The sequence below is a fragment of the Equus przewalskii genome, chromosome 23, assembly GCF_037783145.1.
Source record: "Equus przewalskii isolate Varuska chromosome 23, EquPr2, whole genome shotgun sequence".
Lineage (NCBI taxonomy): Eukaryota > Metazoa > Chordata > Mammalia > Perissodactyla > Equidae > Equus > Equus przewalskii.
The window spans coordinates 16,303,888-16,439,898 of NC_091853.1; the positions used below are offsets into that span (position 1 = coordinate 16,303,888).

General features: G+C 40.1%; 1 protein-coding gene across 1 annotated transcript; it reads left to right on the plus strand.

Annotated features, from left to right (window-relative positions):
- Positions 1-3,713: 3,713 nt before the first annotated feature.
- On the plus strand, positions 3,714-120,521 carry LAMC1 (laminin subunit gamma 1). The gene is made up of 28 exons (XM_008521936.2): positions 3,714-4,624; positions 81,992-82,296; positions 86,220-86,350; positions 87,639-87,805; positions 90,134-90,322; positions 91,115-91,232; positions 91,608-91,706; positions 91,798-91,934; positions 92,284-92,406; positions 92,501-92,690; positions 93,000-93,112; positions 95,165-95,386; positions 95,508-95,696; positions 98,784-99,029; positions 99,521-99,674; positions 100,259-100,401; positions 101,374-101,552; positions 102,836-102,992; positions 106,295-106,500; positions 106,944-107,023; positions 108,776-108,913; positions 109,455-109,599; positions 110,634-110,783; positions 111,045-111,159; positions 112,107-112,306; positions 113,418-113,576; positions 115,814-115,913; positions 117,495-120,521. The coding sequence occupies exons 1-28, from the start codon at positions 4,210-4,212 to the stop codon at positions 117,749-117,751; spliced, it is 4,827 nt and encodes a 1,608-aa protein (XP_008520158.2). The 5' UTR covers positions 3,714-4,209; the 3' UTR covers positions 117,752-120,521.
- Positions 120,522-136,011: the final 15,490 nt, after the last annotated feature.

The following is a 136,011-nucleotide window of genomic DNA, read 5'->3' on the forward strand; positions in this document are numbered from 1 at the left end:
TCACAATGTAAAGATGGTTTAAATTGGGTGTGTGGGGCTGGGTGGGAAGGAAGGGTTTTACTTGACACAAGAAGAGTCCTGTCTTTATCTGAGCATGGCCACAAAAGATATCTTATCTTGTTATGCTTGGACTGGTACCAAGTACCCAAGCAGGATCTATAAACTTAACACAAAGAATCATGTGTAGTTAGTGTGACTTTGAAGAGGGATATTGTAATTCTCTTCTAGTATCACATTAATTTTCACTTAATTTAAAATTCCCATATGATAACCTAAAAACCTTGGAAGTTCGAGATGGCTCTTCCTTTACCCTCTTCTCTACTGTGAGCTTTACACAACAGAAAAGGCAACAGCACTGGACAGGGAGCCAGAACGGGCAGGCTCCCGTCTTGTTTTGCTGCTTACTAGTCTACAGAGGCGACAATCTCTTGGTGCCTTAGTCTCCTCAACTCTACATAGTTAATATCCCTGCTTCAGAGTTGTTACATTTTGAAAAGTGTAAAACAGAATGCAAATATAGGTGAACATCATTATATTACTATTAGTAATTGCTATCTTTAGGTTGCATTCTAAATATGAAAGATAAAGCATATAGTATAATGGTGCTTAGGCTTGGGAAGAACATAAGGAAGTGAGGTCAGAAAGACTAAGGAATGGAAAAATAAACACACTGGTAATTATAAAAGGATAAAAAAAGGCAAAGTTGCAGTCTTACAAGGACAATATAACCTTTTAAATTATTTTCCTAATTATATCTTACATTCTCAATCTTGATGTGTAGACATCTGTTTTTTTTTCTTTTCCTTTTTTTCCTGCCATGTAACCTGCCCGCTTCTGGCAACCTCTTTCCTTGGAGAACTGCTTTTCCCAGACTCCATGGTTTTCTGGTGGGCTGCTTAATCATAGTACTCTATTTACCTGGCCAGGGGTGAGTAGGCTCAGGGATTTGCAGGTGACCCAAGCCAGAGAAATCAGCGTCCTTCCTTGTGATTGTTTATATAGATCCTGATGGGGGAAATCTCTTTTTTCTAGGGTCCTAAGTGGGATTTTAAAAAATTTGGAGCTCTTTTGTCTGTACAATAAACAACTACATCCCCTCATTGTACCTTTCTTGCTGCATGGAGGCACCAGTGACTGGGCACTAAGATCATCTTTGAGGGATCTGAACCCACTTCTCTGACACCTTCACATTCTTCTCTATGCACCACACCTGTCTATCTGTCTACTAGACAATGGAGTTTCCAAGCAGTTAAGAAGCTGTATTAAAGGTCTCCGGAATTTTTTGAAAAAACAGGGTAACTTGATGTAAAAAGAAATCTCACACACTTTCCTCTTTTTCTAAAAAAAAAAAAACCAAGTCTATTGTGTCAACAGTGACATCTCCAGGTACCTAAATACTTAATCTGTTATCAAATATCTAATTAGTGTTCAAATTTCCCAAATTGTCTTAAAAAATTTGTTTTAACATTTGGTTTGTTTGAATCAGGATTCAAACAATGGAGCAAAGTTTTTTGTTAATCACCATTGGCTGGTTACATCTTACCTCTCTTCAAAATAGACATTTCTGGGGGCCAGCCTGGTGGCGCAGCAGTTAGGGTCGCACTTTCCGCTTTGGCAGCCAGGAGTTCGCCGGTTCAGATCCCAGGTGTGGACATGGCACCACTTGGCAAGCCATGCTGTGGTAGGCGTCCCACACATACAGTAGAGGAAGATGGGCATGGATGTTAGCTCAGAGCCAGTCTTCCTCAGCAAAAAGAGGAGGATTGGCAGTAGTTAGCTCAGAGCTAATCTTCCTCAAAAAGTAAAAAAACAAAGATATTTCCTTGTCACTGCAATACATTCTCATGAGCAACAGAATTTAGAAATTAATTCAAAGTCTCTTTATGTGCTTTACAAATACCAGATGAGGGCCTAGTAATGAAATTATGGGGTTGATAAGCACAAGTAATAGCTTGAAATTACCCTTGGACATTAGAACCCAAAAGGGAGCAGTGACAAGGAAAAATTTAGCTGCTTTTACAGCCTTTGGGGTCTCCTTACCTTTAAGTGTTTTGACTTGGTGGAAAATAAAAGGAGACCTCCCCACTTGGTTTACCAATATCTAATACTGAAAATTTATAAGGCAAATGCACTAACATATTTATTGAAATATATTTATTAAAAACAACTGTAGCTTTACTTAAACTAACCTCCTTGCTTTTGTCCTATATGCCCTCATTTGTTCTCAAGTACAATCAAGGGCTGAGAGAGAATATCATCCCTTCTAGGTATAAATGAGTATGTTTATTTAGCTTCAACTCAAATAAGAAAGGATTAAAACATGGTTACCAGTAGCCCCACAACTTTCTTCTCCCAAAGAGGAGGTGCCAAGGGTTGAGGAGTTAGAGATTTTTAGTCATGCATAATCTCCACGCATCTCATTAAATAAATGAACAATGTTAAGTGATCTATGTAGCTGCTAAGCAAGCTCAGCATATTGACGAGTCCCCTAGGCCCCGCCCCCAACAGACCATTATCCTTAAGGTCCTCCTGGAGCTAACACTGACCCCAACGATAGTAACCTAACATTTATCTATTCCATTTATTGCAGATCCCCACTATCCCTCTCTTAATGGGACCATTGGGTCCAAAACCAGGTATCTATTTTTTTTTTTTTTTTGCCGTGTATTTATTATTATCACTTTACTATTAAGATCTTGAAAAGTTTTAAAAAAAATCTGTTTCACGAGCATCCACTTTGTTTAGGAACTCCAAACGTTTAAAAACCGCCGCCCTCGGGCCATTCGCTTTTACAGCACCCTCCCCTCCGTGTCTTTGCTTGTCGTATTAGCACTGGGTAAGTGCCCAGGTTCTGATCTGGGAGTAAAACTCATGATCTTCTGGCTCAGGTTCTGTGAACTGAGTCATTCTGGCACCGAGAATATTCCGTGACTCAGCAGGCCCGAAAAGGAGGATGTCAGATCCAGATAATTTCGAGTCTTTTAAAGGCAAGCTGGGGAACATAAACAACACAGTGGAAGAATTTCGCAGTGGGTCTGCGTACCCAGGGGAAAAATGTCATTCCATTCCCAGCCTTTTTACTTCCTTCCTTGCCCCTGTTAAACGACTGGTTACACTTTAATTTAGAGGCAGGAAATCGCTTCAGAAAATTCATTTTGATGCTGCAACCAGACCCTTCATTCTCCAGGGACCGTGTCAGCCCCCTGGATACCCCGGGACCTCTTCTCGGAATGGGCTGGAGCGAGGCCCGATGCAGCAGGGGGCATTCCCGGGGCGGCCGGGGGGGGGGCGAGGGGCCTGGGGGCGGCCCCTATCCTCGGGTCCCTCGGGTGCCGGCCTCGGGGCGCGGCCCTGCTGGACACATGAACCGACACCTGGCGGGGCGGAGATTCGCGCTGCTTCGGCCCAGCTTGGCGCGGGGCCCAAAGGCCGACTCCGAGCCACCTCACCGACCCGGCGTCGCCCTTTGAAAGTCCCCTCCGCTCCCTCGTCCCCCAATCGGCAGTCTTCTGGGGACGCGGAGCCGGGGACCCCAGCGTCCCACTCGCGCAGAGAGCCGGCTCTCCGCAGCCTCCCTTCCCTCCCGGCATGCACCGGCCGCCGCCCCTCCCTCGCGCCCTCCTCCCGCCCCATCGCCCCTCTCCTCCCGCTCCTCCCTCGGCCCCGCTCCCCGCCCACCCCTCGCGCCCCTCGGGGCCCCTCCCTCGCCGACCGCGCGCCGCGGGCCCGAGCGCCAGATGCCGCCGCCCCCGCCGCCGCCGCGAGTCGCCAGGGCGGACGCGCAGTCCACGGCGCGCGGAGGGCGGGGGAGCGGCTTCAGGGGCCGCGGGAGCTGCGGCGAGGAGGCCGGGCTTGGGCTTTCTCCTCGGCCAGACCCCACCCCAGCCTGCCGACCCCACCCCCTGCGCCTTCCTCCCCGGGGGCGCGCGCTCGGGCACGCGCTCGGAAGTAGGGGGTCGGCGCGGAGAGCGGGCTGTGTCCCGGGTGGGTGAGGGAAGTGCGGAGGCGGCGCGCGTCGGTCAGCGAGCCGCGGGGTCCTTGGCAGCGGCGCCCGGGTCTCCAGCGTGAGCTGCCGCCACCGCCCGCCCCGCGAGTCCGGCCTCCGGGCCCCGAGGCTCAGCCCGCGGAGCGGCCTCCGGGGGCCGCCGCTGGGCGAGAGAAGGCGCCCGCGCCCTTGCCTTTGCCGTGGCCCAGCGCGCGGGCGGCGGGATGAGCGGCAGCGAGCGGGCCGCGCCGGCGCTGCGGCCCCGCGGGCGGCTCTGGCCGGTGTTGGCGGTGCTGGCGGCCGCCGCGGCCGGCTGCGCCCGGGCAGCCATGGACGAGTGCACGGACGAGGGCGGGCGGTCGCAGCGCTGCATGCCTGAGTTCGTCAACGCTGCCTTCAACGTGACCGTGGTGGCCACCAACACGTGCGGGACTCCGCCCGAGGAGTACTGTGTGCAGACCGGGGTGACCGGGGTGACCAAGTCCTGTCACCTGTGCGACGCCGGGCAGCCTCACCTGCAGCACGGGGCAGCCTTCCTGACCGACTACAACAACCAGGCCGACACCACCTGGTGGCAGAGCCAGACCATGCTGTCTGGGGTGCAGTACCCCAACTCCATCAACCTCACGCTGCACCTGGGTAAGCGGTGACAGCCCTGTCTCCTACTACTGCTCGCCTATAGCCCGGCTGCCGGGCCATCTTCACCCCCTGGCCGAGCTGGCTCTCTGCTTCCTAGCGTGGGCCACACAGAAATTGCCTTCTCCAATTTGTAAACTAGATCTAGCACTTAACATCCCGCGAGGGCTAAGATGCTTCGCGCCAGCATCTCTTCTGTTGGCTTTCCTTTTCTTTCTAATTTAACCGAATTCTCGCTCCCTTGATTATTCGCCATTTCGGCTGTTTCTGTCCCTCTTTTCTGAAGTGTTAATCAGAAGCCCACATCCTCGCTTTTCTCTCTCCCAGCAGGGCCATCATAACCCATTCTTGGATCAGAGACAAGAAGGTCCACTTTAATCGCTCTTACCGTGTTTAAATGTCTCTGCAGGGTTGAGGGTGATTGCTGTTTGCTCTGTTGAATGAGTTAGAGAGGAAGGAGTCTAAGTTAAGGGAATTTGAGGGGAGCAAATGCCTTTACTACCGGTATTGCCTATGTGTGATTAAAATAGAAACTCACTTTAAAGTTATTGTTCTTTAGAGTTGCTCAGCCTTAATGAAGAACCACAAAGCTATTTCACTGCTAATCCTGGTACAGAGAACACAAAAGGAAGTGTCTTTATTCACTGTAATTGCTGGGCACGGTTTTGTCCCTGGGCAAAGAGGCTCCCCTTACTGTCTTTCCTTTTGCTTTGATTCAAAGCAAGTGCAGAGACATGTATAAGTGACCTTTTAGAAATCAGGAAAGGGATGTATAGAAAACTTCATTGCTGGGTGGTAGATGAGGATGGGCCTGTTTATCCTAAAGTATCAAAAATCATGTTTGATGTGGGTATGTTTGTCTTCATCACTAAAATATATAAACAAGCAGAATGATTCATTATTGTGTTTAAAAGAGTAACATATGATGAGAAACTGACATTTGATTTGTAGAGCTTCAATCCCCATTTCATTGAAAGACTTGATTTTACTGGGAGCTGGTAGTAATGAACTTCTAGAGAGATCAGACTACGCAAGCCATTCTTCCGTCAAAGCAGGGTAGTTCTTGATGGCTAATAACATTATTTAGTGGCCTTTGAAAGGAACGCTTTGTAGGCAGATGGTTCTTTTGGTCATGGTTTTGTGTTTTTCTTTCCCCTGCCCTCTGGTACACTGAACTTTATTTAATTGTCAAGATTCCAGAGAAAGAATATGACTTCCAAAAAGGGCTTTGAAAAATGGAGTTAAATTACGGTATGTGGAGTTAAGTTTTAGAAAAGCGTATTTAGCACCTTTGTAGTAAATACCATTTTATTTCTAGCTAAGTCATTAGGAAGATGAAACTTTTTGAAAATAAGTTTATAAAGTGAAACTCTGAGGCACCGTTTTTCAGAGATAGAAGAAGTGAACTGCTGAGTTGAGTTTTTCAGAGGTAGTGGAAACGTATAAAAGTAGCAGTATCTTGGAACAGGTGCCTTTCTAACAACACCACAAGAGATCTAGGGGCTCCTAAGACTTGTGGGGCTGCTCCGTAGCTGTTCCCTCCCAAGTTTTACATTTTTAAACTTGGCCAAAGTTACTTTTGAAATTTATATCCAACTATTTAAGTTTAAATTTTGGCCTGTTAAAGTTTCTGTGTTGAATTTTGAATGCCCACGAAGTCTTATTTTATCTATTTTCAAATATTAAAATTTTCAAAGCAAAGGCATTGCCTTGATGTTTCAAAGTGCCTGAGATTCAGTTGAAGATTTCTGAACAGGAATCTCTTATTTAGATGAAAGTGGGGCTGTCAATCTCAGCCCTCTGAGTTTTCAGCTCTGGGCACTATGTAGCAAAAGGTTATTTCAGATGATTGCAGAGGTAGATAGATTGCTTAGTGATTAGTTCTCTGTTACAAAGGTAATGTGGTAGGTAAGACAGTATCAGTCAAGTTAGGTTGCTGCTACTGAGAGGCACATATCTTAACTTTGGGTCGTAGTGATTAAAAGTCAAAAGTGATCATAGAGTTCACCCAGTTAGGACTCTAACATGACTTTTTAACTCTAGAAATGTTATATGCTTGGCCTTGTTTTTTGCTGAAAAGTTCTTCGGTTTTTGGTAATCTTGGCAGGTGAATGAAGTTCATAAAACTTTGGGTGTAAAACTCCTAAGTAAAAAAAAAAATTATTTAAAATAGCTTTCATACGAGTATTGTGATTAACTGTAAAAACATTTACTTTGAACTGTTCAGATACACAGTTTCTAAAAACTTGACTAGAACTTACTCTCCTTGTTCTTGGACCAGAAATGATGTCTTAGAGGAAATTGTGTGTGGTGGAGAAGGTGGGGGGAGGGAGGGGGATCGTGTGTAGTGAGATTGATGTCTCAGTCTCTCTCTCCCCACCCTTTTGTAATGACAAGGATATATGTACACACGCGTGTTATGATCTATAATTTATGGCAAATAGGCAAGGCTTTATGTACCACTGTGTGTTTTGATGTTCGCTGTATTCACTCCCTCGCTCCAGTTACTCCGTGGGCTCTAGCTAACTAATTATTTCCCATGAATTCAAGTACCATGACTGTTTGTGCATCTATTAAGTCTCCTGTCCAGTTCAAATTTCACATACCCTTAAACAAGTGATGCATATTGTGCTTTGCCCTTACAGAGCATGTGCAACTCCAAGTGAGCATGAGAAAGAAGCAGGTCTAGCCACCGCTTTTCTAGCCTTCCTTTTAATGTTGAACTCTAAACACAGTAAATTTTTAAAAAGCAAAGTCAGAGTGTGCTTAAATAGTCACAAGAAACCTCCATGTTTTGGCACTGATCAGAAGTCATTTTTTTACTGTAAAAATAGAACACGACATGGTGAATTAAAACAGTAAGTATAATGACTAGTGAGTCTCGTCATCTCCAGTTGCCACGTTGCCCCAGGGACCACCGTTCACAGTTTCTGATGTAATGTTTCATGCGTACACCTCTATATGTAAAGTTACATGATCATTTTAAATGGTACCATTTTTTGGGGGATGAGGCATCTTTTAACAGATGGCAAGTACAAATTAGGTCATTGTACCATTAACATTGCTTGTACAAAAGCCAGGAAAATCAGCGTTGATTCTGAAAGCAGCCATGTCTTAAGCACCATATACAGTAATCCAGGGTGCAGTGTATCCTCAGATATAATGAGTTAAAGTTGCTGTGGGAACCAGGACTGCGTTTTCTGCCTGTTGCGGAGAGAAATCTCAGCCAGGCACCCTTTTCTAAAAAGAAGTCTTCCTTATTTTGCCTTCAGCTTCTGGATCTTCTCTCCTAACTTCTGTACGGATTATTCAGTTGCTGTTTAAAAGTTTGGCTTTTGTGTTTTGTAATAAGCCGTAATAAGTTTTATCAGGATCAGTGGGGTATTTGATAGTAAGACTGTAGCTGAGGATTTGCCTTTTATGAAACAGCCCCTTTTAATTAACTCAATAGTCACTGTGGATGGAAACTTGGCAGACTGGGTCTTGATCTTGGAGGGAGGTAGGTTCCCCTCTTTCTAAAAACAGATTAAGGAAGAGAGTGCTTATAAAACAACTCAATCAAAGTTTATGGAACTCCTAAAATTTACACCAAGACCAGATTAGTTTTCAAGCTCCTCATAAGCTTTAGGAACAAATAGTGATTGAATGATGCTTTTTAGCTATATGTAAATATCCTTTCTGTGTGTCTAAATCAGAATAATTGATATATAAGCATACTGCATTTTATTCTGTTGGGTCCTGTGAGTATATATTTAACATGAAAAGAACAGCATTTTTTCCCCCCAGGAAAATCTTTGCAAGGTAGGTTCTGACTGTGTCAGAGAATAGTTCACTCTGGTGACTTCAGTGTGGTATTTGTGCACCCTGAGGGGACACTATTTTAGTTTGTCTCACAAAGGCCTGACTTACATTTTGCAGGTTTCAACTTGAGAAGCTAAGGAACTCTCCTTTAATGGCCAGTAGTTGTTGAACAGAGTTTTATAAAGTTGCTGTCGGCTGTTTTCCTGTTCTGCATTCACTGCTTTTTCTGTAAATACCTTCTCCATGTTTCTAAAGCATTCAGAGAAACAATTTACACATCAAGAGAGAACTTGGTAACCCCCCCCATTATTTTGTTAGTGGCCGCATTTGTGGAGGGGATAACGTTTGACTATTTCAATTCTAAATCCTTTTGGGAAGTTGGATGTGCCTTATGCTATGCACTCCTTCCCCCTGTGCATACATTCTCATGTTACTGCCAACTAGTCTGCAAACATTTTTTAAATACCTACTAAATACATAGCCCGGTACCTGATAGAAAGATCAGGTGGAATTTTCATACTCAGTTGTAATGTCATTATAATACTAAATAAGTGTTATAATATTTTACAGTTTGTAAAGCCTCCAGTTTATCACTCTTTAGATTTTCACAACTCACTGAAGGCAAAGATGAGGATCCTGAGGTTGTGATTTGCCAGAAGTCACGGTGGAGGTAGGGTTTTGACTCCATAGTCTAATGCACTATCCCCTGCAGCTCTTAGCTTCTCTAACAGATCTCTCAAAAGAATGACTAGTTTATTCCAGAGCTGCTTTAAAATACAAGTTCATGTACACACTCAGTCAGATCCCAGGCTCCCTTGGTTTTCCTTCTTTTCCCTCCGTTCCTTTCCACTTATGTTTCTGCATTAGTTTCTTTTTCATGCTACTCACTCTCCCTGAATGAACACCTCTTAACATCAAGGCTTCATTTACTGTGTGCAAATCAATAAATTCTGAAGTTGTATCTCCAGGGCAGCTCTTTTCTTCAAACCTAAAGACTTGTTGGATGTGGTCAACTTGGGATGTCCAGAAGCCATGTCCAAACTAAATTCATTCCTCATCGTCTTACCCAACTCAAAGCTGGATCTCAGTGGCTGTTGACCAGTTTTTCCTAAGTCTTCCACCAAAAACAGCCATGCTTGGTAGGCTCTCATCAGTAAAGATTATTATGTTTATCTATAGGCGAGCAGATAGGATCCACTGCTGGGAGGCTGGTCAGTTCTTGGGCAGCTGTAACTCCATCCCTTTTCTTCCTCACTTGCTCTTGGTGCAGTCTGCCCAAGACTTCACTCTTACCTCCTACATCCAGACCCCGTGTCTCATGAATCTTTACCTCTGCCTTAATCAAGTTCCTTGTTGAATTTCCCCTGGATACTGCAACAGCTTCCTAACTAACTGGTGGTCTTTCTGCCTCCAGTTTTCCCCCTTCTTTTTGGGCAGCCATACTGTGGACTGAGCGGCGGTTCTAACATGCAGATCTGAGGTAGCATTTCGCAGCTAAAAGTCCTGCAGTGGTTCCTTAAGCCTTGAGGCTAAGGTCCAGACTCCTTGGCATGGTGTCCGAGGTACTTTAGGATCTGGACCTGTTTAACCTGTGGGCTGTCTTTTATCATTTCACATGCTCAAAGGGCTGCCCCTTTGGTTTGGCACACTTCTCCCAGGTGTCACCACCTTCAGGACTCCTTCCCCAGTTTCTCTCCCTCTGCCCTTTCCGTCCTTCTCCCTGGTCTGGATTAGGTGTCCCAGTCACACTACCCTGTAGGTATTTACCACAACACTTATCCCATGATATTGTTTGATTCTTTTCTTGCCTATCTCTACTTCTAGATCGTGAGGTCTTTGAAGGCAGAGTCAGGGACTTACGCATCTTTTTAAGTTCAGTTCAGCATAACTAACATTAGTTAATTGTTGTGCCTCAGCACCATACAAATTCCTGGATGAATAGTGATTCATAGGACATTGCCCTGACCTCATGGAACTTGTAGCCCAGTTGTGAATACCTAGGTCTGTAGAGTCGGGGTAGGCAAATTATAGCCCACTGGCCAAATCCAGCCCAGGGCTGCCACCTATTTTTGTATGGGCCATGAGCTAAGAATGGTTTTTACATTTTTAATTGGTTCAAAAATCAAAAGAAGGATAATATTTTGTGACGTGAAAATTATATGAAATTCAAATTTTAGTATCCGTGAAGTTCTGTTGGAACACAGTCAAGTTCATTTATTCACGTATTGTCTGTGGCTGCTTTTGTGCTACAAAGGCAGAGCTGAGTAATTGCAACAGACGCTGTATGTCCTGGCCCACAAGCCTAAAATATTTACTCTCTGGCCCTGTACAGCACAAGTTTAGTGACCTCTGCTCTAGATCAGTCAGTACATTCAATGTTATACAATAAGTTCTAAGTGAAAAGTGCATGCGCAGAGAACGTTCGCTTACTGTTGGATGGAGGCTGGAGGCCTTGTATCTCCAGGGCTTAGCAATGTGTCTGGCATAGTGTTCAATAAAACATAGAGTCGGCCTTCTGTATCTGCGGTTTCCACATCCTCGGATTCAACCAACCATAGATTGAAAGGCCTACAGTGGTTGCGTGCGTACATTTTTTTCTTGTCATTATTCCCTAGCCAATACAGTAAACAACTATTTACGTAGCATTTATATTGTATTAGGTATTGTAAGTAACCTAGAGGTGACAAAGTGTACAGGAGGACGTGCATAGGTTATATGCAAATACCACACCATTTTGTAAAAGGGACTTGAGCATCTGTAGATTTAGTATGTGGGGAGCTGGGTGGGGTGGGGTCCAGAAGCAACCTTCAGTGGATACTGAGGGAGGACTGTGTGTAGAGTGAGTGAATGAATGAATGCCTGAGTAAGAGTAAGGCCCCAAACACTGCACATTGATTTAAATTCTTCTCAGCAATGCTTTTCAGCTTGTATTTATCTTTATCAGTGCCGTTACGCCATTTTCTTGAGATGTATGTCACAGTAACAGCTAATATTAAATGTCGCATGTAGTTGTTTTATTTCTGTACCTTAAAAAAAGTACTAAGTTAGGTATGAAACTGATACCAAATTGAGAGATCTATGACTGTCCTTTTTTGGGTAAAAATTAGGCTTTCATATAATTTGAAGTCAGATAAATTTTATGAGTAATTATGTACTCAGATTTAAATCTCACATGTGAGTATGTATTTCTGACATTTGAATGTTAGTATTGTGTTTTTTCTTTAGCACTGGATGTAAATAAATTTTATTTTGAAATATGTGTTCACATGTCTACAGTTGAAATAGACTCTTAAAGGGTATTACTAAGCAGTGTAGGGAAGATCACAATGAACTATCTTATTTGCTTATTGTCTGTGGCATCGTTTTTAGTTGATTTAATTCATTAGGGGTACAGTGAGAGGACAGGCGAACTGAGGTATGCCTTCTCTGCAGGATGCTGAAGAACCACATAAAAGCATTTAGGCAGGTGAACAAGAATCTCTTACTTGTCTAGAGTTAACAGGCGACAGAACCAACAGATGCTTCTTCACTTGTTCCTTGTTTCCAGCTGTACTTAATTGACAGCCCTGCTGCTGTTCTGTTTGTGTTTTCGGGAAAAGTGTCAAAGTTTAGAGCCGAACTGTTTGTTTATTTTTACTGCCCAAAATTCCTGAGAAGATTTTTTAAAGTAAGGGATTAATCTGTCTCTTATCTTAAATTGTCAGTTTCAGAGGGTAAAATTTCAAGATGACTGTGTGCTGGTTCTGTTACCTTGCCTAAGTTGCTTGCTCTAAGATTTGTGAGAGGGCCTTGCTGGGGTTTGCAAGCATGTCCTTGTAAAATGATAAAGTTAGATGTTTGCTCATTTGGGCCTAAAATTGACAGCTTGCTCAAAGGGGTTACCAGCAAACTCATTTATAGAAATGTCCCTGAGGTTTCAGAATATCGTGCCAGACTATGGCGACACTAAGTATATCTGCTGTTCTTTCCCTAGGCTCTTCCAGGGGGCCAGCCTAAAATAATTGGGCCCAGTCAGCCTGGTGCCCCATGCAGCTACATATTCATGAAATAAAATAAAGCCGACTTATCTCTTTCTTAGACAATGGCCCTCTCAGATCTCTTGTGGGAGGAGAACCTTGTTGCAAGGCTGTGAGATGAATTAGGGGATTTACATTATTGCTTTTAAAACTTTAGGAGTTATATTCCCTCAGCTCCCTTCTTTTACTCTTTGTTTCCAACTGTGTGGCTGCTTCCTGTTGTATTGAAGGCAACACTGGGTTTTTGTTATATCATCTTCTTTGGATTTTTGTTATTTTAGCCTCTTTTTGTTTTGAAAGTTCTTGGAAATATTAATCCAGAATCAGCCTCCTCACGTTTGTTTTTTTTTATTTCTTGAAATAAAAAATTACAGATGGTCTTGTGTAGAGTGAGGAACTCAGTGCATTTTGTTTCATGATGATAAAGCACAATGTATGTGACAGTTTCTCCCAACCAGAATGATTGCCTATGGCGGTCACTGCAGAGGCGCCTGCCAGTGTTTTCAGAGACGTGGTTAATGATCAGTCTTTTTTCTCTCCTTTACACTTCTAACTTCATGTTCTATATCTTGACCTGGGTGGAGGTTACATAAGTGTGTATACATATGTACAAATTCAGAGCTGTGCCTTTAAAATTCTTGCACTTCGTTGTATGTAAATTATTCCTAAAATTAAAAAATTAAGAAACTTTTCAAAATTATATTTTGTATTATACAAAATAATGTATAAGTGATTTTGTTTGTTTTTGGTGTCCTTTTGGCTTAAAAGTAGGAGAGCACAGAATCTGAGGCTTAATTCTCTCAGATATGTTTCTCTCACCGTTTTCCTACCCCACCAGCAGTTGCTGGCATTAATAGACGTAAACAAATATTTGTTGAGTGAACTGACAAACAGGTGAGCCAGCTGACTTTAATAGAGGTCTCAGCTGGTTTTAATGGAAGTAGCTGCAGTGCTTTCGGAAAGCGTTCAGGTGAGCTTTGTGGAAAGTCTCAGGACTCCGAGTGTGGGCAGGGGTGAGGGAAGAGCAGTTCTCTTTGTGCTTCTCGCTCACCTTTAAACAGGTAATGGTTTTGGTCAATGCTTCCTGCTTTGAAGTGGTAAAATCGTAGTTTGTGTTTTTTGCTGCAGGTTTAGAGAATTCTCTAAGAATGTGTCTGTGTGGCATGTGTTTTGGTTACAGTGTCTGGTTTTTATGTAACTTACTTAAATCCTATGATGAAAATAAACACAATGTACTTATAACGTATAACATGAAGACCCCATCTTCGTTTCTTTGACATGTTCTAGGTAGTGGCTTCCTCTCATTGAGCCTTTTAGAAATAATGTCTGAAGCTTGAATTGTGTGGCTTTCTTAGAGAAGTCTATGAAATTTTGTGGAGTATTTCCAACTAAATGAAAAGACCTACGCGGTCAAAATGAGGAGAGTTTATTGGATTGTGATTCTAATTAGTTAGCGGACAAAGGTCTTATGTAAATAAGGCAGCTGCTGAAAGAATCCTTCATTTGTGGGCATTGTAATATGTGATATGTGGGTAACAATGTTGAAGCTCTTTCTTTATCAGGTAATTTGTAACGTGAGATGAGACAAACATTCATGTACAGAAAACCAACGGGGGACTTTAAGGACAGTAAAAATAATTCAGTTGAATCTTCTTAAAGTGCAGAGGGAATATCTGCAGAGCACTTTGAAGAGTGTGGATTGAACGTAGCCAGGAAGAGCTTCTTGGGTCTTGAAGAAAAGTAATGGACAGGAATGGAGACTTTCCAGGAAGAGTGACTTGTTTGCATAAAGATCTAAAAGTAACCAGATAACAGTGAAGGCATTGTTTGCTTTTGTAGAGTAGTAGAGACAAGTAGGATGGGTTCTGGGGAGATGAGAATCTTGAAAATTAGGTGAGAAAAGAAAGTGAGTTACCTTCTGTTGAGGGCCTCCTGGTTCCCTCTTTGAATCCTTAAACAATCTTGAGAACTATTGTTAACCCCTGTGGAATAGTGATAAAGATGACTAGTGACTTCTCTGCAGTTGAACAGGCTGAGTTTAGGTTGGAATCCAGACCTGTTGTGGATAGATTATATTCTTGCTACTATACTATGTTAGACCTGAGAAGTGATAGAGAATTACAGAACGACCTTTAATTGGGGAGTGAAATAAAGTATCCCAAAGCAAAGAACCGAACCTGGTTTCTCTGACAGATCTCTGCTTGAGGATCCCTGGATTTCGATTGCTTCTTTTAAAAAGGGCTTTGCACTTATTTGTGAAGAACAGAGGATTGTTGGCAATGGAAGAATTTTAGGTTTTGCGTACCTATAGTTTTGGAATATTTAGCTGCTAATGCTTCTAGGAGTTTCTAAGGAATTTATTGAATTTCACAATGAGATCCTGGGTTTTGTCAGTGTCTGCTGATGGGAAAGTGTACTGCATACCCCATTTCCTGAAGGGTGGTCAGGGGAATGCCACCTTATCTCCTTTCTACCTTATCCGTGGCTCCTTTCTGGTTGTTGAGAATTACTGAGTTCAGTTCGCTTGCTTACTTTAGCTGACATCCTTAAAGATAAGGCTGCCAGGTTCATCTCCAGGTTCTATTTCTTTTCTTTTCCACTCCAAGTAGGTTCTTACACCGTGGCTTTTTTGTTCAAATTTGCTAACTGAATAGGTCTTAACCAGCTACTGATTGACAGATAAGTACTGTGGTCTCAGGAGATTTCTTTGTCACTTTTATCTTTCAGGCTGAGAAGTGACTCCCTTCACCTTGATTTCTATGTATCTTAATTTGTAAATCTATAACTCAGTCTAATCTACTTATCTATCCATCTATTCAGTCTGTATCTCCCTAGTTACCCCAGAGCATCACTGAGCTAAGGTTCAATCAGGGGACTCTTAGATGCCTTAAAACAAATTGTGTTCTTGCTTTATCTCTGAGGAAAGAGATCATAGTTCCTGCGTAAGACTTTGTATGTTATGCTGCTCAGTCACTACATACTGTCTCCACTTCGAGATTCAAGATTCTAGGAGTGGTTTTTCTTTACAGGTGTGAGTTGACTGATTAAATTTTAAGTGTTAGTGAATCACGGTCCTGCTTTCTCTCAGACCTGTTTAAACGTACACGTTGTGTCTGTGTGATACATGTGGTTACATCATCATATCCTAGTGACTGACGATTTTTTTTTTTTTTTTTAAGATTTTATTTTTTCCTTTTTCTCCCCAAAGCCCCCCGGTACATAGTTGTGTATTCTTCGTTGTGGGTTCCTCTAGTTGTGGCATGTGGGATGCTGCCTCAGCGTGGTCTGACGAGCAGTGCCATGTCTGCGCCCAGGATTCGAACCGACGAAACACTGGGCCGCCTGCAGCCCCACGGGCCAGCCCCGTGACTGACGATTTTTAAATGTGCATGCTTGATTTCCTTTCTTATGGGGAGGTTGGGTGGGATGGCACCCACTGCTAAGTTTGAGCGCTGAGTGTTGAGCTTAAAATGCCTGCCCTCCCTGCTTTTTGCCACTTATTAAAATATACAAGCATAAGTATTTTATCGGGGCTTTTTCATCAACTGTCTTCAAAGACAATGAAAGGATCCCAACTATTTCCAAGAGAAGAGCTTCACAGTTTTTGCAGCTTGATGAAAATGAGTTGAACAGCTTTTATTGGGCTTTCTATTCACTGGCAGGAACTGGGAAGTGATGTTTTCCTGCTCTGGCAGCACAAATCCTGATTAGAGGCAGGAATGATCTGCCCAGATGTTCTCAAAATCCGAGGTCATCTTATTATCAAAAACTATTAGGGAATGAGTGACAGTATCTTGGCAATGTGAAATGATTAGATCTAGATATGAATTTTGTTTTCTGACCCTATCCCTTACAACATTTAGTTTTCTGAAATGTTGGTGTCTAATGGACTTTTTAGCATGTGGCTAACTAGAGTAATAAAATTATGAAATTTTGGAGTTGAAAAGAAACTTAGGAAAGTTTAAGCTGTAAAAAATATGTTTTAGGGATGGATCCTGGTTTAATTTATTTAATCTCTTACCCGGGAAGTTAGAGCGTAGCTGTCTTGGTTTAGCCGTTTGTCTGTACACCTGTCCTTCAGTGCTGCTGCTCCTCCCACGGTGGTTCCTGCTCGTCACGGACCTTATTCTGATAGGACTGATGACGTCTACTGTTTTGCCGTCATTAAGTTTTTAGATTATTATTTTTTTAATGGCAGATCATGATCTCATAGAGATGAGCGAGCATCCTGGAATTTTCATTGGAATCGTGTGCTCTTTTTAGGGGGTGGAAAGAAACAAGGGGCTGAGAGTGAAGATTATGGGGGGAGAGGGGGAGTTGGAAGCCAAAAGAGCAATTGTGTTCTTTGATTGCCTTGGTCATATGATTGCCCCTTAGTAGGAAAAGGGTCACGTTCTGTGGGATTGAGTGACCAGGATTGACTTTTAGAGTGGCTCTGTACATAGTTTTGAATTAATAGAGAGTATTTTACGTACGTTCATGAGGTAGAAAGTCTATTGAAGACTAAATTCTTAGAACTCTACTGCAGAGTGAACGCTTGTGAGAACATCTGTAACGCAGCTGTCATAAAATTTGTTTACTTTATCAGGATTTCTTTAGAGGCTCATGCTGCTTTGTTTACTGCTGTTTTCAGCATTTTTGCCACATGCCAAGAAATAAGTTAGCATCAACTCTGGGTAGAATTGGGGATCATTCAGCTTTGTGGCTGTTCTAATAAGGTTTTGGTTTTAAACTTATGCGCACGTTAAAGCTCTTATATCCTGGCACAAGAAGGACATGGATCATGAATCCAGGGGATCAAAAGATGGACTGATTCTAGAAATTAGCATGCCTCCCAGATGTTTGGAGAACGTAGGCTTGTTTTCTGTGCTTTTTGTGTATTTTTGTGTGTGTATCTATATCTGTGCTTTCCTGTGTTTTCATAGGAGAGCCCCTTGGAGAAGAGGGGATCTGTGTTTTGGATTGGGAAATAAAATAGATGTTAAATTTTTTCATGAAACTTTTTATTTTTTTATTTTTATTTTAAAGATTGGCACCTGAGATAACAACTGTTGCCAATCTTCTCCCCCCTCCCCTGCTTTTTTGCCCCAAATCCCTCGAGTACATAGTTGTATATTTTAGTTGTGGGTCCTTCTATTTGTGGCAGGTAGGATGCCGCCTCAGCATGGCCTGATGAGTGGTGCCATGTCTGTGCCCAGGATCTGAACCAGTGAAACCCTGGGCTGCCGAAGCCGAGCGCACGAACTTAACCACTCAGACACGGGGCCGTCTCCTCATGAAACTTTTTGAGTTGGTATTGCCATTTCTGTGAGAGAAAGGAGAGGCAGCTTTGTTCCCATGAGGGAGTCTGTTGGGGAGGGTAGTGTTGGGATGACATTGTGGAAGTAACTAAAAACAGATTTATTCACATCTCTAGTGATTTTCAGTTATGAATTGGGCCACTGATGCTCTGAATCAGCAGCCTTTTAACCATGCCTGACTAAATAGACCTTGTTTTGAAATTCACAGTAGAGCCTAGATCCCTGCTGTCTTTTTGTCTGTCCTGCTAACACCCAGCTGTTTTTGTTCATACATCATTTTGTGTTCAACTGCCTGGTTACTTCCTCAGGTCCCTTTTATGGTGAATAGTGGACACATGGGAGTTTGAACACCCAAGTGTGTGGTTCTTCAAACAGGAAGTCTCAGGGAAGCACAGTAACCTTCTCAGAGGAACAAAAGATGGAACAGGAAAGGCCATTGATGATTCTAGGTTTGAAACATCTGCAGGGAAATATCTGACAATTTCAGAGATATAGACATTCTGCAGCTTACAAATGGGATGGTTTATTTGGAACTTGTTCCCTTTTTTTTTTTTTTTAAACGTGTGGAGTATTAAGTCCTACCTGCTCCATAAAATAGAAACGATGGTGAAAAAAGAAGTAATGTGGCATCATTGGCATTAAAAACAGGAAGGAAGATCCACCCGCGGGGATGTGTGTGGGTGTTAGGAAAGAAGGTGCGACAACTCATCTTTACCAAGGGTAACAATAAGACTGTACCCAGGAAAAAGCAGATGGTGGGAACTTGACGGGGACTGCTGGAGCTGATGAATTGGATTAAAAGGTGATTTTATACAGAGCTTTTGATTATTGAGCACGGCAAGAATATGAGATAAAGAATAATGTGGGTAGTACATAAAGAGCTTACAGTCTAGTGGGAGAGCAAGAATGTGTGTGTCTGGGACAAAATATAAAGTGCCAGAAGAGAAAGATAAAAATTCCCTGTGATTGCAGAGATCTGATTATAGCTGATCGAGATAAATGACTTCCCAGAACATTTATCTGGTGACCTTTCAGATTCCCACCAACTTTGAGATTCTTTGATTCTGTCAGAGAGGACTTTTTAGAACTAGTCAATTAGATCCTGATTTTAGATTTAAAAATGAAAATTAAATCTGAAAGTTAAAGAAGGGAGAGTGCTGGGTTAACGGCAGTTCTTGTTAAGCAAGGAGGGTGATGCAAATGCTAAAGAAAAAAATTCAGTTTGAGGCTTAATGGAAGCCATAGTATTTGAATCAAAGGAATACTAGTTATGTTCATTGTATGATTGGAATTCTGCCCTTAGTTCCAGTCGTTGTGAGTGTGTTCGCACAGCATGAGTGCTGCATCTTTTCCTAATTCATTTCTTTTTTGGTTTGTTTGTTTGGCTACCTCCTAATTGTCCTTCAGAACTCATGCCAAATTTCAACTCTTCCAGAAAGATTTTGTTGATTTCTAATTCCTCCTGCCCCTCTGTAGCATTTGCTATGTTGTTCGATGTTCATACATTTATTCATTTCTAAAAATCAATAAACATTTTGCATCCCTGTGATGTGAGAAGTGCTTTGTTTGTATTGTTTCTCTGTTTCCCCCAGTAGACTGAGTTCATTGAGGACACGATGAATTTATTGATTTCTTAATTCATTCACCTAACAAATATCTATTGAGTGCCTGTTATGTAAAAGGTGCTGGAGAGGCTGGAGACAGGCAGAGAAGACCTAGAGCTTAGCTTCTGGGTGAAAAGCATGCAGTGCAGAGGACCTGACCCAGGGAGGATTTCATCCGCTTGCTTTTTCCCTTGGATTTTATATCCCTAGTGTATCGCGTAGTACCTTTTATATAGTAGTAGGTGCTCAAAAGTTTGCTGAATAAATGAATTCCTATTTCTATGAGGCTACGGCCACAGAAAGCAGATGGGGGTGAGAAATGGCACTTTTGCTTAGTTTCCCAAGGTGGAGTTTGTCTTTTAGAGAGGGTTATTGAAATTGGAGGGGCCAGCCTGGTGGCGCAGCGGTTAAGTTCTCATGTTCCCCTTCGGCGGCCCAGGCAGGGTTCACTGGTTCGAATCCTGGGTAAGGACATGGCATTGCTTATCAAGCCGTGCTGTGGCAGGTGTCCCACATATAAAGAAGAGGAAGATGGGCATGGATGTTAGCTCAGGGCCCGTCTTCCTCAGCAAAAAAGGAGGAGGATTGGCAGCAGATGTTAGCTCAGGGCTAATCTTTCTGAAAAAAAGAAAAGAAAAGAAATTTAACAGGTAGAATGGGATGGCTAGTACATGGTGTAGCTTCCTCACCAGTATTGTTAGCTAAAGACTAGGCACTTGCAGCAGGACCCTCCAGTCAAAATACTCTATTATTTCTGCAGTGAAATGTATTCACACTGAGAGCTGATTAAAGGCTATAATGGCCTCACACTAGTTCGTCATGTTTTGTTGTCAAATGTTATGAAAATCCTCTGCTGTTTAGAACTTTTTGAATTTAGAGCCACAGCTAAAGGATTATGGACTTGTATCACATTTGATTATATGTTTTACCACTTTTACAGATAGTGGTAATAGAATAGCTAAAGACGGTAAAAAATTGGCACACAATACACATTTGATAAATTGGTTATTATCTAAATAAATGAATAAAATTCGTTTAATAGAAACTTTTATTTCATTGAAAGAATGAATTTTAACAGATTTATTCTAAGACAATTTGAGTGGATGGGTTATTAAATTACAGTAAGAATATTTAGAAGTATACATAGGGCATTGCATATATGTTTAAAAAAGTAGTAGTGGTTGAATTCTAACAAAAAATTACCTGTTCTATGAGGAAAGTATTTTTTTCTCTGTTGACATTTGTTCATTTTTTGTTTGATTTTTTTGTAAAAATGCAGTTGCATCTCCAGTGCCTATGACTAATTTTGTTAGGAACCTGGCTGCGTTAAAGCCATTTCATTTGAGACAGTTTTTGAATGGGAAGTTAGTTCTGATATTCATGTTCTCAGAAGCAGTTAATTTCCCTGATGTCTGTGTCTTTCCTCTCCACACACTTTATGCATCTCCCTGTCTACCTACCTACTTGTCACTGATTTTTATCTTTCTGTTGTTTTAAATCAGTGTCTCTAGGAATCTTTAAAGAATCACGCATGTTGAAGATGTCTATATAAATGGTCATAAGTGATTGCTTTTGCCTGTAGGGTTTTCTCAGCTTGGTTTTTGCTTTCTGAAAGATTGTGGGGGCCGGCCCCATGGCCGAGTGGTTAAGTTCACAAGCTCTGCTTCGGCGGCCCAGGGTTTCACTGGTTCGAATCCTGGGCGCGGACATGGCACCGCTTGTCAGGCCACACTGAGGCAGTGTCCCACATGCCACAACTAGAAGGACCTCCAACTAAAATGTGCAACTACGTACTGGGGGTCTTTGGGGAGAAGAAAAAAAAAAGATTGGCAACAGTTGTTAGCTCAGGTGCCAATCTTTAAGATTGTGATACCCTTTTTTTTCTTAGTCAAACTCATTGTCTTTATTTGCTCAGAATCCTTTGCTGTCACCCTTTGCCTAAAATATATCATGTTTTCCTCTGTTCTTTATCATGCCAATTTCTTTTGGAAGGGAAATTGCTGTCTCTATAAATTCTTTTCAACATTCTACAAGTGTCATACAACAGTGCTTATTGTACCACTCATTGGTCCCTTGAGCATACCATGCTGTTCTGAAATCTTTTTTTTTTAAGATTGATTCTGAACTAACATCTGTTGCCAATCTCTCTTTTTTTTTTCTTCTCTCCCCAAACCTCCCCAGTACATGGTTGTATATTCTAGTTGCAGGTCCCTCTAGTTCTGCTGTGTGGGCCGCTGCCTCAGCATGGCTTGATGAGTGGTGCTAGGTCCATGCCCAGGATCCAAACTGGCAAAACCCTGGGCCACTGAAGTGGAACATGCGAACTTAATCGCTTGACCACAGAACTGGCCCCTGGAATAGTTTTAAAGTGTATTTATTTCATTTCTTCATATGAGCTCATTGAGGACAGGAGTGATGTTTTAAACCATTAGGTCAGCAACTTAGGACTAGGGACTTGACTCATGAAATCATAGGCATTTGAATATTCTTTGGTTGTCTCGATGAATCACAAAACTAATTCTAAACTGCTGGAGAAGCATAGAGCTAAATTCAACTATTAAATATGTCCAGACAATGGGTTTGGGAGAGTGTTTGAAAGAGGTGTGTTCACTGATCTTTGGAGAAAGGCCACAGAGCCGTCTTCTCAAAATTTAAGACATCATCCTTGTGTGGACAATAATAACAGGAGACCTGCCTGTTTGTTCTGCTGAACTTTCTTTTAAGAATAGGAAAATAGCTGAAACCAACCATAAAATTTCTTTTATGAAGCTTCGTCTTCCTTTCCAGGATCCACAATGCCAAGTTAAATGCCTTTCTTTTTTTAGGATAGCGGAGTTTCTCAGACTGAGACTTTAGGAGTTTCTGTTTCACTAAGTATAAGTCTTGTTAAACAGGTATTTAAATTCCTCCTTCATGTCATTTGAAGGTTATTACAATGTAACACTTCCCTTGTAAACTCTTAATACCGATTGCCAGTGAACACAGGGGTTATTCCTCAGGGAGGAAATCCTGTTGTCATCTAGGCTAGCGGTTTTCAGATAGTTGCCAGTAACAAACTGAATCACCTCTGGAGTTTTCTGTGTTGTTTTATTTTGAAATAATATGGTCAGCTATGGATTACTATGAAGTGATGTTTTGTATTTATAGGTAAATACAAGATAAAATAGGTAATTCTATTGTTTGTGCAGTAGCTGTTCTGTTTTAGTGCACAGAAATCTGGACTAGAAGTGGAAACTTGTCTATGAAGTCGATGAGTAAGTCTAGGAGCACTTCTTCCCAGCCTCCCCACCCCAGGTATCCACTACCTTAGATTTTGTGTTTTATTCTCTTGCTTTTAAAATAAAATAGGTTTATCATCCCTAGATGATTTATTGCTTGTTTTTGATTTTTACTATATGTAGTCTTCTGCAACTTGCTTTTTTCACTCAATACATTTCCAAAATGTAGTTGTAATTCATTCATTTTCATTTCTGGGTAGGATTTTATTAAGTTATTATACTAGAGCTGAGTTACTGCTTATCCTGCTGATGGACTTCTTGTGGTGGTGGTTGTCACGAATAATGTTCTGTGAGCACCCTCAGCATGTGTCCTGGTGCTAATGTGTGAGAGTCTCCCTACCTGGGTTGCTGGGTTGTAAATGAGTATCTTCAATTTTATGAGATAATGCAAATTGTTTTCCGGAGCGGTTGTGCTGGTTTAATGCTCACCAACAGTGTTAATAGGCTGTTGATCCACATTTGGTACAGTGAGAATTCTTAAATTTTGCCCATTTGGTGGTGTAAAGTTGTATCTCAGTGGTTTTATTTATAAGGGTGAGTATCTTTTCATGTGTTTATTGGTGTGTATATTTCCTCTTCTGTAAAATGTCTTTTCACATTTTTTGACCATTTTTTATTATTGATTTGTAGAATTCTTCATATATTCTGAATACTAATCCTTAAATTTTCCATTTCTGCTACCGGTGTCTGATTTCCCGTTTTGTTTTCTCTGTGATATCTTTTGGACAAAATTTCTTAACTTTAATGTGATCAAATGTATTAGTATTTTCTCTGGTAGTTAGCCTCTGGTGTCCTATGTAAGAAATCCTATATTTTCTTTTAAGGATCTTCTAAAGTTTTAAAATTTGACTTTACATTTAAGTTCTTAATTCATCTGGAATTCATTTGTGTGTTGTCTTTGTCTCCTACGGCTAGTCCCTTTCAAACTTATTCTTCCTTTTTAGACATATCCTAGCTGTCTTTGGGCCTTTGCTCTTCCATGTAAATTTTATCTTCAAGTTGTCAAGTTCCTCAGTGACCTCCATTTGGATCTTGATTGAAATTGCATTGACTTTATGCATCCATCTGGGTTGAATTGACTTGTTGACAATATTGAGTCTTTCTGTCCATGAACATAGTATAATTTAGGCCTTCTTTAATGAATTCTGGTAACATTTTATAATTCTCTCTACATGAGGCTTGTCCTTTTTCTGTAAGATTTATTCCTGGATACATTTTATTTTTTGTTGCTGTTAATATTTTTTCTAAATTTACATTTTCTAATCTTTGTTTCTGGTATGTAAATATATAACTGGTTATTGTATATTTAATCTTATTACCACTTGCTTAATTCTCTTATTAATGCTAATGATTTTTCGTTAGATTCTTTGTTTTTTATATGGAGATGGTCATCATCTGTAAATAATGACAGTTTGTTTCTCCTTACTGATCCTTAACTCTTTTATTTTTTCTTTTCTTTGTTGATTAGAAAATATTTAAAGTTCCTGTTCAGACATTCCCCTAAGTACCATGATTTTACAAAGCCTTGTTAATTTGATAGATGAGAAATGTTTTCATTTTAGGTTACATTTCTTTTGTAATTGTTGAGGCTTTTAAAAATTCTTTGCAAAGAAAGAATTTCTATAAGCTATCTCACTTCTTTTTTTTTTGTAAAGAACTGTATTGATAGAACATTTTTTTCGGCTTAGTTTCCAACTTTTTTTGCTGTTAAACCACTTTAAGGGATACTGTGGGCACAGGTTTCAATGAATTACAATAGATCTAAAATGTTAAATTTAGTGATACACAGGTATTACTCACCTCTTTGGTAAAATTAGTTACCAAATTAGTTGCTCTTCATACTGTTTGACATGATAAGTGGTAATTTGGAAAATGAAAACATTGCTATTTATAAAATTCACTGAAGACAATACATACGTTTCCCTAAAAACCAAAAAGCAAAAACTGTCTCAGTGGCAACTCCAGGAAGCACTGAAAGAGGGACCAGAGTGTGATTTTGGTGTTTATGACTGAATCAGTCTTGATTTCAGAGTTTGATAAATTTCCCAAGCTCTTGAGATGTTTTAGGCCACTCTTCATGGTTTCCCTGTCATTAGTGTGGTCCATATGCTTTCAACTCTTTTCCCCTCTTCTCTTTAAAACTGTCTTAAGACACCCTGAAACCTTATTTATAATCTGAGAAGTGGATTGAATTTAAAGGTCTTGGAACAAAGAATGATGAGTTTATGGGACTTTGTAGAAAGATTGTCTTGTACAATGTAAAATGTGATAAATGTGAGTCTTTTAAGTTCTTGGGTAGATAAACCCCATGTGTTATTCATCTAGAAACCCCACAGAAGTGGTTTTCAAAGGAGTGTGGTACTGTCCCTGTAGGGGCATTTAGTGGACAGGAGGCAGAAGGGGTGAAACGGGGAGGGAAGGGGAGGGAGTCCCACAGAACAAAGACTTGCCCAAATCCTGCCCAACTTTGGGATTTCTCAAGGGACCTTTGTGCTATTAAAAACCCCGATTATAAATATCTGAGCCTAGAACATAACTTTGTCTTTATACATAAACACAGAGGTTTTTTTTAAAAACATAACTTTATTATACACAATTTCCCATGAATACAACCACTATGTGAATAAATATTTTTTGAGCTTAGCAAGAATTCGTTTACCAATTAAGAAAGTCATTTCTCTGCCAACAGTGCCTCTAGTGGTGTTCACGTTGCCCATACAACACACGTTTAGATCACTCTGCATTTCTAGCACTTACAGTCAGAGTGATTCTATGTATGTTTTTGTATATTCTTATTTAGCCTCTTTTTTCCTAAAATATCAAATGTAAAGAAAAGTGTTGATGATACTCAGTTGAAATTTTGAAATTTGATGGTACAGCTTTTCCTACACATGAATAGTTACCAACATGTCTATCCTGCCAACATGTGTTTTCTTATGGAGCAACAAAACCATTAAGATAAAGTGAATATTTTACAAGGAAACATACTCGTAAAGTTGGCAGAGATGTATCATTCTTCCTCATGTTTTCCGCTTTGACAGTCTGTAATTTGTCCTGACATGTTATACCTACTCAAAGTGATATTCCTTTTTATCATAAAACATATGTAAATCTGGTCTTTTATTACTTCTAACATAACTTTTATTGCAGTGTCCACCTGTACTTCTACCCCTTCATTTTTCTTTATGTCTTGTACAGAATGGCATCCAGTCTTATTTTTAAAAATGCGATCTTATTTGTTATTATAAGTGGGTAGAAGTGTCTGACGGCTTTGTTATATGTTCTAGTATAGTAATCTCCGAGCCTTTACCTATTGACACATGTATGTTTCCTTTTAATTTCTGCTTTATATTAAAGTTAGGGCTACGCCCCCCCCTCACTTGGAAGTTATATATATTGCAGATTATATAACTTATGGATTTCATTTTTGGATAGTAAAGGGGAGGCATTATAAAATATTGGTTATGAAAGGGCGCGTGAGTCTGGTGGGCTTGAGAATTGTCCTACAGCAATTCATCCTCACAAGCGTAGTCATTAACTAGTCTCCTGCCTCCAGGTTCTCTCACCTCTTTCTGAAATACCAGATGTTACTTCCTTAAGTGCTATCTTGCGTTAACTTTTTGGTTTATATACTGTCCCACCAATGGGAGGCATGGTAGACATGGACTGTATCTAAAATTTCTGTGTTGCCAACTTATCATCATAGTTCTTGTGCCTAGTGTGTACTCTAGAAGTGTTTGCTCATATTTCTAGTCTACTTTTCCCTCTTTATTGTAGAAACTAAATTTGGAGAAAGTTTCCCATGTTTCCTTACTAACTCTCCCTATTTGTTGTTCACAACTGCTCTTTAAATGGTCTCAGCAGCGAGTATCATAGTATTTTCCATGGTGGAGAGGCATATACACTACTCCTTAATGTACCGATGCTTAGAAATGAAAAGGCCTTAATACTGGTCTAATTGTAATTATAGTGTTAGAGTAAGTTGTGGCAGAAGTCTTTTAAGAAATTTAATTGTGGTAAGTCTTAGTTTTTAAGTTTAAACTTAAAAAAAGTTTATGTCAATACTACATTCTTGATTTTTGTTTTGGTAGCTATTTTCTCCAATTTTGAATTTGATTTATTGTGCGCATTTTGTTTTGAGGAATATTAGCCCTGAGCTAACATCTGCCGCCAATCCCCCTCTTTTTGCGGAGGAAGACTGGCCCTGAGCTAACATCCGTGCCCATCTTCCTCTACTTTATATGTGGGACACCTGCCACAGCATGGCTTACCAAGTGGTCCCATATCTGCACCTGGGATCTAAACCCCGGGCCACCAAAGTGGAACGTGCAAACTTAACCGCTGCACCACCAGACTGGCCCCTATTGTGTGCATTTTTGGTTTTGTTTCCTGGTGAAGAAATAGGTTTCCTTTTTCCTTAAACATCATACTCTCCTGTTCTCATCATATTAAAAAAATCATTCTGGACCTTCTTTCTTCTGTGTAAGTTGTATTTATTTTTTAACCTGGGTGGTAACAAGGAGAGTTTGGGCAGTATTAATAGTAAAGTACATCTTTAGTGGGTAGCATTTTACATGTGTTTCTATGCATTATTCTTTCAAATTCAGTATCACAGAAACACATGTAAAATGCTACCCACTACAGATCTACTTTACTATTAATACTGCCCAAACAATTCAATATCCTTGCCTGATATACAGTACTTATCATCCTGCTTGCTGGAAATATAGTTCCCAGTCAAGATAGTATTATCTACTCATTTATCTTTATCCATCAAATTTCAAAGTTGCTGTTGATCACTGTGTAGGATTTTACTACTTGTTTACTGTCCATGTGAACTTTATTACAGTGTTTAATCTTCTTTTAAAAGATACTTTTGTCTGTATTTATGTATTTAACCCATCTCTTATTAGAAATATAGATTACTCCTACTTTGTGACTATTGTAAATAGTACTTGATATATTTACCTAACTTTATGTGCCTTTCTGGTTGTTTTCTTAGATTAAATTCTTAAAGATAGAATTATTGAATTAAAACACGTGAATAGGGGCCAGCCCCGTGGCTGAGTGGTTAAGTGCACTGCTCTGCTTTGGGGGCCCAGGGTTTCGCAGGTTCGGATCCTGTGTGCGGACATGGCACTGGTTGTCAGGCCATGCTGAGGCGGCGTCCCACATGCCACAACTAGAAGGACCCACAACTAAAATATACAACTATGTACTGGGGGGATTTGGGGAGAAAAAGCAGAAAAAAGAAAGATTGGCAACAGTTGTTAGCTCAGGTGCCAATCTTTAAAACAACACACGTGAATATTTGTAAGGCCTTTAGAGTTTCAGCCTTAAGCTTTGAGTAGCAGGGTCTGAGTGTATCTGTTGCTCTGGAAATTCCTTTTCCCCCTCTCCTTTTAGTGTGAGGTAGTAAATGAATTTTTCTTCATCTGAGTTTTTAAAGTTCCAGTATTCAGTAATTTGCAAATCATGGCTGCCTAGGATGTACCTCTGATTTTGGTTGTTACAATGGATTAAAGACCACCATAGAATCTTTGATACTCCTCCCTTTGCATGTGGGCTGGCCTGTGACTGCTTTGGCCAATATGGGATAGCAGATGTGATGGTGTGCCAGTTCCAGGCTTAGCCTTTGAAGGGAATGGCAGCTTCCATTTTGGACTCCTGGAGCCTGAGCCGCCGTGTAGAAGTCCGACTACCCTAACACCACTAGTCTTGAGAGGACATCGATAGGCAAACTGGTGGGTATGTCCAGCTGTATCAGTCTTCCATGCATCCCCACCAAGGCACAAGGCATGACCAGCCCAGCTGCCAGCTGAATACTATCTAGTGACTTCAGTTAATGCTGAATGGAGTAAAAGAGTCACCCAGCTGAGCCCTTCCCAAATTCTTGACTCTCAAAATCGTGAGATATAAAAGTGGTTGTTGTAAGCTGACGAGCTTTGGAGTAGCTTGCCATGCAGCACTAGACAATTGGAACAGTGATGGAGTCTCTAGGGTATTGACTTGGAGAACCTAAGTTGTTTTTCTCCAAGTGGAATCAGCCTTTATTCCTTCCTGGAATGGTTGCTTAAAAAGAACTTGGGGACTCTCAGCAGAAATTGCACTTCTCCTTGGCTTCAACTAGAGAGCAGTGGCAGAGGAGCCAGAGGTATCCCGAGGCTGCGCATTTTTGTGTGAGAACTGAGACTTGGCAGAAATTTCAAACCAAGTTAGTATCACAGGAATCTTGTTTCTGAGAGAGCAGACTCGTTTCTGGTCAGTATCTTTTTGTGTCTACTGAGTGGGAGGCAGGTATGGGGACTCATCTTTAAGATGGTCTCAAGGAGAGCCATAAATGTGGGTAACTATAAGAAAACAAATGTGTTCAGGTTCTTGATCCGTGGGTTCCTGCCATTCCCCTTAACCAAAAAGCGTCCCTTTCATTGCCTACCAAAGGAAATATACAGCCCCAGTTGCTCTTCAAGGCACTCTGCACTATGGGCCCAACGTGTAACCATAGTTTTAACTCCTACTGTTTTCCTCCAGGTGTCCTGTTAGCTACCTATCCATTTTTATGTAGCTCTTGTGCCTTTTCTTTGCTGTTTTCTCCTCCTTCAAAGGCACCTCACTTTCCACTCCTCATCCTTTCTCTCCCAAACTGTGCCAATTGGTATTCTGTTCATACTAAAAGGCTAATTTCAGTTGCTTTGTTTTTCTTAAAGTCTTTCATTTCTTTATTTCTCGTACTCATGTCCTTCCCTCTCCCTCACCTTGAGCACATTCAGCTTGGCTTTTTGGGTCTTTGTCTTGTATCCCTTAGATTACAAGCAGTTTAGGATAGAGGAGGTCTTATTCATTCATAAAACAAAAGTGTTCATTAACTTATTTGAATTAAGTAGAAACCTTTTCTGTATTTGCATTTTCTTCTCTCTTACTCAGAGAGAAGCTGCATGAAAGTTCTATAGGGGTGTAGTGACTGGGAACTTAACGGAATGATTGTCTTGAGAGCCTGTGGGTTTCCTTATGCAAATATGGGTAAATGAGGGACGAGACTTTAACAGTGATTACTCTGTTCTTCCTGACGTTGACTGGACTTGTCTGTAATTCTGCTTCCTGACAGGGAGGGTAAAGATCAGTCATTTCTGAATTTATTTGTTTGAATTTATGGTACAAGAATGCTGTAAATCAAATCTCTTGTTAGGGTTTTACAGTGCATTAAATGTAAAAACCTACAAAATTTGTTTAAAAACTTGGTTTCTGGGCCTGGCCGGGTGGTGTATTGGCTAAGTTCAGCATGCTCTGCTTTGGCGGCCTGGGGTTTGTGGGTTTGGATCCTGGGTATGGACCTACACTGCTCATTAAGCCGTGCTGTGGCAGTATCCCACATACAAAACAGAGAAAGACTGGCACAGGTGTTAGCTTGAGGCTGCCTCTCCTCAAGCAAAAAGAGGAGGATTGGCAACAGGTGTTAGCTCAGGGACAATCTTCCTCACCAAAAAAAACACACAACAACTTGGCTTCCTTGTCCATTTTTAATAGATCAGTTTTTTCCAGATATTTTTGACTATAGCCCATTATAAGAAATATATTTTACATTGCAGTACATATATACATAGTCAGTACATATAACCAAAACAGGTCTTAAAACTAAACCATTATTTCATATGGTATTGTACTCTGATATTTTCTGTTGTAGCCTCTTTTTTTTTGAACGCTAGTCTTGACCTACTAACCTTTTTTTCATTTCAAACTAATGTAGTGTTTGAAAAATACTAATTAGATAATAAATGCTTGAGTGGTAATGGTCTGATTCTGAGGCTAATCAGCTTCCCTGGGAGAATTAGTGTTTTTAAAGACCTCATTGGTGGATGAATCTGATCAGAAGAGTCACATTTTGTAAAGACCTTGTATAATTCACAACTTACATAAAAGGTAGATTTTTGGGGGGAAGAAACATAAGGTAGATGGGGTCTCTAGTCTTTGCTCAAATGGTGCTTTGTATTTTCTCCACGTTATCACTAGTTTGCAAAACGCTCTCTCAAAGTAACAGCACTGCCTGCTGAGGCAGTTGTTTTTGTTGTTCTTCAAGAAATAGCTTTATCACCTCCAATTTTCATATCAAAGCTGTTGGTTTTCAAGTGCGTTTATAGCACCAGCATCATTATTAGTGCCAACACTTAACAGCTGACATTCATTGAGCAGTTACTCTGTGCCACACCTGGCGCTGAATGCTTTTCTTCTATTAATCTTCAGAGCACACCAGTGGGGATGGTAAACTCTCCTGATTTACAGAGGAGGAAGCTGAGGCACAAAGTGGCCACACACCTTACATGTGTGGAGCCAGAACGTGCACCCCAGATTCCGGTTGCAGAGCCTCTTCTGAATCACCCGTGATTCTGCCTCTGAGAATAAAATGCCTCTTACACAATGTGGCTGTACTGTTCATGAGTTACTACTTGTAACTCATCCCTAAAATTTGAGACTCATTTCCAGCAATGGCAGCGACACTGTACTGCTGCGTCTTGGATATTGATTTGCTGGGATTATGTTAAGAATGGAACAGGGATATGTAAGGTCTTTTTGATATTTCAATGGACCTGGTTGCTTAGGGGCTTAAGCTTAATCTACCTTATATATCTCACAGTAAATAATTCTATCTGAAGTTTCTCTTAGCTTGTTTACTTAGTTGATAAACATTGAACATTTTATTTATTGTCTACCGTATGCTGGACGCCATAACTGGCTCTAAGATTACAAAAATGAGTGTAGAAGATTTGGTCTGATTAAAGGATAAGGCATTGATTATTCATGGACTCCTAGGACCACAGGCACCTGAGAGATGTTTTCACTTAACCTCCTTCTACCGATGGGGAAACAGGCCAGGCGGTGAGTGGCTCCTCCAGGTTATCAAGGCCCTTGTTCTTTACGCTCTGCTGTGTTGCCTTCTCTTCCGCCATCTTAGTCCTTGGACTAGTGAGACCCTTGCACATCCTCTTTTTGATTGCTGTTTCTTTTATCAGTTGGTGACATGTGGTGGGAGATATTTTTAACCATTGACTAGTGATTGATTCAGCTGTGTTGTTGATGCTCCTGAGGGTGACTCAGCCCCTCGAAGCCTCAGTTTTCTCTTTTGTAAAAAATGGGGTAATAATGGCACCTATTGGCAAGATTGATATGAGGATTAAATGAAGTAAGTGCGTTAATAGTGTTTACGTGATGTTTGCCACAAAGCAAACATATAGTCATCTATTATTTTTAATGAGCTTTACTAAAACTGAGAATCTAGTTGGGGACACTTAAAGGATATATTAGATACTATAAAGTAAGTGTTGCAACAGAAAAATTTTGTGTATGAAATGAGAAGTATTATTTTCATATTTTTACATTCCAATCTTCTTTCTTTAGCAAGACTTGACTAGAATTGGCCCAGACCTCTCTCTGGCTGCCCAGTGCTATGGAGGGGCAGTGTGGTGCAGTGGAGAGAGCATGGTCTGTGTAGGCAGATGGACCTCATTCCAGCCTTGGTTCAGCAGCTTGCTACCATGTGACCTTGGAAAGGTCTCCTCAGGTTTAAAATTCCTTAATTTTCTTGGGTATAAAAAATGAATCCTAGTGCTTCCTTGATGGGATTGTAGGGATTAAATAAAATAGTGACTACAGAGCAGCCAGTGTAGTATTTACCACATGGTCCACCCTCTGCTTCCTTTTCCTTTTCCCTGACACTTAAGGCTGGTCATATTCTGGCTCCTCCTTCTCTTAATGTCCATTTCCTCCTTGTATGAACACCTGACCGTATAAAATCTGGTATATTTGTTATCCAGTATATCTAGTACATGAGTACCACTGTCTTTCAAGCCAGACTTGAGCCATCTTCATCCTTGAGGGTGTCTTCACTGCCCCCATCCCCACCTTGTTGATCTTACCCTCCCTCTTACCACTTCTTGGGCACTTAACCAGCCCTGTGAGGCAGCATAAAGCCACCTCAGAGACCTCAGAAGTCATTTCACTGAACACACTCATTTTACAGATGAAGTAACTGAAGTCCAGGGAAGATAGTGATTGCCTGAGGTCAGCTTTCCCGCTGCTACTCTAGTGCTTGCTCCACTACTCTCTGCACCATCTCAGTTTTTGTGCTTATTTAAAACAAGCAAAAAACACACACAAAAAAATAGAAATAGGAGATTATGTACGTAGTCCTGTACCTCATGGGACAGAGAGCCTCTTCCAGGTGTGCGTCCTGCTCAGAATCTATATATGTTTTATTTAGATGGTAGGTATGATATTTGAGTAATTCTGTCTTATTTAAAATCACAACACAGGCATTAATAAGCTTACATTAACTAAGCACCTGCCATGTGCAAAGCTTCGAGGATGGCAAGTTTTATAAGTCTGTGCCTTTGAAGAGCTCACCACCTACTGGGCTGTGAAAAATCCATGGGGATAAGGAAGATTGCGAAGCAGGACCAAGTGTTGAGTTTGCTAAAGTGTTGTTTTCCCATAAGACAGATTCAGAGAAACACAGATTGGTACTCACCTTGTTCTCTCCCCTCAGCTTCTCCAAGAGGAGGTATTTGGTAGTGGCAGGTGTGTTTGTGTATATTTCAAAGTCACACTCGTGCCCACTTCATAGGTTTCTGGATGCTGCCAGGGACTTTGTTTGGTTAGCGCTTATTCCTTACCCTTAACCATCATTGATGGGTAAACCGATTTCATCATACAGGCCGATCTCCAGTTTGACTAGGTTGCCTGTGTCTCTGGAAACTTTCTGGGCCATCCCAAACCATGTAGAAATTTATTTAAAAATTTTACCAGCTGTCAAATGTAGCCTAAGCTGGTAGTGTTGGGAAGTTGAAAATATGTGTATATATCACCTTCATTTAGTCTCTGTTGAAGTTTTCTTTTTTTCTCTTTCTACGTAAATAGTATATGCCATAACTAAACATATTGTATTCCTTTAATGTGCAATTCAGCACCTAAGAAGTAACTAAGTCATTATCGAAAGTCGTCTTTAGAAGGATTTGCTCTTGCTTAGCAAATAATAGCAGACTTCATCTCTTCCTAAAAATAAACCATCAGTTTGTGTCATTGAGTATATTTGACCCTTCTAAAAAGAGGCTCTTTCTCGTTCTAACATGAGAGACATTTATTTTTTTGTCTGTGATGTAGTTTTCCACAACTTCATCACTATTGGCTGCTTCATTTCTGTTCTAAATTTAGTAAATTCTTGGAAGTATACTTAAAGAGGCAATTTAAGGATTTTTGTCTCAAGCCTACTGATTGTGTGGTTGAGAGGATGTGAGTTTTGGTCAATTGTTGTATTTCATACCCGTAGCTTTAGGGATGTGGGGGTTGGTGACTGAATTTTACAATGCTTTGTGGTTTTCCACACCTTTGTGTCTGTCTGCTTCTTGAAATGAATACATTACTTTTTGTGGTGAAGACTCCTCTGTGGTTATTTTAATTTGGTTGGGAGGTGTAAATTTAAGTTTGGTCTTGTTTCTTCTCTGCAACTATTTGATAATGGAGAGCCATAGTGCTTTTTGTTTCCAGAAACCACCTATTGAAGTGGAGAATGATGGATTTGTGATTTAGGAGTCTGGTGTGTGAAGGAATCGTTAGAAATCACATCTTAAAGGATTCAGATTTAAGTTTTGTAGTTCTTATACATCTTTCTCATTTTCCTGTAGCATTTTCTTATGTCTCAATATGTAAATATTTTATCTTTACTCATACTAGTGTTTCTTGTTAATCAAATTATCTCCTAAGACTGTTTATGTAAACTTGAAGTATTTTTATGTCTCTGGGTGTGGGTGTTCTAAGTACCTCCCAGAAAACCTCCAGGAATTTTTGCCCACCTACTTGGTTTCCCTGGAGGGTGAAAGAAGGTGATTAATGAAGGAGGGAAAACACACAGAAGGCCATCAACAGAAAGCTGCCTACATGTTTATTAAAGGCAAAACCCATCAGCTACAATCTTAGCAGCCAAGGGCTCTTCAAGTAAGGTAATATCTAGATATTCTGTTTTATGACATGTAAAATTTTCTTCCCTTGGAATAAAGTCTCAATAGATTTTCTTGAAACATAGCTGTGCTGTGACATCCAGGATCTGTTTTTGTTACGTGTCTCAGTTTACTGTAAGTTTAATGTAAGTAATTGCTTCCGTGGTGTTCCCTGCAGCCTATTGCTTATCTTGTGGTTTTCTTAGAGTCACCTGGTGGTGAAGTGGCCCCTAATTCAACCCTTCACAAGCAAAGCGTCCATGGATGCTTTGTTAGTATGTGAAGGCTCTTAGCAGAATGAGAAACCTGCTCAGAGGTTAAGAGGGGAGGCTTCATTGTTGATGATTTTGTTAACTCAGGCTTGGCTTCCTCTGTTGAGAGATGTTTTACATAAATGTTGATGGATGGACTATTAGTAAGTTGTATCATGTTGGACCATGGCATCCCAGGCCGTACGAGCGCACTTCCCTGTTATATACCAGCATTTGCAGTTTGTATTAACCCCAAGTGTGTGGCAGGAGACAATGGAAGTGATCTGAGAGACCGTCTGGTCTAATTCTGCATTTCAGCCAAGGAAACTAGCCAGGATTAGGTGACTTGCCCAGAATAAGTCAACAACTAGTTTGTGGCAGCCCTGGGCATAGAACCCAGGTCCTGCAGCAATTTACAAGATAGGCACAAGAGAGGACACGTAGATGTGGAACAGGGAGAGTGCAATTCAGGGTAGGCTTATGTGTGGCTTAATGGATGGAGACTACAGAATCTAGAGTTGGGTTTGAGTGGCATCTGTCACTTAAAAGCTGTACGATATTTGGATAAGAAACTTAATTTTTCTGACTGTAAGTTCCTTTATCTCACAGACTTTGTAAAGGATTAAATAAGATGATGTATGAAGTGCCTGGCACAGTCTTTGGCACATAGCACGTGTTCTATAATGGCAGCTATTATTGTTCTGGTAGTTTAAGCGGGAGGGAAAGCAAGGAGAGAAATGTGAACATTGTGGTAGTTGGGAAATGTGTTAGTCAGGGCTCTCCAGAGAAACAGAACCAATAGGATCTAGTTATCTGTCTATCTATATAAAAAGATTTATTATAAGGAATTGGCTCACCTGATTTTGGAGGGTGAGAAGTGCCCTGATCTACTGTCTGCAAGCTGGAGACCCAGGAAAGCTGGTGGTGTAATTGCAGTCTGAGTCCGGAGGCCTGGGACCCAGAGGAGCCAATGGTGTAAATACCATCCAAGGGCAGGAGAAGACAGATGTCTCAGCTCAAGCAGGCAGACAGGAAGCAAAAAGTGGTGAATTCTTCATCCCTCTGCCTTTTTCTGTGCAGGCCCTCAATGGATTGGATGATGCCCACCCACACTGGGGGGCGGGCAGTCTGCTTTACTGAGTCCACGGGTTCAAATGCTAACCTCATCTGGAAACACCCTCACAGACACACCTAGAAATAATGTATGATCTGAGCACCCCTTGGCCCAGTCAAGTTGACATGTAAAATTAGCCATCATAAGAAGGCCTATTCATCTTGAGAGTCTTTTCAGAGCTATCCTTTAAAAACCTCACATCAGATCATGTCACTGCTTAAAAATCATCCTTGGCTGCTCATCACGTATCTAGAAGTTCAAGCCTACGTGAATGTACTTTCCAACTTTACTTCTTGTATTTTAGTCATGCTGAATCTCTTGCAGTTCCTGGAATGTGGTATGCATTTTCATTTTTTTCTTAAATAGCAGTTGCCCATTTATCCTGTCCCACCACTCCCCGTTAGTCATCCCTCCAGCTTAATTCAGATCTCTTCTTCTGTGCAGTCTCTTGGACCATGGTCTCTCCATCTCTTACGTTCCCTTACGGTGAATCATTCCTATTGTGTTTCCATAGTACCCTGTACACAGTATTAACAGTAATTACTAAACTATGTCCTCATGCTTTGTTTACGTGTCTGACTCACTAAATAATCATATGTTCCCTGAGAACAAGGACCAGGTCTTAGTCATCTTTGTATCCCTAGCACTAGATTGGTGCCATACACAGAGTAGATGTTCATTAGAAGCTTGTATGAATGAATGAATGAATGAATGAGTGAATGAATGAATGAATGGAAACAGAAATTACCCTAATTAGAGGTTATCCTAAGTTAGTTAATAGCATGAGCAAAGACAAGGATGCAAAATGAGTGTTATTTTGATGGGAAGAATGAGACAGTTTAATTGGAGAGAGGGTTCATGTTGAGAAGTAGGCTTGTGTAAGAGAGAGAGGAGGATGTGCTCACTTCATGTGGAAGGCTCGGAATGTGAGGCAGAATGGTGTGTTATGGAAGGGAGCCACTGTAGGTTTTTTGTCAGAGGAGTGACATGGTTGCATAGCAGAGTTACAGGAAAATTAGTCTAGTGGCTGGATGGTTTGGAATGAGGAAAAGTTTAGATCCTGGGGTACTAGTTAAGTTATTGTAGCACTCCAGATCTGAGTTAATGCGGGCTGAGATTCAGGGGATACCGATCAGAAAGGCACGAGGAGAGACATTGAAAGCAACAAACTAGAAGACTCTGGCAAACTAGTTCACTCATAGGTTTCTCACATTTTGGTTTGCCAAGGTGTTTTTTTTTTCCTTCCAAAAGTAATGTCATTTCCATTTGAGTTTTTTGGTGTTAGTGTCTAAAAACTTCACCTAAATCTGAAACTCTGATTTTTCAAAGAGGAACAGAAGTTCTTTCTGTAATGGCTCGTCTTTAGTTTTTTTTGTTTGTTTAGGTTTTTTTGTTGTTTGTTTTTTTGTTCTGGGCTCATCTCTGCTGGGCTGTGGGCCCAGAAGGAAACTAGGGAAATAGTTTGTCAGTTCTCTTTGGCATTTACAAGATGTTCCTATATGCTCCTTATTTTGTTTTTGATTTTTATTGGCCCTGAGCTAACATCTGTTGCCAGTCTTTTTTTATTCTCCCCAAAGCCCCCCAGTACATAGTTGTATATTCTAGTTGTAGGCCCTTCTGGCTCTGCTGTGTGGGATGTCACCTCAGCATGGCCTGATGAGTGGTGCTAGGTCTGCGCCAGGATCCGAACCAGCGAAACCCTTGGCTGCTGAAGTGGAGGGCACGAACTTAACCACTCAGCTACGGGGCCAGCCCCTCATAGACTCCTTATTATACCATGGCTTCCTGACATTTTGTTACAGTTGTTATTGACAGTGCTTATTGGAAAACAGTGCCTACATCTTTTCTTTCTTTCTTTTTTAAAGTGCCTATATCTTTTAAGTTTTATGTTGCTTTGAGATATTTCCTGTAAGGTCTTTTTTTCACGGATTATGAAAATGTCAGAGGAATTCTAATCAGAAGTCAGTTTTGTTCTGTGAACTTGTACATTGAAAAATAAATGATCTAATTGGTAAACTTCTGTTTCTCATTTTCATTTAATATTGAGGTAAATACACACAGGCCTTATGAGAAGGGAAGAAGAACTGATATGAGTGTCTACTCTGCCCCCGTGGTGGAGCCAGGTGCTTCACAGACATATTGAATGCTCACAACACCTGGTAAAGTAAATATTAATAGTTTGCCTTATTAAGGAAATTAAGGGTTTGGCCAATTAATTGTGTCACTTTGCATGATTGGGAAGTGGTGGAGAAGGAAGACCACCCTTTTTTGAATATGCCCAGTTGACCCTGCATATTTGCATACAGCAATTCTCAGACTTTCTTAGTAACAGGACCCTTTGTCCGGTGAAATCGAACTCCTGATACATAAAACGGGTAAGATTAGTGTTCAGTTATATGCATTTATTTTATTTGGCACACTGAATTTCAGGTTGAGAGTTATGTTTCGGTCTCCCATCAGTTTCATCTTTATAACTTATTTCTATATATATTTTGTTTCCAAAATAAAGAATTCAAAGTCATGTGGATAAGATAATTCTAATAGCTTTTTTTTGGGCAGCATCAATATCATTATTGTTTTTCTTGTCAGAAAGTGCTAAAAATTACAGTGTGGATCTTTAAACGAATAGCTTTACAATAGCTTGTCTTGCTATTTCGGGGATGTGAATGATCGTACTGATCCAGAAAACTTGAAAGAGGAAGTACTAGGAAATTTTCTTTAAAGGTGAATTGTATCTCCCGATGTCCACATTCCTTATCAGTCAAGTTCATTTATGAGGAGGCAGACAGGGCCTTAGTGAATTGTATCTCCCGATGTCCACATTCCTTGTCAGTTAAGTTCATTTGTGAGGAGGCAGACAGGGCCTTAGTGAATGCCTCTGCATCCAGTTTCCTTATTCCTGGTTTGGCAGGAAATATTTTTGAATATACCTTGAAACATTTTAAGATGTTCATTGTTACTTAAAAAAATCAAAAGCTCGTCAGCTTTTCTCTCCAAGTTTCAGGATAGTCAAATTTGTTTTACTTCACATGTTGAGTCCAAACTAACAGTTACCTGCAGTCCTTAGTATAGTAAGTTTGGAGCTTGTTCAGCAGGACAGGCAAGTTAACGCATACATGTTTTTCTTTCAGATAGTTGATAATGGAATTTATCAACCAAAAAGTGATTTTTAAAAATCTCAGTAGAGGGCTGGCCCTGTGACTGAGTGGTTAAGTTCGTGCGCTCCACTTCGGCGGCCCAGGGTTTCGCTGATTCAGATCCTGGGCGTGGACGTGGCTCCGCTCATCAGGCCCTGCTGAGGTGGCGTCCCAAATGCCTCAACTAGAAGGACCCACAACTAAAAATATACAACTATGTACCAGGGGGCTTTGGGGAGAAAAAGGAAAAATAAAATCTTAAAAAAAAAATATCTCCGTAGAAATAGTCAGATCAGCACATTGCCCCAGAACAAATAGCGAACTTAGGTGTGAAAAAAAAGTTGAAATTGTTATGTATGGGTATAGATAGCCTGGAAAAAGAGCATTTCAAGATGGCTTAGTGAAATTGGCAGCTTTTATGGCATTGTCCATTGCTATGTGGAAGATGCTGACATCTGATGTTATTGCCCACTTGGACACATTTTAGTGGTCACTTTTGCATGCGCAGTGCTGCTCCTAAGGTCTTTCCTATCATTGCTTTAAACAGTACAGTTAATGACTTGTAAATCTTCCTAATATTTTTTTCTGCAGAAACATGTTACAAAAGCAAGCAAGACAGAGGCACATCTCTCATATCAAATTAAATTGTTATAAAGAATGTAGCCAGTTTCAGACATGGCATGAATTCATCATATTCAAAGGATGCCCTGCCTTGGAGTCTTCCCTGGGTGGTGTTATGAGATAATGCTATTACTTTTCCATGATAGCATGCTCATTCATCCAACTTGATGCTGTGGAATTTTCTTCTTCTTCTTTTTTTTTTTTGGATAATATTCGCTTCTCACATAGCTCATTCTGTGATACAGTAATTAATTTTCAATGAAAAAGTACTTACATTTTTATCGCCAGATTTTAAGTATAAAAGACAGTAAGACTTGAAACTTTAAATCAGTATTAAGGTATTAGGAAGTGAGGTGGGTAACATCTTTATGCTTGTAGAATTGACTTGTACACTGTGGCAGGTGCAGGCACCAGGTGAGCAGGTGTGTTCAGGCTTTCCCTGGCATTTGAGCATGGCACACAAGGACAGCGATAGTGTGCATGCCTATAAAATTTTGCACAAGTGAACAAGCCCAAAACTGAATTCGCATGAAGACAAAACAGAACTATAACCAACCCAATTAAAGTCACATGTGTAAGTTCACATATACCGTGGAGATGGAGAAGAGTTTTCCAGTGTCTGCATAAAAAGAAACTAACTTGTCTACATGAGTTAATGCATGTGGTGGTTCAAATTTTATATGTAGTACATCTAAGTGTATGTGTGAGTCAGGGTTCTCCAGAGAAATGGAATCAATAGGAGATATATATAATATATATTTTACATATATATAATACATATTTATATATCATGTATGTATAAATCAATATATACATATATGCATACATAAATATATATGTATGATTAATTTATTTTAAGGAATTGGCTCACATGATCGTGGGGACTGGCAAGCTTGCAATCTGTAGGCAGGCCAGCAGACTGGAAATTCAGGTAAGCGTTTATATTGCAGTCTTGAGTCTGAAAGCTGGAAACTCAGCCAGAATTTCTATGTTACAGTTTGGAGGCAAAATTTCTTCTTCTTACAAAACTCGCCTCTTTGCTCTTAAGGCCTTCAACTGATTGGAGTGAGGCCCACCCACGTTATGGAGGATAATCTGCTTTACTCAGAGTCTACTGATTTAAATGTTAATCACATCTAAAAAATACCCTCACAGCAATATCTAGAGTGACGTTTCATCAGACATCTGGGCACCATAACCTAGAACAAGATAACACATAAAATTAACCATTGCAGTGTGTATTTTTAATTATAAATTTCGAAGCAAATAAAAAATATTTTAAACATTAAATTTTGTTTAATGTGAGTCGTCTTTGGAAGCCCAGAGCTCTGAGAAGAATGAAAAGTACTTTGCTCTGAGAGGCAGTATGGTATTGAAAGAGCCAAGGATTGGAGCTGGGCATCTTAGGATCAGATCCAGCTCTGTCATTTATAATTTATGTGCCTTTGGTCAGGTTTCTGAAACTTGAGTCTCAGTTTCCCCATCTATAAAATAAGGTGTTACTTCATCAGACTATTTTGATAATTAAGTGAGAGAATGCTCATAAAACTCCCAGTGCAGAGACAGGCATATAGTGGCAATCAGTATGTGATGACTTATTGTCATTGTGATTATTATTATAGACTTAACATTTATATTGCATTTTAAAGTTTTTATTTCCGTTTATGTCTTTTACACTATAGCCTTATACACAAGTGAACTGAGTACATTATAGGTATTGTTTATGGGGGAAAAATGGAATCAAAATCCAGCATCTTTCAATTTTATCGTTCTTTTTTTAGAGAATATTATAATTGAACAACCAAAAAGACAAGTGACATTATGACCTCAAAGTGTTGGCATGAAGATTAAATGAAATATTCTGAAAAGCATCTGCTATAGAACTTGGAAGAATAAGTTTATTGTGTTTTTAGACATTGGTATATAATTTTGTTGAAATCATGGGTTACAGTTAAGTAAGTTCTAAGAGTGCATCTGAAACTTAATTTCTTGTTTTGATTACTATCGTTCGTTAAAATAGAACCATGTTTTCTAGCAGATCTTTAAAGCAGGTCATATGCTTACAGATTTCACATCTGGGTCTTTGTCTAACTTGTTTTTTTTCTTTTAAAGATTTTATTTTTCCTTTTTCTCCCCAAAGCCCCCCAGTGCATAGTTGCATATTTTTTTTAGTTGTGGGTCCTTCTAGTTGTGGCATGTGGGATGCTGCCTCAGCGTGGCCGGATGAACAGTGCCATGTCCACGCCAGGATCCGAACCAGCGAAACCCTGGGCCGCCGAAGCGGAGCATGTGCAGTTAACCACTTGGCCACGGGGCCAGCCCCCATGGTGTTACATTTTAATGGGTTATCCATTTTGTCTTGTGGTTTGTTTTTGTGAAGAATGACACTGGATACAGTTGTCCCAATCTCAGATGCTTAACTGAATTTAACATATAAGATTATTATTTTCATGTAAATTAAAGTAGCACCTGGGATATTACAGTCCAAGGTAAGAAATAGTAAGCTAGTACTCACTTATAGTACAGAAGCAAAGAGGGGTAAGTACATCCATTGGGGTGGGAATGAAGAAGAAATCAAAACTAGAAAGGTTTTAGGGGTATTGGTGCTCTTCAGATTAGCCCAGGAAGGCTGGCAGTGGCCCCTGACTCCTAAAGAGGACCTGCTGTGTGCAGGCATTTTATGTTCGTTATCCTCAAACCACTCTATGAAATGGATACTGAATTATTGCGGGTCTGCAGTCACTCTTCCAACACCCTTGGGGCAAAACATGTTCAGAATTCATGATTTTTTTGATTTTTAGAAAGTAACGCAATGTGTATATTTCATATTATGTGCTCCCCCTCCCTCGGCAGTTTTTGGCCAAGTCCCCCCTAATTGAACACATGACTGTTTCTACAGTGAAATACAGAAAAAGTCACGCATAAGTGGGATAACGACTATAAATAGCTCCATGTCATTCAGGGCAGATTTTGCTACAAATAAGTTTTCTGCCAAAGAAATGTGCTGCTAACTTCAAAACAAAACAAAACAAAAAACTGGTTTACAGAGCTTTTTAAGTTTCAGATTTGAGGAAAAGGGATTATGGACCAGTATTTCTATGCTTACAGTTAAGAAGGTGATGGCATGGAAAATAATTTTCCCAAGGATACTTGAACCTATACTCATACATTTACCACTCAGTATAGTAGGATATGGTAATTCTGGGATAAGAACAGATACATACAAATAATGCATTTCATTTTTTTGTCTACCTTTTGTCATAACCTCAGTGTTTCTGATTATTTATATGTTGTTGAATGCTAGAGACAGGATGAGTCAGTATTGGCTTTTCCACCTCATTCTTTTCCATCTGAATTAGTATGCATTTTGACCTGGTTTTAGTGCAGTGTTGAGAAAATAGTGTACTGCAGGTGAAATTAGGAGATTTCTGTTCATTATTTTCTACAAGACCTGAATTGTTTCTGTTCTGTGCACTTTCAAAGGTTCTTTATAGTCTTACCCCATGAGAGTATTTTGTTTATTTTCCACTGGTGGGTTTTTATTAACCATCTCTTAATTTTGTCTCTTTTTCATAAAATACAAAAATAGCTTATTTGACAGTAAACTAGTACATGTTTACTAGTTTGTATATAGAAACAACATGGTGTTTAAGACTTTGCTCTGTTTTTCTGGGTTCAAAACGTATCTGTTAGTGTTTTCCTTGGAAATTAACGACAATATATTTACCCATAATTAGTGTTTACTTTCTCGATTTGATTTGAATGGAAAAAATTGAGAAAACCCTGAATAGACTAATGATGTCGGGGAAAAGATTTTGTGGGCCTTACAGACTAGCTGCCTGGGTTCTAATCCTGCTGTCATCTCAACTACTTATGTTTAAAATGGGAGTATTAATACTACCTATTTCAAAGGCTTTCGGGAGAACTAAGTGAAGAGATGCTTGCAGCAAGTTTAGTGAGACGCACAGTGAGTGCTCAGTGTTAGCTCTTAGCATCATCCCAGGGAGAGTTAGGTTTTAACCTGACAAGGTTTTGTCAGATTTGCATTTAAGTTTAAGCATTTTGTTGTTGATCTCTCCTCTCTCTTCACCTTCAAGTAAGTGGCCTTCTCAGCCATTCTCCTCCCCCACCACTCCTGAGAGCTGTAGCATCCATCCATGACTAGGCATGGCAGTGATTCTCAGTTGAAGGAGACGACGTGTAGAGAGCGGAGAGGGACTCCATCTGGGGATGTCATCTTAGTGTAGGGACTCTGTGGGGTACTGGTTGGTGTCTGCTCCATTCCCTGGGAGCCCCACCACAGAATCACTGAATAACAGCAAGTGTTAGTGAATATGTTTGCTAAGTTTCTTGTTAAGATGTTTTCAAAAATATTTAAGATATTCACCTCTGATGAAAACTGTACCAAAATACTATGGTCTGACGATGAAGAATGAATTTAAAAATTTTTTCTTCATGTGACTCTTACTTCTCAACTGAAGAGAGAAAGCAGGACATGAGTTTACACCTGTGTATACTTGTAATATTTCAGCTCTTTACCTTTAATTATATAAACTATACATCTTTTTGCAAGTTGCTTTAAATTATACCTCTAAGTATGTCATGTAGGTATGGATTTCAGTCAGTCATAGCAGCTTCTGATTCAATAAAAGTCAAGGATTTGGGAGTCCTTGCTAGTTTACTTGTACGAGTGTTGGGTACCTGTTATGTGCAGGCCCTTGTGGTGAATGCTTTTGCTTGAAGAGATGATTTTAGATGCTGTCTTTCAGTATAAAGGTAATGAATTAGAAGGAAGCTTTTCAAGACCAAATTGTGAATTTACATAATATTTCTTGAGTAATGATTTAAAAATGCTTTTGACACAATTCTAGCATTTGTAAAACTGAATTGGTTAAGCATTGCATGTTGAACTTTTCTAATCCCCATACCCTTCCTTTTCTTTATCATGATGATCTTCATCTTTTTTTTTTTAAGTCAACCCCAAGATTAGAATTGTTTGCCACATAATGCTACCCAGTACTTAACATAACCTTGTGCTTATTGGTTTTTTATAGACTTTTTGAACATGATTTCTTTTGCTTTTAGAGAATATGTCAGAAAGCTTTATTTTGAATAGTTTTGCTGGGTTCGTTCACTAATTTGTCAGTAAATAAGAAATAGACATCATGTAATATTTAAATGTAAGTATGCATTATGAGCCATTTTTCCAGTCTGTTATCTACCATTCGGTTTGTGTTTGATTTCACATCAGATTCTTCTTGTACTTTATGTAATGCTCTGGAGTTGAAGTCTTTGAAAGCAAGTGTAAACCATCCTGAACTAATAATGAAGTTAATTTGTTCCCCTTTTAGATGAGCAACTTGTTTGCCTCTTGGCTACTAATTCTATTTTGTGGCTCTTATTAGGCTGTGCTATTTCTGTAAAATAAAGAATTGTTGTGGGGCTGTCCTGGTGGTGTAGTGGTTAAGTCCACATGCTTTACTTTGGTAGCCCAGGCTTCGCCAGTTCAGATCCTGGGTGTGGACCTGCACACTCTCATCAAGCCGTGCTGTGGCGGTGCCCCACATAGAGGAACTTCGGAAGCACTTAGAACTAGGATATACAACTATGTGCTGGGACTTTGGGGAGGGAAAAAGAAAAAGAGGGAGGTTGGCAACAGATGTTAGCTCAGGGCCAAACTTCCTCATGAGAAAAAAAAAGGTCAATTTAAAAAAAAGAATCATTGGGAAAGATGGGCCGGCCCCGTGGTACAGCAGTTAAGCGCACACGTTCTGCTTCTTGTGGCCCGGGATTCGCTGGTTTGGATCCCGGGTGCGGACATGGCACTGCTTGGCAAAAAGCCATGCTGTGGTAGGCGTCCCGTATATAAAATAGAGGAAGATGGGCATGGATCTTAGCTCACGACCAGTGTTCTTCAGCAAAAAGAGGAAAATCGGCAGTAGTTAGCTCAGGGCTAATCTTCCTCAAAAAAAAAGAATCATTGGGAAAGAGTGTCTTTGGGAGGAAAGATCTAGGTGGCTCCCAAAGGTGAGGATCTCTTTGATGTAGGTATGTTCTCATCTTTTGGGTGGAGTAAGTGAGGTTCTTGTTAAGTAGCAGGAATCTTAATAGGCAATTGAAAAGGGTTCTTAATAGGAAATTTATTAAAATTAGTAATATTTCAATAATGGTGACTGGAGAGCAGGGCCAGATGATGGTGAATAGCTTAAATATATTGATAAATATTTGTGCCTCAAGGTGGAAAGAATAACAAATGAAATGCAGTTTCCAAGTTCTGTTCTTTTTATCCTTAGAGTGAGAGTAGGAAGTGGCAGGGGTGGAGAGAAGCGGGTATTTGCATCCACAACTCTTAGACTTGGTCCTCAAGTAATTTTAGTACATTCATTCATTGATTGTATAGACATTTACTGAAAGCCAGCTGTATACCAAGTATTGCAGGAAGTCCTGAAGATATGCCTTTGAGGAACTCAGCCTAGTGGGGAAAGTCTGAATGAGGAACTCTTATGCACTAGTTGGGTAAGTGTAATGAGAGGAGTGCTCTGGGTACACAGAGAGGGTAGGCGTGTAACTCAAGAGGTGTTAGGAAAGGCTTTCTAAAAGTTCTGTCATCTCAGCCTCTTGAGAGAAGAGAGTATGGGTTGTCTGAAGAAGATGTGACTTAAAAATGACATGATTTCTCTTCTCATCAGTGGCATCCCCATCCTGCAGCTCAATGGTATCAAAAAGTCCCTGGTCACAGTCAGTGATAATTTGTAGGTAGAAATAGTGTTCTCTTTGATGGGGAAAGAATAGTTTTTTTCAAGAAATGATGCTGGGACAACTGGATATCCGCATGTGAAAGAATGGAGATGGACCCCTACCACACACACACACAATTTGTTGTACTCACAGTTAACTCAAGAATGCATCAAAACCTAAATCTAAGAGCTAGAACTATAAAACTCTTAGAGGAAAACATAGGTTGGTAAACCTTTGTGACCTTGGGTTAGGCATTGATTTCTTAGGGAGGATACCTAAAACACAAGCAACCAAAGGAAAAAAATAGATAAAATGGACTTCATCAAAATTAAAAACCATTGTGCTTCAAAGGACACTATCAAGAAAATGAAGATAGCTTACAGACTGGGAGAAGACATTTGCAAGTCATATATCTGATAAGGATCTAGTATTCAGAATTTATAGACTCTTAGAACTCAACAATAAAAAGATAACTAACTATAAAATGAGCAAAGGATTTGGATAGACATTGCTCCAAAAAAGATATGTAAAGGGACAATAAGGACACGAAAGGATGCTCAACATTATCAGTCACTGGGGAAACGCAAATCAAAACCACAATGAGATACTACTTTACACTTGCTAGGGTGACTGTCATAAAAAAGATGGATGATAATAAATGTTGGTGAAGATGTGGAGAAATTAGAATCATCATACGCTGCTGCTGGGAATGTAAGATGCTGCAGCTGTTTTGGAAAGCAGTTTAACATTCAAGTTAAGCATAGAATTACCATAGGACCCAGCAATCCTACTGTTAGCTGTGTTGGTTTTATATGTCAACTTAGCTGGGCCATGGTGCCCAGATATTTGGTCAAACATTATTCTGGATCTTTCTGAGGGGATGTTTTTTGGATGAAATTAACATTTATGTTGGTGGGCTTTGAGTAAAGCAGGTTGCCCTCCATACTGTGGGTGGGCCTCATCCAATTAGTTGAAGGCCTTAGGAGAACAAAGACTGATGATGTCCCTTGATCAAGAAGGAATTCTACCCGCAGACAGCCTTCAGATTTGAACTGCAACACTAGCTCTTCCTTGGGTCTCGAGCCTGATGGCCTTTGGCCTTGAACGGCAATCTCAGCTCTTCTCTGGGTCTCCAGCTTGCTGGCCTGTCCTGCAGATTTTGTACTTGCCTGTCTCCATAATTATGAGAGCCAATTCCTTGAAATAAATGTCTCTCTCTCTATATACATAGCCTATTGGTTGTGTTTTTCTGGAGAACCCTGACTGATACAATACCCAAGAGAAAGAAAAACATGTATTCATACAAAAACTTGTACACAAATGTTCATAACAGCATTATTCATAATAGCCAAAACATGGAAACAACCCAAATGTGCATTAACTGATGAAGGGATAAACAAATTGTGGTATATACACACGATGGAATACTATTCAGCCATAAAAAGGAACGAAGTACTGATACTACACCATGGCTGAACCTTCTAAACATTATGCCTAATGAAAGAAACTAGACGTGAAAAGCCACGTATTGTAGGATTCCATTTATATGAAAAATTTGGAATAGACAAATCCACAGAGACAGAAAGTAGATTAGTGTTGCTAGGAGCTGGGGGAGAAGGGAGTAGGGAATGACTGCTAGTGGTTATGGGGTTTCTTTTTGGGGTGATGAAAATGTTCTGGAATTGGACAGTGGTGATGATTGCACAGCCCCTTATGAATATACTAAAACTCACCAAATTATATCCTTTAAATGGATGAATTTATAGTATGTGAATTATGTATGAATAAAAAAAAAAGACTAGTGTTCTCAGGGAACTTTCACCAGGTATATTATACTTGGCACATTATTCTAAATCTCTTGGGCTGTGTAAATTTTTTTATTTGTACAATAAATATTGAGTTAATTCAGTAACCATGTCCTAGGTCCTCTAGGGAATAAAGAGGTACATCAAAACACAGATGTCAGCTTATATATTCTAGTAATAAAGTAACCCATATTTATGGAAGGATTTGTCATTTATAAAAAAATTTTTCACATGTCTTATCTCAGTTGATCCTTACTACAGTCCTGTGACTTAAGTAGGACAGAATTAATTGGTTTCTTATCTGTGTGTTCCAAAGTCTTTTCATACCTTTTACTTTTTCTTCACAGCAGTATATCTATTTACACGTTCTTCTTAAAGCCATTATTTTTCTTGTCTGTCAGCTAGTAGGAACTCAGTAAATGCCTAGTTACTGGAATGATTTATCCCCATTTTCTACTTCAGGAGATTGAGACTGGAGGTTGAAGGGACATGCTCATGTTCCCACACTGGGTAAGGGCACAACTGTGGCTTGGAGCCCAAGCTATGATGAGATCTTTCCATTTTTCCTCGCTTGACCACATACAAGAAAGAAGATAATTATGTGTCATGAGGGAAGCTGTACCAGAGGATTTCTGAGAGTTGGAAGTGAAGGCAATAAGTTGGGAAAGGAGTTTTTGTTTTTTAATTATTTTATACAACCATGTATGTGGCGGGGGGAGGGGTTTGGGGAGAAGAAGGAAAAACAGAAGATTAGTAACAAATGTTAGCTCAGGTGCCAATCTTTAGGAAAAAAAAAACAAGTAGAAGATAGGGTGTTCCAGGTAGACAGCGCGGGCAGAGGCACTGAGTCCAAAAAGAGAATGGTCCAGTCGAGTAACTTTAAGTAGTTTGGGATGGCACAGTGCCCAGCGTACAGTAGCCTCTTCATAAATAATTACTCAAGGAATGGTTGAGTGAACGGACAGATGAATGACTGTGCTGACTTGTAGGGTGTGTGTAGGATTAGGTAAGAGATATGTAGACTTGGCCATGAAAATCTTTTTATGCCATATTTTAAGGAGTTTTTTTTAAGTCCAGAGTGTTTTGGGAAATTGTTGAGAGATCTGAACATGGGAATAAAGTGACCAGATTTGTATTTTCTAAAACTTGGGTTATTTTATTGCCTAATAAGTCGCCCATCCATAGCCCTTTTATGAAGCAAACACACAGTCATATAGTTCAATCTGTGATTTAGTAGTTATATTAGCAAATCATTTAATCTCTGGATCTGTTTCCTTACCTATAAAGGAGGCAGTTAGACTTGGGAACTCTTATTCCTTCCACCTTAGAACATCTATGATTTTAAGTAAAGGGGCAGGGACCAGTGCTTCTGTTGGAGCTTCAGAGCTGAGCCCCTTCTGATGAGTTCTGTGTCCTGGCTCTCTAAGCATCACTCGGGCCTGTCATGGAGATAGATGACTGAGATGCTTTGTGGATGCCCAGATGTTCCTGGGATGCTTCCAGTTTTGTGGGTGATGGGAACGTGTGTGTGTTCTTCCTTTGTTGTCTGGATCGTGATCTCATGAGTATACCACTATTTGTATTTATTCACACACTTTGATCTCTGGGGTAGTGAGATAAAAACTCCTATTAGATTTTTATAACTACAAATGGAATAAATGCTGTATCTACATGGTAATTAGGGAAACCTCTTTGGAGGTGGTTAGGGAAAGGGTTTAACAGTTCCTTGAGATATTAATGTTATTTATTTATTTATTTTTATTTATTTATTTTTTTTGAGGAAGATCAGTTCTGAGCTAACTGCTGCCAATCCTCCTCTTTTTGCTGAGGAAGACTGGCCCTGAGCTAACATCCGTGCCCATCTTCCTCTACTTTATATGTGGGACGCCTGCCACAGCATGGCGTGCCAATATGGTGCCATGTCTGCACCCAGGATCCGAACTGGCAAACCCCAGGCCACCGAAGCAGAACGTGCGCACTTAACTGCTGTGCCACCGGGCTGGCCCCAATGTTAAATTTTTAAATTGGGGGCTTAAGGAGAAGATAACGCTTTTAACTTAGAGAATTAGGAATTTTTTTTCCTATTTAAATTCAGTGGGGTCTTTCTCACGGTAATGTCACCCTTGGCAAATTTCTTCTGTTAATATGTAAGGAATTGTTAGACAGGTGGGAAGGGTAACTGAGCACTGGGTAGGGATGAGCTAAAGGAAGAGAAATCCTACACATGATGGCTGGTTAGATGATAAAGATGTGGGATTGTGTGCTGATGTGTTCCCTGTGGTGGTCTGCAAGTTTGTGTGGGAGACATTTGTTCTCATTTCCTGTTTCATCACACCCTGCCACCTGCTGTGTCGCTATACAAAGTAACAGTACTTTTCAAGATTGCTGTTTAGGAAGTCATGTTTGTATGTCAGGAAGCTGATTTTTTTGTTCCACAAAAGGCTGATCCAGGAAATGTCTCTCAAGACTCTAAATTAGAAAGTTGTGTGTATGCATATATGTTTGTGGTCAAGTCAGGGACTTGGTGATTGATGCAGGAAGAGACATCATGGGTAGCTTGGAATTGTGTGTATAAAGATGCTTTGTTTACGCGGGGGAAGGAGGAAAATACTTTGTGTTCTGTAGCTGTTACCCTGTGGGGTTTCTCACTTGAAAGTTGAAACTGTATGCAGATACAGTTGTAATTTAAAATAATAATGATAGTACAGTCTGTGGGATTTTTTTGGGACACTGGGAAGACTGAGACTACGCCTGTGTTGCTGTTTGAGTTCCATGTGTAGACTCTGTACCGTCTATCCTCATTATTCACAGATTTGGTATTTGCAAATTCGCCGACTCATTAACTTTATGTGTAACCCCAAATTAATATTCACGGCATTGTTGCAGTTATTTGGGAACATGTGCAGAGTGGTGAAAAATTTGAGTTCCCTGACACACACTTTCTCAGCTGAAGTTGAAGAAGGCGGTGCTTTGCCGTCTTGTTCCAGCTCTCATTCTGTAAATGTGTCCTCATCATGGTCTGTTTAGTGCCGTGTTTTTCACATTTGTGTGCTTGTTTTTGTGATTTCACTACCTAAAATGGCCCGCAAGTGTCTAATGTTCTTAAGTGCAAGAGACTTTGATGTGCTTTAGGGAGAAAGGACGTGTGTCGGTAAGCTTTGTTCAGGCATGAGGTTATAGCACTGCGGCCATGAGTTCAATGTTAATTAATCAACAATGAATATTAAGTAAGGGCTCCTGAAACAGGAACACACATAAAACAAGGTTAGGTATTGATCTGTTGATGAACTCTTGTGACCGGAGGCTTGGAAGAATCTACTCCTGTATCTCCCCTAAGAGCAGTGCTTCAGTATTCACTAATTCAGTGTTCGCAGTCACTTTACAGAACGTAACTACCAGGAATAATGAGAATTGACTCTATTTAGAGAAGCTTATTGGTCCTACTCGTGGTTCTGATGTCTGGGCGAACATGGGAAATTTTTATGCTTTTCAAAAGATTAAAAAAAATCCTCTTGAGAATTAAAGGAACTGTTTAATTTGGAACTAAGAACAAATAATAGCACATAGGTGAAGTTTGACTTTCTGAACTCTTTATTTAAAGTTTGACTTTCTGAAGTCTGCTTTTTGAGGGCACCAACTGTGATAATGTCACCATGGTGAGCTTCTGAATATAGACAAAATCTTGCTACAACACATTCCAAAGACCGCAAGGCTTGGAGACATTTAATTCAAGTGATCCTTGCAAGGTCTGCAGACAGTTCTTTGAATATCTTGGACTCCAGGTGTTGGCTGACTGTGGTTGTATCTCTGCTTCATTAGTGGTTCTGAGTTGACAGCCAGGGAGCCCCTTCTTCCACTGGTTTTCAAACACCATATTCCTTTTACAGAGCCCTTCTTCATAGATATGGTCCTTCCAGAGTGAACACCTAACTTGAATCTAGGAAATGGTGGGAGAGAGTTTTCCCACATTATTATTATAACTGCTGTGAGAGAATGTACTTAGATAGGGTGATTGGATGAATTTTGGGAGAGCATGTTAGAGGACAGAGTCAGTTGGACATCATTATAGTATCATTGCTTGGTGTTTTCTTTTAGTAGCATTAAAACTGAAGTTTTGTTCTTTAAATTTACCAGTAACCTTCGGTGTCCTTCCTCTTTATTTTCCCTCATTTACTTTTGTCTGAAGAGTATTTCCTTAAACCAGTCTTTAAGGTCAAATATATTTAAGAAGTTAACAGAAAAAGAAGGTATTAGTTAGGCACTGTCAAACTAAAAATGCTATTTGTATAATTTCATCTAGAAGATGTCCTTTGACCATATGATAAAGGAAGTTAGCGGAGATATACCCACTTTTATACGAATCAAATATCTAGGAGTCAGTCTTCAACTTTTGCCTGAGTGGGATATCCAAATGTTAACCGTGATTTACTTTGTAAATTTTTTTTCTGTAAAAATTGTTAATGTAAGTCAGCTTCCAAAATCTGTTTGAAATGATACTTGTTATGGACTGAATGTTTGTATCCCCTCAAAATTCATATGTTGAAGCCAGCATCTCCAATGTCTTGGTATTTGGAAGTGAAGCCTTTGAGAGGTAATTAGGTTTAGAGGAAGTCATAAGGATGGGGCCCTAATAGTGGAATTAATGCCCTTATTAAGTGGAATTAATGCCCTTATTAAGAAGAGGAAGAGAGACTAGAGCCATTTCTTCCTTTCTCTGCCATGTGAGGAAACAGTGAGGCTCTGCAAGCCAGGCAGAGGGTCCTCACTCAGAGCTAAATCTACTAGCACCCTGATCTTGGACTTCCCAGCCTCCAGAACTGTGAGAAATAAATGTCCTGTCTAAGTCACCCAGTCTGTGGCATTTTGTCATAGCAGCCTGAGCTGACTAAGACAATACTACATGGGCAGTAATAAGGAATATATAATGTCATGGTCCTTAGTTCTTGACACAGAACTTCAAAAACTCTGGATTTCCTGAGTGTTAGGAGTTATGCTGATGAGGTGACTCATGGTGGGTCTCTAGATAGCATCAGGATAGAGGCTGGTCACCAGAAAGACCAAGCATGTGATTAGAGGGGTGAGAATTTGGGCCAGCCTGACCTCCAGGGAGGGTTTAGGGACTGGAGATTGAGCTCAGTCATGTGGCCATTGATTTAATCAGTCATGCCTGTGTGATAAAACCCCAATAAAAACTCTGGACACTGAGGCTCAGTGCTGCTTCCTGGTTGGTGAACACATTGATGTGTTGGGAGAATACCATTGCTGGATTCCACGAGGAGAGTGCACAGGAGCTCTGCGTTTCCCCCCAGCCCCATCTCACCCTGTATGTCTCTTCATTTGGCTGTCTCTGATCTGTAATTATAAATGTAAGACTTTCCTGAGTACTGTGAGTCATTCTAGTGAATTATCAAACTTGTAGGAACCCCCAAATTTATAGCCAGTTGGTCAGAAGTGTGGGCATTCCTGGTCAGGGAACCAAAAGAAATAAAAGAAGTGTGGGTGGCCTGGGGATTCCCGAAGTGCATCTGGCATCTGAAGTAAGGGAAGTCTTGTGGAGAACTGAGCCTTAAAGCTGTGATGAAAATGGGACACTGCATTTATGTTCAACACAGTGGACAGCTTACTATTAGCTCATATATTTGATAATACTTTATAATGACAGATCTTTTCATTTTTACCATTCGCATGAGTATAAAATGGTACCTCATTGTGGTTTTGTTTTTTATGTCACTGATTAAAAATCTTGAGCATCTTTTAATTTGTTTATTGGCTATAAATGTTTCCTCTAATCCTTATACTTGTGACGACTTTTTCTTTTGTGCTACCTAGGGTTTCTACTATGATGTTAAAGAGTTAGGCATCTTTGTTTTGCATTTTTATAGAATTCACTTTGCCATTGAGTATGATTTTGTTAAGGATTTTTGTTTTTTTGGTCAATACCCTCTATCAGGTTAAGGAAGTTCTCTTTTATTCTTAGTTTGCTGCAGTTTTTAACATGAAAGAATTTTGAATTTAATCAAATATGCTTGCTTTGCCTATTGAAATGATTATATTATCTTTCTTTAATTTCTAGCAATGATAGATTACATTAACGTGTTTTAAAAATTGTTGAACCAACCTTGCATTCCTGGAATAAACCCAACTTGGACATAACGTAATATCTTTTTTATGTGTTACTGGAGAGGACTTACTTCTGCCTCTGGTAATGTTCAGCTAGGTTTTTTAGCATAGTCTTTCTGAAGGGCAAAAAACATCTCAATGCTAACAAAATAGGTAGGAATTTCTGGGTATAAACCTAGGAAAAGGCAGGAACCACAGAAGGAAGCCTTGAATGCATTTTCCACTCTGAAAGAAACAGCTACAAAACAAAGGTTTTGGCAGCCTCACAGGCAGGGGAGACGGGGTCAAAGTCCAGGACCTGTCAAAGGTAGATGGTCTGATACCCCTTCTACACCTTTAAACCGGGTCCCTAAAAGGCTTTTATCTTCTGGGTAAGGGGAAAACAGAAATACCATCCCATGAATAGGCTTCAAACCAGCTTTGCGTCATCTAGGTAATCCAGGGACACTCAAGCCTTGAACTTGGATTAAAGTTGAGCCAGTTTGGTGTCATTCCTAGTGCCTGGAATAAGCAATTGAACGTTGTTTTGTAGGAAGATACTAGGGCTCAAATTATTCATATATGTGTGTGTGTGTGTGTGTATACATGTATATGTGTATTTTTAAAATTAAATGTCCAGCACATTATCAAAGATAACCAGGTGTATAAGAAAACAAGATATAATGAAAGAAAACCAGCAAAATAATAGACAAGAGAAGCAGATACGCAAATTTCACATATTGAAATTATTAGACACAGTCTATAAAACGTTTGTAAACTCAGAAAAAGGACAAGTTTGAAGACTTCTTCAGGGAAGAGGAAACAACAAAAAAGTGATAGATTAGAAAAACCCTACATAATTCTAGAACTAAAGAAATACATTGCTGGATGTTTTACATCTATATTCACAAGTGATTATGGCATTTTCCTTATTCATCCTGCCTTTCTCTGATTTGGTATCAAAGTTATACTAGTTTCATAAAATAAGTTCAAAGTATTCTTTATTTTACTATTCTCTGGAAGAATTATAAAGAGTAATTGAAATTAGTTAGGATATTACTCAAATCAGATATATAGTGACATTAGTCATATGTGTCTTATGTAGACTTACAGGTTAGTGCCATTGAGTGTGCATAAATTTGTCATTCATTTAGTGTTTCCATAAAGAAAAGTGATGAATTTAATTGCATTTCTTATGCTCTTATTTTCTTAAGCTCTATGAACCTACAGCTTAGAAAAGGTTGAGTACTCAAAGAATGATATTTGCACTTGGAAAACAAGAGATGTTGTCTAAAAGGTCCATTCATACAAGTTTACCATACAGTGTGTGGTTCACTCTTGGATCGTGCATGGAAGGTATAAGCATATAAACCCACATAGGCATGGTTTATTAAGCATTCCTCCAGTCTTCACAGGGTCCTGGTTTAAAGCTGAACTGTCAGGTTGTGAAAGACTCCAGTCCATAGGGACCTTGAGGAGAGAGGACATTTTCTGTATGGACGTGTTTGTGTAATAACATAGAGCCTGAGATACGTGTGTTATTAATGAAGAGGAGGTTGAGTACTTACCTAAGGAAGAGCTGGATATAGAACACCTTTTCCGTCTACTCCGTTGCAGAGGATTTTGACACTTTATGAGTTAGAAAAAGTTATCTTATTCATTCTGGCCTGTTAATTTTATGTTTTTAATTCACAATCTTATTGGAGTTTATAAGAAAAAATCTTGGAAATTCCTTATTCAGTGCTGCAAGAATGAAAGATGAAACTTTACCTAAATATCAGGCAACTGAATAGAAGTAATTGAAACCTCTTCCATTTATCTTCCTTTGGCCTTTATCTTACGTAGGTTTAAAAAGAAAACTTATTTCCTCCCAAATTCAAACACAACTTCAACCCCACTTAAGTCTAAAAGAATTGTACTGAGATAAGATTTATCCTTTTCTTATATTTTTCTTGTCCAATGGGAAATGTTTTTTATTACTAAAACAGGTTGTTCAAATTTTGGACACATTTGAGCAGGAGTGAAAGGATGTTAAAATTAGGAAGTGAACTCTCAGATTATCTCAAAGTCCTACCCAGTGTTTGAGTCTCTTCACAAGCCTGGCTTCTAAGTGGCTTTCTGGCCCTAGGGTCTCTAAACTTTTTTGATCAAGCACACTAGTAGTGAAATATTTCTGGGCAGTTACCCATAATATATGTATATTGATTTATTTGTAAATGATACACATGTGCTATAGTAATATATTATGTATGTTCTGTACATAATAAATGGAAAGTTTAGAATGATAAGACAAAGCTAAATAGAGTTGCTAATATTTTCTTCCCACACATCCCAATGGACCATCTTGTTTGCTCATTTTGGATAGCAATGATCTGGCCTCCCCTGTCTTTCCTCAGAGACAGGGAATTTACAACTTCTAGAGTTAGCCCATTTTAGGTATGGTGTTAATTTGTGTAGTACAGTGATTGAATGAATAGCTCCAAGCATTTGGTAGAGAAAGCTCTCATATGCTTGGAGAGTTTTTAAGACTTCGTTTCCTTTAAAGCAAATCCTCGATATTCTGAGTGCTTGAAATGATTTGGCTTGTGACTCTCAGCTGCCTCCTGTGTGGAGAGGAAGGGTAAGAGATTGTACAGGAACAGAGTTTCTTAATCTCTTGGCACACTGGGACATATGAATCAGTGGATTCGACATCATGTTGTCTGGCCAATTTCTATAAATGCTTCTGCAGCTGTCATATGCAATGTATCAGAAAACCTCATTCTGTCATTTTACCAGATCTTAGCTATTAGAGGGAACTTTCTTTTGTTGGCCAATTCCTTTCCAACAGTGAATCTGTAAATATACCTCCACAGTGGTAAAGAAGGATGAAAGGGAAGAATCCATTCACCCTTTGAAAAGCTGTGCGCTTTCCAAGCTTTTTTGTGATTGTTAGGTAGGCTTCTTGTTAATGCCTTCAGCTCTCTTTCTTTTGACTTTATCCCTCAGTAGGGAAGAAGGACATTTTGTCTAACTGAGCTTTGTCATTTTTATTTTTTAGCAATAAGGACCAAAAGAGTGCTGTCATGGGATTTTTGATGAAAAATAAGAAACATGAGGGAAAATGCCTCAGTAGTTGTATTTTATTCCATTATCATGTCCAGTGACTATTTATTTGTTTATTATCCTTTGCCATCTTTGTCTATCAACATAGAGAAACAGTGGAACCAAGCTGGGCATTGGGGTGGTGAGGCAGGAGGTGTTTTTTTTTCTGTCTTCCCTTGTTCTGTGATGGCTGAGTACCAACCTTCACACATCAGCGTGTCCTACTTTAGGATCATTGCAGACCTTTAGGATGAGACAGTGTACCTGGACCATAGTTCATCTACTACCACATCAGGGGCTGGCTCGGTGGCGTAGTAGTTAAGTTTGTGTGCTCCACTTTGGCAGCCCAGGGTCCACGGGTTCAGATTCCAGGTGTGGACATACACACCACTCATCAAACCATGCTTTGGTGGTATCCCACATACAAATTAGAGGAAGATAGGCACAGATGTCACCTCAGGGACAAGCTTCCTCAAGCAAAAAGAGGAAGGTTGGCAACAGATGTTAGCTCAGGGCCAATCTTCCTTACCAAAAAGAAAACAAAAAAACTACCACATCAGAGCCAAGTTAGTCTCCACTTGTTTTCCTTGCTTTTCTGCCATGTCAGTCATCCATTCATTATGTGAATGTACACTCTAATTAATGTCGTAGGTTTGATCACTGGTTATTGAAGCTTTGGTGTAAATGTTGACAGAAACTCACTCGGCATTCAAAGCATTTGTGCACATGCAAAAAAATAAAAAAATTACTTTTCGCTTTGAGACTCCAGAATGTCTCTCCCCACCATCTAATGCCTTGTTGTAAATATTTAAACACAGAAAAATATTTTAACTTCATGCCCAGCTAGTTAAAGAAGGGCCTGTTGATTTTAGTTGTTACCTGGTGACTGACCTTTTCAGTGCCTTCTCTTGAAGGAGCCTGACAGGCCGAGGTTGTGCTTCCTCAGTTCGTTTTGGTAACTGGTATAATTAGGAGGTACCTTGGGGGAACAGTGTGGCTTCTTTCTAATTTAGAGAGAACAGAAGAAAGGACCTAAAAATGCAAACAATCACAAACCTAAGTTGCCCCTCCATTTCTCCTTTTTTTTTTTTTTTTGAAGAGCCGGTACACTTGCTGAAAGTTTTGGGGAAGTGTGGGGATTCGTTTGAAGTACCGGGAAGTTCTATAGCGTTTTCTTTTTACGCTATGAGCCCAGAGATAATCCTCTTGAATCGTTTGGAACAGGGGAGACTCATGGTTGTGGACGATGCTGACTATTTGCACGAATGCCTTTTCCAGAACCCTCTTCCCTGGTCTGTCAAGTCTCTTCTCAGTACTGCTGCTGTGTTGATTACCTCTTACCAGTTTTCTCTCTCATCTCTTCATTTGAAGAGTTCTCTCTTAGATTGCTTGAACTCTGGTGTTATTTTTTTCCTTAACCTTTAAAAGTTGTGTTTTGCTTTTTGTTTCCTGTGTGTGTTTGTGTATTCTAATGCACTTTTTTCCTTAATATTTTCAATACAGATTAAAATTATGAAGGGTGTTCAGAAAGATTATTCTTTACAGGGACTTTATCATGTTTGTTATTTATTTTTGACTAGTTATGGATCCAATGAATTTCTACATCTGGAGATAAGGTCTTAACTGGGAAGATGCATATTACATTGGAATGTTAATTGCTTTTTAAAAATTATTTTATTGAGCTCATATGGGCTTATAACATTGTGTAAATTTCAGGTTTACATTAGTATATTTCAGTTTCTGTATAGACTGCATCATGTTCACCATCAATGGTCTAGCTTTTATCTGTCACCACACATATGTGCCCCTTTATCCCTTTCACCTTCTCCCACCCCCTTCCGCTCTGGTAACTGCCAGTCTGTTCTCCTTATCTATGTGTTTGTTTATCTTCTGTGTATTATGCTAGGCGAAATAAGTCCATCAGAGAAAGACAAATACCATATGATCTCACTCCTGTGTGGAAGTTAATTGCTTTTTCGAATGCACTTAAATCTAAAAGCTCGAGTAATGAGATCAGCTCCTTAAATGCCCAAATCTGGAGTCAAGGTGAGAAAATTAAACCTATAATAGATGGAGTAATTTTAACTCATTTTTATGTTATAGTTAAAGGCAACATTGCAGGATTAAGGGAATCATGACATCTGTAATAATTTTTAGTGACATACAAGGAGTATTGATAAAGGAGAAATGAAGAGTAAAATTTTAATGTGTTGCATTCTCTGGGAGAGAGAGTGCTCTAATTTTAGACAACCGGTCTGATTATTTTTAGAGAGAACTATCTCTAGACTAGAGAAGGGCAGTTTGCCATAATTTGATAGAACTATTGCCTAAGAATGTTCAGCTCCCATTTGCTCCATTTCTCTGATTACCAGGCGACCTTCTGGTCTCTAATGTGGTCTTCTGTGAGGACTTGCCCTGTGCAGATAACCGCTCCTATTGTTTTGACAAAAATAGCTGTCATCAAAAATGGACATGTGATTGTTTATGGGATATAAATCAGTTTGGTTGAGTCCGGTTAGCACAAGTCAGTTCCCAAGAGCCTAATTCAGCATTTGATGGACTGATGAAAGTTAAATTTCTGAATTTGAAAAGCTGAAGATCACATGAGTTTGCTTGAAATAACTAATCAGTGTTACTAGTCTTTATAATAGATTCCATGGAATTCTCCTGACTAGAAGCATAAATGTTTCTATTACTGTATGTAGTCATCTTATAATGACACAGGATATCTTATTAAGGACAGTGCCAAGAAAATGTAAAAAAAAAAAAAAAAGTTTTTTATAATGCTGTAAATTTTTTCCACAGGTGATATTTAAGATACCAAGATAGTTTCTAGGCTGTATCTTTCATCTTTTGTTATCCATTTCTAGAGAGCACTACACTGAACAATGATGAAATATACATGGGCAAACCTGAAGGTGTGGACGCTTGTTTTAACTGTAGCTCCTGAGGGAGCTGGATGGCATGGGGCATATCCCTGGAGTCCTCAGAGGATCAGCCCCACCTGCCTCCATCCACAGTGCTATCCCCTGGACCTCCCTGTGGAAGCTAAGGCTTCCCTGTTCCCTCCCTTATCGTCTCGGACTGCAGACTTGGGGCTTAGGACCATTGAGAGTACCCCCACCTACACTTGGTGGTCAGTGGGTTGAGTCACACCTTCGGGGGATCAGGTTTCGTTTCTTTTTGTTTGTTTTTTCCAGATTGAGTAGCTAGTATGTTAAATCTCAACCATTATAGTTTGATGCTAGTGTTTTAATACTACGTTAAATAGAGAAATTTACGTTAGATTGTGTGATTTTATTAGTGTTGTTTTATTTATTTTGTTAGATTGGTAAGATTTTATTTTTTAGTTGGCTTTTTATTTGAACTTAAAATACTGGCCTTAGGACAACTTCTTGGCAGTACTAATGTTCTAAGATTTTAATATTTTTGAATGAAAAGCCTTTGAAAGACTATAACAAAGTTCATTTGGCTTCTAAAAGAAGTTGTTTAAATGAAATTAGTAACGCTCTTTTTTTTTAAAGATTTTATTTTTCCTTTTTCTCCCCAAAACCCCCCGGTACATAGTTGTATATTCTTCGTTGTGGGTCCTTCCAGCTGTGGCATGTGGGACGCCGCCTCAGCGTGGTTTGATGAGCAGTGCTATGTCCACGCCCAGGATTCGAACCAACGAAACACTGGGCCGCCTGCAGCGGAGCGCGCAAACCCAACCACTCCGCCACGGGGCCAGCCCCCTAGTAACGCTCTTTTTTAATTAACTAGTTAATTTTTTTGTGAGGAAGAGTGACCCTGAGCTAACATCTGTTGCCAATATTCCTCTTTTGCTTGAGGAAGATTGTCGCTGAGCTAACGTCTGTGCCAATCTTCTTCTGTTTTATGTAGGACGCCGCCACAGCATGGCTTGATGAGCTGTGCTAGGTCTGTACCCAGGATCCAAACCCATGAACCCTGGGCTGCTGAAGCAGAGCACGTGAGCTTAATCACTATGCCACTCGGCCATCCCCAGTAATGCTCTTTTTTAAATTAATAGACCTTATTTTTAGAGCATTTTTTGGTTAACAGCAAAATTGGACTGAAAGTAAAGTACAGAGATTTCCCATGTACTCTCTCCGTCCATCCACAAACACAGCCTCTCCCACTGTCAGCATCCCACGCCAGATGGTCCATTTGTTATAATCGATGAAACAACATTGATACATCAATATCCCCCCCAAATCCTTAGTTTACCTTAGGGTTCGCTCTTGGTGTTGTACATTTTATGGATTTGGACAATGTTTAATAACATGTCATCATTATTACAATATCATATGGGATAGTTTTACTGCCCTGAAAATCCTCTGTGTGCCACCTATTCATCCCTCTCTCCTCCCCAATTCCTGGCAACCACTGATGTTTTTATTGTCATCGTTGTTTTCACCCTTCCAGAATGTCACGTAGTTGGAATCATACAATCTGTAGCCTTTTCAGATTGGCTTATTTCGTTTAGTAATATGCATTTAAGGTTCCTCCATGTCTTTTTGTGGTTTGATAGCTCATTTCTTTTTATTGCTCAATGATATTCCATTGTATGGATGCACCACAGGTTATTTAATTCACCTGTGGAAGGACATCTTGACTGCTTCCCAGTTTTGGCAGTTATGAATAAAGCTACTATAAACATCCATGTGCAGGTTTTTGTGTGGACGTATGTTTTCACCTCATTTGGTTAAATACCAAGGAGTGTCATTGCTGGGTCGTATGGTAAGAGTATGTTTAGTTTTGTAAGAAACTGCCAAACGGACTGTATTATTTTTAATCCTAACGAGATTGGCATGCTAAATATATTTTTGATGCCTTCCTTGTGAGGATATCATTTTGTCAAAGGACTATGAAGTTTGAAGGGTCAGGGTAAAAGAATTGTGGTGTGTGATGTGTGTGAGTGTGAGTGAGTGTGTATGTGTGCATGGGTGCCTGAGAAAGGGGAGGTGAAGGGCAAGGACTTTCCAACATCTTCCCTTTTCCAAATTACCAGCTCATCTAGAAACTGGGTCTTACACTTTGGAATCATTGTTGGAAATAGAGTCATGTCGTTAATGTGATTATAGCACTGATGCTCTGTCATTATATTGGTATTGATGATGAAAATATCTGTGGCATTTTAGGCATGTACCTGGACCTCTAGAGATGGCTTCATTTGGGTTTATTAGAGTCAGCGCCAACCATATCCCAGTGCTGGGAGTTGAAGTGAGAACAGTGACTTTGGGCAGTGCTCTTTAAAGTGAGGGTAGTTTTCTGGTGGGTTCTCTCAGGAGTCTTGATGTGGGTAATATCATCATTTGTCCTGTTAGTGATACAGTGCAGCAAGGGCTCTCTGGCCTTAGATAGCACAGCTTGTACAAAGTTAGTCAAGTGCTCAAATGCTCACCACTTTCCTGCTGTCTGTGCTACTGACTCTTCCAATATTTTTGCCCTTCACAATGACTTGTGTGGATGGGAGGACTTTGGAGGAAGCAAAGAAAGGTGATAGTTTTTTGAATTGGTGCAAAGCAAGGAAGAGAAAAAAAAGACTTTTCCCTAACGTTTTTCTGTTACCATCAAGGGTGCATCCCATACTATTGCTCCATATTGATCTCTGTACAGATGCTCTTTTCATTGTATTAATGTTGATGATAATTGATCTGCGTTTAAAGTTGATTTTCCTGTTTAAAGTAGGAATCAAATGGGAAGGGAATGAAGAGTCTCAAGCAGGGCATCGTTCCATTTGGGTGACTTGTAGGGACTGTGTGGGAATAGTAGGATTCATACCTGGACGAGTGGCTGGCCTGCCACCCACATGCAACCTGAGTTGTGCTGATATCTTCTGGGACTGAAACTTTGGTGTGGGTACTGCTCTGTTAAATATTGGACAGTTCTAATACAAAATCCCCTTTGGGCTGCCATCTTGTTTCTTTTTGAGTCATAACGTGAAATTTACCATATGAGTATGTGTAGAAGACAACCCCCAATATTGAGCTATTTCTCATTTTCCCTTTTAGAAGATTTTTAAAACAGTTTTTTGCCAACTTGAGTATGTGAAAATTTTAGGGATATAGGTGAAATAATCAAATGTCTATATAAAATATTTAACCTGCTAACTTATGTGTTTTAAATAACATATATAAAAATTAGGATTGTTTTCCACATTCGTACATCTTATGGAATCATTTTATTCCAGTTCTTTAGATACGTCTTTGACATCAGTGATTATTAAAAATCACTTTTTAGCCATCAGTACAGTTTTCCAGAACATATTATATTCATTTTCATGAATAAATTGTTTATGCTACAGTACTTTTTAAATTCTTTTAAGATTGCTATCATTGGAAATTTTATCTTAAGCCAAAAATATTGATTCATACAATATTAGTATATATGTTTTTCCATTTCTTCTTTTGGTTTATTTGGGATCTTCACAATATAACCACTTACACTCCTGCCTAATAAAGTATTCTTTAAAAGGCTTATTATTTACAGTGTTCAGCACTTTTAATTTTAAAGCTGTAGCTCCCAGGGATAATTACATAAAGCTGGGTTAATTGCCTTGCCTCCTAAAAAACGAAAAACAAAAAAACCTTCTATTATGTGTCCTATATAAGCTTCCAAAACTTGTATTACTTGAGGTCATTTCAAACTAATTTGATTTCCCCACAGTAATTTCTGGTCTGAAATGAAGTAATTGGGAAGCTTTGTAAGAACTAGAATACAAAGCAGTTCTCCCTTTTCTGAAAGGATAATGTAGTGGAGAAATTCTTTTATAATATCCAGGCACATGTAGTATTTAGAACTAGTCTCTGTCCTTGTCTGTACATGTATTCACATAAGTTCTCTGTGCGTTCCTTACAGTGCTCCCTTTTTTTATTCTGGCATTAAGAGTGACAAGGCCAGGCATTTTACTCCATGTGAATATTCTTAAAACTCATATACTGAAATATCAGGAGAGGCACTGAAAGAAAATATGGTTCAGGGTATATATTATGTCGGTCTATTGTGTCAAAAGCACCTAAATGTATTTTATCAGTTATTCAGAAGAAGAAATCTAAATTTGTCCGTGGCTGCTTTTTAAAAGTTTATGGACTCGTCCATTTGGGATCCGTCTGCCCTGTGTATATTTTTGCTAAAACTTAGCACATCAGTTCTGTGTCACACTTTGATTTGTGGTTCCGCTAGATTGTCAACTTGTTGAGGGAATAGAACACGTTCATCCTTATATACTCTATTACTCTAGGCATTCAGTAGGTGCTTAGAAATTAAATTAGAAAGTAGGTGCCACGGGGTCAGCCCCGATGGCCGAGTGGTTAAGTTCGCGTGCTCCGCTTTGGCAGCCCAGGGTTTTGCCGGTTGGGATGCTGGGTGCCATGCTGAGGTGGCGTCCCACACAGCACAACCAGAGGCACTCACAACTAAGAGTATCCAACTGTGTACTGAGGGGGCTTTGGGGAGAAAAAGAGGAAAAAAAAAAAAGATTGGCAACAGTTGTTAGCTCAGGTGCCAATCTTTAAAAAAAAAATTAGGTGTCACTAAAAAGGGTTTATAAATGTACTTTATAAATTCTAAAGACAGAAAACTCGTTTACGCTCATGCTGTCTGTTCTTGTTTTCTACCACTTAGCCCCTTTCCCCCTTCTCATATGCCTTTCATTTTTCATAGTAATATTTTCCTTTTTAGGTTTTCACTGGACATTTAAGAACTTGGAGTGTTTGACCATTAACATGTGTTCACTGAGTCAGGCCTTAGGAGGGCTCTCGAAAGGGTTGGAAACAGCACTAAGTATAAGCAGACAAATTAAAAAATGTAATGCCTGTATCTATTTAAAACATATAGACAGGCCTATTTTATGCTAAATTACACATCTATGTTATGTGGTGTATTTGAGATTGTATTGCTGTGGAAAGAAGGAGAACAGACAGAGAAATCTAGAGAAGGCTCCCTTGACTTATCAGGGTGGAATCACTGTGCGGTAATGTGCTACATGGCTGCATTGCAATTCTAATCCGCCTACATGCATAAGTCAATGGGGTCTTTGTTTCAAACTTGTGGAAGAATGCATGAGCCAAGTAGTCGTGGGAGTTCAGTTTAGTTCCACTGTTTCGTAGATTGGGCTAATTTTCAAAGGGATCCAGACATTTACTTTTTCAAGTGAGAGAAGCAAGAGCAGAAAATCCATTCTTTCTTGCTATGAGAAACTTATTCTAAAACATTACATGTCACTTGTCCCTCATGGCTAGATCTGGATGGAGACATTTGATAATTTGTTCAGAACCTGGAGACTGAATAACTTCATCTTTTGTGGACACAGAAACCAAGAGTTATCTTTTTCTCATCCAAAGATGGAAGCAACTATTTGAGAACTCTGTGCTCAGTCATTAGAAACGTTTTAACCTTAAAAATGGAACCTTAGGGGCCGGCCCCGTGGCCGAGTGGTTAAATTCACGCACTCCGCTTCAGTGGCCCAGGGTTTCACCGGTTTGGATCCTGGGTGTGGACCTCGCACCACTCATCAAGCCATGTTGAGGCAGTATCCCACATGCCACAGCTAGAAGGACCTACAACTAGAATATACAACTATGTACTTGGGGGGCTTTGGGGAGAAGAAAAAAGAGGAAGATTGGCAAAAGATGTTGGCTCAGGGCCAATCTTTAAAAAAAAAAAAAAGGAACCTTAATTTCTATCTTTTGCAGATTATTCAATATTAGCTCACTGGCAGCTGGGAATATAGGACTTGACCGAGCACGGAATATGGGCAAGAGCATAGTATAGGTTCAGAAAATTATTAAAGTCTATATAGAACTGAAGTTAATTGGAAACCAGCTGATATTTCAGTCTCTGATGTCGTTTGTCTTTGTGAAATTGGTTCCTATGGCCTTTTAGCACCTCCTCCTTAGAACTGTTGCTGACACAAGATTGTAGAATGAAGCTTTTTGGATCTGGACGTTAAAGTTCATCTTGTCAAAACTATTTTATGGATGAGAAACAGATTTATGGTTGCTCCTTACCCCTAGTGCAGTACTTCCGTCACTTTGCATTTCAATTATTTGTGTCTTCCCTTATATATTGTATGGAATTTCTTTAGGGCAAGGACTGAATCTTATTTCATCTTTGTATCTTTAGTGCCTAACCAACTGCCTGACATGCAGTAAGTTTTAGCATATTTTTCCAAAACAAATGAGCGAATGAATCAGTGAATGAACGAACCAAACATCAAACCCGACTTACCTAGATCATTCTCCACTTGGGTTGGTGCTTTTGTTACAAACCAGACACTTCTCTCCCTTTAACAGGCAACAACAAAAATGTACCTCAAAGTGAAAGGGTTACAGGGGACCAGACAAGAGTCTTGGTCTTCAAAAACTTACTCTCGTTTGTGTGTGTTGCGGGGGCGGTGGGAGAGGATATAAACAAGCATGCTAAAAATAAGTGAGATAATTCCAAGTACTGATAATCCATTGAAAAAAGTGCCATGACATGAGACATTGAGGACTGAGTTTCCCAATAAATATACCAATGTCGTCTCCTTAGTAGAAATCTAACCCCCATCACTGGGCATCAGTCCATCTACTCCACAGACAGGAAATCCTTGCTACTACCCTGAAGGCTTATCACATACTCATGGCTGAAGTTCTTCTGGAACCAGAGCTGCAAAAAAGAACTTCTTTGGAAAGATTAGTTCAGGCAGAATTGATGGCTTCTGGCCCTCTTAGGGATGCCATGTTGATGAATGGAATTTTTGCCTGTTAGCTTTAGGAAAAGGTTGGGTTGGGGTTTTTTTTTTTTGATCTTGTTAAAAGCTGCCACATACAAAAGTTGTTTTTTATATTGTCCTGTTTTTAAAATAATTGGAAGGAGGTCTTGAAAGGCATTACCTTAAATTTTGTCAGTATCCAGAAAATATGGTTTCATTGTAGAACTCTGACCTGTTGAGTGTAGTAGGTGAGTCCAGTAAACACATATTTATTGAGCACCTGTTTTCGTACCGAGGACGGTGCCTGAGGGATTGCAGAGTAGTGCCTTCCATGTTGTGAGCTACAATCTCTAATGTCATAAAATCAATGTAGTGAACTGTGACTAGCATTTTTTAGCAAATGGAATGGAGAATAGAATAGAATGTCAGATTGCATCATAGATAATATTGCATTGTTTTATCAAACTTGTTTCAGTTGTGTATGTGTGTTCAGGGTTGCAATGTGTTTTGTGCCGTTTTTACTGTGTATCATGGTTAGAAAAGCTTGAAAAATACTATTGTAGAGGATTCTCAAAAAGTATGCTTAGATTCCTTGCTTTTGAATAAGTTAAACTCTCATGGGGGAAAATACACGAAGGAGTAAATACTCAAGTACTGAATTATGTGGTTTGGGATAGTAGGTGCTGTGTGTTCTGAAAAGTAAATTGATCGTACAAGTTGGAAGTGTCATGGAGACAGTGGCACTAATCCTGGAAAACTGGGTAGAATTTGGAAGGAGTGAAGGCTAGAGAATGACTTAGAAGTGAGAAATGGTATATGGATAAAAAAGTTGGCAAGACTGGAGTAGAGGTTTCAGTTTACATTGGAGTTTTAGGATATGGTTTGTAGGCATGAAATGAAGCGCAGTTGTTCAGACTAATGAGTGCCTTGCAATAACAAACCTAAGGAGTTTGCACTCCATCAGGTAACCTGCACAGATTCGCAGGCTGGGGAGTGATATGATGTAGGGTGGGTTTATAGAATATTTTCCAACACCTTGCCAACTCCTCTTTAGTCATGGAGCTCCCGAGGGAATTGCTTCTAGGGGGGTGTTGGATACCAAGTCTCTGGCATCAGATCAAAGAGAGCTAGGAAGGACGTTGGCTGTTCTCCAGAATGTAAATACAAAGGTAGAACAGGTCCCATTGTGGTGCATGTGAAATACTCCCGTGGATGAGAACTGCAGCACTGTCTGTTTGAAATATGGTGAAAGATGGATTTGAAGAACATTTCTTCTGATATCACTGCTAAATGTTTGCTCTCAATGTAGAAGAAAAACCAGATAAGAAAGCCTCAAGTTTTTGAAATACTGGGAATCTGACCGACCTACCTGAAGTATGCTATGTAAATAATTTGTCAGATGATCTTCTCTTTGCCCTGCACGTCCCCTCACTGCGTGTGGTATATATATAATTTGTACAACGGTTTTGGGAGTGATCACAAAAAGTTTCGTTGAAACTCTTTACTACTTTCTAATTGAAGAGAAATTTAAAGCAAAGAAGTTTCTGAAATTATAATATACATTAAAGGAAAGTTGATTTAACTAGGAAAAAAGCATATTTACATGCAACTATTTAATCTGTAACACTAAATACACCAATAATTTGATTGACTTCTGGTTGGAAGTTTTGATTCTTTGTTGTGGTAGATTATCAAATGTTCTAAATTGAGGCTGTGCTAGAGAATATTCAGTGTTTAAGTCATTAGAATAGATAAGCAGACACTTTCATCTAGGAATATGAGATTACTTTCAAATAATCTAAGGAGATTGCATGCATCTTAGATTTTTGGTAGGGGGCATAATTTAATCAGGAATGCAATAGAAGTCCACCCACAGCCCATGAAAGATGAAGGGACATGAAGATCACAAACTTTGGTTTCTAAAGGATCGTATGTAAAGCTTGCATTTCCCTTCCTCTGCAAAGAGGGTGGATGAATGAAAAATGAAGAAGGGGGCGTATTCGTTTATACTTATCTTATGAAGGCATCTGCTCACAATCAGTCGCTTGTGGAGAGAGTGCCAGCTGGCAGAATATTTTCATGATGTAGATTGTCCATCCGCTCCGAAGAGCAGAAGTACAAGGAGGCCTGTGTGTAGGACTGAATTCCTACCCAGAGGACAAGGGAGGGAGGTTCCTGCAGAGGTCTAAATGAGGTCTACTCGAATTTTCTATTTTATTTGCAGTTTTCAACATGTCATTTTTCCTACTATCCTAGCTCTGATTGCTGTTTGAGTTGGCTAATCAGTTCCCTCCTTTCACTGTTATTACTGCTTATTACATCTCCACTTGGGTGGGTCTGAGAGGGGGCACCACCGGAAAAATGGTGCTACTTTTTCCAACAGTGTCGTTTTCCTTGTCTTTCTGCTTAACTGGTTCACTTTTGTGGGCTGTGTAAGAGCTAAAGGTTATTATTACAGATTTGATTTTCGAAATGAATTACATCTTTATCCTCTCACCTTTTAACTGCTAATCTTTTTGCCTGTTCATTTACCAGGGAAAAAGAAGTGTTGTTTTAGTCTATGAAATAATAAAATAAGTAATTCTAGGTATCAAATGTATTTGAGTTGTTATTACTTTTGTAAAATTTCTGAATTAGATGTCTTGCTCCTTCCGTAATTTTTGTGACGATAGAGGACAAATTCAGATTTCCTTGGATCAAATTTTAAAACAGTATACCTTGCAGAAAAGAGGTAGAAGAGGGTTTAGTAGAAATCTTTGTTTTTATAGTCTTTGATTTCTTAGATCAGGATTGGCAGATATTTTCTGTAAAGGGCCACATAGTAAATAGTTTAGGCCATGCAGCCTCTCTCACCATTGCTCAGCTGTGCTCTTGTAACAGAAAGCAGCCATAGACAAATTGCAAATGAACCAGCATGGCTTTGTTTCAGTAAAACTTTATTTACAAAAATAGGTGGCGGGCTAGATTTGGTCTTCGGGCTCTAGTTCGCCACCCTTAGATTCTAAACTACTAAAGGTGTGTCCTAAGGCTTGAGTCTGGAAGGAGATGGGAATACCTAGAAATACATAGCGATACCGCAAAGTATTTCTAAAATGAGAAGAAAGTAGATCAGGTGTGAATGTTGTGAGAAAATTTAAAATCCAGAATATCAAGTCTGGATTTTTCAGTGTTCCTGTAATTCTTCAGTCTCTTCCCTCTTCCTCTCCCTTGCCTCCTCTCTCCCCCTCCTCCTCTCCCTCTCTCTAATACCGATACGAATGTCTCCTACTTTGCTCTAGCCCACTTTTTAAATATATATATATATATATATATATATATATATATTTATTTATATATATATCTTGTATATATTTTTAAATTAAATACCTGAAATTTCTTCTCTGAAAAGTAAATATTTCTACATTGGTCTTTAACCAACAGGATGTAACACCCTCTCTGAAGATACCAACACTACTGGACACAGACTGGGATTAAACAAGTCTAGGCTTCTAGACAAAGAAGAAAAAGTGTTTTCTTATCTTTTTGAGTGTATTGAAGCTGAAGTTAACTCTTTGCTTCCAGATTTGTTCCTTGCCATTGAGAATTGCTGTTGGTCTTGCATCATTTGATTAAATATTAGTCATTGTTGGGAGGAGGAAGGAAGGATGGGAACCATAGGGGATGGGGAATTTGGTTTACAGGGAATGCAGACCAATATCTGCATGAAAAGAGCAGCATTGTGAAACCCCCGGCAGTAGCTGAGTTTTCTCAAAATCAAATGTATATTTCTACTTGCCTGGGAAATAGGGCCTTGAGGATTCAAGTTCAATGACAGAGGAAATTGGCATGGAGAACAATATTGGGGAGTGTGAATTCAGCTGGCCCACTTACCCCAAGCCTCCTTGGTTGTAGAGTTTAATATCTATATGTGTCTTTTTTTTTTTTTCTTTTAAAGATTTTATTTTTCCTTTTTCTCCCCAAAGACCCCTGGTACATAGTTGTGTACTTTTTTTAGTTGTGGGTCCTTCTAGTTGTGGCATGTGGGATGCCACCTCAGCATGACTTAATGAACAGTGCCATGTCCACGCCCAGGATTCGAACTGGCAAAACCCTGGGCCTCCAAAGCAGAGCGCGAGAACTTAACCACTCGGCCACGGGGCTGGCCCCTATATGTGTCTTAAAGAAGATGGACTCCTATTATTCTGGTTCACTGCTCATACCTGCACAGTTAACACTTACAATTAATTTCATTTTGAAATACGTGACACGTGAAAGTCAAAGTCACCACTCATGAGTGTCTAAGCTCCTTCTGCAGTGTAGCACCAAGATCAAAAGACTTTTCCTACCTAAATCTTTAAAGGGTGAGAACCAAGACAGAGAAGTGTTTACAGTAGGGCAATATTTCTCAAATATAATTGTATATAAAAATCACCTAGGCCTCTTCTTCTTTTTTTTTTGTTTTTGGTGAGGAAGATTGGCCCTGAGCTAACATCCCTGCCAGTCTTCCTCTCTTTTGTATGTGGGACACCACCACAGCATGGCTTGATGAGCAGTGTGAAGGTCTGTGCCTGGGATGTCTGAACCCTTGAACTCTGGGCTGCCAGAGCAGAGTACACGAACTCAACCACTAAGCCACTGGGCCAACCTTTTTTTTTTTTTCTTGATGAGGAAGATTGGTCCTGAGCTAACATCCATTGCCAGTCTTCCTCTTTTTTCTGTTTGAGGAAGATTGTTCCTGAGCTAACATCTGTGCCAGTCTTCCTCTGTTTTGTGTGTGGGTCACTGCTGCAGCATGCCTTGATGAGTGGTGTACAGGTCCACACCTGGGATCCAAACCTGTGAAACCTGGGCCGCTGAAGCAGAGCGTGTGAACTTAACCACTGTGCCACCAGGCCAGCCCCATAGGGTTCTTTTAAAAGTTCGTATTTGGGGAACTTACCCAGAATCTACCAAAACGGAACTTTTGGGTATGAGGCTCAACAATTTGCGTTTTTTCCAGAAGCTCTGTAAGTGATTCTGACCACCAATCTGGTACCCTGTCATGGGCCAGATTATGGGAACCACTCTAGCAGGAAACCTAGACCTGGGCTGGTACCTTCCAGTGCTCCTGTGGCTTTAAGCCGTTTGGGTACCAGATGATTCTTTTTAGTCTGGATCTGAGGGAAATCTTTGGGAAGACTCTCTCAAAGAACTTTACTGTGGACCAATGTGGATCTCTTTTACCCACTCTAATCCATCTACACCACCAGAGATGATCCTCACTATCAGTGTAAATTCAACTCCTACACTGGGTCATTCCCATCGATTTAACACATACTGTCTTCCCACCTTAAGCAGTTTTTTCTTGAACTCCCTCTTCTCCCCTCTGGCTGCCACCTCATTTCTTTATAGCAAAATTACTTAGAAAATTGTCTTTATTAGCTGTCTCCAATCTTTGCTCCCTCTGCCCCCCGACATTCTCTACCTTCAATCCCTATCATTCTACCAAACCAGTTGTCAAGATGAGCAGTAACCTCCAGGTTGTTAAATCCAGTGGCCAATGCTCAGTCTTCGTCTTTCTCGGGCTTTCAGGAGTATTTGACTCAGTTGATCATTGTTTTCCTTTTGAAAAGTTCTTTAAAACTTGGCATCTGGGATTCTGCTCTATAGATTCTGCTTCAGTGGTTGTACCTTGTGAATCTCTCCTCTGCTGGGTCCTCCCTGTCTCCCCCATCTCTGAAAGTTAGTATGTCCCGAGACCCAGATCCATTCCTCTCATCTGTCTATATCCCTTCCCTAGATGTTTCCATCTAATCCCCTAGATTTCAATGCTGTCTGCATGCTTCCAGGTTTCTCTCTCCTGCTTGGACCTCTCCCTGAAATCCAGACTTGTATATCTTCATTGCTGACTTGATATCTCCACTCAGATCTTTCATAAGCATCTCAAAGTAAATATCCAGAACTGAACTCCCAGTTTCCTTGCTCTCCATCCCCACACCTGTTCCTCACATATTTTTCACTATCTTAGTAAATGGCAGCTTCATCTTTCTAGTTGCTTAAGCCACAGCTTACACCCCAATCCAATCCATCAGTAAAACTGGCCCACTCTACCCTCAAAATATGGTTAGAATCTGCTCACTGCTCACTGCTTCCACCCTGGACCAAGCCACCATTATCTTGTGTCTGGATGATTGCAAGAAACCCCTAACTGGCCTTCTTATCTCCCTCTAGTCCCCTCTATAGTCTTTTGTCAATAAAGCATCCAGAGTGATCCTTTTAAAATACTAGTCAGATCATGTTACTCCCTTGTGCAAAATCCTCCATTGGGTTTTCGTCTCATTCAGAGTGGCCTATAAGGCTGCATGGTCCGCAGTTCCTCCTTGCCCTCAGCTTCTCTGACCTCATCCCTAGACTTTCCTTCTTGTTCACTCTTGCTTCAGCCGCGCTGGCCTCCTCACCATTCCCTGGAACTTGCCAGCATTCTCCTGCCTCAGGGTGTTTGCATTTGTCCTTCCTCGAATGCTCTTCCCTCATGTCTGTTTCACTTGCTTAGCATCCTCCTGAGATGTCACCGTATCCATGTCTGTGAGGCCGTCTCTGATGATGCTGTATTAAATGGCACTCCTCCGTGCATTCTATCCCCACTTTGTTCATCACCACATCATTTATCATCTGACATGTAAAATTTGTGTTTTTATTTTTGCTTTTTCTCTCTCTCTTACCCACTCCCATTCCCTACTGCACTGGAAAGCCCTACAAGGTTGGGACCTTGTCTGTCTTATTCTCTGCAGTAGTCCCAGTGCCTAGAACAGTGACAGAGTAGGTACTCAATAAATATTTGTGAATGAATGGAAGAATTTGGACTTGCAACTATCAAGACTAGTTGTGGCTGTTAACCTTGACCTAATGGGTGGCTGGTAAGAAATTAAGCAATTGTAAAAACTGAGAAAGGCATTTTAGTATTTAAGGTATTTTAGGTAGTTGTAGTTATTTCTTCTCTTGAGAACAGATGCAAATAGTATATGATCTAGGGGAATAAGGGGCCAAGTTAATTAGGAATTAAAGAAACTGGAGAGTAAAAGGCCTTCTAGCAGAATGGAGGATTAGCTATTTTAAATCGCTTGTCATGGTGGACTTTCACTTAAATTCACTTAGCAAATAGTTGTTGAATAAAAGTACACTGTTGGTTAATTTCTGTGACACTGTCTGTGTGTCAGGAGGATTTACTAGAGTTGATCTGAGTCTATTATTGCACCATTATAACTGTATATTAGAATCTCTTTTTCCCCCCAGATTTTCTCACTATTTTATCATTCTTCACTCTTCTATTATGAGTGAAAGACAAAATATAGCCAGTGCTCAATAGTATATGGATATCAAAGAACAAGAAATAGCTTCCCATAAAATTGTGGTGTCTTTTTTCCTTTTCGTATTTTAACAATTCGACATTTTTAAAATATGGGTTTTACGTATGCAGCTTATATTTCATTACTTCTTTTTTTTATTCCCTTAGTATTTTAGTTAACTTCTTTGCTTTCTTTATGTGACTCCATTAAATCCCACGTGTCAGTCACTTCCTTGTAGTTAGGACTCTTGTTCAGCAGAGTGAATTTTTTGCCTTGGCTTGGATGAGTGGGAGTAAATGCTGGCTTCATTCCTTTCACTTGGCTCAAGGATTTCAGGCATGCTTGTGACCTACTAGCCTGAATTAAGGCTGGTATCGAGTCTTGTAAGCCTGAGGTTTAGGTTAATAAGGCTTATGCCCAGTACTTGGCTTGGAATTTCGCTTTGGAATCTTTTCTGGTGAAGGTTTCAAATCAAATGACAAAGATATACAAATTGGGATAAATTTCTCTTATGTTTTGACAATGGAAAAAACATGCGCCTCTAACAGTAATTTGCACCTATTTGGAATTATCCTCTAAGAGTGTTTGATGTTCTAGTGTTCAATTAAGAATTCTCTCTGTTCGCATAATGGCTGTCTGATGATCTCATATTTAATTAGTGTGTTAAGCCAAATCAGTTTTGAGCCTTCAATTTGCTGAAGAGGATAGGGCGATTTTGGATATTGCAGTTGGGCAATATGAGCAGAAATTTTATTTTTTGAGGATTGCAACACTAGGTTACTGCCATGGTCTTATTCAGTATTAACATCAAGTGGTCATTTCAGGAGTGGTGGGGAGAGAGCAGGGCTGTCTTCTTTGGCTTAAACTTTAAATTTGGTACTTTATGGAAACATCTAGTTTCCATAAGAGATTATGGATTTATCTTCCCCAAAATCATACCAATCAATGTCAAAACTTTTGTTTTCCCCTTAGCTCTGTTATAGCCACACTGTTATTTTATAAATAGCCTTTGGTATAGAATTTTAGTAGCTTTTTGACAAATTCTAAAATGATTATCTTCACTTCTTCTCGTTTATCTACCTGCTTTGTTCTGTTCTGTTGTGGCAGCTTGGAATTAAAGCTCTCCATGTTCCAGCACTTACTCATCTCAGCATGTCTTCCTGTCATGATAGTGGCACATGTGTGATAGGAAGGGCTTATTACATGTATGTGGGAATTTTGAACCATTGAAGACTTTTGTTTATACATTTGAAAGGGCCTCCTCACATGTATATTCCATTGTATCTGTTTTAATAAATTTGATTAAAAATGACTTTTACAAAGCTGTAAAGCTTACTTGTCCGCATTCATAAGTTGTGCTGATTTAGATCTGCTTCCTTTGGGGTTGTCTCCTTGTACTGTTGGCATTTAGCTGACTGACAGGAGAATGGCCATAAAAAAGGAGCACTGAAATTTAAGGGAAAGGAATGGAATAATAAGTTTTTAAAAATGTATTTTGAATATGAGTTTTAGGCAATAGAAACCAGCCTTTCAACAGGCAATTAGGACTGCGTTTTCTAGCAGTTGGAATGACTCCATGTACCCAGACCACATCAACACATTCTGTATGTGCCTGACTGTTCCTCTTCATGCTTTCTGATCATCAGTCTGTGTCTACTTGAGGATCCCACGTTCAGCATTAACTTGGCCCTGGGTCATCTTGATTGGTGAGGCCGTATTTGTACAGTCTGTCTGCTGAGGTGGAACGATAACAGCTGGTACGCAGCTGTACATGTTGTCCTGGGAACTCTTATTTCAGCCAGCAGTTATGCTAACAAAATTAAAAACATTTTCAAATAGTTGCTTTCTGTGACTACTGTTTGTGTTAACGTTTGGAGAATCTCATTTAGTAGCCTAAACGTCTACCATCTCTAACTGACTTTATGTACTACTACCTTATTAAAGTTCTATATTCCTAACATATAGTCTGACTGTAAGAACAGTCGTTTTCTTTTTTTTTTTAAAGATTTCATTTTTCCTTTTTCTCCCCAAAGTCCCCTGGTACATAGTTGTGTATTTTTAGTTGTGGGTCCTTCTAGTTGTGGCATGTGGGATGCCACCTCTGCATGGCCTGATGAGCAGTACCATGTCTGCGCCCAGGACTCGAACCAGCGAAACCCTGGGCCGCCGAGGCGGAGCGCGCAGGCTTAGCCACTCGGCTACAGGGCCGGCCCCAGAACAGTCGTTTTCTGATTCTAAGGAGTTAGCACCTGAGAACAATAGTGAATCAGTGACTCCTAACTTTATACTTTAGAATGAACAAGTTTTCTTCATCTAATGCAGGCCACGGAAGGGCATTTGAAGTTTTGTAAAATTCTGTGCGGCCACTGTCATTCATTACTTCACTGTAAAGGAGGCTGTTTCACAGGATCCTCATGGAATTCTTCTGAGCTGCACATAACAGAGAAGCATTTCTGTTCTCCAGCGGTCAGCACTTGAATCCCATTCTAAGACAGGAAGGGTTTCTTCCCTACTCAGAGAGATTAGAAATACTTCACTATGTAGGAGGCTTAAGCAGAATTCCTTGACTTGGCCCTTCATGAACAAAGGCTGGATTCTCATTGTTCAGGCAGCCCCCTTCCCTTCTCTTATTTCCTCAGCCAGCATGAACTGTAGGATTCAGAGCAGGAAGTATTAGTTAATTTTGTGTGCTTCATTCTGAACATCTGCACTTGAGTCTCTTTGTTTATGGAAAGAATGTGGCGGGGTTGGAGGGAGGCAGTAGAACATTCAGAAACTAAATATTTTCTTGAGGGTGTGTATATATCCATGGTCAGTCGTCTTGTGCGTGAACGTGAGGTGAGGAATGGAAGGTGTTCTAGTTGTACCATTGCTGGAATACTTTCCAGACATGTACTTACTGATTTTCTTAATTGTTTGGCTTGGCTTCTTTACCTTAAAGTCATACTGTCTACTTTTGCGTGCTCTCAACAGTGTGAAGACGGTACAGTAGCTGTCATTGCACTGGAGAATAGGAGGCCTGGTCCTGTTTTCTCTTCATCTACCGTTTAACTAGATCATTTTACTTTGTCAATTGTGAATTGAGTAGGATGGACAGATAAAGAGTAGGAAAGTATGGTGAGAGAGAGAGCATGCATGTGGTAGGTCTCAACTGTAGCTGTTTAATAGAGTAAACGCTAGCTCCTTAGTTTTCCAGTTCTTGATTATCCATGGTTACAGGTAATTCCGGATAGCACAGATAGCTCAAGCCTTGACTCTTCCACTCCATTTTGTGTATTTGCTTCCTTATTTAATCAGATTAGATTCCAAATTCCTTGAACTAACTTCAGTTCCCTTGTCTTACTGTCCTTTCATTGCACCTGGAAAGGGGGCGCTAAGTGCCGCTGTAGAAAATCACACCTCCACAAAGATGTCCATACAAAGGCATGCCCTCCCTCCCTCTTCCCAGCAGCCTCGTCTCTGCCCAGCAAACCTTCTTTTTCTCTAGTCAGCTCTCTCTGCTAGTCTCTACAGTGGCTCTTATGAAATTTCTATACTCTCTTTGAATATTCCCACCCAACACTCACCACTGGCTTTACCCTCAACCCCTTAGCAAGTACTCTTTGATTTTACTGCACAGAAAAAATGAAGTCAACAGTTAGAACTCTTTGAACTTCTATCCTTTAAAACCTACAGAATCACTTGCATTTGCGCCCAGATAGAAAGCAAGGATGCAGGTTACCTCCTGTATGGAGCCACTCCTTTCACCAGCACCGAACTGCATTCTGGTTCCCCAGCCTTGCTTCCCCATTCAGTCTTTCCCCCTCTGCTGACTCAAGCACAACGGCATATAATACAACCTTGTATCTCCTATCTAAAAACAAGACAGAAAGAGAAAAATCTTCCTTTGACCCTATATACCCTCCAACTATCGTCTTCTCTTTGTCCTCCCCTTTAGCCAGATGTCATAACAGGTTGACTACACTCATGTGTCTACTTTCCTATCTCCTATTCATTCTTAACTCAAATCCATCATGATCCTTGCCCATGGGACTGCTTTCGCTAAGCACAGCAACAAGCTCTTTGTGACTTAAAGCCAATGGGTACTTCTTAGTCCTTATCTTACTTGACTCTCTCAGCAGATTTTAACACCATTGATGATTTCCTCCTTAAAACCCAAGAAGGTTTTAAGCCAAGAAGGTTGCGTGACATTTGTCCTCTTTTACTTGCCCTCCTCCCTCTGGCCTCCACAGTCCCCTCTGTTGTCTCTCTTCTGTCTGTGATTTATTTATTTATTTATTTTCCTGCTTTTTCTCCCCAAATCCCCCCAGTACATAGTTGTATATTTTAGTTGTGGGTCCTTCTAGTTGTGGCATGTGGGACGCCACCTCAGTGTGGCCTGATGAGCGGTGCCACATCTGCGTCCAGGTTCCGAACTGGCGAAACCCTGGGCCACTGAAGCAGAGCGTGCGAACTTAACCACTCGGCCATGGGGCCGGCCCCTTTCTGTGCTTGAAATGTTGACACTCCTCAGCGTGATCTCAAAAGTCAGCTCCCTTCTCATTCAACACACTTGCCTCGTTGATCTCAACCATACCCAAATCTTCATTATCCGTCTACATGCTAATGAATCCTAGTTCTATATATTTAACTCAGATGTCTCTCTTGGCCCTTAACACCACTCACATCTAATGCCCTACTAGACCTGTCCTCTTGTCTAGATGACCGCAGACACCTCAAAACTAGTGTATCCACAATTGAGCTCATCTTCCTCTCCTACCCCCTGCCCCTGCTTCCAATCCTGCTTAACCTCCTCTTTTTCAGTGGGTGGTAGTACTCTCCATTTAGTTATTTTTAAACCAGAAAACTGAATGCTGTTTTTAATCCTTCTACCTTATGGAATTAATAAAAGAAGCTTTGACAATGAAACAGAACGTCAACAGGGTAAAAGAAGAGGAGGCTTTCCAGTGGCTCCTGTTCCCCATCACCCTCCGGTTACTGAGTTACTATTGACGTCTGCTTCCGGTGTCTCACCGAGGTCCATTCCTTTCTCTCCATTCCAGCTATCCCTGTTAGTTCAGCCACTGTCATCTCCAGGATTTCTGCCACATCTTCTTAACTAGTCTCTCCACCTTTAGTCCTTTCCCTTCCAACCTAATCTCCAAACAGTGGCCAGAGTGATGTTTCTGAAAATCAAATCTGATCATGTATTTCCTGACATAAATCCTGCAATGGCTTGCCATTGCCGTCAAGTTGGAATTACTCTTTAACATGGCCTTAGTCCTGGCACGCTCTGCTTCCTAGTTAGCTCACCTTCAGCCACTGTCTTCAGTACTAGCCATACTGCACAAATCTAATTCCTCCAGTGGTCAATCCTCTGTGTCCTCTGGGCTTTCGTGCATGCTGTTTTATCTGCCTGGACAACTGATCCCTGTTTGCTTAGCTAATTCCTCTGCATTCCTCAGCTCTTGGATTTAGAAGTCACTTCCTTTAGAAAATGTTTCTTGACCTCTCAAATCTGGGTTAGAGGACTTTCCTCCATGTTCCCAAAGCATTATGCACTTCCCCTGTCATAGCACTCATCACGTGGCATTGCAGTGGGCTGTATCCCCTACTGGGTTGACTACAGCTCCGAGGGCATGCACATGGCTGTCTTGTTGTGTGGGATGTGGGAGCCTCCTTTACAGACTGCCACAGAGCCCTTTTTCTCTTCCCACTGTGGCTGTAGGTTAGAATGAGAAAGACAGCTCTGAAAACGAGGCTTGGTGAGGTAAGGCCAGCACCAGCAAGCTAGGCCGCTTCAAAGTTTAATGCTAGCAAAGTTGCTTTCTTAATGTCCTTTCACCCATTGCTCTTTGTCTGTGGCAGCAGTGGGAGTGACCACATGTGCCCGTTTTCTCTAGAGTGTGGCTTTGTGGTGCAGAGGTTGGTCTGGAACACAGGCTTCCCTGACCCACTTTATCTTCTCTCCTTTGATCCAGTCTCCTGCAGGTTGGGTTGCTAAAGAACAATGAGGTGTCAGAAATGTAGACAGAGTGGAAAAGCAAGGGTAATCTGTGATCCACAGATTAGTGAGTAAGCCTTCGAACATCCCAGGTCACCTACTCCTGAGTAAAACTAAATTGTTTTACCATTCTGGAATGTTTTAGATAGTCTCAGGAACGCCGTGGAAACTGTATTATAGCCTTGCCCTCATTCAAAAGTGACATCTTGACATTTTTGACACAGAAAAGAGATACAGGTTAAATGTGCATTCTTTTAACAGGAGGGTTATAAACCATATTTGCATGACCTGTGTCCAGGCCAAATGTTGTTCTGCATCCTAGGTAGAAGCTCTGGATTTGTATAATATTCTTTGGCAACTGTACCAGGTAGCTCCTGGTACAATCAGGCACTTCTGTATGAACATATCCAGGATCCCAGTTCAGGAATTTTCTTCTAAACCCTATTATAATAATGCTTTATATTTGTATAGAGTTTTACAGTTAATCAAGTATATGTAAGATCTTAGTTTGACTTTCCAACAACCCTGAGGTAGGAGGCTCAGGGATTACCCTCATTTTTACAGAGGGGAAAATGGCAGAGCAGAAATCACACAGCTGGTGATTGAAGGAGTCAGGACCTGAGCTCAGGTCTCACAAATGCCCAGTCCTGTGTTCTTTCTGTCATGCCATATGCCTTTGTGTTCAGGATTGTATGTGCATGAGTACGTTTCAAGTATATAGGGGACAAGTTCATTAAACCTCTCTTTTAAGATCTGGACCAGTTGAGAAATACAGTCAGATCAGTAGAATAGTGCTGATCATATTCTTTCTGCATCAAGAAGTAATGTTAGAGTTAATAAAGAATGAGTTTTTAGGGGCTGGCCCAGTGGTGCAGCAGTTAAGTTTGCATGTTCCGCTTCGGCAGCCCGGGGTTTGCTGGTTGGGATCCTGGGTGCGGCCATGGTACTGCTTGGCAAGACATGCTGTGGCAGGCGTTCCACATATAAAGTAGAGGAAGTTGGGCACGGATGTTAGCTCAGGGCCAGTCTGCCTCAACAAAAAGAGGAGAATTGCCAGCAGATGTTATCTCAGTGCTAATCTTCCTCAAAAAAAAAAGAATGAGTTTTTAAAAATCTTGAAAGTACCCAGAAGATCCATTTAGAAAGTCAGCAATTTTCTTTTCTGTCTTTAATTAAGCCTTTACAGAAGCACCAGCATTAAGAATAAATGCACCTTTTAATTGAATTTTATTTTTCTTTAGTAGTGGAAAAATGGTACTGGTACCATTTTTCACAGCAAACAAACTTTCAGCAATGCATGTGATAAACAGGCTTTTATGAACCAACTTATGAACACAATCATACCTTGTCATTTCTGCGAAAAAACGTGCATTGTTTCCAGGTTTAGAATAGCCTATTGGACGCAACCAATGTGCTGTGTGGTCTGGAACCTTCCTAGTCTAGTGTGCACAGGGTGGTTTATATCCTCTTTCTTTGTCAAGTTCCGAAGTGAACTGGGGATAGAGGGTATTTTTTTGCTGCATCCATATGACCTTTGATGTATTTGTTCCACAGGAAAAGCCTTTGATATCACATATGTGCGCCTCAAGTTCCACACCAGCCGCCCGGAGAGCTTTGCCATTTACAAGCGCACGCGGGAAGATGGGCCCTGGATTCCTTACCAGTACTACAGCGGCTCCTGCGAGAACACCTACTCGAAGGCAAACCGTGGCTTCATCAGGACAGGAGGGGACGAGCAGCAGGCCTTGTGCACGGATGAATTCAGTGACATTTCCCCTCTCACCGGGGGCAACGTGGCCTTTTCAACCCTTGAAGGAAGGCCCAGTGCCTACAACTTTGACAACAGCCCTGTGCTGCAGGTAGGCATCCGGAGGTTGGCGTGGGAGCCAGTTAGTGCTTCCATGTACAGGATGCAGGAAGATTGTTGTACTGGGGATCTTTGGTCCCACTGTTGAGGTAAGGAGTAGGAGTAGAGTCCGCTCCAGCAAGATAGACAGCTGGATTCTGTTCTGCTCTCCTGTGAACTCTTAATAAGTGAAGGAAGTAGTTTTGTTCCTGCTACCTAGTTGGTGTTTGTTCTTATGTTCTCATGCACTTGCAAATGTATTCTGGGATGTATACTTTACACATTTTTTAAAGAGTTGAACAGTTTTAACTTTAGCGTCAGTACTTGAGGTGGAAACATTTTGCTTCTGACCTTTTGAAGAGGGTATTTGAACTAATCTGTCCAGTTTTCTTGCATCCTTTCTTCTTTGATTTGACAAAATAATTATTTTTTTAAAATTTGCAAGGGAGAATGACTGAAGCAAGATATTTAAGAACGCCACCTTCCTGCAGTATTGTGCAAGGAAATTTTGATTGGGTTTGTCTGGCATCGTTGCCAATCATTATGAAAACTCTTCATCACCTAAAAGCACTGATATTTGTAACAGGATGTAAATTTATATAAACCGGGTACCCCTAGTATAGTGCTTAAGCTTTGTGATAGAAACTTTTCCCTATTTGACAATAGAAAGAATTAAGGATTTCTTTTTTTCTCATTAATTCTGTGTGCATATTCCTTATACACCATAATATGGAATCTTTCTGTATTGCTTATATTTCTGTGAACTTTTCTTACATTCAGCCTGTTTGATTATGGAGAGACTGGCGAGCCTCATGCCATACTCAGCACCTTAACACAGAATTGGAGATGCTTCTATCCTATGGCTGAAGTTAACATTCTAAATGGGGACAGCCTGTGTTAATTGACTGAGACAAGAAATACTGAATGTGGGTTTGCAAGTGCTGTGTACATTTTATGAGAAGCTGTTGTGATTTCTCAGTAGGGAATCCCCCAGTTTTTCTAGGTTTTATGCTTTTGTGTCTCCTCATTCTTTCTTTCTGGAATTTATTATGTTTAAAGACTCTTTTTCTAATTTGGTTGTATGGTTTTGGACACTGGCAGAAGATGAGAGTATATTTCTCTGTGGGTCCAGTTCTTCCCTTCCATTGTATTTCTCTAGGTTGCTAGGAGATCATAAATCTTGATCTTGGTAAACTCTGAGGTTATAGTGAGCAGTGAATATGTTTGCAAAGGCCTTTCAGAAAAGTATTTCTTGCGTTGGCAATAAGATGTGTTCAAAATAAATGGCAGAAAGAATCGCTGACTTTGATAGATGAAAAAGCAGGCGATTGAATGCCTGGAGAGACGTGATCTCCAAACGCTCTTTAAGTCGATCACCTAGCAAACATTTGCTGGCTTTGTTTCTTCCTACACAAACTATTGTATTTACTGTCCTAGAGAGGCAACAGTACAGACAATAGGAAAAAGCCTCGTGACGTAACGCGGTGACTGTGGTTTTCTGGCACCTTTGCTAACTGTAGGCCTCGTCAGCCTGTCTTGAAGCAGTTCCTTCAGCTATAGGAATTCTGGTGCTTGTTACTTTTTATGCTGTAGGAACTTAGGAGACTGAAGGTGATTAAAAAAAATGCTATGGGCATCTGCTGTAGATTTGGTCAGTTGTTACCGTTATGCAAAAACACTAATTATGTGTCTCTGGATGTAAGAGCTCTGGCTCTGATATCCAATTGCCAAGGAGGTTTAACTGATTTGACTTTTAGCTGATCTGACAATGAGGAGAGAGCGAGTCGGCCTCTCACCTCATTGCTCTCTAAGCATCTGTACAGATGCTGTGTGATCTCCCAGATGGGAGAGGAAACCCTTCCTGGTTTCATTGTATATGAATATTACTATGTATGTATTGATTTATAATAATTAGCATTTACTATAGCACTTACTATAATGTGCCATAGTATGCCAAGCATTGTTCTAAGCCCTTTAGATCTATTAGATAAATTAACACGTTTAACCTTCACAGTACCCATAAATAACCCATAAGGTGCTTTTATCATCTCCGTTTTACAGATGAGGAATCAGAGGCCCAGAAAGGATAAAAAAAACTTGCCCAAAATCACAAAGTTTTAAGTGGCAGAACTGGGATTCAAAACCTGAAAAGTCTAGCTCCAGAGGCTGTTCTTTTTAAGGTGCCTATTGGGGGAAAAAATGGCTTAGATTCAGCCCTGAGAAGCTTTTATTCAAGGGGAGCTGATGAAGATGAAGTCTGTAGAAGATGTAATAAGCATTAAACACAGAGATATGTTTAGCTATTTACATTACGGACGACTGAAAGATTCCTAACATTGTGGCCCCGAGTGGGAGTTGTTATTGGAGTTCCAAGTTTGGATACAGTGAAATCATCATCTCTTCTCCTTTCTAATTATACTTGGAGGCTTCATGGAGATTAGCTTTTATGAGTTACGTTGTTCTATACACCAGGTGTTTGGCATGGTTTAAGCAGTGGTTCTTAATCAGGGGCGTGCCTCCCAGTCTCATGAGGAGCCTTCAGAAAACATCGATGCCTGCAGCTCTGCCCTTGGTTCTTACGTCTCTGTAGGTGATTCTGATGTGCAGTCCCAGGAGAGGATTTAAAGTGGAAATGGTGTCTTTGGGTGGTTAAGTGTAAGACACCACTCCAAAACTTAATGATTTCTCATGATTCTGTGTTGGCCTGGGCTCACTCTCTGGCAGGTCAGCAAGGAGCTGTTTCTCTCTCTCTGTGGTCCTTACGTCCTCAAGGAGACTAGACTAGACTTCACTTGATGGTGGAAATAGTCCAAGAGGGAAAGTCCCAGTGCACAAGTGCTTATCAACTCTCTGCTTGTGTCACACTTCCTTATGTCCCCTGGGCCAAAGCAAGTCACACGCCCAAGCCTAGAATTGGCGTGGAAAGGGACTCCACAGGGTGTGGACACTGGCAGACATGATTCATTGGGATCATTCCAGTAACAGTCTACCACAGATGTAAACATCTGTCTAAAATTAGCTCAACGAAAGGGCATTTATTGTAAGGGCTTAAATCTCATAAAACCTAAGGAAGGACTGTATAACCTTCATTCTTGTCCCCTGCCATTATGGTACACTTGCTAGATTGATCAATTGTGATTTCTTCAAATTTGTTCATTTGTCAACAGATGTTATTTGAACACCTACTGTATGCTAAGCACTAGGGAAATTGTGATGGACAAAACGAAAAATTCCTGCCCTCGTGGGGCTTACAATCTGCTGCTGGTGGTGGTGGAAACAGACAATATAAATATAACAGGGAAGGGAAATAGGGAGTTGAGGAGGAGGGAGCAATTTTAGATAGAGTGGTCTGGGAAGGCATCTCAGAGAGGTGACATTGTGGGAAGGGTCTTGATGAACAAAGACTGCATCTGATTGGTCCAGGCCGGTGTAATGATTTCTTACTTTGTACTTGGATGTGTCTCCCAGATCTGCCAGTAGTGGTTTGGGTTTGGAGGGAGAGAGAGATGGTACAAAATGGCCAGGAGGAGGCAATGACCAGCATATGTAGTACAGATGTGGTGCTACATGCACTCTCTGCTGGTATCTCTGACTGGATTGGGGTGTAGATACGGACTGGAGAGAAGGGACGTGTGTATTGAGTACTGCATTTAAAAATCTATTTTGTTTAAGCCTCTCAATAGCCTTGTGAAGAAACTAGTATTATTCTTGCTTTTTGGGAACTCAGCGGTAAAGCAACAACTTAGGTCAAAGAAGGGAAGAGTCAAGAAAGAGAAAAATATCAGGAAATTAAATGAGTCATGGGTATTATAATAGATTTAATGCTAGAAGAGGACATTAGTTAAATGATACATTAACTGTTTACAAAATTTTGTCACATTTATGTCTTCGTCTCCAGTCCCTTTACCTGTCTTTTCTGTTTTTCTTTTTTGACAGGAATGGGTAACTGCCACTGACATCAGAGTAACTCTCAATCGCCTGAACACTTTCGGAGATGAAGTGTTTAATGACCCCAAAGTCCTCAAGTCCTATTATTATGCAATCTCTGATTTTGCTGTAGGTGGTAGGTAAGTAAACTATTAGATCAACCTTGAAAGTGATTAAGCTTTGGTTTAGAAATGAGTGTAGCAACTTGTTTACAACTATTTTGATAATGTTGTTAGACCTTCTCGTTATTGGAAACAAAGTAATTAGGTTTTCCAAAACCTTGTTAAATCAACATACTTAGTGAATTCTTATTGAGTGTTTAAGTGCAAAGCTCCATGGTAGGCACTATGAAGATACTGAGGAAGTGTAAGACTGACCTTCACCTACTGAGAAGGACCCAACCCTCCAGGATCCTATAAATGAATGGGGCAGGTGATTTATGAATATGTGAAAAATTAAATGCTACTAGTCACATGTTTTAGATAAAAAGATCAAGCAGCACTAGAAAAGATGCCATATGTCAGAGAATGATACCGAACTGTCGGACTAGAGAAGCAGATGGGATCTGAGCCAGGTCTTGAAGAATGGGTAAGATTTGGATGAGTAGGGAGGATGTCTGGGTTGGGTGCAGGAGGGTGGGCATGTTTTGAGCAAAAGTTTAGACCTGAGAGAGTATAAACTTACTTGACTTAAAGAAAATCTCTTATATGAATCTGTAGAGTTGTAAACCAGAGAGAGAGAGAGTTTGGTGGCCAGAAACTAGACAGCAGGCTAAGAATCTTGGACTTACCTCCCACGTATTAGACTATGAGGTCTCAGGAGCAGAAATGTTATTTTTGTATGCAGTGTTCCTGGTATGGAATTGACGCTCAGTGAAAATTAATGGAAACTGTAACCAATGAGAAATTATGTGCTTTTTTGGAGTAGAGCCATGATATCAAAACAGTGGGTTAGGAAGATTAATATGCGGACAGGGTGAAAGTAGAGTGTGATCGAGAGAATTTACATTCCTGTTATGATTCTGTGTTCTAGGTGTTAGATGACAAACGCCTGACATTAGGGTGGTAACGGTAGGAGGGAAAGCAACATAGAGATGCATTTTATTGTGAAGGAAGAATTATCAAGCCTTTAATCAAAGGTGATTTTAAGGTTTAGTGATCAGGAGAATGGTTGTACCATTAAAGTAAATGAAGAAGATGAGCTGATTTGGGGAGATGATAGATTTAGTTGTAGACATAAAATGTAGACATAAAACTCAAACAGCCATTTCTTAATCTTGTTTATTAGTTCCTCAGTTTACAGTTTTGAATGGTAAAACTCAAAAACGTTCTGAGGTTGTTTTTAGTTCTCTGTGTGTATCATTTTTTGGCATCCATTTCTGGGACTTTGTAGCTGTTTCATATTTGTGAACGTCTCTTCTCTTCCTAGATGTAAATGTAACGGACATGCAAGCGAGTGTGTGAAGAATGAATTCGACAAGCTGGTGTGTAATTGCAAGCATAATACTTACGGAGTAGACTGTGAGAAGTGTCTTCCTTTCTTCAATGACCGGCCATGGAGGAGGGCAACTGCAGAGAGTGCCAGCGAATGCCTGCGTGAGTGCCCCTTGGTGTCAGCCTGTTAAATTGCCTTGAGGACTTCCCGAGGTGGAAGAAGGAATGGGTGACTTCTTTTTATTCCTCCTTTGAAAGGAAAATTCTGAAAGGCAGTGCTGCTTCCATAATTTGAGAGTGTAGAACAGTAACTGCATGCACGTTGGAGGAAAATCATAGCTGAGGGCGATTGGCTGTAAATGTAAACTGTGCTGGGTTTGTGTTTCCTTTATGAACACACCTACCAGAGCGGGAGCAGCATCTTCAAGGTTTGGAACTTTACTTAGATCCAAATACTGGGCCAATGTAGCCTTCTCCAAAATACCGTTTCTCTAGTCTTGTCTTTCTTGCCCTTTAAAATATTCTTCTTCCTACCAATGCTCATTTACTCAAGCAGCCAAAGTCATTGATTAACATGGGTCAGGTGTGTTGAGTTCTAGACTAAGACCGTCATTCAAAATGTTATTTCTCAAAATTATTTTTCCCTTATCTCACTAAAGAGCACAGTGGGGAGAGTTCTCCCCTTCCCTCCATGCAGAGGAGAGTGGCTCCGGGAGGAAGAGTAGATGCCAGTATTCCTAGGAAAGGGTAGAATGAAAAAGGTTACATGTTGTTTATCCCTGCATAATGGCCTGGTATATTTCAAGAAAGGAATCTCAGGAGAAAGGAACCATGAAACCATGTAATCATGATTTGCCAAGGGCTTAATAATAAGAAACTTTAAAAGGAGTTATAATTTTCTTGTGTCCTTATAAATATTTCTTATCATACTCTTTTGGGAATAAAGGGAATAAGAAAGAAGACCCTGAACTTGCAGGAATTATTGGCAGAAATCTTGAGAAAGGACCGATATCTTGACTCATGACTATTTCCAACAACTGCCTGGAGCAGATTTTCTTAATCATCTTTTTCCCTTGGCAAATCTCAGATTTGCAGATAAATTTTACAGCCTCCTCTTGCATTCCTAAGTACTTGCTTGAGCTTCTTTAATTCTTTTACTGAACTGTAATATCCAGTGTTAGAAGCTACATGATAATGGTTGGTAAAAGAATGAAATACTCCTAAGATGTGACATCTAAATAAATGTACACATGTGTTTGAAAGGTATTCTGCTTAATGATGTGGTTATATTTTGTCAGGATGTCAGGATGCTGGGATCGGGGAAGAAAAAAATTACAGCTTCCTTCTGTCTTACCAGCTGATGATGAGGGAGACACAGCATCTGTTTTAGCTGTGGATTAGGACACTGTAGACATGGGAATTGCTCTGCCTCATAGTCTCAGAGCACCAGATGATTTGGGTGGGGCTGGGCTGCATTGACCGTGGGATAGTCTTGGGAGGCTTGAGGGAAGAGAAGTAAATAAATAGCTAATGAAGAAGGGAAAGGGAGCTATAAAAGTTACTTAACACAACTCTAATTTTTGGTGCCAGTGATTCCAAGTTTCTAAAAAGTTTTCAAGCATAATACTATAAAAGAACTGATTGTAAAGGAAGGGAGGGGAAAAAAAAGAGAAAATACATATATTCAAATATTTTTTTAAAAACAACTTCCTGCTCTGAAATCAAATAAAACTTCATTTTTATTTAGTGCTCAAGATACTGCCTCTACTTTGGGTAGAGTCAATAATTCTGAGAAAATCACCTTAATATGAATATAATAAAGAATTTCTATGACTCCATGTACTTGTTCTTAAAGTATGGTTGTGCCCTGTGGGGAATATAGTTCCTTACCAGCTGACCCAGTTGGCATCGTGGCTCCCCAGTACATGGGTGTATCTGGTGGACTAGATTTCCCTTCAATTCCGCTTCCATCTACGGAGGGACTAATTTTAACCCACGTGTCTCAGGTTACCCCTGTCTGGATATGCAAGTAATCTAGCCCTTTGAAAGTTGGTGTCTTAATGTATTTGAATTGTCTAAGGCCTGAAAAGTTAAGGTAAATTGAAGTTTGCCTATAAATCGGCACCTTGTTCTTGGAGTTGGTATTAGAATGAAGGATAAAGATTCAGAAAAATTATTTGACTTGGCTTTTACTTGCATATGAACAAATACCTCGAGATTCCTTTCAAAGTATAGGAATTCCTTGTATTTTATGATAATGCTCTTTTTGATAAGGATGAACATTTCTTTGTAAGCTGATACCTGGCTACCTAAACTATTGACGTACTGTTTTTTTTTGTTTTTTTTTTAATGAACAATGGATCTGGTAGTCATTCTTATTCGCCTGTCACAGAGATGTGGGAAATTATGGTTTGGTGTTCTTTGAGTCTTTTAAAATGCTGTTTGTAAAGGAGCATGAATCTGACTTAACTCATATGTTTTGGCCGACAGCCTGTGACTGCAATGGCCGATCGCAGGAATGCTACTTTGACCCTGAGCTATACCGGTCCACTGGCCATGGTGGCCACTGTACCAACTGCCAGGATAACACAGATGGCGCCAACTGTGAGAGGTGCCGGGAGAATTTCTTCCGCCGTGGGAACAGTGAAGCCTGCTCTCCATGCCACTGTAGTCCTGTTGGTAAGTGAAAGGCAGTGTCTCCTTCAGCCTGATGAGTTGAAAGACAAAGTAAGCATTCCCTGTACCCCTAGAAAATAAAACTTTGTTTCCTAGGGATTCAGATAGGTTAAGTATGGAAGCGTGTACGTTATTGTACCGTTGAACCACGTAAATGATTCGGGACCTGCCTCTACCTCCCACCTTCCAGCTCTTTAACCAAGTTGAACTCCCAGATGATTTTCTAGTGTGTATAAAAGTGTGGAGTTGGCCTGAGTAATGGTTTTGTAAATAATTAGCAACAAGATCATAGAGACCATTTGAACTTTGTCTGTAAAATGTTAGCTTCTTCGTGAGTCCTTCCTTGTTAATGATTTTGTTTAGTCTAACCGCCTTAGAGGGCTGAAAGTTTTCATCATTTAGGAGTGTGTTCAGAGATGTGAAGTGCTCTTAGTCCGTACTCTTCCAAGAGTTTGACCTTTGTTGTTGTTGTTCGTGCCTGTGTATACTTAAATTCTAGACATGGGCCTTACGGAGCCCGTGCTTGCCCACAGAGCAGTGACTGGCCTTGGGTGCAGTCACTGGGTGCTGAGTGACTTGTTAGTGTTTTACAACTTTGATTAGTGTGTGTCTGGAAAGTTAAACTGTTATGGCTTAAAAGGGTCTAATTTTGAGAGAATTCTGATTTAAAATTTGATCTTTCTTCTCTCTGTAACCATCTAGAGATTATGTATGGATTTTCAGGCATGGTTTTCTTTCTTTGACACATTTATTTTACTTACATATCGGGTGGTTGACAAGCTCTTTAAATTTTAGGTTCTCTCAGCACACAGTGTGATAGCTATGGCAGGTGTAGCTGTAAGCCAGGAGTGATGGGTGACAAATGTGACCGTTGCCAGCCTGGATTCCATTCTCTCACTGAAGCAGGATGCAGGTAAGATGTTTTCAAAATCAGAAAAAGGGGCCAGAATTTAAATGTAGTCTATTCATGATAATCGATCTGGTGCCTTATCTGCAGCAGTATAAACATTTCCAAAATAATTGTCAACAAGATTCAAGTCTTTAACTGTAATGGTGATTCGGGATTGGTTTGTCAGAGAGTAAGCAGAATTTTAAATATCTAAATGTGATGGGTATATTTAATGAAACCAAATCCAAATATAAAAATGACTTTAGGATTCCTTTTGCTTTATTATGTATTCCTTTAAAAAATATCTATTAGCATGTAAAACAAAAGGTTGCCTTTAAGAGTTGAATTTTTTTCCTCCTTTCTCTTCTCTCATTGTTTTATCCATTTTCCATCCATTAGGCCATGCTCTTGTAATCCTTCTGGCAGCGTAGATGAATGTAATTTTGAAACAGGAAGATGTGTTTGCAAAGACAATGTTGAAGGCTTCAATTGTGAGAGGTAGCTCATTCTTTCTCCACCTGCATTGTGTTTTCTCTGTTATCCTATTTCAAGTACAAAAAATACCTGACTGTATCTTTACCTTTTCCAGATGCAAACCTGGATTTTTTAATCTGGAATCATCTAATCCCAGGGGTTGCACACCCTGCTTCTGCTTTGGGCATTCTTCTGTCTGTACAAATGCCGTCGGCTACAGTGTTTATTCTATAACCTCTACCTTTCAGATTGGTAATTGAGACCTTTCCTTCTCTCGCATAGAAATGTAAGACTAGACTTACAATATTTAAAAAGATGAGGACTTTTTGGTGGTGGCAACACTTGATGTTTTTTAATGTATATGATTTTTCTTGTTTGGCTTTTTAATTTAATGAAAACGTACATGTGGTTTTAGAATTTACCGTACGATAAATGTTACGTGAAATAAAGCAAAATATAGCTTGAGGGGTATAGCATATATAAGTACTGTTGTAGTACTTTTATTGATGATTTTCTATATGTTTTTGTGGAACAGAGAGGACCTGAATTCAGGATGTTTACGATGTAATGGGGTGTTTGTGTTTTCATTCTCTGCTTGCAGATGAGGATGGGTGGCATGCGGAACAAAGGGACGGCTCCGAAGCATCACTGGAGTGGTCCTCTGAGAGGCAAGACATCGCCGTCATCTCAGACAGCTACTTTCCTAGGTACTTCATTGCTCCTGGTAAGTGAGGCTAGAAAGCAGTCTGCTTGATGTGGGCTCCCATTTAGTCTCATTCTCATTCTCGTTCTTGTACCCCATTGTGTCTGCATTCCAGCAAAGTTCTTGGGCACGCAGGTGTTGAGTTATGGTCAGAACCTCTCCTTTTCCTTTCGAGTGGACAGGCGAGACACTCGCCTCTCTGCAGAAGACCTGGTGCTTGAGGGAGCTGGCCTCAGAGTGTCTGTGCCCTTGATCGCTCAGGGCAATTCCTATCCGAGTGAGACCACTGTGAAATACGTCTTCAGGTAAGGTGGTCTTTGTAAAATCTGACTTGACCAGAATTCTAAAAGTGATTTCTTTATCTAAGCTTATCAGGGCTCAAGGTTTATGCTGAAGAAAAACTTCTGGTTATCAAGGTGACTTTGTGAAAGGGGGCCTTCCCTTTGTTTGCCTGTACTGTTTCCACTTGTACTGTCAAACCAACAGACTCATTTCTGACTTGGTTAGTTTGTCAGAGCATTGCATTGCTTGTGGCATAAATGAAGTAAGAAATGATTTCTCAACACTCAGACTTGTCCTTACAGAGGTTACAGTGGCCCTTTCTTTCTCTCCAGGCTCCATGAAGCAACGGATTACCCTTGGAGGCCTACTCTTACCCCTTTCGAATTTCAAAAGCTCTTAAACAATTTGACCTCTATCAAGATCCGTGGGACATATAGTGAGAGAAGTAAGTTATGATATAATTTAGGGGAATTGTTTAAGATGTTGATTAGGTAGAAGCATCCATAATAATGCAAAAATTTATCTCTAAAGTCCTAATACATAGCACTGACCTTAAAGAAGTAGTATAAAAATACCTCATTATTCATAAATTATGTATAAAAATAATGTGTTTTTTAACTACTTTCAAGGACCTAGAGAAAATTAGCTAAAATTAGTAAACAGCGTTGTTTTATAATGAGTAAGCCTATTGAGTTTGCGTTACATATAAGTAGATTCTTCTAAGAATGCTGAATATAGTTCTGCTGGCTTACTTTGCTTAATTTTCATTTCCTTTTATTTACGCTATGTAATTATCAAGTCTTTTTAACCATTGGCTAAATTATGAAAAATTATAAATTATCAAATAAACGTGTTAAAATTTTAGATAAGACTGTTTTAAGTATGCCTTTAAAATTTTTTTCCTATAAAACTGTCTTTTGATGATGACCTTTTTCTGTAGAAAGGTAAAGCTGTTTGGGGGAAGTGGAGTCAGAGTGGTGGTGTAGCATTGGGAGTGGCATCAGCAGTTTGAATATGTTGATTTTTGAGATGCCTGCATGAATATCCAGATGAAAATGTCTTTATAAGTAGTTAGAAATATGGGTCTGGGGTTTAGGAAGAAGTTAGGACTGGAGGTCTAGAATTGAAAGGTTGTCAAGGTATGGCCAATAATTTTTAAACTTGGAGATGTGATCAAAAAATATAGAAAGAGAAAAGAAGGTGCAGTCCTGGAAACATAGTTGCCTAAGGACCATGCCCTGAGACTTAAAGGAGAAAAAGAATTTTAAGGAGGAGCAACAATTAAAAGGTTTAGGAAGATAGCACCATTGGATTTTGGATTGGGTGACTGAGGACTCATTGGTGAGGGTTTTTTTTTTAAGAAGTGTTGAAACTGTGGTTAGATTGCAGTGCTTTGATAAGTAATTTGAAGGTCATGAAGTAAAATAAAGATTATTCTTTTAAGAAGTTTGACTATAAGAAAAGGAAAAGAGATGGACCGTGATTTGGGAGTAGGGACAAGACTGAAGAGTACTTTTAGCATGGGGAGACTTAAGGATGTTTAGAATTGGAAGCACATTAATCAATGGAGATGCATCTCATGATCTAAACAGGGAAAAAATCCAAAAACATTAAAAGTTAACTAAGTTCAAAGAAATAATAGAAGAGATGTCTTTCCACCTCAGGTTGTTGTTTTCTAAGCATTATATAAACAGCAAGTGATATTTCATAACATGGGGAAATGCACTTGAAGCATAAGTCTACAAAGAGACAGGACTGGAATGGAAATTAAAGGGCTGTACGATGACAGAATCAAGGACTGCCTCTTCTGTAGGATGTTCCTGCTGAGGCTATCACTTGCACTGTTGGGTTGGATGACCCATTGGTCTAAGCCAATATAAGGCTTCCTCTATTTTTATTTTTTTCTGGAAATAGGAAAGCATTGTGATATATGGCATAATGGCTTTAGAATAATTGTGTATTTGTTGAAGTAGCCCTGAGTATTAGAACTTACTTATTTTTGCTATTTTATGCAGGGCAAAGAATATAATTGAGTGGTACTTGTTGACAGGTGCTTTCTTTGCTTTCTTCTCCTGGACTTCTCCGATCAGTGCCTGCTTTTGTGGCAAAAGAACAAAACCGCTGCTTAATGGCTGCAGACCTAAACTCTTCTTGTCCCCCACATTCTTGCTCTTATCTTTTCTTGCCCCGGATTATTACCCAATGCTTTTCATTTTTCACGTTGGTGTTTGGAAGAACTGTAGAATCCAACAAATCTGGGGGGGTGTGTGTGTAAAAGTATGCATTTGCTGCACTGCTATTCTACATGCTTAGTATCAAGTACCATCTGATTGTTCCAAATGCGATTTTCTAGTTATCTTCTCCAATAAATGAATTAAACTATGGTTAATTATCTCTGGAATTTTGGGTCTAGTTACTCTTTAGCATTATTGACTTTTTGTGAGCTTTTGGAAAACAGAAGCCAATTCAGTGATTTTCTTTTCCACATCAAACACAGGTGCTGGATATTTGGATGATGTCACCCTGGCAAGTGCTCGTCCTGGGCCTGGGGTCCCTGCCACTTGGGTGGAGTCCTGCACCTGTCCTGTGGGATACGGAGGACAGTTCTGTGAGATGTGTCTCTCAGGTTACAGAAGAGAAACTCCAAGTCTTGGACCATACAGTCCATGTGTGCTCTGTACCTGCAATGGACACAGCGAGACCTGTGACCCTGAGACAGGTGAGAAGATGATCTGGGGGGACTGCTAGACCTAAGTTCTCTTTAGCAGCTGGGTAGGAAATGCTTGTTGTCTTATTTGCTCGTACACTTGCCTGCTTTCTCATACCCGCTCTCCAAACAGGTGTTTGTAACTGCAGAGACAATACAGCTGGCCCCCACTGTGAGAAGTGTACTGACGGGTACTATGGAGATTCCACAGTGGGCGGCACCTCTGATTGCCAGCCGTGTCCATGTCCCGGAGGCTCAAGCTGTGCAGTTGTCCCTAAGACACAGGAGGTGGTGTGCACCAACTGTCCTACTGGCACCACCGGTAAGTCCATGCTTTCCATCTGCTTTCAATGTTCTGTCCTATAAAACTATCTCGGACAGACAAGCTTTGGGTTTTTTGGACTTTTGTCTTTTTCTTGATATAAAGTGGTAATTTTTAAATTCTTTGTTTTCTCTCCAAATAGTTCTTTCAGTGTATCAGAGCCCATCACATTTAGTTGGGAAAAAAAATATTTTTATAGCTTTGGATAGGGCTCTGTTCCCATTCTCTGAGTTTCTTTTTGGTAAGAACATAAAACTAGATCTTCCCTAGCTACTCAGGGAACTGCCTGTGCTGAATGACCGAGGAGACTGAGGCTCGCTGGTGCCTGTTTCCCCTCTTCCCGTGACTTCAGCCTCCACGTAATGGGGAGGGTCCAGCCAGGCCTGATACAGTCTTTGACTCCATGACAAGCTTTTTGTTCAGAAGATTTTACTCTAGAGCTTGAAAATAAGTAGAAACCAAAACACTGAGCTAATAATATGTGTCTCTTGAGCCTCATCAACATATTTCCTTAATCATTGGGAAGCATCAAAACACTCCTTTTTCCCACCACTCCACTGACCTCACACTGAGCTCAAGGACCTTGCAACACAGAGAGATATAGTCATTTGTTTAAGTTAGTTGAGAAAACAAGGGGTAAAAATTAGGGTTCTGTTATCACCTGGCTCGAGTGGAATGATCTATAGCAGTTCTAGAGGATGTTAATTAGTGTATAGAGGTCTCTGAAAAACAGCATAGACTTTGTAAAAAGTAATACCATCACTCTTTATTTCTATATGCTACTTTACTTTTTAACCATTTGCTATTTTTATGTTTATTCAGTTGTTTATTGTCTGTTTTCTCCCTTCACTCCTCCGCCCCTAGTTTAAGCTCCATGAGAGCAAGGACTTTTGTCTGTTTTATTCACTTTTGGGTCTCTAACAACCCAGAATAGTGTTTGGCATATGTGTTTATTGAACGAATGTGCATGTTTACTGAATGAATGGAGAGAGATTGTAGGTACAAAGTAGGATGTTCCTCATTGAGAAGACTCTTGAAGAATATGGATAACTACTGATAGGCCCTGAGATCTTCAGGCGTGGTGTGCTTCTGCATTTAATCTTTAAAACAATCTTGAGGTAAATTAATTATACTCTTTTTTCAGCAAATTTTTGAGCACATGGCTTTGGGAATACAAAGATGAATGAGGAATGATCCCTACTTTTCAGGGGCTAAAATATGGAAGGAAGCACACAAAGTTAGAAATTGTTAGGTTCTGTTAACTGCTCCCCCCGCCCCCCACCGCCGTGAGGCCCAGGTTAGGGAGCCTATGGCTACTGTTCCAAGTGCTACGCTCTCCTTGTGGTTTCCATGACGTCTGCCCATACTTCTATGGGTAAGATCTTTATTAAACTCTCCTTGAGTCTTGCTAATTTGAATGTGCCATTATTTTCTGCTGTGATCTTGAGTCATATGGCTAAAGGAATCTCAAATTTTAGCAAATCTAAGCTAAATCTTTGATTTCTTCCCTTTTTCTCCGACTCAACCCTGTTCCCTCCCCAATCTTGTTCATCTCAGTAAAAATGCTACCATCCACCTAGTTGCTCAATCTAAAATCCTAGACTTATCCTTGATTCTTCTTTCTTTCATTTTCCAGAAGCAACTAGCCCACATGTATTAATGATTCTATCTCAAATCTGACCACTTTTCACTACTCCGACTGCCACCACCTGGGTCCACACCCCTGTCATCTCCCACCTGGAATATCCTCCTTGGTTCACTCTGCTCTCCTACAATCCATTCTCCACACAGCAGTCAGAGTAATACCTTTAAAATGTAAATCAGGTCACATCACTTTTAAACTCTCATCTCACTGCACTTTGATTTAAACCCAAATTCCTTACTGTGACCTACAGTGTCGGCTCTTACTGCTTCCATACGCTTGTCTTGCTTTTCTGTAGCATTCTTTCCTTGGATATTATCGTGGCTGGTTTCTTCTGTCTTTCCATTGTCATCTCAAATGTCTCCTCTTTACAGAGGCTTTCTCTAACCACCCAATCTAAAGTAGACTTCACCCTCTTACTCTGTCATGTTGCTCTGTTTTAACTTTTTTATGCTTATCCCCATCCGAAGTGATCCTGTTTGTTTGTATGTCTGTGGATGAATCGTCTCCCCCACCTGTAGCGTAAGCTTCGTGAGAGTGGAGACATTGTCCACCTTGTTCATCACATCCTCCTGTCAACCTCAAACAGTGTCTGTATATAACAGATGCTCAGTAAATATTTGTTGAATGAATAAATGAACAAACCTCTGTTTCTGCAGAAAGTTTAGGCTAATTCAGGCCCTGTTGTCTACAAAGATGTCAAGAACCCAACTTGAGCCAATAATGGTGAGAAAGTGGAAAAGGAAAGATAAGGAACAATGAGTTTAGTTGGTAGAAGGAGACCTGGATTCTAGCTCTGTCTCTCTTACTATCAGCTGTTTGGTTGTGGGCAAGTTAACTTAACCTCTGTTCCCCAAACTATAATAGAAACAGGTGGCAAATGATGATCTCCAAGTTCTCTTCTAAAATGCTCTGATTCTGTGCTAGTTGACACTACTCAAGTAAGAATTAGCATATGCCTTTTATTTTTTAAGAGAATGATCCTGCTCACCCTGTTGTATAGGAAAGTTATGGTATCAAGAGTCATCTTTCACCTTTCTTAATATCATCACAAAAACAAATATTTATGAATGTGGCATCCCTTGGGACTGAGAGAGGGTAATAAACCCTGAGCCTGACTCATTTACAAAGCACTTTTAGTGCGTGATTTCAGTTAGTCCTCAGAACAATTGAGGTGAAGTAGGAAAACCAGGTGCTGTCTTTCTAATGAGGAAATGGAGATGCACCCAAGGTCACTCTGCTGGCCTGGCACAGTGCCAGAACTACAGGCCAGGTCCTCTGCTCTCCTAGGCTGCTGCCGCATCCTCTGCACCCTGTTGCCTTGCATCTCATTGTTACACTAGCCTGTTAATAACCAGTGTTAATTTGTAAGCAGACTGTGTAATCAGTAGCACCAGAAATGCCTAAGGCCATTCTTTCATAACATCAGATTGTCTCATGCCCAGGTAAAAGATGTGAGCTCTGTGATGATGGCTACTTTGGAGACCCTCTGGGTAGAAATGGCCCTGTGAGGCTTTGCCGCCTGTGCCAGTGCAATGACAACATCGATCCTAACGCAGTTGGAAATTGCAATCGCTTGACGGGAGAATGCCTAAAATGCATCTATAACACTGCCGGCTTCTATTGTGACCGGTGCAAAGAAGGATTTTTTGGAAATCCCCTGGCTCCTAATCCAGCAGACAAATGCAAAGGTAATCAGCCATCAGCCAGATTCTGTCACAATTGTACTCACTTATTCTGAAATTCATTGTGTGGTCTCTTTAAATATTTACAGTTGTTTGGTCTGATGCAGCACTGTTCAATAGAAACACAGTGCAAACCACTTAGGTAATCTAATTCTTTGTAGTAGACGTATTAAAATTAAGAGAAGCAGGTGAAATTAGTGTTAATAATATATTTAACCTAATATAGCTAACATTTTCATTCCAATGAGTAATCAGTAAGGAATTGTTGAGATGGATGTTCTTTTGTTCCCCCTCCAAGTCTGCAAAATCCAGTGTGTATTTCACATTTACAGCACATCTCAATTCAGACCAGCCACATTTCAAGTGCTCAGTAGCCACGGGTGACCAGTGGCTACTGTATCGAACAACACAAGTCTAAAGAATCTGTTTGTATTGTTTATATTTTAGTATTTCTCTCAGGTGATTTGCATCTTTTGCTGTCTGTCTTCCTGCCTTAGCCTGTGATTGCAACCCCTATGGGACCGTGAGGCAGCAGAGTGGCTGTAACCCTGTGACCGGGCAGTGTGAATGTCTGCCTCACGTGACCGGCCGGGACTGTGGAGCTTGTGACCCTGGATTCTACAACCTGCAGAGCGGGCAAGGCTGTGAGAGGTAAGACATCAGCTGCTTTTGGTGGAAATAATCTTTGCTTTTTGTATTGTAAGAGATGAATTTTTACGAGTTATGTTTAATAGTTAGCTTCACTTTATTCAGGAATTATTTGAGTGCCTAATCGAGACAAGGCACCCTTAGAGGCAATACTGGAGAGTTATAATTAAGCTGATGGGGGAAAAGAGTGGAATGCAGTGGCTCCAGCTGTATCAGAGTCACCTGAGCAACGTTTTAAAAAATGTGAATTGTGAGGTTCTTTTTGAGACACTTAGAATCAAGCTTCTAGGGTCGCAGTCTGGGAAGTCCTGTTGTCAGAGCTCCTGGTCAGCACCTATATGGTGCCAGGTTAGAGGGCCACTGGTACTGGTTTTAGTGGTGGGATAACAGTGCTTGTGTGGGTTGGGTTAGAAAAAGAGGTTCTGAATAGAACTCATGAATATTACTTGAACTTCATAGAATGTTAAGAGATTAGAAACATCCTGTTTTCTAACACAAATTACATCAGTCCTATGCTGAGAGAAAAAAAGCAAGTTTGCTTTAAGTCTGTTTTTCTTACCTGAGAAATGTCACGTGTTCATTTTCAGGTGTGACTGCCATGCTTTGGGTTCCACCAACGGGCAGTGTGACATCCGCACTGGCCAGTGTGAGTGCCAGCCTGGCATCACCGGTCAGCACTGTGAGCTCTGTGAGGTCAACCACTTTGGCTTTGGACACGAAGGCTGCAAACGTAAGGGGTGTTGGTGGCGTAGAACTCTAAGTCTCCCCTAATTCCGGTTAGAACCGTAAGTCCAGGAAGGAATTTGGCAGCCTCAGTCTAGCCACACGGCTTAGAGTCAGGGCTGTACCCAAACCATCATAGATGCGTTATTTGATGAAACTCTGGGGATTGAGAGCTTCTCTGGTTTCTTTGCAACCACTTTATTTACATCTTCTTTTATAGTGCTTCTGATTTTTTATTTTTTCAGTCTTTTGTTTTTCAAAAAAAAATCTCCCTTTGATTACTGAGCCTTCCCACTGTGCTTAATGAAACTTTTTTATTGATCGCATTCTTAATGCAGATAATGAAACAGTGAGAGATTCTGCTCACAATGTGTTTGTTGACTTACTGGCTGCAGTTGCTTCCCACCCTTGGGGCCCTTTTGGTACGGTTACGTATAAACATCTGCTGCTTCTTGGCATAAACACTTGCCTGGAATTAGGCCTCAGAATAGTCTGGGGTTTTGCTTTCTGAATTCCTTCATTTCTCCTGTGGAATGTAGCATAAGTCATTGACTCAGTTCAGAGAACAAAGGGAGTAAACAAACTATAAAATAATGCAAAATAAGCATTAGCATTTGGGTTTTCTAGTTCCTTAGTGAGAGGGAATATTAAACAGTAGAGAAATGAAGGTAGAGGTGAGTTCTTGAAGTGTACAGAAAGGGCACTGATTGGTTTACTAGACTAATTTCTATAATTATTAAGTAGGATGAAATGTGCCCCCTCCAAAGGATGCACATTTTACTTTAAAACTTACTTTTGATTAAAATATTTGTCTTCTCTTTTAAGCGGACTTAACCATTTAAATTCTCATAAATCAGCTTGTTTTTCAAAAAATGTCTACTCACCATGATAGTACAGTCAGCTTATTGATATCAGTCTGAATTACAAGAAAATGTCCTGTTCCTTCTTTTCCTTATGTAATTTTCCCTTCATTCTGCAGCCTGTGACTGTCATCCTGAGGGATCTCTTTCACTCCAGTGCAAAGATGATGGTCGCTGTGAATGCAAAGAAGGTTTTGTGGGAAATCGCTGTGACCAATGTGAAGAGAACTATTTCTACAATCGGTCTTGGCCTGGCTGCCAGGAATGTCCAGCATGTTACCGGCTGGTGAAGGATAAGGTAAGCTGTCAACAGTGCATGCATGCATTCATTCAGCAATGGGCACTTGCTGTGTGCTAAGCTCTAGAAAAAAATGGTGAACAAGATAGACACAGTCCCTGTTCTCAAAGACTCGTGTTCCACTTGAGAGACAAATAATAAAAATTAAAGAAAGAAATACTGAGATAAGTGCCAGAAAGAATACAAACAGAGAATAACTGAGGGGAACTACTTTATATACGGCCTCTCTAAGGAAATTCATTTAAGGTGAGAACTTAAGGATGAGAAGAGCAAGCCAAATGAGAAGTGATGGGTAGGCTGTTCCATGCAGAGGGAACAAAGGCCTCGAAGCTGGAGGGTGTCTGGAGCCTGATGAAGGAGTGGTTTGTGATAAGACTGGAGAGGTTGGTAGAGATAGCTTTTGTTGTACCATGTTGACCATAGTAAGGAATTTAGATTTTATTCCAAATCCAATAGGAATGCAATGAAGAGTTTTAAGCTAGGAGATCCAGTTTATATTTTAAGAAGAATGCTTTGACTGCTATGTGAAGAATGATTGTTAGGAGTGGGGCCAAAGCTGAAGCGTAGACTGGGTTGGTTAAATATGTGTGTTTGCAGGGGCACGGCATTACAGGGGACGAGGATAGGGAAAGAGGAATCAAGGATAGATCTTGGGTTTTTTGCTTAAGGTGGCTGGAGGCATTATTTATCGAGATGGAAATGACTTGGAACAGATTTAAGAGACAAAATCAAGAGTAGGGTTTTGGAGGTAAAGTTGAGATACCTATCAGAGAGCCAAGTGGAGATATCAAGAAGGTAATCTAAAATGCAAGAGAGGAGTCAGAACTGGAGAATCATCTGCGTAGAGTGTTTAAAGTCAAAGGAATGGGCCTGGAAGTTTTTCTTTTGTTCAGACTCCTTTTTTTTTTTGGTGAGGAAGATTGTCACTGAGCTAATATCTGTGTCAGTCTTCCTCTTTTTTATGTGGGACACCACAACAGCACAGCTTAACAAGCAGTGCTAGAGCCGCACCTGGCATCGCAACTGCTAATCCCAGGCCACCATCGTGGAGCATGCAAACTTAACTGCTATGCCACCAGGCCAGCCCTAGTGTTTGTTTTGAAGCTAGAGAAATAAAGAAAAACTACTCATGCTCTCTGTTTAAAAATCAACATACATAGAGTGTATAGACCTACATATTTATAGAGTGCTCCTTTGATTATTATTCCTGCAGAAAGTACAATTGAGTTCTTCAGGAATATTTGTATGTCCTACGTTTCCTTTTCTTCCTTCCTTATGTTTAGGTTGCTGATCATCGAGTGAAACTCCAGGAATTAGAGAATCTGATAGCAAATCTTGGAACTGGGGATGAGATGGTGACGGATCAAGCCTTTGAGGACAGACTAAAGGAAGCAGAGAGAGAAGTTATGGACCTCCTTCGTGAGGCCCAGGACGTCAAAGGTACGTATGGTTAAACAGTGGGTAGCTTCTGGGAGACGGGCCACTCTTTAGATGTGGCTCCTAATTCAAGGTTAATTAGTATGGTTTTATAAAACTCTCTCAATTTTTAAACCATTTGTAGAATATGGATCATTTTACATTTTAAACAATATATAAAAATTCAAGAACTCGTCAACTTAGTGTTTTAAGATATAGTAAGCATAAAATAATTTTCCCAACACATCAAAAACTATTAGATGTTAAAATTCCAAGCGTTTTATAAATCTCTTCCATTATAGTGTTTTAAAATAGTTTTAAAAAAATCATCAAAGGTATGCATTTCGAGTGTGTGTTACTGTAAGTAGAAAATTTGAACTTTGATTTTTTTTATCATTCTAGTGAGTGAGAATTTATTTTACGCACCGCTTTAGTTCCTTAGAGAGGACTCTCATAAGGAAGAATTGTGGTCTTCAAGTGTTGACTGAACAGCTAGCTACTAAATATATAACACTCAGTATCTATGAAAGTAAAGATTAGAAATTAGTGCCTACTTATGAAATTTTCTGTCTTAGAGAACAAATGTGCTAATACTGTTATATAGAAGTATATATTTTATGTATTGTGTGCGTATTTAATCTCCTTTGCAATTAGATCAGTCCTCTGTACGTTAGCTGATGACACTGATGATAAGCAGAAAAGGGGTTGACTTAAGATTTAGAAAATTTATTTTAAAATACTTTATTGTCTTTAAAAGAACCTGAGGTTTTAAAACTTTGAAAGTGAAAAAGACGTGTTATTTTAAATAATTTACTTGCTTTTTAAATCGCTTTAAAATTTTATTATTTCTTACTCTCTGGTTAAGCTTTTTTTCTAAATGTGGGCAAGTCCTTTTCTGCACTTACTGAGTGCCTGTAGTACGCCCAGCATTGTGCTAAATGCCAATAATGAAGAGATGCCTGAGACACTGCTCCTTCTCTCAGGATGCTCCCCCTCTGGCCCAGGTCACTTTCGTTTGGGGGCTTTGTGTCATTGAGATCCAGGTGTTCACAGACAGTCACAGTGAATGTGCATTAATGTTAGTACATGTGGGACCCCAGTATTCGACTTCCCTATTGAGTTGATGAATCTGTATCCATTTAGAGTTAGAGAAATCTTCCTTTCAGAGTACAGGTCAACAAAAACTAAATATGTTGCTTATTTCTTATTGTAAATATCCCTGATATATAGAATTTTGATTTTATAAAATTATTGAAGTAGAGGAGGAGGTAATTGGATGCATCTCGTTTTGGCCAGTATGTTTGCTTTTTATTTGAGAGTCTAGAAATCATTTTATGAGGTAAGTTTTTAGAAATTGAAAAATAAAACGAGAGGTCAATAGCTTACATTAGCTTTAGGAGTTTGTATTTTGTTTTGGTTCTTGGTACCTTTTAAGTCTTATAGCATAGATTAAGAAGAATTTAAATGTTTCCTGTTCTATATAAACAATAGTGGTTTTTTTAGGGTGTTCATTTTTCAGCAACAACTTTTGACGTATGTCTTTCCATTACGGTAATGCATTCTCTTGTAACAACAAATTCATGTCTGTCCTGCCATATACACTGAAGAACTGAATGTGGCATTTAAGTGCCAGTCAGTCCACCTGAGAGACGGAGTTTGGCACGCAACTCTGGTGCCAGCACCATCAGTAGGTGGGCGTAGTCACGGGGTGAGAAAGGAAGGGTCAGCCAGCACTGCCATTCATCTAAGCCCCACATCTCGGGGCAGCCCCAGTCACTTCTAGCTCTTTTCGGCCACAGTGACTACCTGCTTTCCTCTGCCCAAGCAGGTGATTCTGTTGGACAGAAGCTCTGATAGGAGTCATGGCCATCATACCTCCCCTCCAGCAACCTGGGGGGTGGGGAGCATAGTGGGCTGCTCCTTCTGATAGCTTTGGGAGCACCATAGTGAAGCTGGGTTGAAATCCATTCCTACTAAGACCAGATTCGTGAAGTTCTTGGCTGATCTTTCCTACTTAGGTTCAATCTAGCCAAGAATAAAAATATCGTCATAATGATTTATCTTTTCAGATTATCCTGTCTTTTTACTTGCAGTTTAAACTTGGGTTTATTCTGTAGCTTTGAAAGAAGACTACATGATGCAATTACATCTTGCTGTTAGACACTTGGCATTGAAGGCATTTGAAGTGATCTTACCAGTTAGGTCATCTATACTATTTTCACATACTATTGTGTCTCTAAAGAACTGGCCAGAGAGATCCGTATCTTGAAGGTCTCAAGAGAAGGGGCTTCCATAACTTCATTGGCTGCTTATGCTTCCTAAATCTGAATGATTTTTCCATGATTTCACCTTGTTTTTATCTTTTGTATTTCCTTAAAAATGTTCTTAAATATCTTAAAAATCTATCAAAAAATTGTTTAAGTAATCATCCAGTCAGGCCCACTGTGTATAGTTAGGCAAGAGTTTTGCAGCACACCAACTTTGCACGTGTGTTTGGTGGCCCTACTTACAAGTTGCTATTTTCCAAACTTGTATTCGTCTTTATTGAGCTTAACTTTGACCTGTCATCTCTTTTACATTCCTTGGAAAATTTAGATGCCAATATTAAGCATCATGCTGAAATAAGAACTGGTTAATTTTGAATAGGACTGACTTATGGTTCTTGTATATTAATATAACTGAATGACATGAGAATTTTAATGATGACAATTATATTTGCATGAGCTTGTATTTATCTCTTGGTTTATTAGGACCCAGGATTGAGGTTTAAGTTGAATGGGCGTAATTAATAACAATTTGAAGAACTGTTCAAAAGCAGAAATCAATTTGAAAGAAATTACATGAATATGCCAGGGAGTGAAGGGTGGCAGCAAGAGTTTGTTTAGTTTAAAATACAAAATGAATTTAATTTGCCATACTTGAGCATCTGTTTTGAATGTAGTTTTTTCCCAGTTTAGAAAAATGTCCAGTTCTTAGAACTGGTAGTGCTTTTAATAACATTGTGTTTTTGTGACTAAATCTGTCATGCACTTGAATATCAATTTTTCCTTCATCAGGCATTTCTTGGGTGTCTTCTCTTGGCCAGTCACCATATTAGGCTGGGGATGTAGTGATGAAGGAGGAGCTCATAGTCAAGTGGGACAGACAGGCACACAGTGTAGCCATGGAGGTACTACTGGGCACAGTAAAGGCTGACCAGGTCTGCTGATGGGCTTAGGGAAAACTGGTCAGAAAGATGCTGTGTTTGGAAGCATAAAGAGATTTCATATGAGGTATGTCCCCCACTTCAGATAATTTATGGACTTTCTTCTGCAATGCCATTGCAGATGTAGACCAAAATCTGATGGATCGCCTCCAGAGAGTGAATAACACCTTATCTAGCCAAATTAGCCGTTTACAGAATATCCGGAATACCATTGAAGAGACTGGAAACTTGGCTGAACAAGCACGTGCCCGGGTAGAAAGCACAGAGCAGTTAATTGAAATCGCATCCAGAGAACTGGAGAAAGCAAAGATTGCTGTTGCCAATGTGGTGAGTGATTGCAAAGGTCTGAGGTAGGGGTAGGGGGAGTCCCTTGGTAACGTGTAGCAAGTCTGTTAGCAGTGGAGTGCTTCTTCAGCTAAATCAACTCCTTGTGTCTTTTTGTCTCTAAGCATGGAGCAAGAAAGCCACATTGCTCATAGTTGTCATGAAATAGTTATCATGAACTGGGTAAAAACCAAAGGACAATCTGGGTCCTTTCTCTAGCTTTCTTCCTTCTATGAAAGCAGTGAATTTAGGCTTTCTTTATCCTTTATGGAAAATAGAAATAGTCTGCAGTCAAGGATGCTGATATTAAGTAAAAGTCTCTGAAATTAAGGAGGGGCCTTCTTTTTGCTAAGTAATGCTAATGAAAATTTAGTTTTGACACTTGCTTTATTAAACTTAAATAATTCAGTCCTTTGAGATTAGCGCTTTGTTTATTTCCTCTGAAGTCGATCACTCAGCCAGACTCTACGGGGGACCCAAACAACATGACTCTTTTGGCAGAAGAGGCGCGAAAGCTTGCTGAACGGTAACCTCCAGACAATGGTTAAGTTATGGCTGTCCTTGTGGTGTTTACGTGTCATCTTATTCTATACCCACAGACACTTTCCACAGAACCCACTTTTGCAAAGTTTGCTCTCTTTTCTGAAATGTTACCAGCTAAATGTACTCTTTTCTTCCCTTTACTTTGAAATTAAAATATTTACTTTGAATATTAGAATATGATGGTTTAGAGGGAAGTTAGATTTGCACATCTCAAAGAAAACCATAACATTTTTAGATTTTTAATTTTGAAAACTTAAAGTTAATAGTTAACTGTAAGAAGTTCAGTACAATTTATTATTTTTTTAAATTTTTAACAAAAATGTGTAGTTTTCAAGTTTCAATAGAGAACATTTACTGGCCCATAGTACTTTTGAAAATCAGCGAAAGAGAACAGACCATTTTATTACTGACTTTTTTATTAAGTGTAAGGTAATTTCTTAAGAAGACTTTAAATTGTGGAGGGCATCAAGTTAAAAAAGATTTTTTTAAATAAAATTACTAGAATATTGGCTCCATGAGGGCAGGTATTTTTGTGTGTTTTATTCACTGCAGAAGTCCCAATGCCTGAAACAGTCTGGCATGCACTAAGTACTCAATAAATGTTTGTTGAAAGCATTGCAGAACAGCTAGTAAACCTCATGGCTGTAGGGTGCTTAGGAAAGCCTGATGTTAGAATTTTAACCTCAATGTCCAGAGCAATTACGTTGGCTTCTTGCTTTAACTGGTGCTCCTTTTCTGTTCTTTGTAACTGTAAATGTGTAAACTGTGTAATTTAGTTCATAGAACATTCATGATTTCAAAGCCAGATTTTCTGATTAAAAGAAGACAGCTGAAAACATTATGGAAAGCTCCCAGGAAAATTAGGTCTTGGAGAAAAATTAATTCTGGTGTACTTCATAAATGAATTTGGAAGGAAAGTTTATCATACCAAAAAGAATGGCCACGTATTGCAGCACGACAATGTAATATGAAATTTTAGAGCTAAAAAAAAACCTTAGCAGTTACCCAGCTAAAATGCATTATTGGGCTGGAGTCCCTGTTGACACGTTCCTTGCCATTTGTTGTTGAGTTGCTTTTCCTGGCCAGTGATTAGGTTCTGTGTGAGAAATCTGAATATCAAAGCTATTTCAAGACTACATAGTGACTGAACCAGAGTAGTGATTAAAGATTAGCTCTGGGATTTATGTTTATGACTAGATAAATGAGTTCTTGCTAACATAAATGGTTTTTTATATCAATTACTCTTAAATAACTATATTTAAAAGTAATTTTGCGGGGGTTAGCCTGGTGGCATTAGTGGTTAAGTTCACGTGCTCCACTTCAGTGGCCCAGGGTTTGTGGGTTTGGATCTCAGGCATGGCCCCACACACCGCTCATCAAGCCATGCTGTGGCAGCGTCCCATATACAAAATAGAGGAAGATTGGCACAGATGTTAGCTCAGGGACAATCTTCATCACAAAAAAAAAGTAATTTTTTGAAGAAATGTAAAACATTTGCCCCCATAAATTTTATACCATTAATTTTCTTGGAAAATAACGTTTTCTCAGATTACAGAATGCTGTTTGTAAACTCAGCCCCACTGAAATGATTGCAAAATTCCAGATTTTCCAGTATTTGTAGAACTCTGCCCACATTAGTATATGTATATATAATAAGCTAAGCATTACCTAAATGCTTTTTCTTTCTCTATTAGATGGTTCTGTTTCATGGTTTATTTGTTCTTTTGTTATACAGCCATAAACAAGAAGCCGATGACATTGTACGAGTGGCAAAGACAGCCAATGAGACATCAACTGAAGCGTATAATTTGCTTTTGAGGACACTGGCAGGAGAAAACCAAACGGCATTTGAGATTGAAGAGCTTAATAGAAAGTGAGTGTAATTTAAAAATGGCTTGTAGCCCTTCAGTTGTTCTTGTAAATAACACCAGTTCAATGAAAAATTAAAGGGTGGTTGATTCAGGGCATGCATTCATGCAGTAAGATTCTTTTGTTAATCATGCTTTTGCAATGGCACAGTAATTAGAACACAGGATGTAGAGCCATCAAGATTTTATTTGATCTAATTACTCTAGCCGCAGAGAATGGAAACAAGACTAGCCATGATCCTTAAAATTCTGCATAAATGAAAAAAGAAGATAAAAAAATCATAAAATAGAGAAAATATACTTGAGTTACAAATATTTAAAAGGTATCCAAAATAAAAAAGTATATGGTAAACCGTATGTTATAAATAGAAGTAATGAGATGAAATATAAGTTTAAACTGTTGGTATTAAGTAATAGCATTTTCATATAGTGTTTTCTTTGAGGTTTGGAAATAGTCACAGTGATTTAAACTAGAATGAACCTGGTTAACATTAAGATGCTAATAGCAACTAACTTTTCCATTAAATCATGTCTTTTGTGCCTTAGGTATGAACAAGCAAAGAACATCTCAGAGGATCTAGAGAAGCAAGCTTCCCGAGTACACGAGGAGGCCAAAAGGGCTGGTGACAAAGCTGTGGAGATCTACGCCAGCGTGGCCCAGCTGACTCCTGTGGACTCAGAAGCGCTGGAGGTATGGGCTGGACAGCCTGTATGCAGAGGGCTCTGCTGTCACTGCCATCACCCATCCACAGTCCCCACCCTCACCCCCAAACACACACACACCCCTCACGGTCTGGGTGAGAGCTGTTCTCACTAGATAGCTGCAGCTGTCACTAGCACCCACCTCCTCTGTCCTCCTACTTACTCCCTGGTAAAGCTGAGTTCTATTTTAGATATGTTCATAGACCTTATGGAGGTAAAGAATCCTCTGACTATAAACATTAAATCTCAAAGACGACTTTAGTGATATGCATAATCACTCCTAAATCTTTAATATAGAGATCCAAATTATAATATATCTGGATTAATTAAAGCAGATTACAGCTAGACCCTTACTCCCAGGCACTATCTGCTTAAGAATGAGAAAGAAATGAGGGGGAATGGTTTAAATGAAAGAACTGTATCAAGATGCCCTGGGGCAGGTAAAATATTTTGAGATTGGTAATATTTTATTTCATATGTACTCTCATCATGAACCCCCATACCAGGCTGAGTATAAATGATGTATTTTTTACATTAAACTTCAAATTTGTTAAGTTTCACTTCTTACATCTGAGGTGTGGACTTGATTTTTACCATACAGGTTTGGGTCTCTTCAGACATGTACATACTGTGTGATTCCACGTATATGAAACTTGAGACTAGGCAAAACTAATCTATGATGATAAAAACCACACCAGTGGCAGCTGTATTGTTGGAAAGATGGGTGTGGAAATTGAGTGGAAAGAGATGCAAGGGAATTTCCTGGGGTGGAAATATTCTGTATCTCGATTGGGGTGTTGGTTACAGGGGTAAATATATTTGTCATAACTCATCACACTAAGCACTGGGCATTTCACTGTGTGTAAAGTACACCTCAGTTTTTAAAAAAGAATCCTTAAAACCTTGACCTGCACTGTTCTTTCAAAAATACCTATTGAATGTTAAATATAATTGAGTTATTAAGCTTCCTTTTTCATCAATTTATTTTCTCTAAAATGTAATGATTTTAATTGCTTTTCTCAGAATGAGGCAAATAAAATAAAAAAGGAAGCTGAGGATCTGGACCGTCTGATTGACCAGAAGTTGAAAGATTATGAGGATCTGAGAGAGGACATGAGAGGGAAGGAACTTGAAGTAAAGAACCTTCTGGAGAAGGGAAAGACTGAACAGCAGGTTGGTTTGATATGTAGGTTGCTTCATTTCTTGAGGCAGAATTTGAAACTGTCCAAGTGGAAGCTGTGTCTGTCATGTCACCACAGTTGCAGAAACAGCAAACCACAAGTATTCAGAGGAGGGCCTTACGTGGGATGCCCAGGCCCAGCTGGCTGTGTGCTGACATGTCTCAGCGTGGTGGCTTAGGGGTGCCTGGCCTCTTAGGAGAGAGAAGGGATTTACCCTGGAGGGTTTGTCCTCTGATCTGCCATGTGTTTGCAGACTGCTGACCAGCTCCTAGCCCGAGCTGATGCTGCCAAGGCTCTTGCAGAAGAAGCTGCTAAAAAGGGACGAAATACGTTACAAGAAGCCAATGACATTCTCAACAACCTGAAAGGTATGAAAGGGTCAAATAGGATAAATTTGTATGCTTCCTCCATTAGGGTGATTTCCTTTTTTTTTTTATTTAAAAAAAAATTTTACCATGTGACTTTCTGAACATACACAATGTGAAAGATAATAGTATAAAAAATCCCATATACCTCTCATCCAGATTCGACAGTTATGATTTTTACTACACTTACTTTGTCCCCCAACACCCACCCTACTTTTTTTGTGCTGAAGCATTTCAAAGAGGAATCCCAGAGCTCATGTCGTTTTACCCCTGTATTCCTCGGTATGAAAACCACAAAAAGGGAATTTTTTTTATGTTAGGATAATTCATGTAACCAAGATATGCCTATTTAGCTGACTTATGTTGATAAATGGAGATTATCTTTAATTTTCTCTGCCAGTTGCATCTCAATCTTTGTGTTTCTTTCCTCACCCAAGATAAAAAAGAAAGGTGCTCACTTCAGTGTGCGGCCCTGGACTCCGCTCTGATAAAATTGCCGTAGGTTCTATAAACATGGAAGCCTTGCAGGACAGTGGTTGAATGTGTGGACTGTGGTGTCAGTGGGATTCAGTCAGAATCCCTGATCCATCTCTTGTGTACTGTGACTCCTTGGGGAAATCGTCTGCCTCTTCAATCCTCAATTTTCACACATATAAAATGATACAGGCCCTAAATACTGGTTGAGGTGGTAGTGATGACATCCTCAGTGCTCTGTGCAAAAATAAATTTTTCAAGTAAGAGTTTGCTTTCCAGAAACAGATGTTCATTCATCTGAATCTTCCGTGAAGGGCTGTGTGCTTTGTTCTTCTAGGATTTCAGTCCATGCTGTTTTTCGTTTTTCTCCCCTGACTTTCGTTGTTCATATAACAAAATCCCATTGCAGCTCCCTGAAGGGTCCCTTTTGGCTTGCCGAGAGTTTAGTTCACATGCATTCCTTGAACTTGTTACAGATTTTGATAGGCGCGTGAACGACAACAAGACTGCTGCCGAGGAGGCACTCCGGAGGATTCCTGCCATCAACCAGACCATAGCTGAAGCCAACGAGAAGACAAGGGAGGCACAGCTGGCGCTGGGCAACGCTGCTGCCGACGCCACCGAGGCTAAGAACAAGGCCCACGAGGCGGAGAGGATCGCCAGCGCTGTCCAAAAGGTGTGCATTTCTCTGAAATAAAGTCTTTGCTCATAGATTTCTCTCACCATTGTCCACTTTCTTTCCAGACCCCAAAAAGCCTTTGCAATGTTTTTCCTTGACTCCAGTAAAATTATCTTAAACCATCCTCGTCGTTTATTATTTTTTTTACTCGGCGTTAGGATAGGTAACCACCTTGACTGAGGCGGGAGAATCATTGAAATCATCCTTTACCCTAAAATTTCTACCATGTCTCAGTGGCGGGGTCTGCGTTGTGAGGATGGAGATGGCTTCGGGGAGCCATAGAGCCCCCTCCCACCAAAAAGTCAGACTCTTCCTGAATAAACACAGCTCTTTGACATGGACAGTTGACATTTTTTTCAACCTTGCACAGAGTGCCAAGTCAGTACAACTTTCGAGCTGCTCTTTCAAGCATATTGCTGTATCTCAGCCCCACCTATTTAGTATTTCTGTAGCTGCCACTGCTAGGATTCTTTCTGCTCATCTTAAAGAATAATTTCTGTAGGCTGGCTTTTTCCCACTTGAAGGTCAATCTCATTGCTTTAGTTGAAGGGGAGATTGGAGCTGATTCTAAAATTATGTGTTCGAGAATCACACATTTTTTTAGTTTCTTTAGAACAGTTGGATTTTGGATTAATTATATTTTATAAAATACTCATATTTCAGGATTATGGTCTTTTTGTCCATTACGATAAACTGCTAAGTAGAACAAAACTAGCTTTGAATTTAAAAATTAACCAAATGAAAGAGTCTTAATCACTATGATGTGGTGGCAAGTGTACACGGTTTAAATGTTTATCATTTGCTAGCTGTATGACCTCAACTGAAAATGGCAATAATAGAACAGGAAGTTTTAAGGATTAAATAAGAGGATACAAATGAAAGTACTTTATAAAATATAAAATGCTATTATGTTAGGTGGTAATGTTATTTTTTTATTACTGCTGTTTGGAGCCCAAATAAGTAAGTCAACATATGGTATAAATTACTGCTATGTTCTTTCTGGGTTGTATTTTTTGAGCCATTTTACAGATTTTAAAAGGAGTGGGAGCATATTTTAGAAAAAGGAAAGCTTTTTTTTTCCATTAGCAATTGTTTGTTTTGTGCCTAGAATGCTACCAGCACGAAGGCAGAAGCTGAAAGGACTTTTGCAGAGGTTACAGACCTGGATAACGAGGTGAACAATATGTTGAAACAACTACAGGAAGCAGAAAAGGAGCTGAAGAAAAAACAAGATGATGCTGACCAGGATATGATGATGGCAGGGATGGTAAGTGATTCTGGCTTGTTTGCTCATAGGCAGGAAGTGAAGGGTGTTTAATCATAAAGATCCCCAACTTGTTGAGAAGAGTCTCTTTCATATTTCATTCATATTTCATCTTCTGTTTTTCATTGCATTTTCTGGTCAAGAATTGGGTTAGTAACTTACATAGAAGACAAAGAATTTGGACTTTCTGCCAGGTTGTTGCACAATTGTCCTATCCCAAAGCTACTCTGAGTTAAAAGCAAAATGTTGTTTTACACATTTGAGGTTGTAGGACTTTTAAAAGTATGTATTTATATTTTTGAATGGGTAATTCATAGATGTTGTAAAATCAAAAAGGAATACCATGAAAAGTTAATTTATTTCCTACTCTTGTTCTCCCAACAACTTGCTCCCTCAAGGCAAAGATCAATTTCTAGTGTAAAAGGACGTTTTTGAAGATGACAAAACATACTAAACTTAATATCCAATTTAATCTTCCTTTTGTGATGATGTGTATACATAACACCGTTCGTAACAAAGTTGACTTGTGAATGCATGGCCCGACAAAGAACTAGGGTCCATTTTTCTGTTTTATGTTGTGTTTTGCTTTTGAAAGACTTTAATGGAGTCACAATGGAAATATTCCTTTCCAGTTTAGTCTGATTACAATCACAGTAATGACAGACGTGAACTTGTTTAATTGGGCACTTTCAGTGCAAGGAAGGGACGCTTCTTCCTCTCCTGCTAAAGAACAGACCCTTCACTGTGGATTATTTTCTCCTGGGATGGAAAAGAGAAATACTAAGCCTATTAATCTAAGTAAAGAAGACTCGATAGAAATGATTACAGGAAGCCTTTCTATGCAAACACCTTATTTCATTGTGCTTTTTTGGGATTTGTGTGTGTGTGTGTGTGTGGATTGTCCTATTTTTCTGTAGCGAGGTATGGCTCAAGTCCAAGTTCCCATATAGTAAAAATATGTATTTCTCATTTGTGCTGAGGGTCTCTAGATTTCATTTTTAATATGGTTGTAGAAATGTTAGATTTAGAGCCTGTTGAAAGAGGAAAGGATATGTTCTTTATGGGCTTCCACAAAGGGTATGGATTCAATTCAAAGGGTGGAAAAAAGATTAATGTTTTTGTTCCTTTTGGTAAATAACTTCTAAGGAGCACAAAGCACTCTCACTTGCACTGTCCCAATTATATTTCTATCAACCCTGAAAGGTCAGCATTGGCCAATTGAGTCTGAACATATTTTTTGTAACAGAAAGAGTGAAGGCTTATGGTTGTTCTGGAAGAGGAGGCTGGAGACGACAGATTGAAGGCAGTAGTGTTGCTCTCAGCAGACCTTAACTAAGTCCTTGACCCTGCTCCTAGTATACTCGCAGAAAACCCTGTGAAGCCTCAATAAGAACAGCTGTGATCTGGACTGAGATTAATCATTTATTTGTGAAGGTTTTTTCCCTTGCTTTCTTTTTCTTTATTAAATTTTCACCTTGCTTCTATCAAAAATTTTGCATTGTCTTGACCCAAAAACTAGGCCAAACAATTATGTGGTAGGGAGCTCAAAGCCACTCATTTAGATCCTGACTGGATTTATTTGTGAAAGCATCTGTTTTCTGATATTTAGACATTTCCTCTTCCATTGCTGTTTCCTGTGACTCATGCACAGTGTATTTGTTCAGGTTTCATGGGATTTTCCCAAATATATTTACCTTTGGTTGACTTTTTAAGCGTAAATTGTATTACCCCAATTGGGGTCTGGGTGTGTGTGTGTGTTTGCGGGGGGGAGGGAGTTACAGAAGAGTGTCACTTGATTATGAAAATTTCCTGAGAATAGGACATTTCTAATCAAGTCCCTAAGATGGTTCTGAAGGACATGTTTTAGTTCTAAAATGTAGTTTTTAGACTCATCCTTAAAAAATAACTTGTTTCTGCTTGATGGATTTTATTATGAATACATCTTCATGTGTTCCAGAGTAAAAAAAAAGGAGATAATATTGATTTGTGAAATACAAATACAGTCAGTGCAGGCAAACTGAATACCTGTTCATGACTATTAAATGAATTAAAAATAGTGACATCCTGAACATGAAGATATGACCAAAAAAAATTGAACGAGAGATTGTCTTTTCATGAGTTAGGGAAGGGGAAGGCATCTGGAAATTAGTTTTGTTGGTTCATTGGGGAAAAAATATTTCAAGAAGATGAGAACATACCATCAGGACTATTTGTGTCATTTATCCTTTTTACTTGTACAGGCTTCACAGGCTGCTCAAGAAGCCGAGATCAATGCCAGAAAGGCCAAAAACTCCGCTACCAGCCTCCTCAACCTTATTAATGACCTCTTGGAGCAGCTGGGTAAGTAGCCGTAGGGTCATTTTAGGCAGTCTCTGAATTCTCTGTACCATCCTTGGCATCTGGTGTAATTGACTCAAAGGCAGATGTTATAGTGTGAATATTGTGTGAACTGAATCATGACTTCAATAAACAAATACTGAGCAGATCCTTCCATGGAATCTGACCTGAGTATTGGAATCGGACCTTGGTCCGAGAACTTATAAAGTTTTGAAGATATGCTGCCAGCTGGGGTGGCCTATTTATGGTCGAGGTTTATGATACAGTTGAACAGTAATTGTTCTTAGCTCATCCTGCCAGCAGAGTGTCTTTAGAGGATTTAAAGTTGAAGGATTTCAATGATAGAATAAAAGAGCACTTTAAACTGGTGGTGACTTCACTGCCTGGAATTTTCTTCGTTTGCTAATTAAAGGATAATCTGATGAGGTGATGTTTTTATCCCATGAGAGAGAGAGAGAAAGCTTAAATTTTCAAGGAAATAGAAGCATACTGAAAAGCTCTTTTAATCCATTTTGATAGGGAGCAGCCTTCATTAGGGGACAGATGCACTTTTGTCACCAGCCTCCAGTATAAAGTGGTCATACTGTAGCCAGTACAGCCCTGGAGCAAGGCACTGTAGTCTCATTTGCTGGCCTTTAGAATTTGGTCAGTGTTTTGTTTGGGGGATGGGGGATAGTATATTTTTTATCTGTCTCAAATGTCAAGAATAATAAATTATGGCCTGCAGATGGATTTAAAAGTATGCTAGAAAGTATGCTTTTTGTGGCAGAAAGAGCTGAATTTTAAAGTTAGACTTGGGTTGGAATCTCACTTGGTTGCCTGTAAGCTGTGGAGTTGGGCAAATTCCTTAACCTCTGAGCATCGCTGATGTAAAATGGTCTCGTGGGCATTTAGTTAAGTACAGGATGCATAGAGTGCTAGCCGTTGTGTGGCTGTCTGCTTTCATTTATTATGGAAGCAATTCTTTTCAAAAGAACCTCTTTTACTTGCTAATTTTAAAGTGAAGCTTTGCTGAAATTATTGTAGCATTTCAACCCTGGCCATTTCCGTAGGAGGGCAACTAATAGTGTCTGACTCCTGCGAGCAGGGCATGACTCCCAGAACTAACCCAGCTTCCCCGGAATCTAAAAGCTGTGGGTTTAGGATTCTAGCTTAAAGATTTTTATGTTCCTTACATGGCACTAACATGACTGACAGATTACATATATAAACATGAAAAAGGTATTAAATGTTACCAGATGACCTTCAAAACTTCAAGTGAGGCTTAAGGTCTGAAACATGGTAGCTGTGTATTTAGAAAACCTTTTACAAAAATCATTTTCTCAGAAAAAAACATCCAGCCCAATATTCGTTATACGCTGTGACCCATCCCCGCTGGGTTCAGTCAAGTGTTTGTACTTGGTTTGCATTGTGTACGCCCTTGTACGACATGAACAATCTGCAAGTCACATTTGCAGGCTGCTTTTGCATAGTGGCAGCTGCCGGGCTTCGTTTATAGAAAGGCTAGTGGAGGAACTTGTGGAGTGATGTTGTAATTCTTACTGAGTGCGTCTGTTCTCTTCTGTGTCCTTTCTGACTCTACAGGGCAGCTGGACACAGTGGACCTGAATAAGCTAAATGAGATTGAAGGCACCCTGAACAAAGCCAAAGATGAAATGAAAGTCAGTGATCTAGACAGGAAGGTGTCGGACCTGGAGAATGAAGCCAAGAAGCAGGAGGCTGCCATCATGGACTATAACAGAGATATTGAGGAGATCATGAAGGACATTCGCAACCTGGAAGACATCAAGAAGACCTTACCGTCTGGCTGCTTCAACACGCCGTCCATTGAAAAGCCCTAGTGTCTTCCTTTAGGGCTGGAAGGCAGCACCCCCCGACCGGGGAGCCATTGTGAGGCCATAGAGTGCCTTAACACAAAGATTACATTTCAGACCCCCACTTCTCTGCTGCTCTCCACCACTGTCCTTTTGAACCAGGAAAAGTCACAAAGTTTAAAGAGAAGCAAATTAAACAACGTGAATCGGGAACAAAGGGTTTTATCCAATAAAGTCTCTCTTCCACTTATGGCGCTCCCTTACCCACACTTTCCCTTCTGAGTTGTGTAAGGACGTGGCATCCTATGTCACTGTACAGTGGCATAAATACTTCGTGGGAACCATTGTATGCCAGGGCTGAGCAAGTAGCCCTCCCCTCCCAATGACACCAGCAGAACCTCCTCAGTCTCAACACTCTTGTTTCTATGAAGGAAAGTTTGGCTACTAATAGTAGCATTGTGATGGCCAGTATATCCAGTCTGTAGATAAAGAAGGTGCGCCTGCATCTCCTGCCCCTGCTCCTTGTAAGCTAAAGAAAACAAACATCCTGTGCCAAAGGTATTGGTCGTTTAGAATGTCGAGAGCCATCATCAGTTGTTTTAGCTATTTTGAGTATAGGACACTGAGCCATCCACGGGTAAGGATGCAATTATTTATGACAGTCTCCAGGAGAATATGAGACTGCAGAAGTAGGTTGAACATTTTCTCAATTGTTAATAGTTGACTAGGAAGGTAAACTTTTTCCACATCTTTGGGCAGCTGATAATTTAAATCTGGATGGGCAGCTTGCACTCGCCAATAGACGTCTTTTGATATTCCTACAAATGGAATTTATTCAGAAGAAATAGGGATATGATAACCACTAAAGTTTTTTTCAAGATTAAACTAATTCTTAGAGCTTTTTTAGTATGTTACTCTTGGAACTAGTGTTATTATCTGACAGAGAACAGTCGGTCCCTAAGATCTTGACAAACAAAACAAAAGGTAAACAACCATCCTTGTCTTGGTCTTTTCTAGCAAAGGGATAAAATTTAGATGCAACTTGTATTGTCAGGTTACCATATATCCATTTTTCTTCCATTGGGGAGAGAGGAACCATTTGACCCTTTGCCTCAGTTTTCTTCTCATGTTCCCATCTTCTAGAATCCCGCAAACACATTGTTTGCCAAATCCTGGTGGCAAATACTTGCACTCAGTATTTCACACAGCTGCCAACACCATCTAGTTCCTGCACTTTGTGATTTAAACCCACTCTGAACCTTCCCTCTAAGTGTTGAGGGAAGAGGCTTATGTGGAGTTTCCTAGTGGGCTTCTCAACTTTTGATCCTCAGCTCTGTGGTTTTCGTTTAAGATCACAGTGTGACAATTCCCTGCCACACAACCCCTTCCTCCACCCAGTCCGCCTTCGAGATTCATATATAGCCTTTAACACTATGCAACTTTGTACTTTGCGTAGCGGGGGGGAAGAAACTATTATCTGACACACTGGTGCTATTAATTATTTCAAATTTATATTTTTGTGTGAATGTTTTTTTGTTTATCATGATGATAGAGTAAGGAATTTATGTAAATATGCTTGGTCCTCTTTCTAGAATGGCACTGTCCACTTTTTCACTCCATTTTTCCTCTTCACTGGCATGATGTGTCTGCATACCTCCTTCCCTTCCATCTGCAATTCTTCGGATTGTGTTTGTTCCCCATTGCTTTGCTCTTTGCCTTGTGTTTGCAGCATGTCCATTCTCTAACACTAGTGTCAACCTGCTTTCCTCCACACACAGCCACTATACAGAGGTACCTAGAACCCTCTTCCGTTGTGCTCATGGTGATCCTAAACTGCAGCACGAGGTTGTTCTCAATGCCTGCTCCAGAGCAGGAACGCCAGGTTGACAGGATAGGGTGAAATTAGGAAATTTTGCCAAAGGGTATCTTTGACATCAATGTGGATCTAGCCGGGAATGAGCTAGAAATGCCCTTTCTGGCAGTTATTTGAGCTGGATGGGTCAAGTCTATAAGGAAGGGCATCAGGGATAGGCTACATGTAGGTAGAGTGGGAGAGGTGGTGGAACTTAGTTCTTGCCCTTCCATCTCCTCCTCACATACCGGAGTTGGCTACAAGTGTCTTGACGTGGCATACCTCTAAGCTTTCACTCTTTGCTTCTCTCAGGGCTCTTCTGCTGTCCCAGGAGGCATGGCTCTTTCTTGCCAAGTTTTCACATCAGTGTTTCCTAGCTAGTTCCTCTTGCTAAGTGGCCACATCCTAACAGAGACATTTTGGTCAAGGTTGCAGGAAAAGGACTGAAGATAGATTGCCAGGGTAGTTTTCCATCTAGCCTCTGGGTCAGGTTCACTCCAGTAAGTCTTAGGCCACGGGGAAATTTCTTGGTTTTGTTGGTTTTTTTTGCTTTTCTCCTCCATCTGTATGGTGTATTTTTAAACAGAATTTTATTTTTAAAATAAAAATTCTTTATAAGACGATACCTTAATTACACTCCTGCAATATTGCCATTATTTTATTGTATAGTTCCAGTTATCTGTATTTTATGTGATAAAATTGACAGGGTGGCTGCTGCAGAATGCTGGGTGTCACAGGGAACATACACAGCTGTTCCCTGGAATTTTTCCTTTTAATTCCAACTGTGGCCCTTTTATATGTGCCTTCACTTGAGCTGTTTGCCTTAATCTCTACAGTCTTGCTCTCCAGGGTGGTGAAGAAAATGCAACACTCGGCATTTTTTATGTTAAAAACAAAAAACCAGTATTTTATTTATAATAAAATCTGAATATTTGTAACCCTTTATATTTGATGTGTCCTGAGTCTGGTACTGGGGACAGAAGATGTTTTGAAAGGTATGATGAAAGGGAAGCTGCTCATGTGGCTTCTTTGGGTTACTTATTTTCTTGAGAGCAATCCGATATGTGTGTATGTGTGTGTATATTTATATATATAATTTTTTTTTTACCCTTCTCAGATTGGGATACTTTTGTATATATAGTCCAGAGGTTGGCAAACTTTATCTGTAAAGAGCTAGAGTATAAATACTTTAGGCTTTACAGGCCATATATTCTCTGTTATAACTTCTCTACTGTTGTAGCAGGAAACCAGCCGTGGACAATATGTAAACAAATGAGTGTGGCTGTGTTCCAAAAAAACTATTTACAAAAACAGGCCATGAGCCTCTGGGCTGTAATTTACCAGACCCCCTGGTGTAGTTTTAATACTTGATTAATGACTACTGGGGCCTATTTTTAAATTATTTGGGCTTTGTAAACTAGCAGATGTATGTAAAAAGTTGTCTTTCCACCTCTTAAATATGCACATGTCTTTGGCTAAAGGTAGTTTCTTCAGATGATGAGAAACACTTTCAAACATATAATGGAATAAAAAGGGAAAGTGAGTGAGTCATGTGCTGGACCAGCAGGCCAGAAGGAGCTAATTGTCTTCACCCCATCTGGGAGGCTGACCCAAGTGGAGTAACCTGAGGCCAGGTGAGGAGTTCTGGAACTACAGAGACAGCAGAAAGGCATTGATTTACTCTTCGGTGCTCTGTTTATAGCCCCGAGTCCCTGTGGATGACGTGCCACCTTCCCAGTCTTATAAATCATTATAACTACCATACCTGTAAAGAAGAACCTGAACTCGTCAGACTTCCTCAGAGAGAGCTTTAGAGGGCACTAGTTACTAGCTTTCTTACATACCCTATTCTTAACCCATTTGTAGGATCTGATTCAGATGCAAATATATCTCCTTTGTAGTTGCTGTCTCAGACTGATGAGAGATTTTTCAAGTGGCTCCTATTTTATTTCAGTCAGCAGTTTCTCCAAAATTGGTGTCGGCATAATATGATTCAAAGTATTGCCAAACATTTCCTCCTTAAATAAGCATTCTAGCTCCCTCATAAATCTGAATTCACCAGCCCCACTCCATTAGGCTTAAAATGGAATTTCTGAAGAAGACCCCTGGCACCCAGGGAGTCATGAAGTGGAAAAGCAGTGGCACCTTACTAAGGTGAGGAAGGACAGAGCCTCTCCAGGCCCATACCTTACAGAAACAGAACAGAGACAATTGTAAATGGCCGGTAATTTTGCCTGTTCACACTAAGCAGGTTTAAATGAAGTGAGTATTAATAGTTGGAGTGAAAAATAAGAAACTTTGTAGTAAGTAATCTATCAGAGGCTCCACTGGTCCAGGGGTCATCAACGAGAGTGCTTTATATTTGTATTGAGTCTGCTAGAATGATTATACCTGCTCTCCATGAATAAGTGAAATTCTACATAAAAATCAAATGTGTGCTGGGGCCGGCCCGCGGTCAAGTGGTTAAGTTCTCGCACTCAGCTCAGGCGGCCCAGGGTTTTGCTGGTTCAGATTCTGGGCACAGACATGGCACCGCGCATCAGGCCACGTTGAGGTGGTGTCCCACATGCCACAACTAGAAGGACCTACAACTAAAAATACACAACTATGTGCTGGGGGGATTTGGGGAGAAGAAGAAAAAAGAAAGAGAAAAGAAGATTGGCAACAGTTGTTAGCTCAGGTGCCGATCTTGGAAAAACAAAAAATCAAATGTGTGCTTAAGAAAGGGAAACATTTAGCGGAAGTCCAAAGAAAAGCTAAAAAATCCCTGATTTGGAATTCAAATAGGAGAATCCTCAACATTTCAAGTGTTGTTGTAACACCATGTCTTTGCTTTAACTCCTCTCTGTCTAGAATGCCCTTTCTTTCCCTTCCCAGTACAGGAGAGCCTGAGGTCAAGGTGTCACCTCCTTTGTTGAAATTGGCCGATCCTTCCTTGTGTCCGCCACCGCTTCCTGCCTTGTACTGGCTGCTAGCGTGGCCTTTGGACACGTGTTAATTGATCAGGTGTCTCTCAACCACCTTTCCACTCACCTCCCTCCCTCCCCAAGGTCCAGGTCTGGTTTATTCATGTCCACATCCTCAGGGCAAGGAGGCAGACACTAGTCGCTCAGGTTGTCTAAACGTGGGAAGGTAACCAACCTTTCTCATCTGCCTGTTCTCCCATTCCTGTTACTTTTTTGCTGCTGTGAGGAGAGGGAGGTTTATGCATACTTGTTAACTCTCTCTCCTCCTTCCAACAGCATTCTGCTCCCTCAACACTCCCACCTAAGGAGGGATTTGTAGCACGATAAATGAAACCGCTGTCTTACTTATAGCCTCACGCTAGGTATTCCCATTGCTCTGCATGTGTGTGTGTGTTTTACCCACAGCCCCTTCTGTAGCTATCTCTGACTCCTGGCCAAAGTTATAACATTAATTCCATTTTTTCCCTCCAACTCCTGGGAACAGTACCAGTAAATTTCAGCAGACTGGTTGGTGTTTTATCCTGTTTGCGTATGTACCTTAGGAAGCCTTGTAATATAGGCTATAGAGGTATTGCTTATAGTTTGCTTTTATTTCTATAAAAAGTTGAGCATCAGGCCCTTGATCAAGAATGTAACCCTCTATTACAGCGTTGTTCCACGAGTATGTCCAAGTCAGTTAAAGTGAGTCTCTATGAAACGTGACTAGTCATACCTTTGAGGACTGCCCTTCCATCGTCTCATAATCCTTTTTCACCATAGATAGTAGCAAAAAATTCTACTTGAACCTTAGACTGATGCTTTTGGGGCCCATTACATGGTGTCTGCCCTTATACTGAGATGTTTTGTCATTTCAGTAACTAAGCTGTATCATCAAATTTTGTGCCGTGGCAACCAGTTTTAAAAATTTCTAGTACAATTTCTTTCTAAATATTTCTAAATATACTCTTCTCTATTAATTGAATCCCAGCCATTTCTTCCGTGGACGTTTCTTTCCTCCTGAGCGTCGTTTCTAAGTTGAGGTTAGTGCAGAGTAAGCACAAGTCCAGCGGTGAGCAGAAATGTCTGGGGAAGATATGCAGTCCGAGCGTGGATTACACGTTCCAGGGCTGCTGAGCCAGCGTCCAGGATAAAGGCTCAGGAGAAACAGCTGTGATTTTGGTGATTACATGTTTCCCATGGTCAGAGAAGTTTGTGTTACAACTTGCTGATCCCTCCTGGCTCAGACAGTCTGCCTTCTGTGCTGTCTCGGTCGAGCTGATACAGAGGCCCAGACCTGGCCAGAGAGATGAGTTTTTCCACCTAGATTTCAAACCAACTGCCCCCTTTAAGTTTCTGAGGGACTCAGGAAGGACTAGCACTATCAAGATAGCTCATCTTGTATACCCTGTTTTAAAGGGCAACTTCATAGTTTTTTTCTTTCATTTTCCCCTCATTTGAGTAGGGTCTCCATCTAACCAAGGAGAATATTCAAACCCTGGTTTGCTGCTCCATCACCCTCACCACTATTTTGGCGCATTGCCTTATTGTCTCGTGATTTTGATCCATTTTTCTTTTAAGAAACCCTATTATAAATGTATTTTTTATTTTAAGCTTCCTCAAATCCCTCTTTAGAGGGATCAAGGCAGGATTTAAATATATCAGTAACTTTCCCAATATTAAGGAACCAGTTAGCGGCAGAATTATTACTTGGAACCTGATTGTCCTCAAGCCATGTGCACCACGCAGCTCACAGCCCTCTTGCTGCTCATGGGTTTCCCTGCCTCTCTCTTCCTCCTCCTGAGGTTCAGGGATGAGGCACATAAAGCTGGTTCACCTTGCTTTGCCTTCACCTGGCTTCCTCTAACATTGAATATGACCATGGTACATTTATCAGAACTAAGAAACTAAAATTGGTAGAATACTATTAACGAATTAATATTGGTAGAAAATTTTTAACAGTCCTTTGCCTACTTTTTTAAACACCTGCTTTTCAAGACCCCATTTTTTAAAGTAATACTGAATTTTAAAACAGAAAATGAAAATAGTCAACATCAATCCCCAAGCTATGAGGAAATAGGAGTGTGGAGTCCAAAGTAACTGATTTTACTTTTGTAATACACTCAAGACTGCCCAGCGTATAACTTGTTCATAGTTAATTGCAAATAATGTCATTAAACAACTTGCTAAAATTTCCTTAAAGTTTCAAAAGAGGTTTTTAAAGATCCATCAGAATGAACATATCATTTATGATATGTCACAAATTTAAGTATTTATTAGAAATAGGAAATTTACTTACAAAGATTACATTAAAACTTTTTAATTACTATCTAATTTCAGACTTACAGAAAAATTGCAAGAGTAGTACAAAAAAACTCTTATACTCTTTACCCAGATTCTGCAAATGTTAATATTTTACTACATTTGCTTTTTTGCCGCTCTCACTCTTGCTCTCTTGCTCTTGCTCTCTGGAGAGAGAGAGGGAAAGAGAGAGAGAGAACTGTTTTAAGTTGCAGACATGAAGCCCCTCTACCCACGAATTCTTCAGTATGTATTTCCTAAAGACAGGGAGCTTTCTTACATAACTACAGTACAATTATCAAAATCAGGAAATTACCATTGATACAATACAATTATCTAATCGACAGCCATTATTCAGATTGTGCCATTTGTGGCAGGCAGAATAAGGGCCACACAAAGATGCCCACATCCTGATCCTTAGAACCTGCAAACATGTTAGGTGACCTGGTAAAGGGGTATTAAGGTTTCTGATGTAATTAGGGTTGTGAATTAGGTGATCTTAGATAGAGAGATTATCTTGGATTACCTGATGGGACGGTGTAATCATAGGGATTCTTATAACTGAAAGAGGGAAGCAGAAAAGGAGGTCAGAGGCAGGCAATGTGATAAGGACTCGGCCCACGGTTGCCAGCTTGAAGATGGAGCATGGGGGCAGGAGCCAAGGAATGTGGGCAGCCTCTAGAGGCTGGAAAAGGCCGGGGAATGGAGTGTTCCCTAGAACCTCCAGACGGGAGCAGCGACCTGCCAACACCTCGATGTTAGCCCAGGGAGACCCCACCAGACTTCTAGTCCACGGAACTATAAGATAATAAAATTGTATTGCTTTAAGCCGCTAAATCTGGGGTAATTTGTTACACAACCTTAGAAATCTAATACACCATTTGTCTCAATATTGTCCTTAATACCAAAAGAAAACCTAAAATTAGGTGTTGTGTTCAATTGTCATGTCCTTTCATTTCCTTTAATCTGGAACTGTTCCTGAGTCTGTCTTTGTCTTTCACGATGTAGACATTTTTTTAAAAATACAGTTATTTGGTGGAGTGTTTCTCAGTTTGGCTTGTTGGATGTTTTCTCTTGATTGGATTTGGTTGTGCTCTTTCAGCAGGGAAATCCTAGAAGCGATGCTGAGTTCTTTTCAGCACGTTTAATCAGGAGGCATGTAACTTATTACTGGCAATGTTAACTTCGACTTTGACATTTGCTTGGCGTGGTACTTTCCAGGTTTCTCCATTGTAAAATTACTCTGTTACCTTTTGTAATTAATAAGTATTTTATGAGGAGATACCTTGTGACTATAAATATCCTTTTACTCTTCACGCTTTTACCCACTAGTTTTAGTACCCATTGATGATGGCTGCCAAATGGAGATTTTCTAATTCCGTCATTCTTTTTGTGTTTATTAACTGGTGTTATGCTCTGAGGTAGACCTTTTCCTTCTCTTCCTTATATATGTATATATATATATGTATATACACCATTTCATATCTGTGGATTTCTATTTTATTTAATAGATTACAATATGTTGTTCTTAATATTTATTTTGATTCTTAAATGTCCCTTTTTGGCCAGTGGGAGTACCTTGAAGCTGGCCTCTGTGACTTTTTGATATGTCCCCATCATTCTTTGAACATTGTCTTACTTTTGGCACATGAAGATATTTCAGGCTCATCTTGTACTTTCCCTGCCCTAAACTTCTTGAAAAAGTAGGTTTTGCCAATTCTCAAAATGCCAATAGCCAACAACAACAACAACAACAAAAAATAGGTCACTCAGATGGATGCAAAAACTCTTGAACATGGTGCTGAATTTTAAGCAAATTGTTCATTAGGTTACTTGGGTTTAGGGGACATGGCCTGTTCCCTCCCATACATGATTGCCTATTTTATGCATTATCAACAAATATTTTTGGAGCACCCATTGTTCTTGAAGCCCACCTAGTAGTGGTCCCCATGGGTTTTATACTGTGAAAAAGGCAATTATTCCTACTTTGAGAAGTGTATTAAGTAGGAGAGGCAGCAAAAAACAAACATAAAAAACAGTTCAAATAAAAATAGAGGAAAACATATTTCTATAAAATAGGGAATGCGAGCATGTTGGTAAATAGATACATAGGGACATTATATATATATAATGATGTAATTATAGACATAATATATATGTACTATAATTATATATTATAGTTATATACATAATAAGTGAATGCTCAGGACAGTTCATTATAGGAAGTCTTTGAAGGAAAAATTATATTTGTATGAAAAGGAATATTTTTTAGCCATGTTGGAGAGAACAAAGATCTAGGGAATGGGCTTGGGGACATTGACCCAGATATCAAAATGCAGGCATAGCGAATTCAATGATGTGCAAATGAGTAGTTGAGTTTTCCTCCCGTCCATTCCTCTCTGCATATTGAGGATGTTCCAGAACCCCAGCCCTGTGGTCTCTAATCCCAGGGAGGGAAGTCTTATGCTCTATGTGCTCATTTGCCATGTTCTAGTTTTTGATTGATTATTGTTGGCTACTCTTGCAGTGTGATGCTGTCATCTTGTAAGACCAATGACAACATCACAAGTTATTTGGTTATTTCAAACTCACATTGTTTATTTGAGGTTCTAAAGAAGTTACTAGCCATGTTGAGATCAAAAAGGGTAATTACCAAACCACTGGTAGTTTATTGATGTCTTATCAGATTCTAAAAAAGGGCTGGAAAAAAACCAGTGCAGGCTTTATTGTACTCTCGCGCTAAGTTTTATGAAGGTTGATTAGGTAATAAAATGAAGTTTGTATACACATAGAATTGTAGACTCAGAACGTAAGCAGTGATGCTCAAAGTGAGGCCCTGGGACCAGCAGCATCTACCTCGCCAGGTAACTTAGAAATGCACGTTCTCAGATCCCACCCCAGGCCTACTGAATCAGAAATTCAGGGGCTCTGGAGAGGTGAGGGGTCATCTGTGTTTCCACAAGGCCCGTGCAGGGGAGTCTGAGGCTGACTAGAGTGTCAGAGAGTGCTGTGTATTGGTTCTCAACAATTTCTCCCCTGATGTTAACCTTCTTCCTGGTATATCCTGTGTGTCTGCATGTTGGACTCAATCAGGTCTCACCTTTGCTTTCATCTACCCTTGCTAGGAAACAGGATGTAATCTCTTGAATTGGGGAGAGAGAAGTTCAGAATGTGTCTATGCTGATGACAGTGTTGGAGACAATGTTAACTCTTTTCTATGCTTCTTAAAACTGCTAAGAAACTCTAAGTCTTATATAACATCGAATTAGTTAGTTAATCAAGACATTCCTCCTATGGAGTACAAAAGCCTTCTTAAAAAGTAAGTAGCGACGGACAAATGTATTTTTTAAATCTTTTAAAAAAATTTTTTTTGCAGTAGGGGCCAGCCCCTGGCTGAGTGGTTAAGTTCGCGCGGTCAGCTGCTGCGGTCCACGGTTTCACCTGTTCGAATCCTGGGTACAGACATGGCACTGCTCATCAAGCCATGCTGAGGCGGCATCCCACATGCCACAACTAGAAGGACCCACAACTAAAAATACACAACTATGTAATGGGGGACTTTAGGGGAGGAAAAGGAAAAATAAAATCTTTAAAAAAGTTTTTTTTGCAGTAACATTGGTTTATAACATTATATAAATTTCAGGTGTACATCGTTATATATTTCTGTGTAGATTACATCATGTTCACCACCCAAAGGCTAAGTACAATCCATCACCACACACATGTGCCTAATCACTACCTTCATCCTCCTCCGTGCCCCCTAAATCTTTTAATGTAAGTATTTTAGTTCCCAGTTGATTTCTCCATTTTTCATAAGACCTTCTAAATAGTAATTTTATCCACTAGAGGTGAACAGGCCAAAAGATCACAGGATAGACTAGACCTTTTATGAGTCATCATGACCATCAATGCTATGACTTTGGTAAGCTCGTTCTGAAAAGCATAAAAGAAAATAGAGCCGAGTCATTCAATGTGGGAGATCCATTTGAAATTAGGATAACCAATAAATATAGCTACAGACATCAAAAGAAGTTGAATTTAAACCTTAGGGCCTACCGAGTGTCCACAATTCATGGACACTGTAGATGTGTGCCCTCAGGTAAGCCTCTCAGCCTTGCCTGTGTTTCCTATGGATGGGGCTGGCACAACCTTAGAATTATTCACATAAACGAGAAGTCTGTGAAGCTATGTGAAATTTAGTATAGTCAAGTAAACTAAGTTTTTGTGGGGCCTGAAGCTTGTGCAATTTGGGGCCCTCTTTAAAAAATAATGTAAGACCACAAATGCAAAAGGAAGTACAGAAGCCCATGAGATCCGTTGTCTCCACACGGGAAATCCACCTTTGTGTAGGTGCAATATTTGTTTTCAGCTGGGGAAAGACAGAGCAGTTGCTTCCTTTATGTCACTGTGTCATCGGGTGTGTGCATGACTGTACTTCTCTTCCGCTGCAGACACCTCAGCCGCCGTCTAGCCAGGCGAACCTGTTCGGTGCGCTCACTGCATGACAACGGTGGGTGCAGCTCGAGGGGAGTGCCTGGCCTCCAGAATGTGCCCGGAGGCTGCAGAATCAGACTTTTGCCAAGGGAAGAAGGAGCGCCCCAAGGACCACATTCACTGGGGCCACAGGGAATGGCTCAACTGGGCGGAGCCTTTGCTGTCTTCTTCATTTAACCTGTATAGCTCAGAAATGGAAGAGGCAAAACTCAGTTCCTCATGATCCCTTCTTAAAATAGAACTCCATCCACTTCCACGGCGGGAAATTGCATACCAGAGACGGTCCAGCTCTGGAGCCGTTTTGAGTTGTTTTCAGGCCCACGCCTGCTCTAAGCACACACTGTACTGAACAGAACATAAACTCTGGACAGCAGGGACACAGACTCTGGCGTTTCAGCCAGGACTTGGTGCTAGGTTTGCTTTTATTAAGACAAAACAAAACGTCATCAACAACAACAAAAACAGTGCTATTTTAATGAGTTGAAAGATCTGATCTCTTCAGCTAACCTTTCTGAGTCTATCTTTCCAGAGTCTGTGAGATGGCTTGGGATAACAATAGTGTCCTTTCTTTAGGGAGCCCCTATCACTGGGGACCCCAGAGCACCCTGTGGATATTTGCTCTCTTAAATGACGCTTCTGAAAAATATATTGGTCAGAAAACACTGAGAGGAGCCTCAATTTAGGATTAGAACACCTCAGTTAGTTCCCTTTTATCAAAGGAAAACGATTTTTGATGTCTTACTAAAATAGAACCAGTGCATGCCCACTCAGCACACGGAGAGTCTATTGTGTGACTTTCTGAAGTGACCCAGGAGAGAGGCTTGCCACCTGTGAATGACTAACACAGATTTATCTCGGCCCATGCCAGCGTCTGCAATAGGGGACCTCTAGTTTTTGTTCATATGTATGTCATTATATTAAAGAAATTTTTAGCAAGTTTTCCTTACTGACTCTTGAGTGTCTAAGAAACTTTAATGACCTGTCATTCTACAACTGTATCCTGAGAATAGCTCTGTGTGAGGCCCCGTCCTGTGTGGTGAGGATATAAGAGTCCAAAACAGACAAAACCCCTGCCCTATGACACTTACAGGCTAGTGGGGGAAGCATAATATACAAAAGTTGGACGAAATATCTAGGTGTTAGCTAATCATGTAGCACTTAATAAGTTCCAAATACTCTTCTAAGACCTTTGTAAATATTAAACCTACAACCTGATGAGGTGGGTACTGTTATTCCCATTTGATAGTTGAGAAAAGTGAAGAATGGAGAGATTCTATCCTGACTACTGGTAAGTGATACAGCCACACCTTGAACTCAGACAGACTGATTCCAGGACTTATCTGTAGCCTAACCACCCCATTATACTGCCTCTAAGTGGCACACCAATGTCTAGTAGGGTAGAAAGTTCTATGGAAAAAAAAAAAAAGCAGAGAAGGAGGAAAGAAAGTATTTGGGAGGTGGAGCTTGAAATTTTTGTACAAGATGGTCGAGAAAGGCTCACTAAGAAGATGGCATCTGAGTAAAGACCTGAACCACATGGATATCTGGAGAAAACATATTCCATGTAGGGGCACTAGAGAGTGCAGAGGTGCCCAAGTGGATGCAGCCATGTGGCTGGGGGTGAGTGAAAAGGAGGACAGTGAGGTAAATGGGGATTGGAGGTGGAGCAGGACACACAGTGTAGGATCTGAGGCTATTACAAGGACTTTCACTTTTACTAACAGTGAGAGGGAATGCCGTCAGAAGCTTTTGTAACAAGGCATGATGCGATCTGAGTTATACTATAATAGGAGTAGGCTGGCAGTTGTGTTAAGGTAGCCTAAAGGAGGACAAGGGCAAAAGCAGGGAGATGAGATAGGAGGCTATCACCATAACCTACGCAAAAGATGAGGGGGCTTGGATTAAGGCAACTGCAGTGGAGGTGATGAGAAGCAATCCACACGTTCTGATTATGATCCGAAGGTAGAGCGAGGCAGCAAGATTTGCTGTGAGAGAAAGAAAAGAGTCAAGAATGACTTTAAGGTACTTGGACTGAAGGTCAAAAGGATGAGAAGACTGAGGCAGAAGAGGCATAGGAGGCAGACTATCAGGAGCTCAACTTTGACACCGGGGATGTTAATTACCCATCCAAATGGGGATTTCAATTAGGCAGTTGAATATGATCTTAAGAGTTCAGGGGAGATATGCAAGCAAGCTAAAGATATGAATTTGAAAGTCATGCAGATATGCTTAAAGCTATGAGACTAAGCTGAGAAAACCAAGGGAGTGAGTATAGACAGAAAAGAGAGGAGATCCACGGCCTGCGTCTTGAGCGGCTTCTTCTGTGTTAACAGGGCAGTTCTGTGTTAAGAGGTCAGAGAGATGAGGAGGAATCATCAAAGTAGACCAAGAAGGGGTGATCTGTGAGGTAGGAGAAAAGCCACGTGAGCACACGATGTCCTGGAAACCAAGAAGAGTGTTTTAAGGAGAAGGGAATGATCAATTATGTCCAATGATGCTGAAAGATCTAAGAAGATGAAGGCTGAGAACTGGCCATTGAGTTTTACAACATGGAGGTCCTTGAAGGTCTCAGCAGGGGCAGTTTCAGTGGAGCGGTGGAGGCAAAGGCCGAATTACAGTGGTTGGAGAGGTTTCTTTTGTTTTTTTTTAAGGAAGATTAGCCCTGAGCTAACATCTGCCACCAATCCTCCTCTTTCTGCTGAGGAAGCCTGGCCCTGAGCTAACATCCGTGCCCATCTTCCTCTACTTTATATGTGGGACGCCTACCATAGCATGGCGTGCCAAGCGGTGACACGTCCGCACCTGGGATCCAAAGCAGCGAACCCTGGGTCGCCGAAGCAGAATGTGTGAACTTAACTGCTGCACCACCAGGCAGCCCCAAGATTTCTTGAAATCCAGTAGCAGCAGTTTCAAGAGAGACTGGGAGGAAAGAAACTGGGGAGCACATGTATAGACAACTCTTTTGTTCTCTGTAAGAGAGACAACTCTAAAAGGGAGCAGAAAAATAGGGCAAATGCTAAAGTGTGACATGGGTTCAAGGGAGTTGTTTTTTTTCTTAAGGTGGAGAAAATCCAATGATGTGGGAGACAGAATGAAAAATCCTCCAGAAGGTGGAATGCGTCTTTGTCTAGAGGAAAGGATGGCCCTAGATGGGTATGTAACAGCAGAGGAGGTGAAAAGGAGGGCAGGTTTTTGGATGGAGCAGTAAAGCTGTGTGGTAGAGCTTCTCTTCTAAGAGCTTCTGTTTTCTTTTTTTTTCATTTATTTTATTGAGGTCATAATGGTTTATAACATTGTGCAATTTCAGGTGTACATTATTGTTTATCAGTTTCTGTATACGGCATCGTGCTCACCACTCACAGTCTAGTTTTCATCTGTCACCACACATATGTACCCCTTTACTCCTTTCACCCACCCCTCAACTTCCTTCCCCTCTGGTAACCATTAATCTGTTCTCTATCCATCTATTTGTTTATCTTCCACATATGAGTGAAGTCATGTGGTGTTTGTCTTTCTCTGTCTGGCTTATCTCGCTTAACATCATACCCTCAAGGTCCACCCATGTTGTTGCAAATGGAACGATTTTGTCTTCTATTATGGCTGAGTAGTATACACATTTCATTGTATATATACAGCATATCTTCTTTATCCATTCATCCCTTCATGGGCACTTAGGTTGCTTCTGTGTCTTGACTGTTGTGAGTAATGCTGCAGTGAAGATAGGGGTGCATAAATCTCTTTGAATTGTTGATTACAAGTTCTTTGGATAAATATCCAGTAGTGGGATGGCTAGATTATATGGTATTTGTATTTTTAATTTTTAGAGAGATCCCCATACTGTTTTCCATAGTGGCTGCACCAGTTTGCATTCCTACCAGCAATGTATGAGGGTTCCTTTTTCTCCACATCCTCTCCAACATTTCTTATTTTTTGTCTTCTTAATTATAGCCATTTTCACAGGTATAAGGTGAAATCTCACTGTAGTTTTGATTTGCATTTCCCTAATGAATAATGATGTTGAACATCTTTCCATGTGCCTGTTGGTCATGTGTATATCTTCTTTGGAAAAATGTCTCTTCATATCCTCTGCCCATTTTTTGATCAAGTTGTTTTTTTGTTGTTGAGTTGTATGACTTCTTTATATATTTTGGAAATTAACCCCTTGTCACATATACAATTTGCAAATATTTTCTCCCAGTTTGTGGGTTGTCTTTTCATTTTGTTCATGGTTTTCTTTGCCTTGCAGAAGCTTTTAGTATGTTGTAGTCCCATTTACTTTTTCTTTTGTTTCCTTTGCTTGAGTAGACATGGTATTCAAAAAGATGCTGCTAAGACTGATGTCAAATAATGTACTGCCTATATTTTCTTCTGAGTTTTATGGTTTCAGGTCTTACATTTAAGTCTTTAATCCATTTTGAGGTGTTTTTTTTTGTGTATGGTGTTAGATAATGGTCTACTTTCATTCTTTTGCATGTGGCTGTCCAGTTTTCCCAACACCATTTATTGAAGAGGCTTTCCTTTCTCCATTGTATGTTCTTGGCTCCTTTGTCGAAGATTACCTGTTCATAGATGTGTGGTTTTACTTTTGGGCTTTCAATTCTGTTCCAATGATCTATGTATCTGTTTTTGTGCCAGTACCATGCTGTTTTGATCACTATGGCTTTGTAGTATATTTTGAAGTCAGGGATTGTGATGCCTCTAGCTTTGTTCTTTTTTCTTGGGATTACTTTGGCTATTTGGGATCTTTTGTTGTTACATATAAATTTTAAGATTCTTTGTCCTATTTCTGTGAAGAATGTCATTGGAATTCTGATTGGGATTGCATTAAATCTGTAGATTGCTATTGGTAATATGTACATTTTAACTATGTTTATTCTTCCAATCCACATGCATGGAATAACTTTCCATTTCTTTATGTCTTCCTCAATTTCTTTCAATAATGTCTTAAAGTTTTCAGTGTACAGGTCTTTCACCTCCTTGTTTAAATTTATTCCTAGACATTTTATTCTTTTTGTTGTGATTGTAAATGGGATTGTATTCTTCACTTCTCTTTCTGGTAGTTCATTATTAATGTATAGAAATGCAACTTATTTTTTGTAAGTTGATTTTGTACCCTGCAACTTTGCTGTAGTTATTGATTATTTGTAATAGTTTTCTAGTGGATTCTTTAGGGTTTTCTATCTATAGAATCATGTCGTCCACAAGCAGTGAGAGTTTCACTTCTTCCTTTCTGGTTTGGATACCTTTTATTTCTTTTTCTTGCCTAATTGCTCTGGCCAAAACCTTCAGTACTATGTTGAATAGAAATAGTGAGAGTGGGCACTCTTGTCTTATTTCTGTTCTCAGATGGATGGCTGTCAGTTTTTCACTGTTAAGTACAATGTTGGCTGTGGATTTGTCACGTATGACCTTTATTATATTGAGGTACTTTCTTTCTATAGCCATTTTATTGAAAGGGTTTTTTTTTTTTATCATAAATGGCTGTTGGATTTTGTCAAATGCTTTCTATGCATCTCTTGAGATGATCGTGTGATTTTTTATTCCTCATTTTGTTAATGTGGTGTATCACATTGATTGATTTGTGGCTGTTGAGCCATGCCTGAATCCCTGGTATAAATCCCACTTGATCCTTGTGTATGATCCTTTTAATGTATTGCTGTATATGGTTTGCCAATATTTTATTGAGGACTGTTGCATCTATGTTTTTCTGTTTTCTCAGTCTCAGGAAATAGCTCATTAGCAGAGAGCGACATGGGGAGGAGGTGTGAGAGGTTTGAAGAAAAGGGGAAAATGTGAAATCATCTTCCAGGAGATTAGGAGAACCAATGGAGTGGGGAAATGGAGTCTGATTGCTCAGAACCCCCTTGACATTAACGAGCATGAATTCAGAGTGTGACAGTAAGTTGTGTGTGGGATTCTAATGGGACTCTAAGGGAGGATTCTAATGGCTGACTAGGGCATTAAAATGGGTGAAGAGGGCTATGATTGTAAGAGGAGGTAGGAGAGTGCAAAGTGGGTAGGTTCAATGGATTGTAGGTCCCAGTGGGGTTGAGGTATTTTTAAAGTCCAGGCACTGGAGAGACTGACCTTCAAAAACCAGAGGTGGTGATTAGAGATTATTGGGTGCTTGAAACTGAGGTTCTGGAAGAGGTAGTGTTACTTGGAATGGCAAGATCCAGATGTGATCGCAGGGCCGAGTAGTCAAATAGGGTATGTTTTATTAGAGTATTTATTTGGTTAAGCTGCCACATTTTTCTCTCTCTTCAATCAGTCCCAGTTGAAGCCACCTCAGTAAATTGTCCAAAAGTTTTATTTCTCAAATGAAGCTGAATGAAATCTTTGTTCGCCGGTAGCTCATAGGCCATGAATGACCCATCGTGACTCATAGATGCCCTGGCTCTCTGCATCCTGCACACAGACACATGACTGGGACATTTGATCAGACTCTTTGATGGAAAAGGATGGGTTTGAATCCCAAATGAACATTAGCATACATACTTGGGGTTGATGAAGTATACTTGAGTAATTTCTGTAAAGCCAATGGTTTAAGAAGGAATATTTGATTTGCTCAAACCAAATATCAGATTACTGTATTTCCCTTGGTGGTTGCCGGGTGCATTCTGCGAATTGGTCTTCTTCTAAGTGTACTTCTCCAGGCAAAGAATTTGAATAGCATTTACCCAGAAATCCTTAATCAG

What these genes read in the sequence shown, in the direction of transcription:
- LAMC1 (XM_008521936.2), top strand. Translation starts at nt 4,210, where the DNA reads ATGAGCGGCAGCGAGCGGGCCGCGCCGGCGCTGCGGCCCCGCGGGCGG. An exon ending in TGGGACATATAGTGAGAGAA is followed by an intron (nt 93,113 to 95,164) that starts GTAAGTTATGAT and finishes CATCAAACACAG; the next exon opens with GTGCTGGATATTTGGATGAT. An exon ending in CATTCTCAACAACCTGAAAG is followed by an intron (nt 111,160 to 112,106) that starts GTATGAAAGGGT and finishes AACTTGTTACAG; the next exon opens with ATTTTGATAGGCGCGTGAAC.